Source organism: Anolis carolinensis, chromosome 6 (genome assembly GCF_035594765.1).
Source record: "Anolis carolinensis isolate JA03-04 chromosome 6, rAnoCar3.1.pri, whole genome shotgun sequence".
NCBI lineage: Eukaryota > Metazoa > Chordata > Lepidosauria > Squamata > Dactyloidae > Anolis > Anolis carolinensis.
The window spans coordinates 10,751,659-10,863,454 of NC_085846.1; the positions used below are offsets into that span (position 1 = coordinate 10,751,659).

The 111,796-nt window shown below is 41.3% G+C and overlaps 6 protein-coding genes across 11 annotated transcripts; 2 read left to right on the forward strand and 4 right to left on the reverse strand.

The window, feature by feature from the left end:
- Positions 1-1,418: 1,418 nt before the first annotated feature.
- On the reverse strand, positions 1,419-26,464 carry LOC100563741 (protein KHNYN). 3 transcript variants are annotated; one of them, XM_008115361.3, is made up of 8 exons: positions 26,327-26,464; positions 15,528-15,820; positions 12,795-14,602; positions 9,799-9,929; positions 8,316-8,412; positions 5,031-5,138; positions 3,854-3,955; positions 1,419-2,266 (listed from the first exon to the last, which is right to left on the reverse strand). In XM_008115361.3, the coding sequence occupies exons 2-8, from the start codon at positions 15,744-15,746 to the stop codon at positions 1,939-1,941; spliced, it is 2,793 nt and encodes a 930-aa protein (XP_008113568.2). In that variant the 5' UTR covers positions 15,747-15,820; positions 26,327-26,464; the 3' UTR covers positions 1,419-1,938. The 3 variants fall into 3 exon arrangements, with proteins under 3 accessions (XP_008113568.2, XP_062813317.1, XP_003223900.2); XM_062957247.1 differs by lacking the exon at positions 26,327-26,464 and adding an exon at positions 24,693-25,827; XM_003223852.4 differs by lacking the exon at positions 26,327-26,464 and adding an exon at positions 22,394-24,679.
- On the reverse strand, positions 25,968-34,835 carry sdr39u1 (short chain dehydrogenase/reductase family 39U member 1). Of its 2 annotated transcripts, XM_008115360.3 has the most exons (7): positions 34,494-34,835; positions 33,517-33,623; positions 32,697-32,779; positions 31,973-32,094; positions 29,072-29,215; positions 27,982-28,213; positions 25,968-26,370 (listed from the first exon to the last, which is right to left on the reverse strand). In XM_008115360.3, the coding sequence occupies exons 1-7, from the start codon at positions 34,531-34,533 to the stop codon at positions 26,241-26,243; spliced, it is 858 nt and encodes a 285-aa protein (XP_008113567.1). In that variant the 5' UTR covers positions 34,534-34,835; the 3' UTR covers positions 25,968-26,240. The 2 variants fall into 2 exon arrangements, with proteins under 2 accessions (XP_008113567.1, XP_003223901.2); XM_003223853.4 differs by lacking the exon at positions 25,968-26,370 and having other exon boundaries at positions 26,414-28,213; positions 34,494-34,826.
- A 131-nt stretch (positions 34,836-34,966) lies between these two features.
- On the forward strand, positions 34,967-38,663 carry emc4 (ER membrane protein complex subunit 4). Its single transcript, XM_062957254.1, has 6 exons — positions 34,967-35,118; positions 36,086-36,201; positions 36,495-36,609; positions 36,878-37,031; positions 37,870-38,030; positions 38,368-38,663. Exons 2-6 carry the CDS (start codon positions 36,116-36,118, stop codon positions 38,401-38,403), a joined length of 552 nt encoding a protein of 183 aa, XP_062813324.1. The 5' UTR covers positions 34,967-35,118; positions 36,086-36,115; the 3' UTR covers positions 38,404-38,663.
- A 1,638-nt stretch (positions 38,664-40,301) lies between these two features.
- On the reverse strand, positions 40,302-87,171 carry slc12a6 (solute carrier family 12 member 6). Of its 2 annotated transcripts, XM_016995384.2 has the most exons (26): positions 86,840-87,171; positions 81,822-82,977; positions 61,833-61,877; positions 56,735-56,829; positions 55,840-55,971; positions 54,329-54,475; positions 53,734-53,788; positions 53,102-53,232; positions 52,087-52,328; positions 51,585-51,799; positions 51,042-51,200; positions 49,157-49,255; positions 48,943-49,000; positions 48,239-48,413; positions 48,016-48,134; positions 47,838-47,936; positions 47,429-47,548; positions 46,776-46,880; positions 46,379-46,547; positions 44,828-45,023; positions 44,571-44,740; positions 43,515-43,646; positions 42,906-43,013; positions 42,618-42,802; positions 42,018-42,151; positions 40,302-41,843 (listed from the first exon to the last, which is right to left on the reverse strand). In XM_016995384.2, exons 2-26 carry the CDS (start codon positions 82,066-82,068, stop codon positions 41,752-41,754), a joined length of 3,429 nt encoding a protein of 1,142 aa, XP_016850873.1. In that variant the 5' UTR covers positions 82,069-82,977; positions 86,840-87,171; the 3' UTR covers positions 40,302-41,751. The 2 variants fall into 2 exon arrangements, with proteins under 2 accessions (XP_016850873.1, XP_016850874.1); XM_016995385.2 differs by lacking the exon at positions 61,833-61,877.
- A 7,735-nt stretch (positions 87,172-94,906) lies between these two features.
- nop10 (NOP10 ribonucleoprotein) lies at positions 94,907-98,337 on the reverse strand. The gene is made up of 2 exons (XM_003223802.4): positions 98,177-98,337; positions 94,907-95,344 (listed from the first exon to the last, which is right to left on the reverse strand). The coding sequence occupies exons 1-2, from the start codon at positions 98,228-98,230 to the stop codon at positions 95,204-95,206; spliced, it is 195 nt and encodes a 64-aa protein (XP_003223850.1). The 5' UTR covers positions 98,231-98,337; the 3' UTR covers positions 94,907-95,203.
- A 3,059-nt stretch (positions 98,338-101,396) lies between these two features.
- Positions 101,397-109,935, forward strand: nutm1 (NUT midline carcinoma family member 1). Of its 2 annotated transcripts, XM_062957246.1 has the most exons (7): positions 101,397-101,533; positions 101,698-101,803; positions 103,533-103,661; positions 103,785-103,924; positions 104,809-105,095; positions 106,559-106,675; positions 107,332-109,935. In XM_062957246.1, exons 3-7 carry the CDS (start codon positions 103,570-103,572, stop codon positions 109,681-109,683), a joined length of 2,988 nt encoding a protein of 995 aa, XP_062813316.1. In that variant the 5' UTR covers positions 101,397-101,533; positions 101,698-101,803; positions 103,533-103,569; the 3' UTR covers positions 109,684-109,935. The 2 variants fall into 2 exon arrangements, with proteins under 2 accessions (XP_062813316.1, XP_062813315.1); XM_062957245.1 differs by lacking the exons at positions 101,397-101,533; positions 101,698-101,803 and adding an exon at positions 101,962-102,634.
- Positions 109,936-111,796: the final 1,861 nt, after the last annotated feature.

Below are 111,796 nucleotides of genomic sequence, written 5' to 3' on the forward strand. Positions count from 1 at the left end.
GCCCTGCCAAACAAATTTAAATCTTGTCTCCAACCTCTGGATTGACTCCAATAAGGGCATGCTTAAAGAATATATTTACATGACAGCTCATATTTTGGCTATTTTATATACCACTAGCTGTGCCCGGCCACACGTTGCTGTGGCGAAGTATGGTGGTATGGGAAATAAAGTATTGAGGAATTGGTGGTAGTTAAGGTAAAGGGTCCCCTGGGCTGAGTGGGTTGCTAGGAGACCAAGTGAGCAGAGCTTAGCCTTTTAACTGGCAGCAATGGGATAAAAACAATTATTCCTCTCCCTGTAATTAGGACCTTATTTTTCTTTTCTTTTTGTTGTATCAACCTAGAGGCATGGATGAGGGGTTGTGCTGTCAATTTTTGAGGTTGTGGGGTGTTTGCTTTTGTTGTTTTGTCCGCTGCCGTGATGCCATCACTCTTTTATATATATAGATCAAGTGGGCAAGTCAGAAAACGAAACTGGCTGCCACTTATTTCAAGTTGTCATGGATGGGAATAGAGTCCATGTCAAATTCTGGATATATTATTATCTGGGTTGCTGAGTTTTCCAGGCTGTATGGCCATGTTCCAGATGCATTCTCTCCTGACATTTCACCCACATCTATGGCAGGCATCCTCAGAGGTAATGTTGGAAACTAGGCAAGAGGGGTTTATATATCTGTGGAATGTCCAGGATGGGAGAAAGAACTCTTGTCTGCTTGAGGCAGGTGTGAATGTTGCAATTGGCCACCCTGATTAGCATTGAATAGCCTTGCAGTTTCAAAGCCTGGCTGATTCCTGCTTGGGGGAATTCTTTTTTGGGATGTGTCAACTGGCCCTGATTATTTCTTGTCTGGGAATTCCCGTTTTCTGAGTATTGTTCTTTATTAACTGTCCTGATTTTAGAGTTTCTTTAAATACTGGTAGCCAAATTTTGTTCATGTTCATGGTTTCCTCCTCTCTGTTGAAATTGTCCACATGCTTGTGGATTTCAACGGCTTCTCTGTGTAGTCTGACATGGTGGTTGTTAAAGTGGTCCAGCATTTCTGGACCACATATGCTGTGTCCAGGTTGGTTCATCAAACAACCAGACCTTAAAACTGAAAGGCTATTTAATGCTAATCAAGGTGGCCAATTGCAACATTCACACTTGCCTCCATCAGACAAGAGTTCTGTCTCCCACCCTGGACAATATTCCACAGATATATAAACCCCACTTGCCTAGTTTCCAACAGACCTCACAACCTCTGAGAATGCCTGCCATAGATGTGGGCAAAATGTCAGGAGAGAATGCTTCTAGAACATGGTCAAACAGCCCAGAAAACTCACAGCAAGCCAGTGATTCTGGCCATGAAAGCCTTCGACAACATATTACGATCCATTGTATTTTACCAATTTCAGTCTTAAGAACATTTCATTAATAAATAACCAATGAAAACGCACTTTCTTTAATGTTTAAAGGCAATTCCAAGTGCTGTACAGATATTCTAAAAAGCTGACAAAACTTCACTTTTGATTGGAAATCTGAAAATAATTTTTCACATCCTTTTGCATTTGGAAAATAATCTTTTGTTTTCTTTTCAAGACATGGGGTCAAGTAATAATATGATGCTCAAAATTTCAGAATCTACCAAAAATCTGAATTTTATTCCGGAGTCACTTTAAAATTAGAGTATTTTTAAATGATACCCAACCATGCTTACAAAGCAATTCTTTTAAAATATCAAAATAAGTCAAGCAATAGTCTCTGGGGGAACCTGAGATACAGCTGAGTGGTGTTAAATTATCTACCACAACGATAAGCAGCCAGGTTCTTCTGTCCCTTTCCTCAAAGGGCGGGACCCCAAAGAAGTCACCCCAATAGTCTGGTGATCCAAAATGATCTTGGATCTTGGATGCAGATGTCTTAATGTGCTCCTTTCATGTTTTCGGAGTGGAACGACGTTCAGAAAGTGAGGCTGAGAAGTGCCTCCGAAAGCTTGTTCAGGTCTCGACAGCAAGGCTCCCTCATGAGTACAAAATCAACCTTCCTATCTTGGTCCACAAAGATCTCCAGAAGGTCTCTCCTCAGCCTTTCCGTCTCCGTGTCAAGCCGAAGCGCTCCTTTCTCAGTAGCTGTATCTTGAGGATCCCGCCTTCGGTCTCCAAGCAAAACCGCAGGTGGCTTCCTGTCTCGTAAATGAAGGACCTCCGTCTGCGACGTGGGACGAACGGGGACAGGTGCAGGAGCCGGCCGGCCACTGAAGGAATGGCAACTTGGAGCCTTGGTCTTGCTGTTGGGAACATAAAGGAAGAAAAGTTTGCACCCGGGCTTTGTAATGGAATTGGGTTGCTAGTTCTCCAAACGACTGCTTTAGCTACAAAAGTACATTTGGCCAAGTTGGCCAAAATTTTTTTTCTGGAAGTACTTGCTACAAAACGCTTAATTTTATTCCTTCAAGATTGCAAATTAATTCAGAAGAACTAGCATCATGTATCAATGACTCCTGCTTCCCTTTCTTCTCAAAATCCATGTGCCCTTCACTACCGGCCATATGATGGAGCAGTGCCAATATTTATGGAAGTGCTTCTCAACCTTTACAATGCCACGACCCATTAATACGGTTCCTCATGTTGTGGGGATCCCCCAACCGTAAAATTATTTTCGTTGCTACTTCATAACTGTAATTTTGCTACTGTTAGGAATCGTAATGTAAATATCTGATACGCAGGATGCATTTTCATTTGCTGGACCAAATTTGGCACAAATACCCGATAGGCCCAATTTGAATCCTGATGGGGTTAGGGCGGGGGGTTGATTTTGTCATTTGTGAGTTGTAGTTGCTGGGATTTATAGTTAACCTACATCAAAGAGCACTCTGAACTCTATCAACGATGGGATTGAACCAAACTTGGCACACAAAACTCCCCAGACCAACAGAAAATGCTGGAAGGGTTTGGTGGGGATTGACCTTGAGTTTTGGAGTTGTAGTTCACCTACATCCAGAGAGCACCGTGGACTTGAAACAATGATGGATCTGGACCAAACTTGGCCCAAATACTCAATATGCCCAAATTTGAACACTAGTGGAGATTGGGGAAAATAGACCTTGACATTTGGGAGTTGTAATTGCTGGGATTTATAGTTCACCTACGATCAAAGAGCCCCTTGAATCCCACCAAGGATAGAAATTGGGCCAAACTTCCCACATAGAACCCCCATGACCAACAGAAAATACTGGAGGGCTTTAGGTTCCTAAGACCATCAGAAATATGTGTTTTCTGATGGTCTTTGGCAACCCCTCCTCTTGCGACCCCCCCCCCCCCAGGGGTCCCACTCCCAGATTGAGAAACACTGGTTTATGTCAAGATGTTTGGTGCTCTTAAAGCGCCTCCCATCTAAAGGGATTCCCCTCTCTGGACCTGACTTCTATATCAATCTGTTCGTTTTAGAGATGCTTCCATCATAGCATCATGTCTTGGCTATTTTAATTCAAAATGGGAAATGTGACTTAACAGATGTCATCGAATCAGGGTTAGACGAGACCACAAGGGCTTATTTTGCAGACCCTGAAAATTTGTGAAAATTTTAAAAACCCTGAATGCCTTAAGAAAACCACTCTAAGTACCACCAAAAATGTGATCATCTGACTTTCCTTGTCCACCCTTACACTCCAAACTGTGGGCATCAACTGGGTGATTTCCAAAACCAGAATTGACATCTCATAATTTCCAGTTGTATTGGAACACCCACACAACTCATGGCAGGAGAAATGTCCCCCACTTCCCCATTAGTGGCTCATTCCTGTTTTAATTTATGCATGGCCCTCTCAACCAAGCTCTTAAGGGTAAGATGATCATTTCCAGCTGCGGATACATACCTGGGGTTTTTCTTCAAGAATTCTACTAAGGTGGGTCCTTCTCTTCCTAAGGGGTCATCCGGAACCATGAAGATATTCCCCACGAAAATGTACTGCAGTAAGCTGGGTGAGACAGAAACAGAAAAGTCAAGATGAGCCTCTGAGTTTCGCCCATTTGTTCAACCACTGCCTTCAAATACCAGGACTTCTAATTGTCTCATTGCTCTGGTCCCAAATATAGGAAGTATCTAAATGTCGTCATGATTTCTTTACAAGACTTTTGTACAGTAGGTCCTCCACTTTTGCAAGTGTTCATTCAGGGCTCAGAACCTCTATGAAAGTGGGAAAACCGTAAATAACAAACTTAAGTTATGCTGCCCCCCTCTACCAGTGAACACCTTTCAAAGTATCTTCAGGTCCTCTTAGTGACTCTATGTGTCCGAATTTAACCAACAGTACTATTGAACTAAGAAGTGGCATACAGAAATTACCTAATCCTGACTGAGCTTAACTAGCTCACATCTCTCTTTTATGTACTGCTAAGTCTAACTCTTCCCCTAGCTTACTCCTAATTTTGATATGACTCCTATCTCTTACGCCAACCTCTTGTCTTTCCAACTAAGTGTCCTGCACCTTTTAAGATTTCTTCAAACATTCAGCCAATCACTAGCAGCTTCAAACATTGCACATAATTATCTACTCCCAACAGATCTTTACCATATTACCTGAACTATACCTCACATAAAAAGGTAAAGGTTTCCCCTGATGTTAAGTCTGACTCTGGGGGTTAGTGCTCATCTCCATTTCTAAGCCGAAGAGCCGGCGTTGTCTGTAGACACCTCCAAGGTCATGTGGCCAGCATGACTGCATGGAGCGCCGTTACCTTCCCGCTGGAGCGGTACCTATTGATCTACTCACATTTGCATGTTCTCGACTACTAGGTTGGCAGGAGCTGGAGCTAACAGCGGGCGCTCAAGCCGCTCCCGGGATTTGAACCTGGGACCTTTCGGTCTGCACATACCTCATCATAATTACATTATACCTTAATTTCTTTAAGAACAACAGTTCCCTTCCCAAAGTCCGTAACATCAGCATCATCATGCCTGGAACTGATTAGAACAGTGGGCAGCTTTGCATCATCGGAAACCAAATCCTATCAAAAGAATAAGAGGGTTGAGATCTTCGGGATCTGTCTCACCTTTCCTTGATGATCCTGATCCACTTCTTGGACTCTTTGGCCAGATCCCGAAATTGGTCATTGGTGACAATGACGCCATTCGTCTGTTCCGCCAGCTTGAGCATAAACCTGAAGGGAGGGGAGGTATGTGGAAGGAACACAGAAAGAAAGAGAAAATTAAGTATGGCATTTTTATCTTATTTAGGTTTCCAAATCTTTCTTGTTTTGAGGAAATCTATCATACATTACACTGGCCAACACACATTTTGCTGCCTCAAATATTAGACATGTATCTAGGTAACCCACTCTCCGAGCCTTCCATACACAATTGAAGACATATTTTTTCCGACAAAGCTTTGACCATATATGGATTCTTTAATGAATTTACATGAGGACCTTCAGATTCTTTATCAAGCACTTTACAAGACTGAGATTGATTATTGTTGCAGATCTTTCCATCAGCAGAATTTTTTTTTTGCAGCACAGTGGTTTAGCCAGCTGTACTAAGCCCAGCTCCTAATGGCCCACCATTTATGATGTAACACTCCATAGGACACATATTGGAGAAGAAGAGTAGACTATGACTGTATGAGGCACACTACCTCCTGGAGCAACATGCCTGTAATTACTGATCATATTTCACACTGAGAAAGCCAGGAGTTGGGCTGGATGACCATTGAGTTCTTTTCCAACTATATGATTCCATGATTCCAACTATATGATACCCAGGCTCTTAAGACAAAGGATAGGATATAACAGGCATGGACAAAATTGGGCCCTCCAGGTGTTTTGGACTCCAACTCCCACAATTCCTAATAGCCTACTGGATGTTAGGAATTGTGGAAGTTGAAGTCCAAAACACCTGGAGGGCCAAAGTTTGCCATGCTTGGGATATCGGCTTTCAAAATGAACAAGAACCACAAGTGTATTTTCCTGCAGGGAAGCTCTTTCTCATTCCACCTCCTGGTCCACCACAATGGGCTTTTGTTCCCCTGTACGTTGCATCCACCCAGCACCATGACTCAAAAGTCATGCGTGTGCCTCACCCGCCTGGGCTCCGTCTGCCTGCTGGCAGATTCATTTCCTGCTTCTGCTCAAAGCCTTGGCTCATGTGACCTCATCACACCATCAAGGTATCCGGTGCCTTGCGAACTGGAAAGCCCAGCCTGGAGGAAACTCCCAGGGGCAGTCCAAGTTTGACCCCAAAATAGATAAGAATTAAAACGGAAGAAGCGGTTTGTTTGTTTTTTCGGAAGTGTCCGCCGCAAGTTTTCTCAGCCTACATGAGATACGTAATACCAATTCCCACTTTCTGAGCATCGCTTCCCTTCCACCCCCCACAAATCCTAAAATCCACTTTCTGTCCGCCTATGAGTTCATCTACACAGTCGAATTAATGCAGCCTGACACGACTTTTAAGTACCATGTCTCAATGATATGGAATAGTGGGAGCTGTAGTTTGGTGAGGCACCACAGAGAAGGCTAGAACTCCCAACTACCATGATTCCATAGCATTGTGAAAGGTAAAGGTTTCCCCTGAAGTTAAGTCAGTCATGTCTGTCTCTGGGGGTTGGTGCTCATCTCCATTTCTAAGCCGAAGAGCCGGCGTTGTCCGTAGACACCTCCAAGGTCATGTGGCCGGCATGACTACATGGAGCACCGTTAAGTCAATAGCATTAAGTCAATGGAAGTTCAAGTGATGTCAAATTGCATTAATCTAACAGTGTAGATGTGCTATATGTACCTCCCTTTTCCCACCTGCTTTCCAAACTGAGAATGCAAAATAGCTCACAGAAGGATGAAAACAGGTCAAGCAGAGTGCAAAAACTCATAATGTTAATACACAAATGGGCAACAATTCCTAACAATGTTTGCCACTACAGATACCTAACAGATCTTCAGGGGGAAAATACACCTTAGCAGGCATACCACTTTAACTGCCATGGCGAAATGATATGGAATCCTGGGAGTTGTAGTTTGGTGAGGCACCAGCACTTTTTGGCAGGGAAGGTAAAGAAATCGTAGAACTACAATTCCCATAATTCCATGGCAGTCAAAGTAGTATCAAGGTGCATGGGGTCAAGGAACTCTCTCCAATGCAAAGAATGGAAAAGTTATATTTGGGGATGGCAACTCTGGCCCAGGCATAGGCCAACTTCGGCCCTCCAGGTGTTTTGGACTTCAACTTCCACAATTCCTAACAGCCAGTAGGCTGCTAGGAATTGTGAGAGTTGAAGTCCAAAACATCTGGAGGGCTGAAGTTGGCCCATGCCTGCTCTGTCCCTTCCTGCACTGCCATATAAAATCTAGGTTATCTGCTTTGAACCGTATTATATGGCAGTGTAGACTCAAATAATCCAGTTCAAAGCAGATAATGTGGATGATCTGCTTTGCTAATCAGGATAATATGGCAGTGTAGAAGAGGCCTCAGAGCAGTGTTGTGTTTTGAGTGTTCAAATAGGATCATGGAAGAGCAGGGTTCAAATTCCCCATTTGGCCAATGAAACCTACTATGTGACCATGGGCAAGTCATACCCTCTCAGCCTCAGAGAAAGACCTAAAACAATGATTTCTGAAGAAATCTTGCCAAGAAAACCCCATCATCATAAATTACTTGAAGGCATACAACAACAACTATCCCCTATGAACTCAAGAAAGCTATACTCAAGATACTCAAGAAATCACTACTGACCGAGAGGTCATGAGTTCGAAGCCAGCCCAGATCGGAGTAAGCTCCCAACCATTAATAGTCTAGCTTGCTGTTCACCTCTGCAGCCCAAAAGACAGTTGCATCTGCCAAGTAGGAAATGTAGGTACCGCTTTATTCGGGGAGGCTAATTTAACTAATTTACAACACAATAAAACCTTCCAGCAGAAGAATGAGAAAGTACTCCATCAAGGACTTGATGTCACAAGTGGATGGTGAAGCGGCAGCTCTCCCTGTGACCGAAATCGAGCATACCCTCATGAAGCCGGAAGCTGGAATGTTAAATTACCTCTGTGTCTGTATATGTGTGTGTGTGTGTGTGCGTGCGTGTATATCGTATATTGAATGTTTGCCATTTATATGTGCATTGTGATCTGCCCTGAGTCCCCTTCAAGGTGAGAAGGGTGGAATATAAATACTGTAAATAAAGAAATAAATGCTTTTAACATACTTGTTTTTTTTTTGTTTATTTACTTTAATTTGATCTTACCTTTTCCCATTATAGGGACTCAAGACGGCTAATTACAAACAGAAAGCAAAATCAGAGTTGGATGTCAAAATAAGAACCCTCCATTGGGTTTGAAAAAGGTTTCACTGACCTGTCATCGTACGGGACAATGCCTTTCCCGTCTATTTTGCGCGAGGGGGTGAGAGAGAGGATGCTCAGCTTGTGTAACTCAACCAAGTAGTGCTTCTCTGCATTTGGGAAGAGGACGGGGAGGGAAAAACCCAACAAGAGTCATCGCCAAAGTTGCAGCAACAGAGCCGGGAAGTCGACATTTCTTGTTCACAAATTCGTTACATCTTACAAAATCTGTAGCTGCCAGACCCAATCCCTCATTTAGAACCAAGCTGAACTGATATCAGTAAGAATTATATGCTGGAACCAGTTTGAGGCTCAGATGATGATTACACAAACCACTGAGCACTAATGTTCATTATGGGCTTTCTTTTGCACACTTTCACGGGATTTTGTAGTCTAGCTGCCAGAATTCAAAACTAACTTCGAACTGCATGAAATAGTCAGTGTAGATGGGGCTCAGGCTGCTTAGAACTGAGGTTATTCTGCAGGGTAACCTATGCCAACTTGACTTACTGGAGGAAATGTAGGTATTTATTAAATACACAAGGTGCTCTAATTGGGCATCTGATTTTTTTCAATTTTAAATGAACCCTCTGTCAAGTCACTTAGTTTTAATGCAAATATGCTCCCCCTCAAAAGGTTAAAAATGAAACCAAATCAATGGAAATACTTGATATTTTGACAGAAAAGGACATTCCTTCTTCTCTTTTCCATAGCAAGGAATGCCCCCTCTACCATCAATGTGTGAAGCAGCTAAAAATGTCTTTGTTTATGCATCTTTATGCATACTGAGTCAACTAACATTAATTCACATAATGCATCTACACTGTAGAATTAATGCAATTTGACATCACTTTAACACAGTGGTTCTCAACCTGTGGGTCCCCAGATGTTTTGGCCTTCAACTCCCAGGAATCCTAACTGCTGGGAATTCTGGGAGTTGTAGGCCAAAACACCTGGGGACCCACAGGTTGAGAACCACTGCTAACAGTATGGTTCAATGGTATGAAATACTAGGATTTGTAGTTTGATAAGACACCAGCACTCTTTGGCAGAAAAGACTAAAAGTCTTGTAGAACTACAATTCCCATGATTCCATAACTTTGAGGGATGGCAGTTAAAGTGGGGGGGTAGGGTTTCATGTCAGAAGCGACTTGAGAACATACTGCAAGTTGCTTCTAGTGTGAGAGAATTGGCTGTCTACAGAGACATTGCCCAGGGGAAGCCCGGATGTGTTACCATCCTGCTAGGAGGCTTCTCTCATGTCCTTGCAAGCTAGAGCTGACAGAGGAGGGCTCACCCCCATCTCACGGATTCGAACCGGCAACGTTCAGGTCAGCAACCCAACCTTTAAGTCAGCAGTTCTGCCAGCACAAGGGTTTAACCCATTGCGCCGCCATGGCTGCTAAAGTGGGATCAAACTGCATGAATTCTATGGTGCAGACGCACTCTGGAAATATTTTTGTATACAGTGGGCAGAAGTCCTCCATTTTTCTTACCTCTCACATTGGAGTCTTCTTCCATCCGGTGCTGAGGGACTAAGACAGTCACTTCCCGGTGCCCCCGGTCCCAGAAATATTGTACCGCCAAAGCGATGCCTCGACACGAGAAGAATTGGTTGAGACCATGCCTAGAAGAACAGAAAGTGCCACTCTAAGGTTCAAGTATGCCTAGAAAAAATCCATTTGGTAATTCCACTCCAAAGGGAATAGGGCGTAGAATGGGAAGTGCTTCACTGAAAGCGTCAACAAACGCTACCATGTATTTTACACTGGACTACAACTCCCACCATCCACCAGATGGTTTCAGAGATTTGGTGACACGTAATATTGGATCAGGTTCATGGACCAAGGGTTCCCAAATTTTATTAGATCCAGGATTTCAAGTCTAATACAGACATAATAATGCTTTAATTTATCGACCAGATACGACTGTTAAGGTGCACCTGTAGAATTAATGTAGCTTGACACTACTTGAACTGCCACAGTTCAATGCTATAGATTCCTGGGATTCGTAGTAGGTGGAGAAGGTTAGATCTTATAACATGGCAGCTCTCATGATTCCATAGACATGAGCCATGGAGGTTAAAGGGCTGTCAAGTTGCATTAAATCTATAGTGTAGAATAGATGCAACCTAGGGCAATAGATGGAATGATTTCCCCAATAGTACCTCCATTCGCTCTGAGAACAAAGCAAGAAAAGGGAAATGTCAGGCAGTGATCATATATCGTGGCACATTTTGCCATTAAAGGCACCTGTAAAATTATTGGTCATTTTATATAACTGTCATAGCCATTTATGGGTCAACTGTTGGATAGCATCATTTTTGCAAAAACTTATTATGTAAAAGCATGCTCTTTCTGCTTATTTGTTGGACAGACTCTGAACTTGTCAGACTCCACAGCCTTTTCACACAACATAATTATAGCACTGCGATTCCACTTTAACCATCATGGCAGCATCCTGGAGAATCCTGGGTTTGTAACTGGATTACAAAACTCTCTAGCAGAGTCTTTTAAATATAGTAAAGGTAAAGGTTTCCCCTTGACATTAAGTCTAGTCGAGCCCGACTTTGTGGGTTGATGCTCACCTCCATTTTTAAGCTGAAGAGCCGGCGTTGTTCATAGATGCCTCCAAGGTCATGTGACCAGCATGAGTGCATGGAGAGCTATGACCTTCCCCCCGAACCAGTACCTATTGGTCTACTCACATTTGCATGTTTTCGAACTGCTAGGTTGGCAGAAGCTGGGGTTAACAACGGGAGCTCATCCTGTCTGTGTATTCGAACCGTCGACATTCCAGTCTGCAAGTTCTGCAGCTTAGTGGTTTACCCCACTGCACCATTGCAGCCCCTTTTAAATACAGTGCAACCCCCATATTCATGTGAGATATGCTCCAGGACTTTGCATGGAAGGCAAAACCACAAGAATTAATGAACCCAAATGAACAAACAACATCTGGCAGAAGCATACCATACAGCAGTGCTGGAGGACCTAGGAAATACCTAGAGAGGACCACATCTTCCAGCATGACTTTTGGTCTACTTTCATATTATAGAGTATCTCAAAGGACCTAGAAATGCCTTGAGAGGACATATTTTGTCAGACGTGTGTATGTGAAATTGTGGGCACTATGGATATAGGGGTCACACTGTACTCCTTCCTAACTGTAACAATTAAAAGTCAAATCATAGTATTATAGCTGTGTCGTGCATAAGGATTCCTGGTTAGTTTTGTCATGAAACAAACCATCCTCAATTCACTAGTGATTCCACTCTCTAGAACAGTGATATCCAACCTGGCCAGCCTGTCAAATGGTCAGGAATTCTGGGAGCTGAATTCCAAAACACCTGGAAGACCAAAGGTTGAACGCCACTGAACTAGACAGGCATAGTGATTTATACAACCAACCTGTTCCCAGTTGGAAGGATCTGCCCAAAGTTCCACTGATATATAGTGAGTTAAATAGGGAATTAGCCACAGTCAGAACCCATAGGTATTCACAGTTTGGAAATAAGGCAAAGGGGGGGGGGGGGAGGAATCAAGGGGGTATTTCGGAAAAGTCAGGCCTTCAGCTTTGCTGATATTCTCAGCAAGTCAAAACACCAAATGAGACCCCTAACTGACAGGCAGCCTCCGGATCTGTGAGTGCACAAAACATCTACCCCCTCAACGACAGTCAAAATTTCCTATATATTTGTGAAGCTCCTTTTGGTGCCTTACAAAGGATATCTGCCCATTTATATAACTGCACATATTCTAGACCAGGCATGGGCAAACTTTGGCCCTCCAGGTGTTTTGGACTTCAACTTCCTACCGGCTGTTAGAATTATGGGAGTTGAAGTCCAAAACACCTGGAGGACAGAAGTTTGCCCATGCCTGGTCTAGACTGTGCTTCTATTAGATGGAAGCATAGTAGATAAAGTGGATTAATACTATTACTATATAAACACTTCTTCACATTTGTGGGTCTGACTTTTGCAGATTTGATTATTCGTGAATTTGATGAACACGTTCCCTCCCCAGGAATCTCTAGGTCATCTAAAAATTGACCAACATTTTTCTGAAGATGACCAAAGAGTCATGAGGAAGAACCAAGAGATTCTCAAAGTTCTCTAAGGTTAAAAAACAGTGTTTTTTATTTGTGATTTCCATTGTGGGGTGACCTTGCATTCCTAATTCCATGAAAATGAAGGGTCTAGTGTATTTGTGCAATGTGAAAAAAGGATAATAAGCTCTTTCTCAAGCCTGAATGAGAACAGTCTGAGCTATTTAGAAGGCTCAGGTGTTGGAAAACTGCCTTAGGTTGGGTGTAGTCTTCTGCAAAGACGCATGCTACCCACCAAAGGTAGCCTAGTCAACCATTATTGATCTACTACACAACCACATCAAATTATTTTAAAATGACTGCTTTAGATATGACCACCTCCCATCCAAAGGGCCATACCAAGAACTAGAATGTCTCCTTGGACTTCCTTTCATCAGCCTGTACTCACATCATGGCCACATTGCTGCCATCAATGATGACCATCCGCAGGTTTTTCTTCCCGGGTGTGTTGGCCAGCTTGAGCTTGAACTGCATCTGGAGAGCCTCCTCAAAGCGCTGGGCTCCAGTTACCGTAGACACTGGGCCATGGTGCCCAAAGCTGGTGCTTTCCGAGGAATGGTTCTCCTCAGAATCTGATGTAGAAGACAAGAAATTACCAGTGGAGGGAATATCAGGAGAAAAAGCAACAACTGCTGGGTTTGGTGGTGAAGTGTGGTGCTCCTCATGGAACGGAGACCCACTGTTCCGCCTGGTATCATTATCAGGTCTCCACGGCGAGGGTTCCTTGTGATTCAAAACGGTTGCCCTCCGGACACCAGGCTGCCCTCCTTGTTCTGGCTTCATTGCAGAGGTTCCTGTCGCACCTTCTGGCTCTTCTCCTTTCTCATGGAGACGCCTCAGTATATCCGCGAGTGGGGCTCCTGTGTGTATCTCTGTGGAGATCTCACTGGGCGAGTGGCCACAGTTGGCCACCGCAGCTCTGATGATCTCCCTCATGTAGTCCTTTTCATCCTGCGTCTTTCCGGGCAAAGGAGGAGGAAACTCTTTCCCCCCAGGCTCTATCTGAGGGAGGATGAGATCTCCTTTCTGGCCTGCTTCTGCCATGTGGACCTTATCCAAGATGGTGGAAGGCGCTTCCCGTACGCCACCCTCCAAAAGTATCTTCTTAACCACCCGCTCCTCATAGCCCATGGTTTTAAAGAAGTTTAGCCTCATTTTGAACTCCTTCTCTGTCCAGGATGACAACTGGATGTCTGACGACACTTCCTCCTCAGAGGTTTCTTCAGGCAAGCTAGCAGGACTGGAATCCCTTGCACAAAGAGAACTCTTCCCTTCCTCTTGTTTATCCTCTAAAGACTCTGTTAAACCTGCGAAACCAGGAAATGTCCACGTTTTATGAGTAGTCCTTGCAGCCGGGATGGGTTGGGGGGAACTCTTAGGAAATGTCGGCCTTGAAGCATTTGCCTCATGCCAACCCTGAAGACCGTTCAAACCATATAGGAAGTCCTGAGGCCTCGCATTCAATTCAGACTCAGCAACGCCTCTGGGAAAGTCAACCCTTGACCCCTGAGGCAAAGCTTGGCCTGGGTCAGTCCTAACATTTCGATGCCTACCAGAACACTGTGGTTGGGTAAAATCATGGGACTTTGGAGGAGACTCTTGAAGTCTGGTAAAGCCTGCTGGCAATTCAACGCTACAGTCTCTATTTCTGCTCTCTTCTCGGATTGTTGTCAGTCCCATTGGTAACCCAAATGTATTCTGAGGTCTTTTGGGTGATTGTGGCCTGCCACCACCCAGAGTTACTGTTTCCCATTCTAGAGAAGAGTTTTGATCAAGGCTAGGTGTTGTCCAGCATTCACTCCCTTGTCTGTCTTCCTGATTCTCCTTCACCAAATTGAGTAGCTCCTCTTTGACCGACGTGGGCAGGATCAAGAGGTCCATTGCATGCTTGTCATCGTAGGTCTCCACCAAATCCCGGAAGGCCCTCTTGACCTGGGCCTCCCATTCCTCTGGAAGCTTGAGGTTCTTTTGGTGTTTTTCCACAAACTCTTGAATCCGACTCTGGGCCATGACGAAAGCCTCAGCCAATCCTGAGATCAGCAAGACTCCAGGGCGGAGACAGGTAATGTGAGCAGAAGTTCCTTGGGTGAGGCAGTTCAGGAATAATCCATGGGCGCCCAAAAAGATGCACTGCATGTCTTTAGGGTAATAAACCTCCTCAGTCAGCTCCGGAGCACAAAGGCCTTTGATGTATTCCTGGAAAACAAAGCATATTTGAATCTGACATTGAAGACATGAAAACATTTTTGAGCAGGACAACATCTTTTGCTATGAGACATTTCAGTGTGACAATTTTCTGTGAAGTCTATTACAGTCTACCACTGTCTCCGAAAACTAATACAGTACAATCAGCCCTCCACATTTGCAGGTTTGATTACTATGTTCTCTACAGGAATCTCTGGATCCTCCAGCACAACTCTATGGCGAATTTCCAGGGGAAGTTGATCATAGAGTCACAATAGAAGTGCTAAAAATTCCTAGAGAGGTGTTCTTTCTGGTTTTAAAAAATATATTTTAATTCATTTTTTCCATGTTCAATCCTCATGAAAGAGAGGGGCCTGTTGATGAATTGATATAAAACTTGGTCAAACTGGTTCATTTTCATATGAATATCCATGGTATGGTTTTCAGTGTCTCTCTGTCGACTGCTTTGTGATCATATTCCAAGGATGTGAGTCATGTTAGTTGTTGGAATGAAGTTCCTGATATATGCCTTCACATTGGCTATGTTGGCTAGCACCATGAGGATCTGCAATCCAACAAAATTTGAAGCATCCTATGATTCTGCTTCTGGAGAGATGTGTGATTTTCACCCCAAGGTATACAAAGCCACATGTTTCACCCCAGAGCCTTCAAACAAAATGAAGACTGGAGAAAGATTTTGGTGTCAACTTGACAACCTCCTTGAGAACCTCCTAAAGTGGAGGTGGACAAAAGTGGAAGGCTAGAGGTCCTAGAGAGAGGGTCATACCACCATCATACCCCTCCATCACCAAAAACTAAAAAAAAATATGCCCCCAAATATCCCCCATGCCCTCTAGAAAATATGGAGGAAATGTCCAACTTGTTTTAAGGCTCCTCCTGGGTCATTTTGGCCTCCAGGCACTTCCAGATTTCTTACCTTTGCTCTCTGTAGGTTGTCTCCATGGCCCTGCAGTTGCAACCAGATCTTCCTGGCCCCCGGGAAGTCCCCGCCAGGGCCCTGGTCCAACCCCAAGACCCCCAGGACATTCAGCTCGACCCCAAAGAGCTGCTCAATGCGGGGCCGATGCTGCGTCACCACCTCTTGTGCCTCCTCAGACACAGCAAATTCATCCAAGGTCCTCCCGCTGGTCGGCATTGTGGGAGGTTGCTGGTTGCAAGGTCACACTTTGTTCAGGGGACAGTATCTGCTGTTACGTGGCTATGGGGCAACTGGAAAAGAAAACCTTTGTTAGCACAATCAACTAAGAGACCAATGGATTCTGGACAAGACTTTAAGTTTAAATACATTTGGCCCTTCACCATCATTGAGATTAGGGACACATGACTCCTGTGGAAGTGGGAAAGCCATGAATAAAAAAAGAATCACTGTATATACTCGAGTATAAGCCGACCCGAATATAAGCCGAGGCACCTAATTTTACCACAAAAAAGTGGGAAAACATTGACTCCAGTATAAGCCAAGATACCAATAAAATTATATTAATTGAGACATCAGTAGTTTAAATGTTTTTGAATCTTTACATCAAACTGTAATTTAAGATATGACTGTTCAACTCTGATGAAATCATTATTTTAATCTTCTTCAATGTAAGTGTGCTTATGTATCCTTTTAATAATAATAGAGTGAAATAATAAATGTAATAATAATAATAAATGCAGTAAAATAATAAAAGTAATAATAGAGTAAAATAATAAATGTATTATTAATAATAAAAATAGAGTAAAATAAATATAAAAGTAACAACAATAGAGTAAAATAATAAATGTAATAATAATTAATAGAGTAAAATAATAAATGTAACAATACCAATAATAATAGAGAAAAATAATAAATATACCATATATACTTGAGTATAAGCCGACCTGAATATAAGCCTACCAGGACCCTCACCCGAGTATAAGCCAAGGAGGGTTTTTTCAGTCCTAAAAAAGGGCTGAAAAACTAGGCTTATACTCGAGTATATACAGTATTTTAAAACAATAATAGAACACCTCTCCAGAAATCTCTACATCTTCAAGTGTTATTTTATGGTTAATGTCCACCATAATATTGTACAAGAGGACTAAGAAATCTCCAGAGAGGTGTTCCAAAAACCTTAGGTCCTTCAGCACCATTCTATGGTCAACCTCTATAGAAGTGGTTGTTGTTGTTGATGATGATGATGGTGGTGGCGGCGGCGGGGTATGAATGAAAGATTATTATTATTATTATTATTATTATTATTATTATTATTATTATTATTAAAAGCATTTGAAAACTACAAATATACAAACATTAAAATAGAATTAAATATCATTGGTATTAAAAATATTCACTTAAAAATCCATAAAAACATATTCAAACTAAAACTACAAGGACCTACCGATTCCATAGAGAGACCTCATAAATAAAATCAATGCATAATCAAATCTGCAGAAGTTAAATCCAGAAAGGTGGAGGGCTTGATGTATAACAAATTATAAAAAGTAACTCTTAGAGGTATTTGCACCAGGAAGATGTGGTTTCTCAATGCACAGAAGCACCTTGGGACAGTCCCCACAGTGACCTTTGGGGCTCCTCAAGTAGAAACTCAGAAAACAAAAAGCCACATTGGAACAGGTAGAACAAAGAACAGCTCTTTTGTAAAGTTTGTGGATCTTAATTGCTTATTCAAGACTAAAAATTCTCTTTAGGGGGACAGTTCATAATAATGTCCAATACAACACAGTGAGGAAAACAAATAGGAAGACAAAGCTATGGAATGATACTGGGTTGTGCCTGATGTAAAACAGAAATATTGAATTAGCATACGAGGAAATTACCTACAAAGTCACAGGTAGGGTTGTTAGCAACCCACCATTACATGGCATGTGGAGAAACGGTATTGCTTTCAAAACTAAGCCTCTCAAGAATGTCAACTTTCTGGTTTGCTTTTGTTCTTGTGCTAACTTATTTATTTAAAGAGAAGGATCATGTTGCTAGTCCTTATGTCTATAAGAAATTATTTCAAAGTGGCTGGGCAACACTTGCAGAAGCCAAAGAGATTACTGTATGTTTTCAAAGATTAAAAGCTAGGATTTCCCCATTTCTACCATCCGCCCACTTACCTCACCTTGCAAACTTTGCAAAGTTTTGCAAACTTTGTGGCACACACAAAAATGCAGAATATTCCCATAATAATAAAGACGATCCTAGGCAACATTTCATCTATCTGCTTACTTAATCCAGATCAGATGATTATATTATTTGTCTTGGAGGATTGTGATCAGCATTACGCATGGGACCGATCAAGCTTGAACATGTAAATATTCCCTCCATTAAAACATGCCAGGAGAAAGTGAAAGTAACAAAACAAACTATAGAATTAGTGTAGTTCGGCACAACTTTTACCTGCTATGGCTCAATCCCAGGGACCAACTCTCTTTAGTAGAAAGTTGAAAGACCTAGATATACTACAACTCCCACAATCAACTACAACTAAAACACAAACTCTAACTCCCCTTTATGCATTTATTATGCAAAAATAGATGATCCTACAATTGCAGATCGAACTAAATTCCATTTATTGTAAGTAACCATAACCACAGGATTGTTACCATATTGTCACACTTCTTCCTCAAAATGTTCCAGTCTTTTGGGAAGCCTTCAAGTTGATTATCGCTCCAAATCCACACTGTTGACAATTCGGACAAAGTCCACAACCTTAGCAACCCATTTGCTTACACTACGCAATCCTGTTGTACTCTAGCACTTCCTATCCAGTGTCTAGATAGTAGATACACATCAGTAGCTCTAGTGGCTACCATAGAGCTTCGGACACCTATATGTTGTAACACCAGCCAGATCCAAGACGAATATGAACCTTGAAAAACTACAACTTCTATGACTTTGGATGAGATGATTGGAAGGCTATTAAGGAACAAGACATGATCCTGAAAAGTCAAGACATATACAGTAGAATCTCACTTATCCAACATTCGCTTATCCAACGTTCTGGATTATCCAATGCATTTTTGTAGTCAATGTTTTCAATACATTGTGATATTTTGGTGCTAAATTCGTAAATACAGTAATTACAACATAACATTACTGCGTATTGAACTACTTTTTCAGTCAAATTTGTTGTATAACATGATGTTTTGGTGCTTAATTTGTAAAATCATAACTTAATTTGATGTTTAATAGGCTTTTCCTTAATCCCTCCTTATTATCCAACATTTTCGCTTATCTAACATTCTGCCGGCCCGTTTATTTTGGATAAATGAGACTCTACTGTAATTGCAAACTAAAGTTAGGATAGGGGGTTGCTGTGAGTGTTCTGGGCTGTCTGGCCATGTTCCAGAAGCGTTCGCTCCTGATGTTTCACCCACATCTATGGCAGGCATCCTCAGAGGTTGTGAGGTATATTGGAAACTAGACAAGTGGGGTTTATATATCTGTGGAACAATGTCCAGGGTGGAGAAAGAACTCTTGTCTGTTGGAGGCAAGTGTGAATATTGCAATTGGTCACCTTAATTAGCACTGAATGGCCTTTCAGTTTCAAGGTCTGGCTATTTGATGAACCAACCTGGACAGAGCATATTATTTGACAACACAGAAATGCTTGCCCACTCTAACAACTACCATGTCAGACTACACAGAGAAGCCACTGAAATCCACAAGCATGCGGACAGTTTCAACAGAAAGGAGGAAACCATGACAATGAACAAAATCTGGCTACCAGTATTATAAAAAAACTCTAAAATCAGGACAGTAAATAAAGAACAACACTCAAAAACACAGGAAGTATGAATGTTGCAATTGGCCAGCTTGATTAGCATTGAATGGCTTTGCAGCTTCAAAGCCTCACTGCTTCCTGACAGAGGGAATCCTTTGTTGGGAGATGTTAGCTGGCCCTGATTGTTTCTTGTCTGGAATTCCCCTGTCTTCTGAGTGTTGTTCTTTATTTACTGTCCTAATTTTAGAGTTTTTTAAATACCTGCTTGTGGATTCCAGTGGCTTCTCTATGTAGTATGACACGGTGGTTGTTAAGAGTGGTCCAGCATTTCTGAGTTCTCAAATAATGCGCTGTGTTAGGATAGTCGTTGTCATCCTTTCCCTCATTTCGTGAAAGCTAGACTGTGAAGAGAGCGGATAGGAAGGAAATCACTTAAAATGAGGTGCTGGAAAAGAGTTCTATGGGTATTCTTGACTGATAAAACGCAAAGTAAATGGGTCTTGGAACAAATCAAGTTTGAACTTTCCCTAGAAGTCAAGATGACTAAAGTAAGACTTTAGGCATATCACAAGAAGACCTGACTCACGAGAAAAGTCAATAATGCTTAACAATGTAGAAGGGAGTAGGAGAAAAAGGAGACTGCATTCCAGATGACAGACTCAGTCAAGGAAGTGAAGACGTTGATGTCAGGATGACTCGGAAGTCACCATAAGCCAAAGTTGCACTGACTGCATTGATTGCCATTAACAGCAGCAAAGATAAATTCAAGCCTAAACCCATCCTAGTGGTTTTGGCCGCCTGGTGAGAAGAGATAACTCCCTTGAAAAGTCAATAATGCTTAATAAAGTAGAAGGGAGTTGGAAAAGCGAACAATTGTGTTCCAAATGGATAGACTCAGTCAAGGGAGACATAGTGATGAAACATAGAATGATGATCATAGCTCCAAAGCGTTGGAAAGGACCCCCAGAACCATCCAGCCCGAAATCTGGCTATGACAGAAAACACAGGAAGCAGCCAGGCTTTGAAGCTGAGAGGCCATTCAGTGCTAATCAAGGTGGCAAACTGCAACATTCACACTTGGCCCAAAACAGAAAAGAGTGTCACGATCTCCGATCTTTGACATCTCCAGACACAGACCAAGCGCTGACAAAGAACAGATGCCAGCCATAAAACCTCAATTACCCTCTAGTATGTATGAGCCCCTATATAAATGGGCTACAGACAAGATTCTGGCATTCTGTACAATAGAAATCTGTTGGAATCTGCCCAGCGTGTGTCTTGGTGCTTTCTTCTTGGGGAAGACTTACCCACAGCACAACTGGAAGAAGAGAACCTAACAAAGAGTTCTTTCTCCCACCCTGGACCTTCCACAGATATATAAACCTCACTTGCCTAGTTTCCAGCAGACCTCACAATGTTGCAATTGGCCACCTTGATTAGCATTGAGTAGCCTTGCAGCTTCAAAGCCTGGCTGCTTCCTGCAACCAGGCTTCTCCCACCCTGGACACCGAGAGCCTTCTCATTGTTGGCATCCCGGCTCTGGAACTAAAAACGTGAATGTTCCACTGTGTTTTGGATTAGATGGTCCCCCCAGGAAACCTTGGCCCTAGCTATGAGCTATGACCTAAAATCCTGCCCTTGTAGTTTACTATTGTTTCCGACCCAGAGTTATAGTGCTCTACTTTATATACCCTCTATCCCTAAATTTTCTGACATCTGCACTTTATTCATCACAATTCACAATTGAGTTGCACTAGCCCACTCGCCTGAGCACAGAAGCTGCTTACTCTTACAAGTTCACTGGTTGTTGTTGATGATTGTTTTAATACTGTGCCATGTTGTTGTTTTTGTTTTATATTGCCTTATCATGTTGTTTATGAATTTTAATGTGCCACATTTTTAACTATGCGGTGGGGATTTTCCCCATATAAGCTGCCCCGAGTCCCTTCGGGGAGATGGAGGCGGGATACAAAAAATAAAATTATTATTATTATTTTATTATGACACAGCAAACAAGATAGATATGCTGGATTTCGTATCACAAAATCACAAGTCAAACACTTCCCAAGTGTCTAGGACTGTGTGATGTATTTTCGGATGATGCGTGCAGATCCCAGTAGGGTGGCCTTTTGCAATTGGCAGATCGTGATTTTGTCAATATCTATTGTTTCCAAATGCCGGCTGAGATCTTTTGGCACGGCACCCAATGTGCCGATCACCACTGGGACCACCTGCACTGGTTTCTGCCAGAGTCTTTGAAGTTCAATCTTGAGGTCCTGATAGTGGCTAAGTTTTTCCTGTTGTTTTTCGTCAATGCGACTGTCACCTGGGATGGCAACATCAATGATCCAAACCTTTTTCCTTTCCACAACTGTGATGTCTGGTGTGTTGTAATATTATTATTATTATTATTATTATTATTATTATTATTATTGCTTAGTTTCCAACAGACCTCACAACCTCTGAGGATGCCTGCCATAGATGTGGGCGAAACGTCAAGAGAGAATGCTTCTGGAACATGGCCACACAGCCCGGAAAAGGCACAGCAACACAATCAAAGCACTCCTGACAGATGGCCAGGCAGAAAAGGCAACTCCGAGGGAGAATATTTCACTGTCAAGAGCTCTTACTGTACGAAAGTTGTTCTTAATGTGTAGGTGTGATACTTTCCTATCCATGGGGTTCATCCAGACCAGGTATGGGCAAACTTGGGCCCTCCAGGTGTTTTGGACTTCAACTCCCACCATTCCTAACAGCCGGTAGGCTGTTAGGAATGGTGGGAGTTGAAGTCCAAAACACCTGGAGGGCCCAAGTTTGCCCATGCCTGGCTTACACTGTAGAATGAATGCAGCTGGACTGTCATTGTTCAATGCTATGGAATCAAGGGAATTATAGCTTGACCAAGTCTTGCCTTTGCAAAACCTGAGCAGGATGAGTTGGGAGATCTCTCATCCATAGTTTCACCATCAGTTGACTTGATGGGAAAACTTAAGGACAACAAGAAGATAGATTGATGGGGACAAGAGGACTTTCCAAGGCAGGATGGGGACTTCTTTCCCTCCCCAAAAACCCTCCTCTTCCTTACCCGATGCTTGGAGCCAAAGGGGTGCCAGGATCGGGGTCTCTTCTCCCTCCAGCCATCCTCTGCTTCCCCGTCTTCAGTTTTGGTTTTGTTTCTCGAAGTGGGTTTCAAAGTTTCAAGCCTCTGCTCCCATTTTGGAGGCAGGCGGAACAAGGCAGGCTCGGAGTTTCCCATGGGGCGGTGCATCTAGGTCAGGTGGTGAGAGGAGGAGGAGGGCTTCCTGCCAGACTAACTAGAACTCCCCCGGCTTTGCATCTACACTGTCGACTTAACGCGGTTTGATACCGCTTAGACTGCCATGGCTCAGGGCTATGGAATCCCGGGAGCAGCCTGCTCTGCTGAAGAGTGCTGGGTGCTCCACCAAACTTCAAATCCCAGGGTTAAAGATCCATTTGGAACAGGTCTTTGCATGCCTCTCTAGTAGAATATTGTTTCCCCCTTTTAAAAATATATATTGAGAGCAAGACAACTTTACTTATATACCAGGTTGGATGTTTATCTGGCTTTCTTGCTTCTTTTTTTTGTCCACTAAACTCATAGCCATTGCTATTTCCTAACTTTTAAGGCCAATCTATCACAACGATGGGCAACCTTTTGCGCTTGATGTGTCAAAATTCACCTAAAAAACCTAGCATGACTCGGGTGGTGTGTCACTTTAAGAAAAAAACCATAATTTCGCAATATGTATGGTTTAAATAACAAAAATGTATAATTGTAATATATAACTGTATTTAATAAATCAAAAACTATTTACTACCATTATTTCCATGTACAACAATCTATGGTATCTCTTGCAGTTTCTCTCTATTCTAGTTTCCATGTAGTCATGAATAATGAATAATATAATAATAATATAATAATAGTAATAATATAATAATATACTACAATAATAATAGAATAATAATAGAATGATATAGTAAAATGTGCATAATTTCCATGGAATAAACAAAAAAAACCACTGGACCAAATCACACCAAATTTGGCCACAAAAGACATAAGTCATCCAATCAATCTGTGTCAGCAAAAATGGCTAGGCGTGTCAGTGCTGACACGCGTATCATAGGTTGGCCATCACTGATCTATAACATAATAAAATAAATAAATAAAATAATAAATGAATATAACTAATAATTAAATAATATACAGGGTGTTTGAAAAAGAACTCCCTATTCACCATTTATGGAGCCCCCAATGGCACAATGTGTTAAACTACTGAGCTGCTGAACTTGCAGATCAAAAGGTCGCAGGTTCAAATCCAGGGAGCGGAGTGAGCGCCCACTGTTAGCTCCAGCTTCTGCCAACCTAGCAGTTCGAAAACATGCAAATGTGAGTAGATCAATAGGTACCGCTCCGGCAGGAAGGTAACGGCGTTCCATGCAGTCATGAAAGCCTTTGCCAACACACTGTCAAACTAAAATGTAGTTGCACCTTGTGGCTGGATCTACACTGACATAGTAGTTCGAACTACATTATATGGTAGTGAGGATCCAGCCTATGTCACCCACTATTGGGTTGGTTGGAAAGAACAAGGAAAGCCGTTCCTTTGAGTGCTTCCTTCACTTTTTACAAGTTCTTCCTGGCTTACACAAACACCCTCTGCACTGTTCAGACATGCGGTTGCACCCACAGCCGTCAACGGGGGAAATTCCAGATTGCAAAATTCACCCGGCCAAGAGATAGGTGGAAGCCTTGCGACAAAAGCACATCTGTGTTTTATTCTCGACTGTCATCGCTTTTCAGAGTTTAATCTGCATTAGTAAAAAGGAAGTCACCCCAAGGCTGATCTCGCCCCGTCATAGTTTGGAGCTTATGGTCATGGCACAGTTCCCTTTTTAAAAGGTAGCCTGGCCACCTGTGTGTTGATATTTCTCCTTTTAAGGTAAAAGTTGCCCCCTTTTAAAAAAATTCAAGAGAAGTGAATAGGGATTAACAACAACAACAACAACAACAACAACAACAACAGAACAGGCTAGCACACATTTTGGTGTCTCAGACTTTATATGTGTTTCTGGACATATTTGACCTGCTGATTTCTTTTTTTTTTTAAACCAAGAGAAGTAAATAGGGAGTAGTAGTAGTAGTCATAATAATAATAATAATAATAATAATAATAATAATAATAATAATAATAATAATAAATGTCCAAAATGGGAGAAAGAACTTTTGTCTGAGTCAAGTGTGAATGTTACAATTGGCCACCTTGATTAGCATTGAATAGCCTTGCAGCTTCAAAGCCTAGTTTCTTCCTAGAACCAGGTTTCTCGCACCCTGGACATGCCACAGATAGATAAACCCCACTTACCCAGTTTCCAACAGGCCTCACAACCTCTGAGGATGCCTGCCACAGATATGGGTGAAACATCAGGAGAGAATGCTTCTGGAACATGGCCAAACAGCCTGGAAAACTCACAGCAACCCCATGATTCTGGCCATGAAAGCCTTTGACAGCACATATTATCAAACTGTTAAAATTTTGCGGTGCAGAAACATGCAGAGTTTATCTGGTTAATAATATTTACATCTGTAGTCATGTGGTTGCTCAGCAAACATGAAGGCTTAGAAGATAAGTTTATCTAATTTATGGACAGATTCACAAAATCTGAAGGTCCGTGTGATTGCTTCATAGTTTGGCTGTGATATATTCCTAAGCTATGTCTAATGGTGCCTCTGCACTGCAGAATTAATGCAGTTTGACGCCACTCGAACTGCCATGGCCCAATACTATGGAATCCTGTGCCTACTGTAATCTCTAGTAAACAGCGAAAACGAGAATAATATTTACATCTGTAGTCATGTGGTGGCTCAGCAAACATCAAGACGATCAAAATAGTTCTCAGACTAAGAGGAAACAATAGCATGGTGAAGCAGCAAGTCAACTCTGGCATATCCCTACCAAATTAATTGCTGATACCAGCTATTATAATTATGAACGGGTGGATGGTGGCACATCTACAGTGTAAACTTAATGTAGTTTGACACAAGTTTAACTGTCATGTCTCAATGCTATGGAATCATAGGAAGTGTAGGTTTTACTTCTTTAGCTTTCTCGGACAAGGACTGCTGGTGCTTCAACAAGCAACCCTCTGGGTACAAATGCTTAGTGAAATATCTTTTCTTATACGTATTTTCTTGGGGATCCTGCACAAATGCTTTACGAAACGCCACAAATGCTTTCCTATAGCAATTGTACACTTTTAATGTGAAAATAATCCCATTTCTAAACAAAAGCCAAGGTAAACAGGATCCAAATTTCGCAATCTACACTCCTTGCATCCAATGACACAGGTTCAAGTTCATCCAAATGTTTACCATAATAACACACTTCTTGTAAAGATATCACAAAATATAGTAAAATACAATCACAGCTACAGCTCCGGAAGTGATCTCCAATGGGAATAAAGTTTGTGGAAATCGTTTCACAATACATGTCTTGATACGATGCCACATATTGTAGTTGTTTTTCTTAATCTGCTTATTTTATTATCTTATATTTATTGTGATGTACTCTGATTGTTGTGTATGTGATTTAAATATGTTGCAAGCCGCTTTGGTTCCCGTGAGAGAGAAAAGCGGGATATAAATAAACAGTTATTATTTTATTGTATGACACGGCAAACAAGATAGACATGCTGGATTTCATATCACAAAATCACAAGTCGAACACTTCCCAAGTGTTTAGGACTGTGTGATGTATTCATTATCATCATTATTATTATCATCATCATTATTTTAAAGGTTCTCTCATCCTTTCTCCTTTAGTACTACTTCACTTATCTCAAGGCTAAAGGCAGATTTTGAAGTCCCACCCTGGGGAACGCCTTGAATCAATACAGATCCGTGTCCTTCAGTCTCAAAAATTGGAAAATCTAAGCTCCATATCAGCCTTAAAATGCCACTTGAGTTTCTGCCCTTGGTTTTCAGTTCCTGGCATCTTACCTTGACAATCTGAGGCCTCTTCTGAATGTCCCCTCGTCCCAATGCTGAAAAAAAGTTATAAACAAGGCCAGATGTGGGACAAAGCAATGACTGTTGTATTTGTTTATTTTCTCTGGGAAATTCCCTTCATAATTTATCACCCGCCCTCTTGGCCTTCGAGGACGTCCGGCAACTGTAGTGCCATCTAGTGAAAGCCTCAGCAAGTCTCAAAAAAGTTACTTAACAACCAAACTACACATCAAACTGATATCATTATACAGATCATGGGTCAGATTATTTTCCAAAGCACTTTGACATCATTTTAACTTTCATGGAGATGTAGTTTTACAAGATCTTTAGCCTTCTCTGTCAAACAGTCCTGGTGCCTCACCAAACTACAAATCCCAGGACTGCATAGTATTGAGCCATGCCTGTTAAAATGGTGTCAAGACTGCATTAATTCCACAGTGTCAATGAATACTAGTTTTCCATAAAATCATGTAGGTTTGATGGCATTAAATAAAAGTAATTTGAAGTCCTGGACAGACTAGAAAGCTTTTCTGGATAATAACAGATTCCTTGGGTTGCTGTGACTTTTCTGGGCTCTATGACCATGTTCCAGAAGCATTTTCTCCTGATGTTTCACCCACATCTATGGCACCTCTCAGAGGTTGTGAGGTCCGTTAGAAACTGGGTAAGTGGGTTTATATATGTGATGAATGTCCAGGGTGGGAGAAACAACCAGGAAGTAACCAGACTTTGAAGCTGCAAAGCTATTCAATACTAATCAAGGTGGCCAATTGCAATATTGTGAGGTCTGCTGGAAACTATGGCAGGCAACTTCAGAAATGCTAATCAAAGGGACCAATTGCATTCACACTTGCCCCCAACAGACAAGAGTTCTTTCTTCCATCCTGGGCATATATAAACCCCACTTGCCTTATCTCCAACAGATCTCACAACCTCTGAGGATGCCTGCCATAGATGTGGGTGAAAGGTCAGAAGAAAATGCATCTGGAAGATGGCCATACAGCCTGGAAAACTCACAGCAACCCAGTGATTCCCGAAAAATCCTTTGACAACAAATAGATTCATTTATTACAATTTGTAATATAGTGAAGATGAAAAACATTTTTTGCTGCATGTCTGCAAGGCAGAATCCTGGGATATCGAAATGGACATAACCAAAACTGCACACTATTTTTGTATATTGTCTCCATACAAAAACTTCATCCCTAAAATATCCCCCAGAAATTACTATAAAGTCGCTTTGGTGGACCTAGCAAATTCCTAGATAGGATACTTCTGTAGGAATTACTAGGTCTTCCAGGGAAACTCTGTGTTAATTCTGATAATATAATGATCTTTGGAAATATCCATGGTTTCAAGCAACCATGGTCTTTACTGTATAATTCATCTGATAATTTATAACACACCGCACCAGCATTATATATACCATAACTGATAATGCATAGGTTTCTTTTGTATCAGATCAGATTAAAATATTCCGGAGGGCAGAGGGAAGATCAGGGAACGCAAAGCAGTAGTTGCTCTCCAGAGTCCGCTTAGGCTCCACTCGCTGCCCTTCCAGCAACATAATGCTTCGTTCGGGGCCAAAAATGGCTGAAACAGCAAAACCTGGCAGGGGCAATAGAGCGGGCCGTCTGAGCACTGACCCCATTGCTTGGGCAAAGTCCTTATTTGTGGTGGTAACAGCCGTTGGTGCGACGCCGTTCAGGATCCCGCTGACCCCTTCCCGTTCTAGTACATGGACCAAGATGCCCGCCAAATCCGCCACGTGGATCCAAGGAAAAGGCTGGTGGCCAGAAGAGATGGGCCCTCCCAGACCGAGGCGAAAGGGCCACAACATCTGGGCGATGGCACCACCGTCCTTGCCCAGCACAACACCTGCAGGCAAGGAAAGGGACAATAGTCATTTATAGAGCCATGTTTAGTTCTGTAGGATTGTTACCACTCCCATGCCCTACCCTATTTGCACAAGGACCTTAGGGTGCATCTACACTGTAAAATTAATGCAGTTTGGCCCTGCTTTAACTGCCATGACTCATTGCTATGGAATCCTGGAATATATAGAGGCACCAACTCTCTTTGGAAGTGAAGGCTAAAGTCCCATGATTCTATAGCATTGAGCTATGGCGGTGAAATTGAGGTCAAACTGCATTAATTCTCCAGTAATTAAAAGCAAATTAAGGCAAGTAAAAACTTAACTCAATGCAACACAGTTTCACTGCATTATAAAAACAACTTTAAGAGTGCAGTATTTCTTTGATTTTTCCCCTCCTACAGTTGTTTGAGAATTCTGGTTGCTTGAGTCCCAGATAACTGTGTGTTTACTGGACCTATACTTGCTTATAGGTACATAATGAAATATCTTAAGTGATGGGATCCAGATTTAAACTCAATATCCATTTAGGTTTTGTATATATATAGACTGGAGGTGATTTTATACAATGTTTTCAATGATGTTGTACACGACACCAAATTTGTATATACTGAACCTTCAGAAAACAAAGGTGTGACTATCTCTGCCACTCAGGTGGGCAATTTTGGAATTCTGGATATGATAATAAATAATAATAAATCTTTATTTATACCCCGCCCCATCTCCCAACAAGAGACTCAGAGCGGCTTACAGCCATAAAACATAGTAGATAACAGAATAACAAAATAAGTAACATATCAAATGTAAAACAATCACAAAATTATACTTTTTGTGCCATCGGCATATCTTATGCTTCACCTCACCAGATCTCACAACTGCTTGGCGTGTGACTTCACCAGGGATTTGAGCCGCTGCTTCCCAGTGGGTTACTAGGCGAGAGAAGAAATCGAAGTCTCCACCGGGACTGTCTTCTGTGTATTTTGTGGTGTGGCTGGGCCGGTAATATCCTGGAATAACAATAACAACAACAACAACATTAGTTTTGTACCCCACCACCATCTCCCCAAGGGGACTCGGAGCGGCTTACCTGTGGGCGAGCCCGGTCAACATCATAGAATATAATCACATTAAAATATATACACAATATTATAAAACAGAATAAAAACAACAATTATAACAACATAGCAGTTGTGACAGAATAAAAACAATCTCCAATCAATGACCAAAGAGCCTGTAATAAAGTCCATTTCTAAAACATTTCACAACCATTTTACTAAGGTACATAGGAGGCCTACCACCTTGCACTGCTGTAGGTAGATGTTTTCCTCTATAATTGTGACTTAATGACCTTGCTTTTCTTAACTCTCTTATACCAGGAAGCATTGCGTAAAAGAATCCTGCAGCAAAAAACTGTTCGGTTAATCGAAAACAAGGTGATGATTTGGCCCCAGAAAACTCCATGATAGCTCTAGGGTTGCTAAAAGTTGGAAACAATTTGAAGACACATAGCAACAAACAGGTGATTATGACATTTTCTTGGCATTTGTTTAGAGACTATTTGCTCTTGATTTTCTTTGAGGCTGAAAGAGTGTGACTTGCACAATGGGTTTCTATAGTCAAGGAGGGATTTCAACCATAATGTCATGAGTCAGTCCAACATTCAAAGCAATACACCCCACTGTCTCTCATATATGCTGTAACCCGCCTTGAGCCAAGGATTATTATATCCTTTCCTCACGTCGAGCATGCACAGACTGAGGTCCTCCAGCTCACTGCTTTTTAAAGTGCGGGTCCCAACCACAAATGAAGTCCCTTTAGCACAATGTTTTGGTCAAAAAAATTGGCGACAATAAAAGATTATTGGCTGCAACCCATTTACACAACATGCAGTATTCACAGTGGATTCTGCAAAAAATGCTTGAGATGTACTCCACAAAAAAAGAAAACCAGGCTGGTTAGCCAGAGGTGCAAATGCTGGTTTATTATCAGTACATCTTTATACCTATTTTATACACCTGGGGTCCTGTTAAAATTTCTCAGACAAAAAGGGGTCACAAATGGAAAACATTTAAGATGCACGGCGTTATATATTTTTAGCTGCTACTCCCACTGAGTACATGAGAAATGATGGAGCTCAATTTCACTAGCATTGAAAAGCTTCACCCAACGTCCTCTTAAGCTTTTCTTACAATCCCTTTAGGTCCTTGTTGTATTTTATTTTAAATTTATGGTGTTTAGTTGTAATGACAGAAGTAGCATAACCCATGTCAGAAAATTAAGCGGAAATTAACAGGAAAGGAAAGTGGGGAAAGTCCGATTTCACACTTTTGCACCACGAACTTATTTTTCTTGTTGTCCCCATTAAACTTTTTCCGGACTCTGTCTTCAACCACATCACCTCTGTCCTTCTCTGTTTTGTAACCCCCATTTCCTTTCAGATGCCTTGCGTATCTTCCTTCCTGTTGACTTCACAGCATCACAACTTGTCCCCCCCAGGTGTTTTCCCCGTTTTCTTTCCTCCAAATCATCCCCTTATATAACCTGTGCCATTGGTCAATACTTTTCTAATAATAGCTTCAACCTCAGAAGCTGAAATATTTGTGAACGTTCCAAGGCATCTCAGCAATTTGGTTAATGGATGGCTTTGGCCAGAAATAGGACAAAACATTTGAATTTTAATATGCAGCTATTGTTTTGGCTAAGTCCTCTGTGTCTCGGCACACACATTTTCTTGCAAGATGCATCAGTAGTTGGTTGAATAGTGGAAGAACCATGTGGACTGATATCTCTAACACAGCTTCCAACCGAGGGTGTATCTACACTCTAGAATTAATGCAGTTTGACACCACTTTAACTGCCATGGCTCAATGCTAGGGAATTCCAAGAGCTGAGGTTCTACGAGCTCTTTAGCCATCTCTGGCAAATAGGGCTGGTCCCTCAGCAAACTAAGTCTCTCATGAGTCTATGGTATTGTTCCATGGCAGTGAAAGTGGTGCCAAACTACAGTAATTCTACAGTGTAGCTGTACCATTTTTGACAAAAACCATTACTGATGACACTCAAGTGTGAATGTTGCAATTGGCCACCTTGATTAGCATTGAATGCCCTTGCAGCTTCAAAGCCTGGCTGCATGAGGTTTATATATTCCATAGCTATATATATTTGCCTAGTTTCCAACAAACCTCACAACCTCTGAGGATGCCTGCCATAGATGTGGGTGAAGCATCAGGAGAGAATGCTTCTGGAACATAGCCATACAGTCCAGAAAACTCACAGCAACTCATTTGACATTGGTTACAGGTTATGCCAAAACCTTCAACCTCAACTCATCATTTTTGCTACTGACTCTGGATACATCTACTCTGTAAAATTAATGCAGTTTGGGCCAATATAATTGAGCCAAGGCACTTTACTGCCTTGGCTCAATGCTATGGGATCATGGCATTTGAAGTTTGGTGAGGCGCCGGCACTCTTTGGCAAAAAAAGGCTGAAGACCTTGGAAAACTACAGCTCCCCATGTTGTGTAGCTTCAAACAATGGCAGTTAAAGTGGTGTCAAACTGCATTCATTCAGCAATGTAGATGCACTAGTAGAGTCCCATTTCCAAGATATCTCATTATGTATATATGCAAATTTAGGAATGTCAAAATCCATAATAACAAATCATCATTGAAAACAGTCATTGTAGATCACATATGCACAACCTATATTGAGTTTTGGAAATTTTCTGCCCAAAAGTAGATCAAAAAGTTGCTGCTGGTTACCTACGCCCGTGACCAGGACCCAGGCTTGAGGTGGGTGTTCAGCCCCAGCAATGGCTTTTGCCAAGGCTTTTGTGGTCTCTATCCGGCTGGCGACCACCTCCTGGCGAAAGGATTCACTCCATCTGCAGGAGCAAGACAAATAGTCAAGGAGTCGCATCTCATATTATTTGGTTCTCTACTCCAAAACAAAAGAGCAACGGACCCCACCACTATTTATTATTATCCAGCTTTTCTCCTTACCTGGGATTCAAGATAGCTTATAATTATTTAAACAGGCATGGGCAAACTTTGGCCCTCCAGGTGTTTTCGACCAACTCCTGGTAGGCTGTTAGGAATTTTGGGAGTTGTGGAGCGCCAAAGTTTACCCATGCCTGGCATAACTATATGTATACTATAGAATTAATACACCTTGAAAATACATTACCTGCCATGTCTCAATGCTATGGAATTGTGGAGCTGTAGTTTGTTGAGGCTCCAGCACCTTTTAGTAGAGAAGGCCAGATAAAATTGCAACCCCGATGATAGCATGGAGCCATGGCTATTAAAAGTGGATTCAAACTGCATTAATTAATTCTACAGTGTAGTTGCCCTCTATGGTACTTGTGATTGCCAAATTCCAGACCCTGTACAAACTTGGCCAGTAGTGAAATAATGGGATGGAAAAAACCATAAAATCTTATCAACAATCCCCTCCCATATTTTTTCCAAGTGCGGATGGACTTACCTTCGGAGGGGGTTGAGGACATTTTCTCCAGAAAGGTTGACCACACCTTCACAAGGAGGGAGCCCCAAGCGGGAAAGTTCATCCTGGGGAACACAGATGGAGAAACACAATAGTAACAGAGAAAAAAGGCTTTACACTGGGTCAACTTGACCAATACGGGCAACTGTCGTTCTGCTAATTTTCAGCCTGGATTTTGTCCTCCTGATGGCTCTAATTAAGCACACTTCATTCAAAACCAGAAATGATCTGGTGTTTTCAGGAAAGAAGTTGCACTTGTCACTCCAAAGGCAAGCAGTTCAGTGTTCTCTGGGTACATCTACACTGTAGAATTGATGCAGTTTGACACCATCTTAGAATAATAGAATTGGAAGAGACTACATATATAAATAAAATATAAATACTGCAAATACATAAATAAATACATTGGCCATCCAGTCCAACCTCCTGCCATGCAGGAAAAGTACGATCAAAGCATCCCCGACAGATGGCCATTCAGACTCCAAAGAATTGCCAATCTTTTAATTGCTTCAAGGTACATTTTATATGGCTCTGTATACACTGACCATTCAATGCAGTTTCAAACCAGTATTGAAGGAAACGGCTTCGCTGTGCAGATGATTACATCGCAAATCCCAGAACTAGTCTGAGACTGATTATATATACCAAAGGGCATTGGTGCACACTCTAGTCTTTCTTTCGTGCCCTTTTGTGGGAATTTGTTGTCAGGTTGCTACAGTTTGAAGCTAACTTTGAACTGCATTAAATACTCAGTATAGATGGGGCCACAGTTCCAGGTAGAATCAAAGCCCACGCCACATACCCAGGTAATTCGGTTCTTTCCGGGACTGCGGGAAACCAGGGTAACTTCATGGCCTCGGTCCTTCAACAACCGGGTTAAGGCTCTGCCAACAAATCCAGTCCCACCACCTAATCAAAATATAGGTATGTAATTCATAAATGGCATCAATGCTGATCAAGGTGATCAATTGCAACATTCTCGCTTGCCTCGAACACACAAGAGTTCTTTCTCCCACCCTGGACATCATCCCACAGATATGTAAACCTCACCTGCCTAGTTTCCAACAGACCTCACAACCTCTGAGGATGCCTGCCATAGATGTGGGCAAAACGTCAAGAGAGAATGATTCCGGAACATGGCCATACAGCCTGGAAAACTCACAGCAACCCAGTGATTCCAGCCATGAAAGTCTTCAACACCTTCAACTCATCATTTTTTTCTACTGACACTGTATGCATCTAAACTGTAGAATTAATGAAATTTTGGCCAATCTCATTCAGTCAAGGCACTTTACTGTCTTGGCTCAATGCAATGGGATTGTGGAATTTGTACTTCTGTGAGGTACCAGCACTCTCTGGCAGAAAAAGACTAAAGACCTTGGAAAACTAAAGCTCCCAAGGTTCCATATCTTTGAACAATGGTAGTTAAAGTTGTGTCAAACTGCATTTATTCAGCAATGTAGATGCATTAGTAGAGAGTCCCATTTTCGAGATATCTCATTATGTATATATGCAAATTTAGGAATTACAAAATCCATAATAATATAATCATCGAAAACAGTCATTGTAGATAACTTATGCTCAACCTGTATCGAGTTTTGGAGTTTTTCTGCCCAAAATTTGCTTCAAAGGTTGCTGCTCCTCGTGCCAATCAAATTACAAATCCAAATCTAATACAGTGTTGTTTTCTTTTGCCAATAAAAACAATGAATGCTTATTCTATTTGCAAAACAACATCAAACCCTTTGCATACATGAAACTTGTTCCTAATCCACTCACCTACTAACACTCTCATGGTTAAAGCAGGATAGCCGCGCATGCGCAGAGAAGCTTTCTGACAGCCACCAGGAACACAGACTTGGAGAAAAATTAGAGAATCACAAAAAACATACTCTGAAGTAAGCGAATTGGAGTTAATCTATTTTTCATAGATCTGTGGCTCCGTTTGAGAAACATTTGTTTTTATAAACGTAAGAACTTAATTCCTCAGCCAGGTCGTTTCAGTGATTTTTAAAAAGTGATTTTTACTCCCAAATTCCCATTAGGCAAACTGTAAATGAAGAATTTACTTAATTCTGACATTTGGACTTCAGTTCCCACAATCCCTTGTCATTGGTTAAAAGCAGCTGAGGCTTCTGGGAGTTGAAGTTCCAAATGGATAGATGGACAAAAATCTTGAAATTTTTAGTTTTTTTCATGGATAAAGATTACAAAAACTAAATGGTTTTTTTTAATCATTTTAGGCTTAAAACTGAGAAAGCCTCGGAGTTCCGAACATAAAGACGCCTGTTAAACTGGAGACTCTTGAGTGACGTCAGCCGGTAGCAGGAAGTACTGAGTGGAGCCAAACAGGAAGTGACGCAGCCGGGAGGAGAAGAAGAAGAGAGAAGACAAGGCTCGACCCGTGAGTCCAAACAGATCACTCTTTGCGATCATTCATTGAAAGGACCCGGTGCCTGTGATATGTATTAGTATTTGTAATGTGTTGTCGAAGGCTTTCTTGGCCGGAATCACTGGGTTGCTGTAAATTTTCCAGGCTGTATGGCCATGTTCCAGAAGCATTCTCTCCTGACGTTTCGCCTGCATCTGTGGCAGGCATCCTCAGAGGTTGTGAGGTCTGGTGGAAACTAGGCAAATAGGGTTTATATATCTGTGGAATGTCAAGGATGGGAGAAAGAACTCTTGCCTGTTTGAGGCAGGTGTGAATGTTGCAATTGGCCACCTTGATTATCACTGAATAGTAATTTCAAAGCCTGGCGAATTCATGCCTGGGGGAATCCTTTGTTGGGAGGTATTAGCTGGCTCTGATTGTTTCATGTCTGGATTTCCCCTGTCTTCCAAGTGTTGTTGTTTATTTATTGTCCTGATTTTAGAGTTATTGAATAAGGGTAGCCAGATTTTGTTCATTTTCATGGTTTCCTTCTTTCTGTTGAAATTACCCACATGCTTGTGGATTTATTGATTCTCTGTGTAGTCTTGACATTATGGTTGTTAGAGTGGTCCAGCATTTCTGTGTTTTCAAATAATATGCTGTGTCCAGGTTGGTTCATCAAGTGCTGTGCTATGTCTGGACCACTTACACAGAAAGAATTACCCCAGGCAGGAAGCAGCCAGGCTTCGAAGCTACAAGGCCATTAAATGCTTATCAAGATGGCCAATTGCAGCAATCATACTTACCTCAAACAGACAAGAGTTCTTTCTTCCACCCTGGACATTCCACAGATATATAAACCTCACAACCTCAGAAGATGCCTGCCATAGATGCAGGCGAAATGTCAGGAGCAAATGCTTCTGGAACATGTCCATACAGCCAGGAAAACACAACAACCCAGTGCTCAGGTTTGTATTGTTTTCTTGATGTTGTTTTTCAGGGCCTCTCTGCATATCTTTGGCTGGGAAAGATGAGCAACCCAGGAGGATTGGTGACCAATCGTGGACGACGTTTCAAATGGGCCATTGAACTGAGTGGACCTGGCAGCGGAAGCAGGTATGTTCCTTGGATGACTGTGGGTGCATCTACACTGTAAGAACAAATGCAGTTTGATCATTGGATTTTGAAAGAAATGTTTTGTTGTGGAAACATGGATTGGTGAACAAGCTTCAATGGAGCTCCCTTTTCCTCATGATAACTTCAAGGAGTGAATTTTCCTTTCCTAAGGGGAGATTTATCTTACTTTCTGTTGTTTCATCCCCATTCCTTACTATGAATCGATGTTTGTAACTTGGGGACTGCCTGTACTCTTTGTTTTTATTCAAATTGTCACTTTCTCATGTCTGCAGGAGCCGGAGTGACCGGAGCAGCGGTCAGGGGGACACTCTCTATCCCATAGGCTACTCGGACAAGCAGGTGCCAGATACAAGCGTCCAGGAGACAGATCGCATCCTAGTTGAAAAGGTAGCGTATGGCCAAGATTGGAGGACTGTTGAATTACATCATGGAATAAGGAGCCTGTATGTGACCTCAAATATAAGTAATTCCATGAGTATAGAGAAGACATGAGCAAACTTTGGCCCTCCGAGTGTTTTGGACTTCAACTTCCACAATTCCTAACAGCCGGTTTGGGAGTTGAAGTCCAAAACACCTGGAGGGCCAAAGTTTGCCTATGCCTAGCATAGAGTTTGCCTTTTGACTTCTACCTTTTTCTTTTCTACCCTTTTTCTAGCGCTGCTGGGATATCGCCCTGGGTCCCATGAAGCAAATCCCCATGAACTTGTTCATCATGTACATGGCAGGCAACACCATTTCCATCTTTCCCACCATGATGGTTTGTATGATGGCCTGGAGGCCCATCCAAGCCCTCATGTCCATTTCTGCTAGTAAGTGCATTTGTATCTCTGCCCAGTCATCTTCTTGTTCTTATGCTGTTCTGTCTTACTCTGGCCGTATTCTAGCTGTGCAGGTAATCATTCACAGAGGCAGCAGAGTAGATGTTAAAATTTTAGTGAGTTAGTCCAAGGACAGTAGTGTGCAGTAACCATAGAATACATATCAGTGGTTTCACTTCTCTAGAAAAAATCATCTAAGAATTTGCTAGATACTAGAGGCAATTCTATGTTAGACTTCCCCGGATAGTTATTACAGAATTACATTGGAGCATCTAGCAAATTTCTTTAACTCTTTAAAACTCTAGATCAGTGGTTCTCAACCTATGGATCCCCAGATGTTTTAGTCTTTACCAGCTGTTAGAAATCCTAATAGCTGGTAAACTGGCTGGGATTTCTGGGAGTTGTAGGCCAAAACATCTGGGGACCCACAGATTGAGAACCACTGATCTAGAGTTTTAAAGAGTTAAAGAAATTGGCTAGATCCTCCAACGCAACCCTGTGGTATGTTGGGGCCAGAAATAAGCTAATTTAATTGTGATCAGTTGTGTCCTTGATTTCAGGTAATTGCAATTTGGCTGGGATTATATCCTCCATGGATCCGGGTTTTTGCTGTATATGGATTGTGTACTTGGGCTGGGTTTTGTGTATATATTGGACCAACTGGAAAAAAACTGTTTTTATTCTGTGTTGGCCTGTAACTCTGCTGATGATTACTGCCGGGTAATGCTCTTGCCCTACTGACAATTTTAACTCAAAATAATGAACTAGGAAAGTAAAACACAGTCATATACCCTGTGCTTCTTGACTTTTTGTGCTATTTCTTCTACAGCCTTCAAATTACTGGAGAGCTCAAGCCAAAAGTTTCTGCAGGGTCTGGTGTACTTAATTGGAAACCTCATAGGGCTGGCCTTGGCGGTTTACAAATGCCAGTCGATGGGCCTCTTGCCAACTCATGCTTCTGACTGGCTTGCTTTTATTGAGCCACCTGAGGTGAGTATAAGGAGTTGGGGCTTTCAAGGGGCTCAACAGTAAATTAGCACAGGGAGGGATTCATCTTCATTTTCACTTGTGAGCATATCCTAAATGCCATGGATATTTTCCTAAAGGGTGGGGAAATGGCACAACATTTGTTTCCCTCAGTGAGTGTTCAGTTCTCGACTCCATGAAAACAATCCATGAAAACAATGTAACAGAAGCACAGAAATGGTGGCATGTTTATATTTTCTTGCTCATTTTCTATATGGGGTTCTAGCTTTAAAAATAGCTTAGAAATTAGTGTTTGCTTATGTTTATGGCTCACATTTCCTTTCTTCCTCCTCATGCCCAGCGCATGGAGTACACAGGTGGGGGTCTTGTGCTATGACCCAACTCAAAAACCAGTGACTGCGTTAAATGTCTGGATCACAGGATGTCCTTCTCTCATTCATCCTGATTCCCTCATAAAGCTGCCAATTAAGTGGACACTGCTGCGCTAAGGGAGACGAGATGACAAAGGCAGAGACTAAAGGAGCAGACTGCAAAGGACTGATACGTTCTGCATGGGGAGAAGCAGGAGGCTCTTCCTGTCAGGTTTTTTTTCACCTTTCCCCCTCTGTTGAAAGTGGAATAAAAGTTGCTAACACACCTGTTTTCAGAGCTTTCCTGGAATGGTCTACTCTACTGGCTAAGAACTAGCTTTTGTAGGATAAAATAGGTCTACTTAAAATGTCGATCCCGATCCCAAATAGGATCCCCTGTGCTCAATGTTGGGGTCTCGAAAAATTTGACGTGTTTTTTTAATGGTACTCTGGCTGTTTTAGACATTTACACAAATCAGTTGTGCTGTGTTTACAATGAACTCTGCAGAAGATGCTTCAGCTGTTTAGCAAGTCTAGTAAATACTGATTTACTATCAGTAAATGTTTGATTTTATACCTATTTTATATACCCGGGGTCATGTAAACATTTCTGAAGCAAAAAGGGGTCTACTGTAGAAAATATTAAGAAACCCTGGCCTGGAACAACTGACCTTTGCTGGCATCAGTGTTTTAAAGAATTATCTTTTCCCTTTGCAAAAAAGTGGAAATGAACTCAAAACAAACCAGTGTAGTCACAGAGCAAGGACTATTCAATGCATTCATGTTCTTGGCTTGATTTCTTTCAATTGGTGATCTGAACAAACACTACAGGATCAAAGCTTAGTTTACAGTGACTTACTTACATACATCCAACACACCCTTCTACGTAGGAATCATTTAGCTTCTGGCAATTTTCTTTATACTCTAAAGCAAGAGATTGGCACACTTCTGGAGAGTCCCAGTACACTCTTGTGGCTGTTTTGGATGAGAATTTCCTATTTTGCTCCCCTTTTGTGTCCTATAAGGGAGATAGCTATTGGGTTGTGGCTGTTAATATTAAAGGGGTTTGAGGGAACTGGGAATGACAATGAAGCTCACAAAGGCTGCAAGATTCCAGCTGCTGCTATAAAGTTACTGAGGCAATTTGAAGTTTTCCCAACAATGTATAGCCTCACATTGCTATAGCCAGCTTTGAGTGAATACAGAAATTGCAGAGCAACGGAGTGTCACAAGTTAACACCCTCAGTGCTGTAAAATATGGGGATGTACCAGGATTTTTTCAATTAATGAAGATCATGAGAATAGTTATCCTGTTGTGTTGTCGAAGGCTTTCATGGCCGGAATCACTGGCTTGCTGTGAGTTTTCTGGGCTGTATGGCCATGTTCGAGAAGCATTATCTCCTGACATTTCATTCACATATATGGCAGGGATCCTTAGAGGTTGTGAGGTCTGTTGGCATGAGTGGGGTTTATAAGTCTGGAATGTCCAGGGTGGGAGAAAACTCTTGCCTGTTTGAGGCAAGTGTGAATATTGCAACTGGCCAGTTTGATTAGCATTGAATGGCCTTGCTGCTTCAAAGCCTGGCTGCTTCCTGCCTGGGGGAATCAAACGACATTATTTCAAAAACAATTGAAAAGTGTTGCAATGCTAATCAAGGTGATTAATTGCAATATTCACACTTGCTTCCAACAGACAAGAGTTCTTTCTCCCACCTTGGACTTTCCACAGATATATAAACCTCACTGACTTAGTTTCCAATATACCTCACAATCTCTGAGGATGCTTGCCATAGAAGTGTCTGAAACGTCAGGAGAGAATGCTTCTGGAAATGGCCATGCAGCCCGGAAAAATCACAGCAACCCAGTTAACCTGCTGGCAACCGAATGCCCTGTGGTCTTTCACAATGACAAAGAAACCAGAAACTATATATAAAATGTTTATTCTTTACATAATTCAGGAAGCCAAAAAAAATCACACCCCCAAAACCTGATGCTATGTAAACAAGGTCACACCCCCAATAAATTAAAGTCTCCCCCAAAGTAAAGACGTGAGGAAAAGTAGGTGAAATTCCCTTTAAAATGATGAGGAGAGGCTAGAGATCCGTCTGCTTTAAGGCTATCTCAAAGGAGTGGTCCCTGTATGCGATTCTTGAGCAAAGGATTGAGAAAATTTAGACATCCATCATTGAAACTGGAGGGCACAATACAGACAACGCCATTTGCCCATGTTTGCCTTTGTCGGGATAGGAAGGAGTCATTCTCAGCACTCACAAAATACACGATGTAGGGCCTCACTATTGAGACACTTGTTCTAAAAAGAGACAGGCATAATAGTTTGGTATAGAAAGAGCTGTGTCCCTCTTACCCAACTTTGGGGGTAGCAGGGAAGAGGGGGTAGCTCTATATTCAGGCGCACAGGGACAGTTATGCAAGTCAGAAGATATTGCTGTTTTGCCTCCTGTTTAAATTTAGGAAAGATACTTTCCTCTGCATGATAACTATTAGTGCAGTTTCTTCTGCTTTTCAGTCATTCTACAAAAGATCTGCAAACACTGGGAAAAACAAGACTCTGAGCTTCCTTGCCCAGAGAGGAGTATGAGAGCCACAGAGGAAAAGAACTGGCAGGACAGATTCCATCACCAGTATGCCTCTTCTACCCTGGCTTCAGGAATCTATCATTCTCCATCATGCCTTGACAAAGAGTGAACTGGGATTTCAGCATCCCATAAGAGTCAAGAGTCGAGGATAAGTACTGAAGAAGTCGGCTCCATCTTTCTAAATGCCCCTCCCTTTGCTTTCAGAGGGAAAGAAAGCAGAAAGACTTTGGCACTGACCAGAAGAGAATGGCACAATGCAGGCGGCATCTCGCTGCTGCCAGCTCTCCAAACAGCATCTCCCATCCCCTCCTCTTTTTAATCGACAGTGTCCGTTCAATTGAAATAGTATTGTATTCTTGTAAAGGTTAGCAGAGGGTTCCAGCAGCAACTAGGAGACCAAAGCAGTGAGTTTCTCCCTGCTCTTTTGGCTCCTTTCACCCCCGCCCAGCAACATTAGTACCTGACTCACTAGCTCCTCTACTTCTTGGCAAGAGGCCGAGCCATCTCTTGCTCAAGTCTAAAAGATTAAGTTGTTCCTAATGTGTACCTTTTAACCTCATGAAAGAATAGGGGGGAATGTCAACATTCCCTCCTCCAAAAGGAGAAAAACCACCCTATCTCAAGACCCCCCCCATCTGCAACTGGAAAAAGAAAGCAAAGGAGGCGTGACGCTGCTAGCTGCTCTGCTTGAGAGGTCAAATAGCAGGTGGTAACAGGCAGGAAGCAGATGTCAATCTGACAAAACCGAGTTCGTTGGGAGGAAGGCCTCCCATGCCTCTAGGAGTAGATGGTGATCACTTCGCTGCCACCACCCCGCACAAGCAGCACTCGCTCCAGCCCTTCTGTGAGGACCTCCAGGAATTCCATATCTGTGGATAGATGAGTCAAGGAAGGAAACCTACAACTGTCTACATGCCACATTCCACCTCTCCTGTGCCCCAGATGACAGCATGGAAAAGAGGCTTTTAAAAATCAAAATTCCTAGAACCTGCCAGGCTGCAAAGCCATAGACTCCAAGGTCTGAATAAGACAAAGAAGGATACAGTTCTCATCACCGTCAGGATTGCGTGGCGGACCGGGCATGTTGAGCAGCACCAGCTTAGCCTCGTGGGACTTGTTGACAACAACCTCGTTGAGCTTGACAGCCGTGTGCATGCGTCGCACATTGGATTGATCCCTGGGATGGGGATGGGAAGAAATGGATCAGTACCAAAATTGAATACATAGGTATATACCTTTGCAGGACATTTGACAACAGGGTTGGGAACTGCACAGCACCATTATCTGCCAAAAGGAAGAGGGCACTGGAAGAACATGGAGGATATATAAAGTGCCAACTTGCAAAGACTATGCTGGCAGACAGTAAGGACTCGGAGCAAAAAGAATAAAACAAACTTTTGAAGATATGAACCAAAACCAGTTACAGTCACGATGGAGTAACAAAGAAGCATCTGTTTTGCAATTCCCACCATGGTTGCTGGACAAGAAACAACATGTCACATGTGGTCTTGTCATGTAACAGATTTCTGCCACCAGGGTACACAGGATATTTTCGGTATCACTACCAAAGAGGAGCCCATAGAAAGCAAGAGATCTGAGGAAGGAGTTAAGCAAAGAGGTCTAAGATATCAAGTGTCCCTTACGGCCGCATGTTTAAGAGATCTTGGAAACCCTCCAGGGTCTTCTGCTTGTGCCCACGGGATGCCATGTACTTGTCCTTGGTCCACGTCATGTGCACCTTTTCCTGGTATGTCTCCGTCTCTTCGTCATCATCTGAGCCAATACTGGTCAGCCGCAACATAGAATTCCTGTCCTTCACAAGCTGAGCCTAGGAAAATAATATCGCAGGTAAAGCAGTAAAGGAACAACCAGAAACTGCTGTTTTTTTCCTGCAACCTGTTCCCTCCCATCATGTCACAGCAAAAACTCACCTCTCGGTCTCGCTCTGTCTTAGACAGGCGCATTTGGCGCAACATCTGACAGCGCTGCTCCATCATCAGGGTGCGCTCGTATGTATAGGCAGAGATGTCGCTGTCATGCTGCCAAGGGGTAAGAAAAATGGGAACTGAGAGCTAAGATATACCCATTTGACTTCTAACTAGACCTACCAGACTACATAAGCATTTCCACATTTACCTCTAGTTTAACACTTGGGAGCTCTGCAGGTATGTGGAATTTCCAACACACCCAAGAATGCAGAGTACTGTGGCTTATGAAACAGAATCAATAGTTTCTTAAAATGGTAGGAAATCTGAAAGTGGGTAATCCTCATGTCTATTGAAGAACAAAAATCACCGTATAACTTGTGGGAATGCTAACAAAATGCATTTATTTATTATATTTGGCCAACATCAGAGGAATTGTGGTATTCAGTATGGTTTAGATTGTATTGTTCTCTTTCTACCAACGGATCTCACAAGCCTTGCCCTCTATTGTCTAGCATCAAATTAAGTTGTTGACCCAAGGAGGAGAAAATTACTCTTGTGACTCTTTAACTTATCCTTGTTCCTCACTTCTTACATCAGTTTTCAGTGTCTCACCATTTCCACCACTTCCACCTCTGCTTCAATGCGGAGGTGATATAGAAAGGTTGCCAAATCCTTCTTCATCTGGATGCTATTGTCCTCCAGCTGAGCCACTGTAAAGATGCGGATTTTGCATTTACGCCACACCTTGGAAGTGGAAGAAGCAGAATCAGTCAACTTTACCTTTGCCAACATGACTTCTAGTCTCGTGCATTTGTATAGGATCGCTGTTTCTGTTTTGTTTCATTCGCATGGCCCCGTTTTCATTTTCGAACACTACTTCCAAAAACGGTGCCTTTCCAAATGAGCTTTTTTGTCCCGGGTCTGAAAAAATGACTATTTTTGTCCCATTGGCAGCAATGGGCAGGCTATCTTATACAAATGCTCTCCATCCCCTCAGTTTTAGGGCTGTGGCCGTTTCCCTACCTTTCGCCACTGCTAAGGTCTAGGGGCGGATCCAGGGCTGGAACACGCTGCATTCGCTGGCGGCTTGCCAGAGGCCTTGCTCTGGAACCATGCAGGCCCAAAAGACCTGGCAGGCACTCCACGGTTTGGGACTACATGTCACATACGCGCTGTGAGTGTGCGTGTAGGTCCAAACCACCAGGGCCTGCAACCAAGCACCAAGGAAGGAGTGCTCCTTACTTGGCACTTGCGATTTGGGCCTACATGTCACACTTGCAGTGCGTATGTGGCGTGTAGGACCAAATCGAGTGCCTGCCAGGGCCTTTGGGCCTGCATGGTTCCGGAGAAAGGGTCCTGGCAAGCTGCCAGCAAATGCAGCATGTTCCAGCCCTAGGTCCACCTCAGCAGTTGCACAAAGTAGGTTTCCTTGAGTGCAATCCTTCTCTCTATAACTATGATTCCGAAGAGCAGCCTTGGAGCCAGTACTCCCTTCCACCTGCTTTTCGTGTCAAGTCTATTTTTGTTCCAGGAGGGACCTTCTCATTCCGTGTCTCCGAAGGAATGAAAGAAATGAAATAAACCAACGAAACAGGAGAAACAAATTTTGCACACATGACTAATGACTTCTCCACTAATTCCACTCCGCAATAATGTCTAGATATAGACCTTGTGCTGCTTGAGGAGAAAGGGGAGCAGCATCAGCATCCCTCCATCATGCACAATCCACCAGACATCAATGTTCCCCTCCGGAAAGGGCTCTACATTGCTGGGGAAGAAGGACACGTTCTTTGCCACAAGCAAGGCCAGATGTGCAGCTGTAGTTACCCGGACAGTGCCTGAAAAATAGAAATGTAAAGTCAGGAAGAATTAGTCACCAGGCTGCAATCCACCACCCTTCTCACACTTAACCCCAGCTGCCATACCAATAAAGTTCTTCCAAGACCGGGCATCCTCGCTCTGGCGCCAGGCATTCGGCCAGCCCATCACCACAGTGTTGTGCTTCATACCACCCAGCCCACAGGACTGAATGAGGTGGGAGATGCCCTCGCGCACTTTGCCAGCCACCACAATCTGGCAGAAGCCTTTCACTCGTTCCGTCTCCATCAGGTGCTTGATAGTCTGAAATAGCAGACAAAGAAGGGCTAGAAGACGTTAACAGGTAAAGAACTCAGGAAAACAATATGGTATCAACAATAACAATAACTTCATTTGTATCCCGCCCTATCTCCCCATGGGGACTCAGGTCGGCTTCCAACATAGTAACAGGCAAACATTCAATGCCTAAATAAACAATGCAGAGCTAGATATAAATCTATAATTATATATAATAATTTCACATATGCATTTCCCCCTGAAACATTTGCAAATCATCTCTCTCCATATGTGCATTTCCCTCCTGCAATATTTCTATATATCTGTTTATAGCTATCTATATGTAAGTTAATTTTTTAACTAATTTATAGTGTATTGTACTGTTTTTATATGTCTGTTTTATTGTAAGCCGCCCTGAGTCCCCTGTTGGGTGAGAAGGGCGGGATATAAATATTGTAATAAATAATAAATAAATAAAATAAACATATATCTCATTATATGTGTGTGTGTGTGTGTGTGTGTGTGCATTTCCCCTGCAATATTTGCAAGCCCTATATATCTATATTCATATCTAGACATGTCTATATATATTTGTGTGTCCATTTCCCCCTGTAATATTCATATTCATATATATCTATCTAGACATCTCTATATAGATAATTATATCTATATCAGATTTGCAGAGACTTGCAAACATGTGAGGGGAAAATTCATATATAAAAATAATGTATACATATAGATACAGATATACAAGAATATGGAAATCTCTAGATATCTATATGTATATAGGATTTGCAAAGACCTGTAAACAGATGAAGGAAAAATTCATATATAAAAATAATGTATATAGATAGATACAGATATATAGATACACAAGGACTGCAAAGGCTTGCAGGGGGAAATGCCTATATATCTGTAGGAGAAAATAAAAAATATTTCAGGGGAAAATGGCTTTTATAAGATTAATGGATATATATTTTTCTTCTTCCTGACTTGCAAGGGCTTCTCTCTCTCCTTTCCCTTTTCAGAACATTCCCTTGGTTAAGAGGGAGGGAGGCTTTGGAAAAAGAAAACACAATGATAAGGGAGGGTAAGCGGAGAGAGAAATATATCATAATTGCAAGCAATGGCCTCCAGGCTCTGCTGCCGGCTTGACCTTGACCTCATTATAAGCCAAGGGAGGCTTTTTCAGGTAAAAAAAGGACTGAAAAACCCAGCTTATCTTTAAGTATGGTAACCATGGCTAGCCTTTATGTGTTTGAGACCAGGAGGCAGGGTTTCCAAGCCTGATGGTTTGGATGGTAAGCAACACTGGGGCCTAAGCCTTCTTATTTAACCATATGAAGCCCATGAAGTTGAAAGGGATGTCAGCAAAGGTTCACCTGCTCAGCAGCCAGTGCCTCACTGTAGCACTCCAGAAAGTTGCCCACCATGACGGAGCCTACAATAGTGAGGCCCTTGCCAGCTTTCAGCTGGGAGGCAAAGGTGAGCAGGCGTGGATGCTTCACGTGTAGGTCCTCATCTAGTTTTAGTAACACCAGGAGCTGTGGCCTAGGAAGAAAAGGATGCCCAAGATGCACATATGAAAGTGAAGTAGCAGGATGAGTTCAGCCTGTTACACTGAAGCGCAGTTCCACGAACACAAATGGAGCAGTTGATAGCACAACACACATACGAATGCGTAGAGACAAAGATACATGCACCACGTGCAGAAGTCTCTGCCTCGTGTACCCCACAAACGAGGCGGCTGAGTCAAGAAGCAGCATGTTTGTTCCCTACCTCCAGTTCTTGGTGTGGGGTGGCCCTTCCTCAAGGCGCAGCAAGGCAAAGCGGGCTGCGCTCAGGGACAGGCCACGGATGCCGTCGCCCCACTCCTTCTCAGCCCTGGGAGGGATGCACAAACCGTTCAACTAAATTAGGAACTTAGGGGAGCAAAACACGTAATGTTCCTCCTTTCCAGAATTCATTGAGGGATGGAGTAAAAGGGCTAACGGTGATCATGCACAAGGGAGAAGTAGTATTGTCATTCCCACCCGCATCACTACTTAGTTCCAAATCTTCCAGCCTTTCAAAATCTCTATGACAGTGAGTACAATTTTCCCATTAGGAACAGAGATCAGCAAAAAACTTGATTCTGGTTGTTCCGTCACTGAAGAGAAAGGTCCCAAGGGTTTTAGCTGCAGCAATCTACTCTTGAGAGTTGAAAACAGAATCCAAACGCTGAGGTCCACAAACCCACAACCCACACTTTCGCCTTACAATTTCAACCAGAGGGCAAACTGGGACAGAGAAACCAAGGATTCTGCACACTTCCCATTACAGACTGGGTGGGTGAGTACAGGGATGAGGAAGGATCCCGACTCGAGGGGAAAGGAGGCTGCACAAAGGTAGGGCCTGGATCCCAGGGCCTCAAAACACTAAAAGGAACTCACCCATGGTACTCAATGTATTTGTAAATCATCCCAGCTATCACCATGGCAACAATGGCATAATACCAGGAGGAAATGAACATGAGAGCCACACAGATACTCATGCCCATGAAGGAGAGTGCCCTGCAATGAGAGAAAAAGGGAAGGACCTTATTAGAGGCCAAATAGAATTACAATTGGTTGTTTCTGCTGATTAAAGGCATGATGAGGTATTTAGAATGATGATTTCTGTTCCTACACAAAAACTGAGTCAGACCCAAAAAACACTCAGTTCCCCAATTACATTTAACCTGCAGACCCCATTCTCCTGGTACAACTGGGTACACAACTTGCAAGTCTACCTCCTATCACATCCTTATAACTACTGTATTATTTCTCCTCCTCCCTCTGCCCATTATTACAGCATTCTTACCAGTGGTAGTACCGAAAGCGTGGTCTCCAGTTGGGGGTACGCAATAGGGTTTGTAAGGCACAGGCCAGGTTGACAAAGAGGTAACACATTAGGAAAAACCTAAGAGAAAAAGAGCAAGTGGAGTCAGTGGTGCCATGTGTCTTGGGAATCTCAACTCATAATAGATATGAATGCTTACATGGAAAGAATGGGGGCAACCATGTCCAAAGAGGCAATCAGGATCCCCAATTCTGCAATGCCTGCTGTCAGGAGCAAAGCCCAGGTAGGTTCCCCATTGGCTTTTCCGTGGCCAAATACCTAGAGTGTGTAAAGGAGACAGACCACACAGGTTAGATACCAGCTCCTCAGAACAAAAACATGTATTAGTGATTGGTGAGACAATGTAATGGCATTGCTCTTACCCTCAGGAAGGGTATAATGTTGTCCTTGGCTATTGCCTGCAACAGTCGGGGTGCGCCAGTGAGGCTTTGGAGCCCAGCTCCACACGTGGAGAAGAACGAACCAATGACGATGACCCATGGAGAAGGCCAGGACAGCGTCCCCACTACTAGGTTCCCCTTCACCGAGTCGCCAAACCTATCCAATAAAGGCAAAGAGTTATACCATCCACTGCCCCACTAAGACTGAGACATGCAGTAAAATAATAATAATAATAATAATAAAACATCCAACTTGTAGATAATTCAGAAGATACAGAGATGGGTCTAAACTAAGCTTGTTGCCCTTATATTGAGCTGCATTAAATAAGAATAACTGCACATAGAAGACTGGGAAAACAAAAAGAATGTTAGCCATTAACGATTTTGTATATGATTTCATGTGAGTTCCATGGGGTTTATTCCCTGATAAATGGAAACAGGATTTGAGTCTTAGTTTGAATTCCTAACCACAGAAAGGAATCAAGAGAGAATAATAACAGCAAATACCCAACAAAAAGGGATAGAAACTTGAGTAGATCAGGAGCACATACAAAAGAACCCAGGTTTGGCTATTAAAGGCCCTTCATATTAAATCAAAACAATCTAATATTTGCATCAGAAGAAAACATAGTTGATTTATATTTGGGGATTACAGTATTAGAGAAATACAAGTCACTACTACTTACTTGTCTCTTAGTACAACACCTTCCACACAAGCTCCAAACAGTACTACATTGCTAAGATCTGGAGTTTCGAACCATTAAGGAGCAGTAAGTTATTTTTGCCCAGCATAAAGTAAACGAGCATCCACTCTGCTTTATGTGCACGGACTGCCCTCAACATTGTATTTCTCTTTCTTATTGACACTATGTTGCTTTGCTCATTTGCTGCAAAGGATACACACAAAAGAAGTGGTGAGAATGGCCAGAATGGTACCAATGGGAATTGATTTTTGGGCATCCTTCAGATCCCCAGAACGATTTGATCCAGCCATGATTCCTGTGAAGACAAAACATTTGGTGATTAATTATTGATAGATGAAAACAGCAATGGTGACACTTGTGAAACCTACACCAAAGCCACAAGGAAATCCAAATTTGGGAGCCCGAGAAAATTAAATTCTATAATTGATTTACTGTAAAGATCCCCCAACAGAACCTTTCTAAAGAGGCTCAACTACCATGGTTTGGGCTAAACACCTGCTGAACTGAACCTCATTTATAATCTCAAGATGGGGTAAGCCTAATTCCTCCAGACCAGGAGTTCTCAAAGTATTTTAGTCGCAGAGCTCTTTTTGAAAGAAAAGTTTCTTGTGGAGCCCAAAGAAATGTTTATATTTATTATATTATATTTAATATATGTGTGTTTGTTAATTGTATAATCAGCATTGAATGTTTGCCGTATGTGTGTTCTGTGAGCCGCTCTGAGTCTCCTTCGGCATGAGAAAGGGAGGGTATAAATACTGTAAATACATAAATATGTGTGCGCGTAAATATGTGTGTGTGTGTGTGTGTGTGTGTGTGTGTGTATGTATGTATGTATATCTGTCCTGTTTTGTTTTTCAAGAACAGCCTTAAGACATTGTGGTAAGTAAATGAAAACTGCTTTACTTCAGCAAAACAAAGTACAGCACTCAGTAGAATAATGCAAAAGGAAGCAAGGAAGTCTTAAGGCAAATGCAGTTCTTAGTCTCTGATACAGTCCCAAATCAAATAGCAGTCTTACTTCAGACAAAGGAACAGCAATAAATCCAGATGTAGACTCGGAGCAGGCATACGGGGAGTGAAGGCATTAGAGTCAGTTTGTTACCAGCAAGAACTGGCTGCACCTGCTTCTGATTTATAGCCCTGAGTCCCCTCACAGTTGCTAGGGCAATTCCTAATTACTCAGCTGCATTTCTGGCAGCTATCCTAGCTGAACGACATTTCTGCTCTGTTTCCTTTTGCCTCTCCGGAAAAGTGGGTACTTGCAAAATCTCCTCAGATTCCAGATTCACAAACATTTTCCTGCTCCCCTTCCTCTTCTGAAGAAGAGTAATCCCTAACATCATCCGGCATGGATGAATTTTGGACACAGGGGCCACATTACATTTCAAAATTTGACAGACAGTCTGGGCCCAAGGCAGATTGAAGGAGAATGTTTGTGTGAACTAACACAAAAAATCAGGAACAAATTTGTATGCACACATATCTCATTTGTAGTGCAAAACAGAAAGAAAGGACTATACAATATTTAAAATGATGAATAATTTTGACCGACATAAACTTAAGGTATTTCAGTGGAAGACCCCCGGGGCTATCCAATCCAATCCCTTCTGCCATGCAGTAAACGCACAAATCAAAGCACCCAAAACAGATGGCCATACAGTCTTTGTAACAACAACAACAACATAAAGATTGAACTGCATAGACTCTGGCACAAGCTAGTAAAGGTGGTACCAGTGGTGATTGGCACAGTGGGTGCAGTGACTGAAGACTCTGGTCAGCACTTGAAAACAATCAGGGCTGATAAAATTACTATCTGTCATCTGCGAAAGGCCACCCTATTCTGCATTATTCGCCGATACATCACATAGGACACTTGGGAAATGTCCAACGTGTGATCTAATACAACAATCAGCATAGTAACCTTGTTTGCTATGTACTAATCTTGTTGTGTGTCAAATAATAATAATAATAAGAAGAAGAAGAAGAAGAAGAAGAAGAAGAAGAACAACAACAACAACAACAACAACAACAACAGGAGCAGAAACCCCAGGGGCTATCCAGTCCAACATCGCTCTTACCAGTGACAGAGGGGAAGAAGATGCCCACAAGAAGGGTGAAAGAGGTTGTGATGTCAGCCAGCACGTACTGCTGATTGAGGGATCCTCCCGCATCAACCGAGTGCAATGAGGGTTTCTCAATGATCTCTCCTTTCATCAGATAGCTGCTCCAAAGGTTCTCTGTAATTATTATTATCAGCAACAACATCATCCACAGCAGCAACATCCTTCTTTCTCTTTTTAATTCTAAGAAGCTAAGCATACTGAGCAAACTTCTCACTATCTGCTCAACAATCCTGTGAGGGAGATTAAGCTGAGAGATGCTGACTGAACGGATGGCTAAGGGCTGATACTAGCCATTAAATAGCCATACCCTCACCATATTACCTGCAAGGAAATGTAATTTTCTGTCTCTCAAGTACTTTAAAGGAGGTGTAGGAGGCATTTTCCTGTATTTTAGGGCCAGAAGAGGCCTTATTATGAGAACATGCAGGACAACTTTGAGACAGGCCACAATGAGAAACACAGTGCTAGGTTGAGAAGGAAGAAATCAAACTTCCTTACCAGTGATAACACCACTGGCCAATCCTGGAATTCCCTGAATAACGGTAACATTGTTGTGCAGAAAATAATCATCACAGGAGGCATTGAGGCGCTTGGTGGAGTTGCAGAAGGAATCCCATAGGCGAGTGTGTACTGTGACATTGTCCCGCTCCTCAGTCTTTGCGCATTTGTCAATCTGGTGTTGGGAGAGGGTACGATTCCCCAGCATGCAGACACTGGATGGAGAGGAGACACAGAAAAATGAGCAGAATGGAGTTTACAGCGGTGGACCACCATCATGTAAACCAGCACAGAGTTCTGACTCTATGGAACTATAATTCTAAATGTAATGAGAGCTCTGCGGTCTTGCCAAACCATTTATCAGGTTTCCTGCCAAGAACAGAGAATTAAAAACACCATAGCAGAACTGGATTTCCCAACATTAATTGGTAGGAGCCACATCCTTCAGGTTGATTAAAAGAGAAGATGAGACTAACCTCCTTAGAGGAAACTAGTAACTTACGGGAAATTAGGAGGTGCGAAGGAGGACTTGATGGCACCAGCGTAGATGGCAAGGATGGAGACGATGACGCAGGCGAGAAAGAGAGAGGCAAACTTGTTCACATAGCGCACACCCACAAACACTACCAGCACCATCAGAACCAGGAAGGCCGAGCCATACACCCGCATGTTGTTCAACAAGGCTGCTGGCTCCTTCAGTGGATCCTCGCTGTGGAAGATTGCTGCCTCGGGGGTAATGTACATCTGAGAGGAGACAAGAAACAGACATATCAGTTTGGGCAGGGAAAGCAGCTCTAGGCAATGCAAATGTTGATGCAGATGAGCTTTCACTTCTTCCTGTGATGCAAGAAGGCTTTATAACAGCCATGGGCAAACCGGACCTTTAGGTGTTTTGGACTTCAACTCCCACAATTCCTAACAGCTGGCAGCCTTTATAATGATCTTACTGCTTTATAATGATCTTACTGTTGGATGAGTGGGCTTATTAACAAAAGATCTTCTCCATAAATGTATAGTAGAAGCAGCGTGACCCAGCACAAGTAGTCAAAAGTGATAAAAAGAACAAAAACACACAGACCAGTGTGTTTTCAACACACAGACTTTCTTTGGTGGCTTTTCTTTGTAGTAAAATAATATGGTTGCAATATTTACAAAAACAAGGTTTCCATAACACAAATATAGTTATTTATATTTTCTTCTTTGCTTCAACGCTGGGCTTCTTTCTCATGCAGATAAACAGCTTTGCTCTCACAGAACCTCCTCTCACACTGAACTTACACAGGAGCTTCACACAGTAGCTGTACACAAGAGGTCTTCAATCTGGGGCTTCTCTTACTGAAGCTTCCCATACCAGGCCTTCTCACACTGGGGCCTTCTCACACTCCTCAGGGCAACACTAGCTTTGTCCCACTAACTCTAACAGGCTTCGGCCTATTCACTTTCCTCACATTTTTGTAATTAAAAATACCTAGTTAATTTTTAATATTTCTGACACTTACAGCAGGCTGAATTCTTACCAGGAAAATTTCTATGGCCCCCAAGATATACATTGCAGCTGCGAAGGTGGTGCCCAGATAAAAGCAGAGTCCCACGGCTCCTCCAAACTCAGGCCCCAGCGCTCGTGAAATCATGAAGTACGATCCACCAGCTTCAAAGAGAAGACAAAGAAAAGCAGGGTATAGAGGCGTGGTGTGAATCAGGCCAATTTTACTATTTGCACTTCAAACACACTCTGACACTGTTTCAATAGAATGCATTTATTTGATAGCATAAATTCCCCAGTATTGCCTCCAGATGGCTTACAGTAATATACTCAGATCCAATCAGATAAACCAAAGAGATAAAATCAATGGGCAAGAGACAAAAGGAAGTTTGCCAAAGGCTATTGAAAATATATCAAACACCATTAGAAGTCATTAAAAACATGAGAACAGAAGGGACTTGGCCTGAACCCTAGAACAATAATGGTTCAAAGTGAACCTGCTGAGCCCAAGAGTGCCGTAAGGAGGGTACTACCACTGAAAAATCTTTTCTTAGGAAGTGCTGGATTAATTTCAGAGGGAGGAAGCATTCAATGGGAATCACCAGAATGATCATAGCTGGTAGACATCCATATGTAGGAGGTGGGTATTTAAAATAGGATACTCACCAGGCACAACTCCGTTGGTGGCAATGGCACTCATAGAGATTGCTGTCAACAGTGTCTGTAGAGGGGACAAGGAATTGACAGCAGGGGGATTGAGATGAGAAACAGACAAAGATGATCTTTCAGCTTATTCTTATTACTGTGTGACAAGACTACAGATATCATTTCTGTTGAATCTTTTTTACCAAGTTACAAATCCTAGTGTTACAATTCTGCTTTCCCTTCTACTCAGTTTCACAGTAATAATTACGCATCTTAATTACGTTTCTCAGTTGATACCATTATGGGGAATTAAGATGCAGAGTGGAAGCGCTCCTTCCTTTCATTAGAATTAACAATAAAAGACCGGTGTGGAATCAAAGAGGAGAACAAACAACATCTTAGTTGAGGAATAAGAATCAGCATTGGTTCAACACATATTTCAAAATTCTTGAGAATAATCCAATCTTATGAATATTGTGTCAACATTTCCTCTGTGGCCTTTTAAGGCAGAAAAGTGTTTTTTCCTTCCCCACTCCATGAGGTTCTTCCTATCCACATTGGATAACAAAATCTGTATCAGGAGTTGATTTAGGTTGCAAGAGACAGATTAACTTACACAGCAACAGCACATGAATACAATGGCAAAGGCTTGCAAGATGCCAGCTGTACCCACTACCCAAGTGAGTCGCAAGAAGAGAATCACTCCAAAGATGTTCTGGAGGCACGGCAGATAGACGCCCATGAACGTGCCCATCTGCGGAGTCTAGGAGAATAAAAAGCAGGAATATTTTAAATATTAATCACCGCCACTTTGCTATTTCTCTCTTGTTTTCTACTCTTTCTACCCAATTGTATGAACACATGCTTGCATGTTGTCAAATCACGTTAATTTAGGGCTTGGTTTCCAGACCTTGGATTGTTTTAGCTGCCCTCCTGTGGACATGTTCCAGCTTGTCAATATCTCTCTTGAATTGTGGTGCCCAGAATTAGACACAAGGTTATTCCAGGTGAGGTCTGACCAAAGCAGAATAGAACAGCACTATGACTTCCCTTCATCTAGACATTATACTCCTTTTGATGCAGCACAAAATCTTATTAGCTTTTTAGTTGCTGCATCACATTGTTGTTTCATATTTAAGTTGTCGTTCATGAAGACTCCAATATCTTTTTTACATGGAGTGTTATCGAGCCAGACATCACCCATCCTATATCTGTGTGTTTCATTTTTTCTGCCCGAGTGTAGTATCTTACATTTCTCTTTATTGAAATTCACAACTCTCTAATCTGTTAAGCTCATTTTGAATTCTGATCCTGTCTTCTGGAGTATTAGCTATCTCACCTAGATTGGTGTCATCTGAAAACTTGATAAGCATATCATCTAAACCTTCATTCAAGTCATTAATAAAGATGTTGAATAGAACTGGGCCCAGGACTGAGCCCTGCAGCACTGTACACCAAAAGTATGGAATGCATGTCTGACTTCTCTTAGTTCCCCCTTTCCTCTGTATCATAAATTCCAGAAGAACATGGTCACTCCTAAGGATTTCACCACTTCCTCCCCATTTATCAGGTCCTCATTGTTGGTAGGATCGGACCCAGAATAGCTGATCCCCTTGCTACCTTTTCCACTTTCTGGACAATAAAACTGTCCGGAAAAGACAAGTGAGGAATGTGTTGGACTTTGTACTCTTGGCAGAGCTTGTTTTTCAACAAATATCAGAATAGTTGAAATCTTCAATGACTACTATAGCTCTTCTTTCTGCATGCTTGGTCATCTGTTCAAGGATGGCCTCATCCAGTTCTTCAGTTTGGCTTGGAGGGCTATAGTAGACCTCCACAACTATATATTTTTCAGTCCTTGCTCCTTTAATTCATATCCAGATGCTCTCAACCTGGTTTCCACATGCTGTCTTTGTTTCTGTACCTAGAATACTGGTGAAGCAGAAAGCAATACTGCAGAATTTGATTCTCCAGGAAAAAGAAGTACCAATGCTTTAGGACTGCCCTGGGGAAGTTTTGACTTCTCTCAAACCTGACTTCCAGATTTTGCTCTCTCAATCCAAAATGCTTTCCATCTCTAACTGCTCACCCTCTTCATCACCATCAAGAAATCACCCTGCTCCTTACCTTGGTGGGCTTTTTCTTGCCTGGGGGCACATTCTCTGCTTCCTCATGTTCACGGGCTCCCTGCATCAAGTTTGTATAGTTGGCCATGCGGTTGAGTAGGGAGGACACTTTCGGTCGAGTGTCCATCTCCTCCTGCAAAGTGGGAAGGGTGGCAGTAAACATGAAGGGAGCTTCCTAAGTAAACATCTCCTTAAGACACAAGTTCACTGAGGAAACTATACCAAGACTGGAAGGAAGCTATAATTAAAAATGGTACTCTAAATAAAGGAAGGAAGGAAGGAAGGCAAATTAAGATGGGGGAAAAAAAAAAGAAATAGGCTGGATGGACTATGAAAGAAATTATGTGGCTCTCATTTATCCATATAAACTTTCTAAGGAAGTGGGAGGGAAATGTGAAACCATGGTTTATGTCACATGATGGCAAAGGATGGAGGGAAGTCTGCCTAATGACTAAAATCTATATTGGATTATTTCTTGCTTTTAGAAGTGTCATCAAGGCTACTTTTGAGTGGTGGGGGATAGAAATATTCTTTGGAAAAGAAAAATAAGCATTGTTCCTGAACGTTTGTATGCCTTAGAAGATATGCACAACTTTGTTTTGTTTTTTGATTATCTGTTTATGCACATTTGTTGTGTCTAATATTTTAATTGCTGTATTTTAACTGACTGTATGTTTTTAATATGTTGGAAACTGTTCTGAGTCCCTTGAGGAGATAGGGCGGTATATAAATAAAGTTTTATTATTTTATTATTATTTATTGGAAATAAGGCACAACACATCTATCGGGTTCAAAGGTATAAAGAAAGCTGGAAACATAAATATATGGCTCTACTGGAAGGAGAGAACGTGGAAAAGAAGAAGAACAAGCCCCTCAGAAGACAACGCTGATCTCACCTCAAAGAGGGCCAAATTCTTATCGAAGAATTCATCTCCATCTTCATAGTTGATGTTGTTGAGATAGGCATTGGGATCCTTCTTGTGCCCAGGATCTGCAACAAGGGAGAGCTTGGTGAAAAGAGGTAAAAGAGGAAAGCACATCCAGCATTCATCATGAGAGTGATGTTTGGACATAAAACACTGAGAACAGTCAGAACATATCAGATATTTTGGGGAACACCATCAGCAATTTGGCTGCTTTGCTGAGGGCAAGAGCTTTCTGCTTTCAAATGAGAAGGGCCTGTTTCAAACAACTGTAATGAAATGAGGTGGGGAAAAACCCAAAGCTACCTAGAAATCAGGAGTCCAAGATCAGAAAGCCTGCCTAAGTAATACTGCTGTCTTGCATGCATCTCTCCTTGCTTTATGCAATCACTGAAGCACAAAGAATAAGCAAGGAAGATTCACATCATGTAGCTCTTCTGTTCTGGAGCTTTTGGCCTCTGGAGGATGGAAGGTTGGACAAAAGAAGCCTTGTTTTGAAAACGCATCTCCAAAACCATTTCCCATCCATCTTAAATGGAGGCAAACAGCTCTCAAATGAAACATTTACTCAGAAATGTACCAGGAAGGAAAAGGTTAATGAACATAGAGCAACAGGTAATCTGCATTATTAAAAGTGCATACACTTAAGTATTTTGCATGCCAAATGAGGGTGGATTGACACACTGATCTTCTTGAAAGGTTCTTATTGTGAAATCCCTTCATTTCTAAAAAGCCGGTTATCCAGGAATGGAGGGAGAGCACTCTTCAAAATCACAACACTGTCATAAATACAATAGAGTGGATGGCTCATACACAGTGTCTTTGCAATTTGATCCTATGTTCTGAGGTTTTCTCCAATACTCCTGCTCTGAAGACAAAGACCTAGTATGAGGATAATGACAACTTAAAAATAAAAGCATTCTTAAATTGGTTATTCGTGGAATTCTTTTAAAGAGCCACAGATAGAGTTAGCTTGCCATGAAAAGAATATGGTTTTCCCACCTCAAATTATTGGCTGTCCTTAATTCCACACAACTCCATTCCATTCAGATCCAGAAATACAATTACATAGACCTGTTATCCAGTCTCCAAACTACAAACACCAGCTTATGTTGATTTTATGTGTGAGAACATTTCTCGCCTGCCTCCAACCCAAACTTAGATTATGCAGATAAGTAGATTATGATGATGATGATGAAGACAATGATGATGTTTATGTATACCCTGCTTTTTCTCTCCACAAGGAGACTCAAAGCTGGGTACATTTCCTAATGGAAATACATTACAGGCAAGCTTGGCCCCAAGCGCACAAAGACAGCATTTATTGCCTTACCTAACAACCCTGAGGCATGGAATCTGGGTATCTGTCTCAACTGGAATGAAAACCCCACCTTGTTCCTCTCACTCACCAGAACAAAATGGATATCAAGTTCAAGAGATGTTGCTTTCTCTTCTGACTGCAGATGAGACAGTATTAATGATCACAGTAAAATAAAATAAAAAACATTAACGGATGGGAAAAAGCACATGGGTAAATTAAAATGATTTGGAGGTGTGGAGTCGATAGTTCAAAAGCATCACTGCTTGCTAACAGGTGATGTAGTAAAACGGGCCCTTGGTATCTGATGGGGAGTTCTAGGACTTCCTGTAGATACTAAATATCTGTGGATGTAAAAGTCCTTGGTATGTCTTCTTCCTTCCACTCAAAGGCTACTACCACCTCTCCTCTTCTGCTGATGCCCCAAAATACAGAAGCCGGGTTGGAGGGGTGCCTCCTTTCTCCCTTCTCCAGCTTGCTTCCATCTTTTCCTAGACAAGGCCTCCCTAATAATAATAATAACAACAACAACAACAACAACAACAACAACAACAACAACAACAGAAACCAGTGCAGGTGGTCTCGGTGGTGATGGGCACACTGGGTGCCGTGCCAAAAGATCTCAGCCGGCATTTGGAAACAATAGACATTGACAAAATTACGATCTGCCAACTGCAAAAGGCCACCCTGCTGGGATCTGCACGCATCATCCGAAAATACATCACACAGTCCTAGACACTTGGGAAGTGTTCGACTTGTGGTTTTGTGAAACGAAATCCAGCACATCTATCTTGTTTGCTGTTTCATACAACGTCATTGTGTCAATAATAATAATAATAACAACTTTATTTTTATACCCCGCCTCTATCTCCCCAAAGAGGACTTAGGGTGGCTTACATGGGGCCAAGCCCGAATAAAAACAATAACAATATAAAACACAACAATAGACAAGAAACATGCACAATTATAAAAATGTAAACATTACCCAATAAAAATAAATGACAAAAACTAATAAAAACATGGATTAAAACAGAGAGGTTGTAAAAGTAGACTGGGTAAAGTGCACCATATAAATATTGTCTCCATGGCAAGGCCCTGGACCTCTAAGAAACTCCTCACTGGTGGGTAGGCTCTTTAAAGGGGACTCGTATAGTGTCTTCCTGCTGGTGCTCTAGCCCTCTTCCATTTGTCATCTCTCCTTCTGGGGTAGCCTTTCTATCTATATACTGCCCTCTTGCAGTTGCGTCTGATCACTACAGTATGAGACTCATGGGTCATTTAAAAAATGAAGAGTACATAACAAAGGGGTTGGATTTTTTAGTTTAAACCTCTCCAGGATTTTAGGTTAGATAATGAAAGTATGTGTACCAAAGTTTGGACCTGATCCATCAAGTAATGTAGAAGCTTATGAAGAACAAACATATACATGTATTTTCATTTTTATATATGGTGTAGTAAAATGTCCCTTGTATAAAATGGCAAAATCAAGATTTAATTTTTGGGGGGAAATATTTTCAAGTCATGATGGTACAGAATCCATAGATCTGGAGGGCTGACCATATTTCCATCAGGTATTAGGCTCTTCTGAATTTTTAACCCACAATAACCTTACTCAGTGTACAGGAACAAAAAGTTTCCATATTTTTCAGCCACATACTTTTCTGACAGTGTTTAGGGAACCTCTCACAGGCTCATTTCAACATACAAGAGATAATAACAACATTGCTCCTATTTACACCGTCAGTTATCCCAGGCTGAAAAAGAAACAAGTCCCTGATCTTTAGAAATCATTTGCTCGTTTTCAATTCCTCGGTTTTGATTCACTTTCTCAAATGTATAAAAGGCAGGTAAGTTGGTTGTTTTCTTGGAAGACTGAAGGAAGGCAGACTCTGTGGAATAGCACAAGATTCCTTCACATATAAATGTGATTCTGGCCTCTGTTTATTGTCATTGTGTTGTACAAAAGAGTACATTATCTCTTCTAACATAGGGTCAATCAGGGCCCTTCTAGACAGGCCCAGATCTGATCCCTGGTTTTCTGTTAATCGCAGATTATCTGGCAGTGCAGACTCAAATAATTATGTTTAAAGCAGAAAACCTGGGATTGGATCCTGGGATATAGGGCCTCTCTGGAAGAGCCTTCAGCAGCTACACTGCAGTGAAGACTTTCCATGTAATGCAAATGCTACACAAAAATTTATCATGACCACAAGTATTCCATATCCTAAAGCAATCCTTTGAAAAATATATGACACTGTTAGCTGGCCTCCTCTATAAAGTTTGTGGTCCATAAAATCTATGGATTATAAAATAAAAGGGCACTAAATTATCTGTCCCTCTCCTCTCATGGGTATATACTTCCCCAAGTGTGTACATATGTAGGGAGAGAATGATATCTGTGGACTTTTAAGGGAGACACTAACTTTTAGAAATGTTCAGATGGAGACAACTTAGCTTAAATACAAAGTAAGTGAAGGTTCTGTAGTTCCACTTATTAAGAAAAAAAAACCCCATTCTAGGGATATACTGTTTCTGGAAGCAAAGTTACAGCGTGATGCAGGATTTTAACAGTAATTACATTATGCCAGAATGCCATATTGCTGACACTTAATAAAATAACAAAGTGGGGAAAAATTACACACTTTTGCCATGGGTACTTTGTGCTCAGAAACACTGTATGAGTTACTATAGGAGACCTTGGATGCATCTACACTGTAGAATTAATGCAGTTTGACTCCACTTTAAATGCCATGGATCCATGCAACGGAATCCAGAGAGTTTTACAAGGTCTTTATCCTGCTTTGCCAGAGAGAGTTAGTACTTCACCAAACTAACCAAACTTTATTTTTATTTCCATTATTTGAAATGTACAATGCTTTTGACACGAAATAAAATAACCAAACTACAATTCCTAAGATTCCATAGCTTTGAGCCATGGCAGTCAGTGGTGTCAAACTGCATTAATTCTACATAGTAAATGAACCCTTAGGTGCTAGTTTCTACAGGATAGAAAGGCTTTTCTCAAAGAGAAAACAAGCAAACAAGAAACTACATTTTACTTGAGAGCATCCTCTGCAAAGTGAGAGTGTCCTCACTCATTCAGACACAAATCCAATCTGGACTAAGCAAAGCCTTTATACACCATTCTCCTTGTCCCACTCCTCAACACTATGGAAAATAGATAAAATACATAAAAATCCTTTTGTAAACTTACCTGTTTTCTTGGCCACAGGCATACATGTTGTGTTTATGTGCCTTTTAAGTTGCTTCTGCAGTGATCCAATGAATGTCACAGAGTTTTCTTAGGCAACGAATACTCAAAGGAGTTTTTGCCAGTATGTATTGAAATGTAGCCTACAGCACTTTGGTATTTCAAAGCAGGCTCCCATCTAAGTACTGACTAGGGCTTATCTTGCTTACCTTCCAAGATCATATGCTTTTAGGATCTTTAGGCCCTTTTCACACACATTTTTGGGCTGCTATTTACCAGCCTAACCTAAAGGACAACCACACAATGAAAATAACCTGTGCCTTCAAGCAGGCAATCACAGAGACATCATGTCCCTTATTAGAAGTTCATATGCAGGAAATGTCAATATCTTCTCCACTCATTAACACAGCTGTAGGCAATACGAGTACCTTTATGTGTGTGTACATGCATACACCAACCTTTCAATCGTTTGACAACAGACAACACAAACATATACTCTGCACATACTGAAACACACACAATAATCCTCTGCAATACTGTACCTAAGAGCTGATACTGTTCCCCTGTGATGGAAGTTTGACTCACATCTGAAAAATCAAACAGAAAACGGGAAATAAAATGAATTGCCAAATAAAGAGTGACTGGGAGAATAAAATGATAGGGCAGGGTTTCCCTCTCTTGCCTCCCCAGGATTCAAAAAAATGACTTTCTTTCCCTTCAACCCCCAAAAATGTAAAACAGATCATATGGTAGTATGCTTGTTTCAAAATCAAAAATAGCTGCACAAGGGAAAAAGAATCATGAATACGCAAAGGCCTTTCAGTCATCATTTTTTCCCTTCCTTCTCTCTCCCAGCTGAAAATACTTTATAATTCAGTAGGAGAGATAATGGACAAATAGTAATATAATACATAGATTTTTTTTTCTAGAGCCCTTCAGCCTTTGTATAGGATCTATATGAGTAATATCAGTAAGATGTCCCTCTTCCACTGTTAAGGGATGCTGACCCGACCTCTCTTTCTGAATTAATTTTATATCCTACACATAGCAGTAGCCATGTTTATAGCCATTCCCCTATAATTCAATTGGCTACTCATCCAAAGAAAGGACAGATGTAACACAGAGGATGATGTATCTGTTGAAGTGGTCTAAATTATATGGCAGCAGTTCAAGAGTGGAAAATCAAGTAGATCATTATGTAAGGTTTGAGTTTTGGGGTATTTTTAAAAAGGAGTAAAAAACATATCAGTTACATACTAGATTGAAAGGGATCTTCACCTGTGTAAGAAACACATGACTTTATATACAACCAAAGGGTATCTGTGTGCCTTTAAGTCATTGCCCACTTATGGTGACCCTAAAATAAATCTACCATCGGGTTTTATTGGCAAGATTGGGATGTCTTTGCCATCCACTGAGGTCAAAAGAGTGTGGTTTGTCCAAGATCACCCACTGGGTTTCTATGGCAGGTACATACCATTCCTTTAAGTCTCTTATAGTATACGAGATACAAACCTCTGGTCAACATCACTGGGTCCAAGCTCCTTCTAAATCAGTACAGCTTATGTTAGCATTTTTCCTTACCTGAAGATGTCTACTGATACTGGGGACTATCTCTCTACTTTTTAAAATAAAATATCTTTAATGGAGGAATATATTGTATCTTGGGTTGTCTCCACTAAATGATCTGACAAGACACCAAAATTGAGTGAACTTTATTTGCCCTGGTTAATATATAGCAGTGGTTCCCAACCTTTTTTTTGACCAGGGACCACTTTGACCAGGGAGCACACTCCAACACTAGTAACAAAAGTGTTATGAATCAGTTTTTGGTCAACTCTAGATTCGGTTTGGTCATGTGGGGTGCTGATTCACAAAATTGCCTTGGACAGACTACATCAGCTCTAGTTTCTGATACAGAACATATGCCCTCCAGTAGTTCATCTGCTCATCTACATAAAACCATATTTAATAATCTAGAGCGGATGTGGTCTATCCAATGCAATTTTCTGAATCAGCACCCCAAATAACCCCACGAACAGGCCTAAAAACGAAGACACCAAGGCGACCCCGCTTCCAGGCGCCACATGGAACCGTTCTGGTCAGGGGGATGGAGGAGGAGGAGAAACAGCAATGAGGAGGCTTGTTGCTGGGCCTTTCGTAGTTAGTCAGCCTCTCCCCTCCTGACATCCCCATTGCCTTGGCACTATAAGAGGGTTTCACGGGACCAGTCGCTCTTGTTGCAACAGTGTAGTAATGGTGAGACTGTGGACCATATTTTAGTTCTTGGGGGGACCACTGGTGGTCCACAGACCACAGGTTGAGAACCACTAATATAGAAAGAGATCTCAGTACATCCTGGGTCCCATTATGAAAACTGCAGGTCTTCCAGGGCCACATCCTACTGTCTATTAATACATATTGCAAAGGAAATAACAGCAAGCTGGTCACCATAAACTTCACATGGTTAAAAGACAGAAATGTCTCATGGAAGGGGGATCTCTCTTAAGTTTGTACAACCATATGATGTTGAGACTACAGCTCCTGATGATCCTGACTAGGAAGGATGGAAGCTGTAGCTCCAAAGTTAAGAAAGGCCACTATAAGATGTATATAAATGTGTGCAAACCTCTGAGAAAGACTTGGCTAATCTGAGACTGCTGCTAAAAAAAATTTGGTTTTTTTTTAACTAATGCGAATGTCCTGATTTTACCACAGATTTGTTCTTGAGGTTATAATTTTGATTGCTAATAAAGTTCACAACTTACTCTATTTTAGTGTGATTTCATAAATTGCAAGACTTCTTTTGGAACTGTTATAATAATGAAATGTAAAGCCATAATTAACTTTTAAAAAATCAGATAGGGAAAATATGACATTGGTTTTTTTTTCCCTTTAAAATGCAAGAAAGCATTCAAATGTAAGTTCAAAATAAAGAGGACCCCAAAATGAAGTTCTGCTATTTAGCATTTCCTTCCCAGTGCAGCCATATGCTACATGGAAAGTCATGATGCAGATTAAGGGCAGTGGGTCTAGTTAGAGGCGGGCAAAAATTACTCAAATATGTCACAGCCACTGAAGTCTAGAAGCAAACATATGAGAGAGACTAGAACAGCCACCAGATAATTTAGAAGAGACAGATGGAAGTGAGGCCTGCTGATGGAGGATCAAACTGAGAATAAAGCATTATTTTTCACCACCATAGCCTTGGCATTCTCCCTTGCCCTACTGGCATGGTTTGCCCCCCAGAAGTAGAAGCATCTTTTGTCTGTTGGGTCTACATACCAACACAGAGGACATTGTCCCTGTTCATTGTTTGGAGAGAAAGGGCTCAAATTGCCTGGGATAAAGAGAGATTACACAGACATTAAAGGGATTTGGGCATTTCCGACACCATCAAGATTGGCCTCAGATTTTGGGTTTTCCCCACCTCATTATCAGAGGCAAAGAAAAAATGGGGTCTTAGGTCTGTTATGTTGAGGACATTAACCTATACGACTCAAAGTGAGACAGCTGTGTTAGGAGGCTTGTTGATGCCCTTCAGGTTCTGATCCAAGGTTCAGATCATAAATCTCGAAGAAGGCATCCAGAGGATTTTTCACTTTAAGCCTTTGAAGGATCACAATTCCAAACATTTGTTGATCTTCAATAAATGTGAAATCCCTAGCTGTAAGATTGCTTAAAGTGTGCCACAAAACTGGGCTCTCTACATTAATGAATGGAAAGATTATTCAACTCTCTAATCAGGTTACTGATGCACAGACTGATAGTTATTCAGGACTGATAGAGATATACCGATATTTTAGTTCATGAAGGAGATCTGTTTTGGGGCATTGCATCTTTAACAAAAAAAATTGATATCAGAGGCAGAATTAACAAAGAAAGACTAGAGTAAGTTTCCTGTGCTGCAAACAAGAAGAGTAGATCAATGCATTTCAGAAAATGCTTTATGCAGAGATAACAATATGAACTTTTTTTTTGCATGAGAGAAATGAAACATGATCACATAATTCTTTCATAAATCAACAAGTTTTGAACATAAGGAAAGCTTCCTGTACTGCAAAAAAGATGAAGAGTAGTTTGATGCATTTCAGCAAGGGTTTTCTGGAGAGCTAACAATATAAGCGGCTCATGTTTTGGATGTGTGAAATGAAACAAGATCAGATAATCTTTCATACATTAAGTTTTGAACCCTCTAGAGGTCATTTGAAAGCTTTCTCAAAATACATCCAGAGATATTTTTTCTCACCAATCTGCATTTTTCTTATACTGTAATATCCACTTCGGCACTCCATTTTAATATGCTGACGATAGCTGGTGAGGCAGTCCTAATCTAATCCCAGTCCTAGTCTCGTTTTCTCTCTGTTTTGTGGTTCATACATGTTCGGTGAGGGCTTTTGGAGGCACCTTTTCATCTTGCTTATTGTAGATGGGGACACATAGTACAATCAGAAGGATCCCATTCTTTCTCAGCCCAAGCTTTATTGCATCATTTAGTGCAGACATGCTGTCGCAATCTAACAAAGAGGCCCTGTGTTTCTCCAGCCCTCCTTCACCATTGTCCTAATGCTGATGCTCTTAGGAAACTTCCAGCCAGACTATGGACAAAAGGGAGGGGGGAGAAGGAGGCATAAAGGGTTCATAAAAAGGAGCTTATTTGTCAGGGACTTTGTTTAATGAGATATGCCTGAACATCCAGAATAAAAGAGTGATCTGAACTGCATAGATCTGAACTGCACAGACACTGCACAGATCCCAGAATTATCCCGTTCTGCATGCGAGTGGCAGAGAACGGGATTGATTATTCCCATTTTACCCATGGGGACAGTTATTTAGGCCAGGCTCTGTGAGGAAGCGGGGCTGAACACGCGGAGGAAGTCTCCGACTCCAGTAACATCGCATGTGTCATGTTTCCTGGCTGTCACACCTGTTATGTAAGTGCTACAACCTACTCAGAGTTCTTCAAATAAGCTACGCTATAAATAAAGAGTTCATTCGCCAGCTTCAAACATTACTGCTCGAAATTGGGGGAAGATGTAAATCAGAATCCTGGCTTTCTGAATTCATTTTCTCTCATCCTCTCTAAGTAAGATATTATCAGAGGTGATCCAGTTCCTAACGTCTGTAAGGTGGCATCAGAAGGAAGAAGCAAGCAGGTGCTGAGAAGCCTAAGCCTTGGATATATAGTTAAATGAAAATTGCCAGACCAGTCAGCTCTGCCAGATGTATCTAAATTAAATGATCAGCAGTGCCGTTGTGATCCATGGATCTTCCTAATGCACACGCACAAGGCACATGCCAGCTCCAGCTCTCTCTAACAGAGCATCTGTCTTTGCTGGAAGCAAGATGTATCGCCTTTAACTCCTACAGTCATTGACAAAATGTGTGTGTTATTTTCAGGCAGTGGCAGAAACCCAATGAAACAGCTAGCAGATCTGTAGCCCTGCTACCATCTTTTTGTGGATGCATGCCTTATGCTCACTTCTTCCATGTAATCATGTGCAATGCAAATATATTTGATTTCATAGATGAGGCGACGATGTTATATATCTAAATCAGTCCTCATCACAGGTTCTTTTATTTTATAGAGGTGAATGGTAGGAAAAAGTGGAAGGTTAGAATACTCCATGCCATCCTTTCCTGTCCAATCTGTGATGATGAATGGCTCACTAAGTCCTCTGCCCTACTAAGCTTTGTTCCTTATGTGTTAAGAAAAACCAGGAATCTGTATCTAAGACCATAGCAATTTGATGTTTCCATCATCCAGAGCCTGGAGGACAACACACAAGTTTTGATTCACACTGAGTTTAAATCTCTACTTCAGGTAAAAGAAAAAAAATGTATAGCACTGAGAAACATCCATTTCTCCCAGCTGCTGTTCCCTCTGAAAAACTGGGAACAAAAGTAAACTATTTTGTTGGGTGGTTGTAAGAAATGGTGAGATAAAACAAGAATATTAATCATGCCTATATCAACAGCAAGAATGTGCAATAGAGGCAAACTGACTTTGTATTACCACCCATTTGCAGGGTTGAATATGGCTTTCTTTCATTGAATAGAATGCAAGAAGATTTAAGGACACAACCAGTAACAGTAGATCATCACAAAAACATACATAAAATGATTTTAATCTATAATATTGCGCCACCAGAAAACAAATCCCTGGGAAAAAGAATTAGTTTAACATGTCCAAGGTCTTGCTAGTGCTGAAGAAGGACAACAATTTGAAGATAAGTTGTCCAAGCTCATTCCTCTCAGGCAAAGATCAAGGCCTATCTGAAAATGGGAAAGTGGAAAAAAAGGAAAAAAACAAACAGATATAGCTACTGTCAACATCTGCAGTTCCCATACATCTGTAATTTCATTCACTATTAAGATTTCATCCTGTAGCTCAGGCTCTCAGGCTTTGTGATAATGGGAACCAGGATATTTTCCTCTAACATGTGAACAGTTGCTATCCTATTTGTGCCCACTGGCTACAATCTTGTGAACCAGCAGGCAATGGCTTGCGGACATAACTGTCCCACAGACTCCCGATTTGAATAGCACTGCTGTAATTAAAATAATCATAAAGATATATAAAAGAACACATTTAGTTCTCCCTGGTGTGATTTGTTATGAAGTCAAATGGATACTATTACAATATAAGAAAGAGATATCAGCAGGCTTGAATGAACTCCAAGGCATGCAGAAATAGAAAACAAAACCTGATAAGCAGGACCACTAAACAGACCTAACAGTCACCTCATTAGCCATAAAATGCTGGCTAGCTAACTGAAAGAGAAAGAGAAAGGAGTGGTGGAAAATTTCAAGAGGTTTCTGAAAGAAGCATGGTTTATATTGCATGGAACCCTGAAGAGAAGTGCCAATATTGCAGGATTCAGTTACACAGGTAAAGGGAAAACTCACAAAATTGAGTATTTGCAAACCAAAAACTAGTATAGTAATCAGAAGAGCACAAGGAAAGCAAAATGCCTGTCAAGTAGCAGAGGAAGAAAAATGTTTATCAAATAAACCTGTTTGGAATTTGTAGTTAGCCATCATTAAGAGTCGTAAGAAACATTTCTAGATGAAATAAATAAAAATGCTAAAACAGAAACTAGAGAAGATGATTTTTTGACATTTTGACAAAATTTTCTTAAATCAGCTCTTGCACTTAATATAAAAATAGAAGACAAGGCATAGAATGGCTCAGAGCAGACTTTAGGTGCTCTTAAAATCGTTTTAAGGAAATATGTGGCCCATTCTTTTGTTTTTGATGAGATTTTCAAGAGAATTCAGAAGTCTCAAAAATGTGTGAACTTCCAACCTCAGCGCTGCCCACCCACTACTTTAGATGGCTTTCCTATCCCACAGATTAAAAGAAAGAAGCCAAGATTATTGGATTGCCTGTTGCAACCATACAGATTCCAGGAAGCAGATCTCAGAAGATCTGGCTTTTAGCCCCACGAGGCTCTACCTACTGGATGAAATGGCTGTTCCACTTCAGTAGTCAGTCTCCACTCAGTTATTGTTTAATTAAAGGTCAAGCCAAAGAATTTGAATAAGGAAGCCATCAGTGGGTTATTTAAGGCCAGGTGGGAGGGATGGGCACTCAAATGACGGAAATATTGGGACTGCCAATGGGCAGAGGTTGTTGCAAAAGAATGTACAGTCTAATAGTACACTTGGAAACAAAAGCTGTTGAGGCACAAAGGCTAGCTACTACGTAATGAGTAAATACAATTGAATATTTCTTCATTCCAAAGCTTTCCACATGAAAAGGCTACAGGAAGGAAGATGGTGGAGTAACGTGGGAGGTGGTGGTGTCATTCCAGGGAAAAAAGAGTCCCATCTAACTTCCTTACCTGGCACCAAAGTCTCACTTGCTTTCCGGATCTGCCCTGTGCTGCCTCTTTTCTGCCCGCTTTCCTCAGCTTCTCTCTCTTCTTCATCATCCTCTACTTTGGTCACAGTGAACTGAGGCATGTTCAAGGCAAAACTTTCTCCCAGGAAACAAAGAACGGCAAGCACTAGTGGATCAGGTGACAGGCAACCCCCAGGGAATGGGAGGGATAGGGTGTGTGCTTGTGCAGAAAGTTAAGGGAGGCACGCCTCCGCCGGGTGTGTATGGGAGAGAAAGGGAGCGTGTGTCCGAGTGAACGCATGCCAGAAAGCGTATTTACTTCACTGGCGCTAAGAGGATTATCTCCTCTGTGTATGCCTTCAGTTCATCGGGACAGCAAGAAGGGAGGCTGGCAGCCACACAACACTGATTTTCAGGCACCCTTCATCTGAAGCAGTTGAGTAACAGCTACATGCAACCTGTTGTAATTCGGAGGTGAAATGCCGCCTGTGTGCTTGCAACAGCAGCTCCCTATCACAGATTGGGAAGTTATAAAGTGAGGAGGAGTTTTACAGACCATGCACCTGGAGGAAGGAATCAAGATGTTATTAAAACCTAAACAGTATGAGTAATTAAGAATCAATGTGCCTAGAATAGAAGCGATGGAGGCGGAGCTGTACAATCATTGCCAGTGGGACAATAATTGAGTCCGCAAACAGACTCAAGGAAAGCAAAAGAAAAAACCCCATCTCCATCAGAGAATAGCTCCATCTGAGCAATATGGTTTTCTTTAGAGCCATAAATTAACCAGCAATGCAAATGGAAGCATGATGATGATGTCCCAAATCTAATTGGCTGCAGAAGGGCCGTTTTCAAGGTGTGTTGAAATCTAGAGGAGGAAAAACGTTCAATAAATAACAGGGCCATTGAGGAAACAAAGTACTAGAATGTGGACAGGGGCTTCCCAGCATTTATTCCTGGTTCTGAGATGAACAAAAAGGCTAACATGCAGAGTAGGAGCTTCTACTTTGCATTCAAGAAGGGCGGAAGAATTTTCTTCAGGAAGAAGAAAAGGCTAGGTATTGGTACTTCTGGATATGACCACTAGTTTTGGTAAATGCAGAAACATGGGGCTCAAGAAGAAAGGGGAGATAACAGAATATGTGACTTTGAGAGTGGCCCCAGCTTTCTGCTTGTCAAGCTAATGATGTTTCTTTCCATGTATTTTTGTCAAGACCTCTGTCTTCCATAAAGGATCTCTCTTGAATCCATAGAACAAATCTTTATCAGATCTGGATCTCTGCCTCCGCAGCCTGCTCTGTATTCTTTATGTACACTCAAATACCGACATCACTTCTGTGTCTTTGTACAACCTTTGGTACTCCAAATACCTGTTTATTAAAAGCAGCAACAATCTAGTGGGTCAGAAGAGTATTGGCCATAAGCCAAATCTGGAAAGCTCCAGTTGTTCTAGTTCTGCTTCCAAGCAATCTCTCCCGTGCTATTTATCCCCTCAAGATTAGGCCCAGTGCCATAAGCAACTTAAAAGACTGCTAAACTGGGAGCCTGAGGGGACTGCTGCACACTCAGCCTAACACAAGACATACATGTCAGGATTTAAGACAGTGGCACTAACAACGATCACACATGGCTCCCTTTCATGGATCAAGACAGACTCACTCCAAAGGAAAGCTCTGGCAAAAAAAAAAAACGCTGAGACACAGTCTGGAGAGATGCCATCCATTGGAGGGGGGAACAGGAATAGAGCATAACCTTCATTCATGTCTGTGACCTTTCTCCCTGTTATTGTACAGCTACCGATCAATGAGATCTGGCAGGGAGAACTACTGTACCAGAGGAGCTTCCAAATCTGTCTGATAAACATGCGGGTTCATCATGGTTTAAAACGTGTATTGAACACGCAATATTTCAAACTTAACTAAGTAAATGTAAACAACTTAACAAACTTACAAAGTAAATGTAAACGTGAAAAACAGAATTTTATCTTCACTGCCTCCAAGTGACCCAAACACAGGTTGAATACCCCTTGGCCAAAATAGTTGAGACAAAAAATGTTCCTTCGTCCTGATTTTCTTTAATAAGTCTCTTTTTGGAATGGTGTTATGTCACGTCTCATTCATTACTTGTGTTGTGTATGAGAAACGAGGGTGGAGGGCGAATGAGGAGCTGTGAAATGCCAGGAATCCAAGCATAGCACTCAACACAAATCCATACCTCTCACCATTTCACAGATCCTCAGTCTCTCTTTCTTTTTGCTGTCAGCAACCTGCTTCCGCTTACGAGATGGCAGATGCAGCACTCTTTCTTGTTTGTTACTCAAGACAAATGAGAAGTGGCACTACATTTAAGGTTGAAGATGGTGGCTGGTGGAAAAAAGAACGAGACTGAGGAACTAAGAGGTGAATGAGCAGGAATACCACAGTCACAGCATCTAAGATGGCTGGTGGCAAAGTTTGTTTTTGGAAGAATCTGAAATCTGGATTTCTAGTTAAAGGAGATTCAACCTGTAATATGTTGTTGTTGTTGTTGTTGTTGTTGTTATTATTTAACTAGCAACATCCGTGTGTAAAGGGTTACACCAAAGACTTTACACTCAAGATACGATTTGAGAAAAGGTATTAAGTAACTAGGATAAAAGAGTTCACACAGAGGTTTTGAGAAATAGTTTCAGCCATATGGTAAGCAATGAGTTTTTTGTGTGCAACTTATCTATTTTTATTACCAGATCAAAAAAACGAAAAGGAATTACCTGGAATGGTGTTTCAAGCTGACATCTACCCCAAACAAAGTTTGTAAATGAAATCACAGTAGAATATAATCAAATCGACACAATGTAAATCATTTTCATCATTGAGTTTGCAAAGTATTCATGTGGAAGGGTCAGTGTGTTTTGACAGGCCTACTACAGATGAAGTCTCACAGAAATCTCCAGCTAAATAAAAAACAATCTCTCATGTCTCATGTCTTCTAAGATGGAGAGGGGTATCTAAATATCTTACAAAATGTATTTGATAGTTGTGCCAAGGACTAATAATGAACCTATTTTAACAGTTATGTTTGATACAGGTCTTGAATGTTTTGCTACCATGCATTTGGATGTGCCAGCCCCTTATTGCTTACGTCAAATGTCCATGGAGAACCCTTCCATTGCTATTAAGGTTTATTCTTTCATCTTATGAAATTAACAGAGAATTCAGCAGAAACAAAGGAAAATACTATGAAGCAAAAAAAGTCATGTAGTGAAATTATTTGAAGGTACTAGTTCCCTAATTGTATTTCACTCAGAATGCTGTAATTCTTCATTGCAGGATTCCTACAACCCAACAGCTTGGTCTTCAGACTCTTCATTTGGAAATCACTCCATACACTCAACTGCAATGTGATTGAATCCTCATCTGCTGTTTCGTTCCTCACTGTTCTAGTTTTCCTGCATTGATCTCTGTCCCAGCTCTATAAGCATGGGTCTAAGCTTATGCCCTGGAGTGGAGAGGAGACAGAGGTCAGCACTGTCACATGCTGAGGGAGCCTATATAATATGGGTCGCAGTAAATCTTGCCACTGCATGGATTTTAATTAGATCAGTAGCCCTTTGCCCCAACCTGTTAGACATGAATCACTGGCGAGACAAAGCCTCTCTTCTAAGTGGGACAGGGGTGTTTTAGTCATAGTAAGAAAATTATTCCCACTAATACCACTATCATGCTTTAATTTATATTCTTTATTGTTTCTCTAGCAGGGAAACCTATGTTTGACAACATTACTACCATTTTCCACTGCTTCAATGAATTACTGCTTTGCAAATTTCTATTTTTATTTCAAACATATTACAATTTTTATTATACTTGAAACTTACTGTACATTATAAATATAGTAGAATTTGCTTCTCAACAAAACAAAAATACTTTAAAAAATCCACTGTGATAGGAGCTGAGTTTTTTGACAGAGTGATAGAAGGTTTGTAAACATTTTCTCTGATTGCTGCAATTGCTGAAACTGAAAACCTATCACTTTACTGTATCTCTACTTTAAAGCAGGAATGTTGATATGCAAGCTTCTCTCCCCATTGCCTTTTGTATTTATCTGCATATCAAACTGTAAATATTTGAGAACAGCCCCTGGTATGTTTTCAGATGCAGAATTTGTTGAAACTGGAAACTGACATTCATCCGTTCTGCTAAAACTGCAACTCAACATGGCTCACATCATGGCTAGTTACGGGGCTGCCCTGCCTTCTTCCTTTTTATGCGATAAAATTTTGAAAAATGAATGCAAAGACAAACACAAACAGTTACACTGCTAAAACACAATTAAACAAGTTATAGTATTAATTGAATTAAAGTCACTTAAAAATGCCAGTAAAGGATGAAGGAGCCATCTTCCCGAGCAGCTAATTAAACTCTGTCTGAATTAGAATTAGAATTTTCTTTTATCCACAACAGACAGGAAGGGGAGATCTACCCACAACATTTGCACAACAGGCACCACTAAGGAGTCCTGTATACCCCGCAAACTCATGACAGGAACTGGGGGCTGAAGGACACATCTGAGAAACAAGAGAAGCTTTTCGCCTCTTAGGGATATGAACTGAGCGTAGGCAAGCAGAGCAAAAGAGCTTCTTGTTCCAAGATCAAAAGGGGAAACAAAAAAAGAGGTGGGGGAATAAAACCAGATTGCTATCTGAAATAAACAAAGGAACAGAGGAAACGCAGTAGACCAGATGCAACTGTCTGGAAGGTCTATGTGGTCTTGCTCAGGCCATTTAATATGTGAGTCAAGCAATTAAGCAGAATCCTGAGGTTTTCAGCTTTCATAATATTGAAGAATGTTATCGGCACTTCTGTGAAGTACATCGGGGCATGTGTCTCACCAATAAAGGGCCTCGCCATTTATTCCCAGGATCTCTGCTGAGGAAACTAATGCTTCCTCTGTGGAAGCACAATAGGGATAGTAACAATATCACTATTGGTAACAGGCCAGAATATGTCCAGAGAAGGGGGGACCAAAATCATTAAAGGTTTGTAAGTCAAGACCTATGAGGAGCAGCTTGGGGAGTGGGGCATGTTTAGCTTGGAGAAAAGAAGTCTGAGATGATAGCCATGTTTAAATATTTGAAAGGATGTCACATTGAGGAGGGAGCAAGCTTGTTTTCTGCTACTCTAGTAAAAAAGAAAAGAGATTTCACCACGGTATTCAGCAGTGGAATATGCTGCTTTGGAGTGTGGTGGAGTTTCCTTCTCTGGGTATTTTTAAGCAGTGGTTAGATGGCCATCTGTCTGAGGTGCTTTGATTGTTGGTTCCAGCTCTCTTCTAACTATAATTCTAAGATTCTAATATAATTTCCTCAAATACGGATCTCCTTGTGCTGATAAAATGGTGAATTTATGTACAGAGGGCTCTTGGCATTCACTAGGGTTTGGTTCCAGGTTCCTCTCAGAGATACCAACATTTGCAGATGCTCAAGTCCCATTATATACAATGGTATAGAAAAATGGTGCCCCATATATAAAAATGCAAACAACTCAAACAAGTTCCAGAGGAAGCCTGACGAATTGTGAAATGGTGGGATGCTACAGCATGGTGTACCTATACAACAGCATATTACTCATGGTTTCATTTTGTAAATTTCTGAATATTTTTGAACTGTGGTTGGTTAAATATCTGGATGGAGAACCCATGAATACAGAGGGCTAACTATATAAAAGCACAAAGACACTGAATAATGCATACCAGGATCCTTGTAATAATGTCAATGTGAAACAGCTATACAAATAACTGAGAATATGCATCTTTGTTCTCATGTACAGGGAAATAAATGAGCAGCTAATGAGCTTTATATACATATTTGCAAACCTGTATTTGCTGGAAACAGATGCTTTCAAGTTCTGCAAACCAAATATCTTTATTTTCTGTATGGTGTCCCCTTGCTGTGGGTGTACAGTCAAGCAAAGTCTGCATATATAAGGACATTTCTGGAGCTATTTATATAGGAAGAAACAGCAGCATCAACCTGAAAGTGTCAATGTGGCCTGACGTTTTTGAACTGAGATATGCAAAGGGGTAGGCAAAGAACTATGGCACATATTCTCTTGCTTCCATAGAAACTGGCTTTGTTCTGCCCCCATGCTCGTTTCTGCCTTGAGAAACCATAACCTCACCGGTCACCTATATTTTTTCTACAAGAACAAAGCAATACAGCTCAGTTTATCACTGGAATAGGAAGACATCATCTCCCAGGAGATAAACCAGATGAGGCAGTTGGGACACAGAGTCCCTGAGGCATTGGAAGGGTGGCCGGCTGCAGAGTTTATTTTTCTTGATATCTGTGTATCTGGAGATAGAAATATGTGGTGAGGTAGGTAGACAGGCTTGCAGGCTTTATTAAACAACTGTAAAGGGGCTAGGATACCAACAGAGCATTCAACTACTAGGGAACTGTGATAAAAAAATTTAAGCAGAGGCTGGATGACCACCTGTCAGGGGTGCTTTGAATGCGATTTCCAGCTTCTTGGCAGGGGATTGGACTAGATGGCCCATGAGGTATCTTCCAACTCTATTATTCTATGATTCTATGATTCTAGGCCGTTGTCTTGGCAAAAAAATCTAACAATTAATGGGAAACACGGTTCTTATCAAATGGCCTAGGTTTACAATGTGGGCATAATGCCAATATTATCCGCAAGACATGTAAATGACTAGTGTAAGCCAATGTATAGAAATGGGAATTTGTGTAGGTGTGTACTTGGGGAAAATAGAACAACTGGAAGGAAATGTTTGCTTAGATACAACATCCAGCAGAAGAAGGTAACATATTATTTCTTGAAGCTGAAAGATTAGACTCTGACATAACGAGAACCTACAATCTGCAGGGAGGAACATATACGTATCAGTGGTCTGAGTTGCTGGGCAAGAATTGAATGAGCCAACAAGGAGAATAAGATGGATTGTCAACTGTCACAATTCAAGGTACCTAGAAACTATTCACAAGGCAAACGTGGAGGGAAAACTTCACATAGATATTCCAAAAACTGAAAAGCATTTATCTTTGGGTTCAGACCTAGTACATTATATGGTACAAAGGCGCCTTAGTGGAGCATCCTATCGTGTAGGTATAATTCCTAAATTCTACGTTCTGCATTTATAAGTCAGATATCAAGCCATGTTGAAAATGTTTCTCTTTTTATAAGGTCCAAGCAGTTCAAGATAAAATTACCTGATGACCTGCTTTGTTCTGTGTGTATCACCTCAATCCTTTCAATCTAAGGAGAAGTCCCATCTTACCATACTATGATCTAGCGAGAGTCATTCGGCTGTGAAGGAAGACCTTTTCAAGTTGGATCTTTATCATGTGAAATGATCTCCACTCGGAGATAGGAAGAATTGCCATATGGGCTGCTCTGTTGCCAAATAAGGATTCCTTTATTTGCCCAGCAAATATCCTGGTCACTAACATCGACAATTAAATTTGATTATTGTAATGAAATATTTTGCTGTCCAATCATGGTTTTATTATTTTATTACTTAGTCTTGCTGTACTTTCTAGACTTTTATTAGTATGAAACTATTTAAGTACCTTATTAAAAAAAATAAAAAGTGTTATAAATATACAGTATTTATATTCCACCATAGTCACCACTCTAAAGGTTCTGACTATAATGCAATAGTAAGTTATACATTTCCCTAATTTATAAAAGCATCAATTCAATTAATCTGATATAGATCACACACAATTTTTAGGTCATATTCAACTCTGGGTATGAAGTAAATGCCCTAAAGGCACCAGATCCCATCTGGTTTTGGAAACACAAGCAGCCTCACCTCTGGTTAGTACTTAAATAGGATACTACCAAAAAGGGAAAAAAAAGGTTGCGGGCTACATAAAGTACGGTACTGCAAAACCACTCTGTATTCTTTGCCTAAGAAAACCCTATACAATTCATGGGCACATTCATACACAGGTAACCAGTGACATAAATAGGTATTTCACATAAGAAAAAAGAGGAAGAGCATCAAGAAATATGGCTGTAAGATTTGCTGAAGAACCCACAACAGCAGCAATTACAGAACACTCCTAAAATTAGAGTACATTACCTGAAAAGGTATTTAAAAGGGACTGGCATGATCAAGAGTCTGGGAGCAACTCCCATATGAAGAAAGGTTAAACAACTTAGAACAAATGGAAAGGTACCAGATAAGGGAGACATAAATTTATACATGTTCTGAAGAAAGTAGGAAAGGTTCATAGTACTAGAACCTAGGATCATTCAATGAAGCTAAATGACAAAAGGTTTGGTATGGAAAACAGAAGTACTTCTTCACACAGCTTGTCATTAAGCTATAATATTCACTATCTCAAGATGCAGTACACCAGCCATTTAAATGGTTTCAGCTAATTCATGATGTTTAGCCTAATTTATGAAAAGTCAGGTTATAAGATGATAGTAACAATAGCTCTATAACCTCCAGTATTAGAGGCTCCAAATGCACACATACACACACACACACACACACACACACACAGGATGCCTCTAAATAACAGTTAATAGGGAATAGAGCAGGAAGGTATGTCCACATATATTCTCCTTGTAGGCATCTAGTTGGCAATTCTGTAGAGAGCATATAGGACTGGTTGAGTAGTTGGTCTGATTCAGCAAGGCTATTCTTATGCTATTATGTCATTATGGTTTATTACACAGAAAAAACGGAAAAGGAACAGCAACAGGCTCACCAGTTACAAAGCTCACAAAAGAAACAACATTAGATGACTCGAATGAACAAGTAATGGAGCTTAATTTTATTTAGTTGTTCTTATACAATCTGTGACAGTTCAGTGTTATACTAAGACATGTCCTGTACCTAACGCTAGCATTACACAAATGGTATAAACAACACCAAGTATATGGTACATCATAATAGAATGCAACATTGATTTAGTTGTGTTCCTTTAGCCTAGCTTAGAACAGCTGCCTAAACTCACTCAGCTATGGATGATAGTCCAATAAAACATATATCTGTATGTGCGCATGTACATTAAGGACAAATCCCACGAGACTTCAGGAGAAATCTGGCAGGTTTGTATGACTGCAAGCATGGTGGTCAGCCATTATTGGCTGGGCTTTCAGTGAAAGCAGAGAATGCTGTGGTCAAATCCCTGTTCTTTGTAAGTATTTCTACCATGCAGCCTGTCTGGACAAAGGAAAGGAAGGAGATAAGCTTCACTAAAACAAAACAATTACTAATCATTTTGTGTGGTTCATATAGAAGGCCCATTGGAGACTAAGCATCATTGGCACTATTGTCACCAGTGACATTCTTTCATATAGATAGATTCTATAAAGTATTTCTGTATCACCTTCCAGCCCCACAAGGGTTCCCAAGGTGATACACAAATAAGAACCAATTTAAACAATAAAATATACAAAGATATTTTTAAAAACACACTAAAGTACTCCATAAACATTCCCAAAACAATTCTAGAATCCAGTTTTAACACAATCAAAACAGTATTTCCAAACACTAAATGCCATATGGAACAATGAAAGGAATTAGTTGTGTAACAAAACTAAGTGACTGCCCCCCCGCCCCCCACATGCCTAGCTTTAAATCATTTATGGCATAATGATAATTATACAAGGGTGTAAGGAAATCTCTTCATTTATAAAAACTTCCTTGCTCAGTTTCCTAGAGATTATAATTTGAAACAACAACTGAACGGAAGAATGCTTTTTTATAAGCTTACCCCAGAGTTCCTGGGGCTTCATAAATAGCCTTTTGATTACCCCCTCATCTCCACTTACATTCACAGTGAACCAAAGCACTATTATTTCACTATCTAGTACCACACTTGTTTTTTTTTCTCCTTTCTTTCATCTGCAGCTTTTTAAAGACCTGTTTGCACTGTCCTACAAACAACACAATCCAAGGATGCGTGTAAATGCAAGTCATCACTCTGTGTGCTTCTTTGGGTGTCTCTCAAAAAGTAAAAAAATCCAAATACATGCAAAATAACTATCACAAGATGCTGAGTGGTCTGCGGTTTGACTGGAATTAAAAAAAAAACTGTTGAAGAGTCAATGTTGCCTTTCATACGCCATACAATAGAAGATGTGACTTTGAGTCAGTGGTGATTGAGCAAAGCTCAGCCTGACCTTAGATGTTCTGCAATGCTTTTAAAACGCATTAGAAAAGGGAATCAACAAGATTCAGGGAACTGAAATTCTCCCAAGTCATTTCCCATCAGTCTTGCTCAGCATTTCTTGGCACGAAGAAAAAAAAACTGGACTAATCAACAATGTCAATAACCTTAAAAAGCAAACCATAGCACACAAAAATCCACCTCATATCTGCCTGTGTTTTAAAAACAGAGGCCCCTTCTAGAAAGCCATATAATCCAGTTCAAAGCAAATAATATGGATTTTATATGGCAGTGCAGAAGGGGCCAAAGAAGACGAGAGCTGCACCAAGCAGTTGAGATCAAGAAATGTACGTAAAAGGTGTAATTGTTCTCTCTGTGGTAGGTTAAAATCTATTAGTCAAGCCCTTCGTCTAAAAAGGAGGACACAAGATAGTCATGATAATTCATAAAGTTATATCAGAAAAATTTCTGAGAACACCTGAAAGAGGTACAAAATGCATGAATGATCTGAGACAGACCTTTTTAATAGCCTCTGCCCCTCATAACACAGCCCCCTATTTCCCAAGCAACAAGAAAAAAACTTTTCACATCTCCTCAGAACTAAACTTTCCTTCCCAAAACTTCTAGGCTGTGAGTCGTTCAAAGTTAAAGTTCTCTTCTATGACCAGAAATCAGAGAGCCGTGTAGCATACTTCCTATAGCATGTGCTTTTGTGGACTACTGCTCATTTCATTAGGAGCACAGAGTATTATCCAAAATATCTGGTTTTATATACAATGCATTAGGACATCTATAGTTCCAATAAGTTTGAGGATAGGGCATTGCTAACAGTGTGGCTATCACTAATTTCGACATTCAATTTCCCTTTGATCTGTTTATGATTCCTGCACCAAATATATATAAAGATTGGCTGATATCCTCTCTCTCTGTGTGTGCATAGTTCAGCATCCCACCTTTGTGTTCTCCCAACACCAGACAGCAGTTGCATATAAGTGGGGAAGGATGAGAGGAGGAACATAGTCCAGGACATGGAGAAGCAGATCTCAGCTTTGTCCCAGGGAGAGAAATGAGACTGCTTTCTCAAATGGCATGCACCTTCCCCTGGAGGCTCAAAGCATCTAGATATTTACAGTCAAAATCACCTATGTCTCCCTTAATTCTCCACTAGTATGCAAATGCCAAGTAGATTCCCTCTCAGGATGTGATGGCTGCCAGGTGGTGGGTTGATAGAGTCCAAGGGTGAACCAATAGCCCTATACACCCCAACCAATATGGGGCTTACTGTACTGTATGTGTGTGTGTGTGTGTATGTATATATATATATGTGTGTGTGTGTGTGTGTGTGTGTATATACAGTAGAGTCTCACTTATCCAAGCTAAACGGGCCGGCAGAAGCTTGGATAAGCGAATAACTTGGATGATAAGGAGGGATTAAGGAAAAGCCTACTAAACATCAAATTAGGTTATGATTTTATAAATTAAGCACCAAAACTTCATGTTATACAACAAATTTGACAGAAAAAGTAGTTCAATACGCAATCATGTTATGTTGTAATTACTGTATTTACGAATTTAGCACCAAAATAGCACGATATATTGAAAACATTGACTACAAAAATGGCTTGGATTATCCAGAGGCTTGGATAAGTGAGGCTTGGATTAGTGAGACTCTACTGTGTGTGTGTGTGTGTGTGTGTATATATATATATATATATCTACCCATATATAAGTCTAGAAATTTTAGTCAAAAAATCAGTCCCAAAAACCCGGGTCGACTTATCTACATGTCAATGTAAAAAACTGTACCTTAGCTCTTGTCAAGAAAGGAGTAAGAAAGAGCTTAGTCCATCCTAGGAGAACCTAAAAGAAACCCCGATCTCCTCAATTTTCTCAACTGTGACACTGCATCTGGTCTTATTGAATGTCTGGGTGTGGAAATGGCAGTTATGGTCTGGGGCAACTGGCCTCCTAAGGTGCTTTCTCTTCTCCATGGAATGACCCTTAATTTTTCCACGGGTCATATCAAAATCCTGCCCTAGACTTACACATGAGGTCAACCAGTACATAAGCATATCCAGCATGTCTAAAAACACAGGATCACAGAATTATGGAGTTGAAAGAGACCACAAGAGCCATCTAGTTCAACCTCCTGCTGTGCAGGACTACACAACTAAATTACACCCAGGGGATGGCCATCAACTCTTGTTTAAAGACATCCACGGGAGAGTCAGCTGCTCTTTGAGACAGTCTACTGTCAAACAGTTCTTGCTTGTAATTTGAACCCAGTTTCTTGTAATTTAAATTTAGTCTTTGAAGCAACAAAAACAAGATTATCCCTTCAGGATGCCAGCATGAATATATGTGCACATATGCAAAGAAACAAGACAAATCCTACAATCCCCAAAAGCTCGTGCCATAATAAATGCTTTAGTTTCTGTCATTTTGTTGGAAGAGAGCAACGTAAGTACCCCTTTTGAACTTCTACTTTCGAAACCACTGATGAATTGCCATTCTCCACTAATAATGTTATATTTCGTGCTCAATACAACATACCTTCAGCCACATCCGTGCGAGGACTGTTTGCCTTTTCGTTCGCTGGCTCGGCTGCTTCAGTGGCCAGTGATGTGGTTGCTCTAGAGAAGTCACTGGCACCTTCGCTGCGGCTTGTTTCAGGGACGCTTTCTCTGGAACTGAAGCGGACGCGGGAGCTGGAGCGGGAGCTGAGATCCGGGCTGGTGTCAGACAGGCCTGGAATATCATCAATTTTGGTGGGGGTAACCATGAACCTGACCGAAGCCATATCGGCAGCAGGAATGGATGGGGCAGAAACAGTATGACTGCCCTGATAACTTTAACCCGCAGTTGGCTGGAGCGCTAAGTAGTATGAGGAAGGAGACCTTCCAAAAGGGCAAAGATGCCAACCCTGTTACCAAGTACTCCCTTGAGAGAAAGACTCATGTCTTAGCATTGATTGACGATTCGACTAATACACTGTGGTATCTGGATAGTAATGATTATCAGGTATATTTTCCAAAAGCATGACCAAAGCTGGTGAAATGGTGAACGCTCATGATTTTGTAGGCAAATATTTCACAGGTGATTAGCCCAAAGATTCCAATTTATCAGGCAGCAGCGGTAAGGGGTTTTTTCTTCCCAAAGGCAGCCTACAGAACCAAACCAAAAGGCGGTTGTAACTGATGTATGCTAAAAGATCTTACCGAAAATTTCTGGCCTTGATGTTTACCTTAAAGAGGCAAAAATCCTGATGGGAAGTCCTGCTTGTTAGGTCAAAAATATTTTTGGCACAGCAAAATGCATAGAGGTAATTTCTTCTGAGCGCAAAGATTTTTCCAAAGCACGTAAAAAGTCTACAGGGTACCTGGTGAAAGTCAGAATCCACTGTGTTTGCAAAGTGACATGCCAAAAAGATGGGTTATTTTTCATTGCAAATATTCCTTACAATCCTGTTGCAGAAACAATGAAAGGCTTCTTATCTCAAAAGGCGGAGGCTGTGTATCACAGTGTCCCATGCAAGAACAGTAAAAACAGATTCCTTAAGATAGTGCTGTCCCTGTAAAAGGATTGAGAATTGCTCCACAGGCTTTTGGTGATGTTTCAAAAGTCCTGGCATGAGAAGATAACCGTTGGATGAGGCCTAGTGCAGGGGAATCAACAGCTTCTGATAATCGCATGAGAGAATATTAGGGTCCTGGAGAAACAAAGTGAAAACATTGTTGTTGTTTGTCTGTCACAAGAGTTTTCTTGGCACAAATTGTTCAAAAAGGGTTTGCTCTTACATTCCTCTGAGGCTGAGAGAGCACGACTTGCCTAAATTCACCCAGTAGCTTTCCATGGGTGCACCTATAATGCAAAATTAATGCAGATTGACACCACTTTAACGTGGTAGTTGTAGTCTGACAAGGTCTTTAGCCTTCTCTGCCAAATAGTACCAGTGCCTCACCAAACTATAATTTCCATTATTCCGTAACACTGAGCGAGTAATGTCAAACTGCATTCATTCTACATTGTAGTTATATCCTTAGATACCAGTCATAGTCCAATTCTCAAACCACTAGACAACACTAATGTGCGCTCTCTCTCTCACTCTAGATAGATATAGATATAGATATACACACACTGGATGTATATGAGTGTGTGTGTGTGTGTATATCTATAGTCACAAACAAACCTGAAACTGCAGAGATGAGTCATTTCTACAAAGGGTTTAACAAGTCCCATACTTTGGAGCCCATCTGTTATCTCATGGGGACCTTGGATAAGTTCAAGATGAAAGAATTCACAAAAAATAAACAAACTGGTCACACTATTGCTCTTAAAGCACCCAAAAATGTCAGTCAGTAAGGATGTCATTTCTTTAATGTAAAATGCTCAGAAATGAGAAAAGAAAAAGAAAAAGAAAGATCCGCTTTAGCAAATTTAAACACCGAGCAAAGAAAAGCAGGCACATGTACAAGACACTGGCAAGCAAGATGATGATGTAAGAGTGAGACTGATCATCAAAACAGGTGGAATGTCCAGAGTGGGAAAAAGAACTCTTGTCTGAGGAAAGGTGAATTTTGCAGTTGGCCTCCTTGATTAGCACTGAATGGCATTGCAGCTTCAAAGCCTGACTACTATCAGTATTAAAAAACTCTAAATCTGGACAATAAATAAAGCACAACACTCAGAAAACAGTGGAATTCCAAACAGGAAACAATCAGAGCAACTAACACCTCCCAACAAAGGATTCCCCCACATAGGAAGCAGCCAGGCTTTGAAGCTGCAAGGCCATTCAGTGCTAATCAAGCTGGCCAACTGCAACTTTCACACTTGCTTCAAACAGACAAGAGTTCTTTCTCCCACCCTGAACATTATTCCACAGATCTATAAACCCCACTTGCCTAGTTTCCAACAGACCTCACAACCACTGAGGATGCCTGCCATAGATGTAGGCGAAACGTCAGAGAATGCTTCTGGAACATGGCCATACAGCCCAGAAAACTTACAGCAACCCAAATATAATCTTAATAATAATTCGTATTGTTTTTAGTGTTGTGCGCTGCTTTGAGACTTTTTTTAAGAGAGAAAAATAAAAAATAAACAGATTAGAGAGATGATTGGCCAAAACTAATAAAATGAAGTTCAACAGGTACAATTGCAAGATACTCCATTTAGGCAGAAAAAAATGAAATGCAAAGATACAGAACGGGGGACGCCTGGCTCAACTGTAGTGTGAAAAAGGAGTCCTCATGGACAACGAGTTAAATGAGTAAACAATGTGATGCAGCAGCTAAAAAAGCCAATGGGATTTTTTCCTACATAAATAGAAGTCTAGTGTCTAGATCCAGGGGAGTCATGCTCCTCCTCTATTCTGCCTTGCTTCATCAGACCACACCTGGAATACTGTGTCCAGTTCTGGGCGCCGCAATTTAAGGGAGATGTTGACAAGCTGAAATGTGTCCAGAGAAGGGTGACTAAAATGATCAAGGGCCTGGAGAACATGCCCTATGAGGGGCGGCTTAAAGAGCTGGGCATGTTTAGCCTGCAAAAGAGAAGGCTGAGAGGAGACATGATAGTCATGTATAAATTTGTGAGGGGAAATCATAGGGAGGAGGGAACAAGCTTCTTTTCTGCTGCCCTGGAGACTAGGATGCGGAACAATGGCTTTAAACTACAGGAAAGGAGATTCCACCTAAATATGAGGAAGAACTTCCTTACTGTGAGAGCAGTTCAGCAGTGGAACTCTCTGCCCCAGAGTGTGGTGGAAGCTGCTTCTTTGGAGGCTTTTAAACTGAGGCTGGATGGCCATCTGTCGGGGGTGCTTAGAATGTGATTTTCCTGCTTCTTGGCAGAATGGGGTTGTACTGGATGGCCCATGAGATCTCTTCCAACTCTATGATTCTAATAATCATCTTGTATTTATTTATTTATTATTTTTTAAATTTCATTCGCACGTTTTTTGGTATCTGATGTTATTGTATGGTCGTTCTGTATTTATAAGCCGCCCCGAGTCCTCTCGGGGAGATGGAGGCGGGGTACAAAAATAAAATTATTATTATATTATTACTATTATTACTACAGTTATATCCTGCCTTTCTCACCCCGAAGGGGACTCAGAGTGGCTTACAAATTATATGTGCACACAATATATTATATTATTAGCATAGCACAATATTAGCATTATATATGACTATATTGTACTATACCACTACACTGTAATATTATTAGTAATATTACATGTAATATATAATATATAATTAATATTTTTATATTGTGTTTTTACTATCAGCAAGTTCAGCAGCTCAACAGTTTAACCCACTGCGCCACTGGGGGCTCTATATTGTACGTATTACATTATAATATCTTTATCAATATTATATGTATATAGAATACATTATATTATTATATATTATTGTGTATTATATTGTATATTATATACAATATTATATATTACTTACATACTTAGACAATCCCTCGTAGCTTGGGGATGATGGTCCTCCAAGTGTACTGGATGTGCAAATATATATATATAATATTGTATTATTAGCATAGCATGTTAATCTTTTGCAATTATTTAGTGTTGTCATCTGCTCTGAGTCCCGTTTAAGAGAGGAAAGTGGGATATAAATACAATAATAATAAAAATAATAATAAAAATAAGACCTTAATGTTGTCAATCAAACTGCCATTGGCAACACAAGACCTTGGTTAGCTTGGGGCAGGGAGTAAATTATTATTGTCGAAGGCTTTCATGGCCAGAATCACAGGGTTGTTGTGAGTCTTCTGGGCTGTATGGCCATGCTCCAGAAGCATTCTCGCCTGATGTTTCACCCACAACTATGGCAAGCATCCTCAGAGATTGTGAGGTATGAAATAATACACCTCACAACCTTTAAGTGAGACTCTATATTAAAATACATTGAACACAATTTTCAGGGGGGGGGACCCAATACAGTAGAGTCTCACTTATCCAAGCTAGCAGAACCTTGGATAAGCGAATATCTTGGATAATAAGAAAAGCCTATTAAACATCAAATTAGGTTATGATTTTACAAATTGAGCACCAAAACATGTTATACAACAAACTTGACAGAAAAAGTAGTTCAATACGCAGTAATGTTATGTTGTAATTACTGTATATACGAATTTAGCACCAAAATATCACGATATATTGAAAACATTGACTACAAAAATGTATTGGATAATCCAGAACCTTGGATAAGTGAGACTCTACTGTACTAATAAAAGGTAAAGTTAGAATTCATAATTTTAAAATGGACTGGTGTGGGGAAATGATGCCCAGAGGCCAAATCAAAAACCATAAATTCAGAGATGAAGCATTGAGAGGAAAGCATGGCCATAGTAGGGAAAATTAAAAAAAAAAAAAAAGGTAGAGAGGAGGATAACAGTACAGGTGTATCATGCAGAAAGGGAACGGGGAGCGCAATGCGCATGCGCGGGGCTCTCCCTTCGCTCCTTTTCTGCCCCCGCCCATTCTTGGAAGGCAAGAACCCTGGGGAAGAAGAAAAGTCCGAGGCGACCGTTAAAGATCGCCGCCGTTAATTGTTTACCTCAGCCCCGCGCGCGCGCCGCACCCGCACCTTGCTTTTTTTCTCCTCAGGACGTTCTCCAAGGAGCGCTTCCCTCGCGCTCGGGTGTGTGTGTATATGTGCGCACGCGCGTGCGAGGCGCTGCTCTTCGGTTGCTGCTGCTTCTGCTGCTGCAGCTCCCGCTTCTGCTGCCGCTTCGCTTACCTCAGATGCCGGCTCCGATGTGGGCGGAGGGGAGGAGGGCGGGGAAAAAAAAAAGAGAACAGAACTCTTTTATTATTATTTTTCCTTCCCCTTCGCTTTCGCTTGTCCTCATCTTCTCCCTAGCCTAGGCTATGATCGTGCGCATGCGTAGAAGCAAGGAGCCGCTACTGTTGCTTGGATTCTCGCCTCTTTCCCTTCCCAAACGGGGAAGGGGGAATAGAGGGGCTACCAACGCGCTAGGGTTGCTGGGAATTGTAGTTCGTATTCTGTGAGGGGGCAATTGAATGATACAAATATATACAGTAGAGTCTCACTTATCCAACGTTCTGGATTATCCAACGCATTTTTGTAGTCGATGTTTTCAATACATCGTGATATTTTGGTGCTAAATTTGTAAATACAGTAATTACTACATAGCATTACTGCGTATTGAACTACTTTTTCTGTCAAATGTGTTGTATAACATGATGTTTTGGTTCTTAATTTGTAAAATTATAACCTAATTTGATGTTTAATAGGCTTTTCCTTAATGCCTCCTTATTATCCAACATATTCGCTTATCCAACATTCTGCCGGCCCGTTTATGTTGGATAAGTGAGACTCTACTGTATTACTAGCTGTGCCCGGCCACGCATTGCTGTGGCGAAGTATGGTGGTATGGGAAATAAAGTATTGAGGACTCTACAAAAGATATATATTCTTTCTTTTCCTTACTTAGTTTATCCATACCTCACAACCTTTGAGGATGCCTGCCATAGATGTGGGCGAAACGTCAGGAGAGAATACTTCTGGAACATGGCCACACAGCCCGAAAGACATACAACAACCCTATTGAGGAATTGGTGGTAGTTAAGGTAAAGGGTAAACGTTTCCCCCTGACATTAAGTCCAGTCATGTCTGACTCTGGGGGTTGGTGCTCATCTCCATTTCTAAGCCGAAGAGCCGGCGTTGTCCGTAGACTCCTCCAAGGTCATGTGGGATGACTGCATGGAGCGGCGTTACCTTCCCGCCGGAGCAGTACCTATTGATGCACTCACATTTGCATGTTTTTGAACTTCTGGGTCGGCAGAAGCTGGGGCTAACAGTGAGGGCTCACTCTGGTCCAATTCAAACCTGCGGCCTTTCGGTCCAGAAGTTCAGCAGCTCAGCGCTTTAACACGCTGCACCATCAGGGGATATTATTTCCTAAAGGTTGTGAATATACAATATTTCTGATTTTTTTTGTCTGTTGCAGCTTTAAAGCCTGGCTGTTTCCTCCCTGAGTGAATTTTTTTGTTGGGAGGTGTTAGCTGGCCCTGATTGTTTCCTGTCTGGAATTCCCTTGTTTTCAGAGTGGTGTTCTTTGCGATATTTTATATGCTTCTACTGTCTGTGGCCCTGAGAAAACAGAGGATTTGCCAGACTTTGATGATGGGAATACTTTGTTGGGAGGTGTTAGCTGGCCCTGATTGTTTCCTGTGTGGAATTCTCGTTTTCAGAGTGTTGTTCTTTATTTAGTGTTCTGATTTTAGAGATTGTATTGTTCTGCTTTATTATACCACATTAATTTTTATATATTCTGATTTTAGTGTTTTTGAATACTTGGAGCCAGATTGTATTCATTTTCACGGTTGACCGCAACACAATAATAATAATAGTAATGATAGTAATAATAATGACTTTGGTAATACACAGTGCTTCACTCCCTTCTCAGCTTCCTTTCTGGAAGAATCCTTTCTTGGGAGGTGTTAGCTGGCCCTGATTGTTTCCTTTGTGGATTTTCCAATTTCCCTGCTTTCAGAGTGTTGCTCTTTATTTACTGTCCTGGTTTTAGAGATTATATTGTTCTGCATTATTCTATCCCAGTAATTATTTCATATTAAAGTAGAATCTCACTTATCCAACATTCGCTTATACAATGTTCTGGATTATCCAACGCAGTCTGCCTTTTCGTAATCAATGTTTTTGTAGTCAGTGTTTTAAATTCATTGTGATATTTTAGTGGTAAATTTGTAAATACAGTACAGTAGAGTCTCACTTATCCAACATAAACGGACCAGCAGAATGTTGGATAAGCAAATATGTTGGATAATAAGGAGGCATTAAGGAAAAGCCTATTAAACATCAAATTAGGCTATGATTTTACAAATGCAGCACTGAAACATCATGTTAGACAACAAATTTGGCAGAAAAAGTAGTTCAATATGCAGTAATGCTATGTAGTCATTACTGTATTTATGAATTTAGCACCAAAATATCACGATATATTGAAAACATTGACTACAAGAATGCGTTGGATAATCCAGAACGTTGGATAAGCGAGTGTTGGATAAGTGAGACTCTACTGTAATTACTACATAGCATTACTGCGCATGGAACTACTTTTTCTTTCAAATTTGTTGTATAATATGATGTTTTGGTGCTTAATTTGTATAAAGATTACCTAATTTGATGTTTAATCGGCTTTTCCTGAATCCCTTCTTATTATCCAACATATTCACTTATCCTGCCGGGCTGTTTATGTTGGATAAGTGAGACTCTACTGTATATTGATAATCTTATATTATCTGCTTAGAACTGGATTATATGAGGCCCCTTCTTCACAGCTGTATAAAATGCACCCTGAAGTGGATTATATGGTAGTGTGGAGTCAAGATAATCCAGTTCAAAGCAGATAATGTAAGATTATAAATGGATTATATAGCTGTGTGGAAGGGCCTTGAGTCTACACTGCCATATAATCCAGTGCAAATTAGATAATCTGTGGAAGAGGCCTAAGTAAGGCCTAAATCTGCCTGTCCCCTGGGCTGTGTTGGTTGCTAGGAGACCAAGTGGGCAGAGATTAGTCCTCTAACTGGCAGCAATTGGATAAAAACAATTATTCCTTTCCCTCTAATTTGGACTTTTTCTTTTCTTTTTGTTGTATCAACCTAGAGGCGTGGATGATGGGTTGTGTTGTCAAATTTCGAGGTTGGGGGGCCTGTAGTTTTGTTGGTCGCTGTGATCCCATCACTGTTTTTTATATATATATATATATATATATATATATATATATATATATATATATATTCTAGCCTAGGCATGGGCCAACTTGGGCCTGCCCTCCAGGTGTTTTGGACTTCAACTCCCACCATTCCTAACAGCCTCAGGCCCTTTCCTGAGGCTGAGGCTGTTAGGAATGGTGGGAGTTGCCATATAAAATCCAGATTATCTTTTTTGAACTGGATTATATGGCACTGTAGACTCATAAAACCCAGTTTTTTTCCCCCATGTCAGGAGCGACTTGAGAAACTGCAGGTCACTTCTGGTGTGAGAGAATTGGCTGTCTGCAAGGACGTTGTTTTGATGTTTTTACCGTCCTTGTGGGAGGCATTTCTCATGTCCTCTCATGGAGCTGAAGCTGAATCTGGATTGTATATGGCAGTGTAGAAAGCCTGAGTCTACACTGCCTTATAGTCCAGTTCAAAGCAGATGATGTAGATTGTATATTGACAGGGTAGATTTATTTATTTACGTCATTTCTGTCCTGCCTTTCTCACAGGGAGGGACTCAAGGCGACTTACAGATCTGGCAAAAAATCAATGCCGATAAAAAGAACCATACAATAAAAACATAAACAGTTAAGAAGCCATTTACATTAAGTATTAATACACACGGAACAATATACAAAACTTAAAACATATAAAGTACATACAGTATAGTCTCACTTATCCAAGACTCGCTTATCCAAGGTTCTGGATTATCCAATGCATTTTTGTAGTCAATGTTTTCAATATATCATGTTATTTTGGTGCTAAATTTGTAAATACAGTAATTACAACATAACATTACTGCGCATTGAACTACTTTTTCTGTCAAATTTGTTGTATAACATGATGTTTGGGTGCTCATTTTGTAAAATCATAACCTAATTTGATGTTTAATAGGCTTTTCCTTAATCCCTCCTCATTATCCAAGATATTTATCCCGATCCCTTCGATCGTCAGGGGAGGCTCTCCTGTCGCCACTGCCGATATCTCAGGCCCGCCTTGTGGGAACAAGGGAGAGGGCCTTCTCTGCTGTGGCCCCCCGATTGTGGAACTCACTGCCCGGTGAGATTAGGCAAGCCCCCACATTAGCAGCCTTTAAGAAAGACCTGAAAACATGGCTCTTCCGCTGTGCTTTTGGAGAGTAATTGCTACATACATCCCTTTTGCTGCTCTCCTTCAATATTTGTCCAACAGATTGCACCGCCACTTTATGACCCTGTTCTCTGTGGTTTTTTACTCCTACTTCCTTTCTCACCCCGAGTTTTAACCTAGTGTTCATGTGGCCCGCCCTTGGTTTTATTGTTCTTTTGATCTTGTTTAATGTAGTGTATATTTTCTTTTCTTGTGTTGTTTAATGTGCTATGATTGGTTGTTCTATTGTATTTTGTTATATTGTATTGTTCTGGGCATGGCCCCATGTAAGCCACCCCGAGTCCCCATTGGGGAGATGGTGGCAGGGTATAAATAAAGTTGTTTATTATTATTATTATTATTATTATTATTATTATTATTATTATTATTATTATTTACTTATCCAAGGTTCTGCCAGCCTGTTAAGGAAGACTCTACTGTAATTCCGTTCCTTCAAAAACCTTGCGCATAATCCTTAGTCCAGACCGTGTTGAAGCCGTAAAAACTTATTTGTTAAATGCTTGGGCACATAGCTGGGTCTTTAGCTTTTTCCTAAAACCCAGAAGGGATGGAGCCTGCCGGATGTCACTGGGTAGGGTGTTCCACAGCTGAGGAGCCACCACTGAGAAGGCTGTGTCTCTCATCCCCACCAGTCACGCTTGCGAGGCAGATGGGACCGAGAGCAGGGCCTCCCCAGACGATCTTAAAGTTCTAGTAGGCTCATAAGAGGAGATACGTTCGGACAGGTAAGTTGGACCAGAACCATTTAGGGCTTTATAAGTCAAGACCAGCACTTTGAATTGGGCTTGGTAGCAAAACACTTGGTAGAAGGGGCTTCGTGATCTGTCCCATCATCCCCATATTTTGAATCAAATTTGTTGAAAATGCAAACAAACAGGTGACATGCAGCCTTCCAGCTGACTCATGGACCATCAATGAAAGAAACTACATGTGCCTCCTACATTTGGCAGATTCCAACTCACCTGGGCTTCAGAAAAGCCTTAAAGACATGGTTGTGCACGCAAGCATTTAATGAATGAGAACATTGATTTCACATGGTCTGGACTAAGATTTACGTATGAGGATTTCGGACGACTGTATTTTAACTTGGATATGTTTTAAAATCTGTATGATGTGTTTTTATTCTGTAATGTTACATTGTTTTTATATGAACTGTTGTTTAGTGTATTGTTTGCAAGCATTGAATTTTTGCCTATTTATTGTAAGCCGCCTTGAGTCCCCTCGGGTGAGAAAGGCGGGGTAAAAGTGCTGCAAATAAATAAATAAACAAATAAATAAATAAATACATCCCATAGCCAATGAATATTTGTATAATTTATATCAGGCATGGGCAAACTTCCAGGTATTTTGGACTTCAACTCCCACATTTCCTAACAGCCAATAAACTGTTAGGAATTGTGGGAGTTGAAGTCCAAAACACCTGGAAGGCTGAAGTTTGCCCGTGCCTGATTTACACTAATAATTCAGCTTCCAGCATTTTGCAACCATTCATATTTCCCCACTGAAGGATACGTGTTTTTCCCCACTGAAGGATACGTTGTTTCATTTTTTACACACCCTTTTTTGAAAAAAAAAGTTTTAATCACCTTGAACAGGAGGAAAAGACATGTTAGGTGCTCTATTAGGACTTGTGATAGGTATCCTCCACATCACAAAATAAACAGAAGAGTGTTTATTGCCTTTTTATGGGCTTCCCCACTTCTGTGGTTTTACAGGCTGGATGCAAACAAGGAGGAGGCATTTTAAAGAGCTATCTTTGGTCTCAGAACAGTCGTAAACATGAGGCAGGAAATCATGCAGAGGGAGGTAGAAATAACAAAATATGGAATAATTAAACTGTCGCCTGAATATTACTTCTCTGGTTCCAGCCTAAGCTGAGTCACCAGGAATCGGAAAGACACATTCGATTGAATTATAGTATAAATAATACAACATGCAATACATGAAAGGGATACATGCTTAGACTTTGCATAGATAGACACAACCACGAATAGTGAATTGTATTGAAACAAAGGACTTATGGCCCAGAAATACCATAAAGTTGCACTGGAGGACCAAGAAAAATGCCCAGAGGTCTTATTTTGGTCAATAGTGAAACCATCAGTGGTCCTATGGAGACGGGGGTTATTCTGAACTGTAGTGTAATGTAGGGAGAGGGACAGAAAAACTAAGGTAATTTGAAGATTTCCCTCAAGTTGTGAAAATCACAATAATTTAATACCCAAAACAATGAATGTAAATGTAATCCAGAGACTTACTCTTTAGGTACAGCACAGCTCTATAGAGTTTACAAGAACCATAAAAGTCTCTTTATATGAGACTTTATATAATATATAACCCTCTACAGACAAATGTAGAAAAACACTGATTGCACATCCTAGATTTTAAACTTTCTATCTACTAAGATTTTTTAATTTTTTAAATCTTCTCATGTGATGCAGTAGCAATGCCTTGTCAATTAATAACTTAATTTTCCACGCAGAGAAAACAGCAAAATTGTTTATCAAAGTCACGAAAGGCTACAGCACATGACTGATGAGCATCGCTTGGTCATAGGATATGGGGGCCCGATTTACAGAAAAGGATAAACCACTGAAGCAAGAGGCTAGCATTACCACCCACTGTTTCTTGATATTCTCTGACATGCACAAAATAATGCTTATATTGTCTTTTTTTCAGTTGAAGCCATCACTTACATTTGATACGATCTGAAGTGGCTGCAGATTGTCTTTCCGAAAAAAGGGCAAAGTAGTGACTTCCTTAAAAGCATAGGCCAAACCAACTGAGAACAAAGGCTTTATATTGTTCATAGTTTGTACATTCCCAAGTTTTTGTCTTCAAATGTTGAAGCTACAGAAGTCATAACCCCCTCGCATTTGCCCCACATTTGCCTCGCATTTTAGAATAATGCACAGCAGACTCCATCCATAGTGCATTGCTTAAGTAACACTTGCTTTCTGAAAGGGTATTCTAAATTGATTCCAAAATATATTGAACGAGGCTACCACAGTAATTATTTCTGAATTATATGGGAATTAATTTGCTGAGGCAATGTTCCATAACTTTGATGAATTTGGCTGTAGCTCAAATAAAATTTGCTGGCTTTTAACGTTCCACAGGATTGTTATTTTTTTGCAGTAACAGACTTACACAGCTACCTCCTCTTGAAATTGGGAACTTGGGGTAAATCTACATTATAGAATTAATGCAGTTTGACACCACTTTCACTACCATGACTCAATGCCATGTAATCAAGGGAGTTTTAGCTTTACAAGCTCTTTTGAACCTTCTTTGACAAAGAGTGTTAATACCTCACCAAATTACAGGATTCCATAACACTGAGCTATGGAAGTTAAAGTGGCATCAAATTGCATTAATTCTCTTGTGTAAATGCACCCTTGGACTCACGGTTATGATGAAGTGGGAATATATTGTTAAGCCTACAAAGATCACCAAATTCTTGGCTAAATCTAGTCTTCTTCAACTTCCTACTCTGATGGTATTTTAAATAACATTTTTAAGACTGAGAAAAGGGGGTGCTGATTGGCCTTTATGTGTTTTAATAAATTTTCAATTGTTTCAACTATTTATTTTTAATAAATGTTTAATTCTATTTAATGTTTATATGTTTTTATTGTAAATTGTATGTTTTTAAAACATTGTTAGCCCAATTTAAAAGAGAAAAGGTGGGATATAAAAAATAAATAAATACTAGAAGCAAGCATTTATGAAAGAAAAGCGATGGAAGGTTACATTTTATTTTTAGGATTATACAGAGAGGTGCAACTCAAGGAATTCAATCTGAATGCATATGCGACCACAGAGCATTTTATGAAATGGAATGAAGCTGAGTCTCAAAATACCAGAACTGGAAATCTAAAAGTTCCAGGGATGAAGCGGAATGCAGAAAGCATTATCTGTTGTTGTTTCCTGTGTCTGCTCCTTCAAGGCTGCTTCGGAAGAAGCTTATCTCGTCTCGATAGGCTGCAATGGTTCCAGCTGGCATTAGTGGATCACGGTTTTACACAACAGGCCGAGGTTGCTGGGTCAACAGGACACCAAAGCGTTTCTTGATGGTGAACCGATGTCGGGAATATTTGTCATCCGGGGAAAAGCGGGCAGGATGGGCTGAGCATGTTGGCTGGCCGTCAGGATCCACTTTCTGCGAAGCAGAGGATGCAAAAGTAGAACAATTTGTGAACAACTAATACTTCCAGCAAGGCTATGTCAGTCCTAAGAACCATATATTCCCTATCAGCACAGTGCTATGGTTTCAACATGGTTAAAACAATCTGAATTGAATTTCATTGTCTTGGTTCAACTTCTTACATTGACTAATAATTATTGAATATTTCGCTCTCATTGTTTTATGATCTTTCAGTTGGTTAAACTGATTTCACCATACACTGTCTTCACATCATATGCCAAGAAGAATATAAATATTTTACAAAAAATAAAATGTTACATTTTAACCATGATTCACAGCTTATCCACAATATCCCAATTGGCACTACTACACAGACATGCTTCTAGCTAGAAACTATAATATGAACAAGTAATTCTATATTATATTTTATGGTAAAGCGTATTACCTATTTGTGTGAATTATACAATGGTTAAGCTAGTTTAAGCAGAATGATACATTCACAAATACAGTTATAACAGTTCTGGGCAGGAAATACCTTCAAAAAAGACGAGCATGATTTAATCCAGGGGTCCCCAAACTAAGGCCCGGGGGCCGGATGTGGCCCTCCAAGGTCACTTACCTGGCCCCCGCCCTTAGTTTTATAATATTTTATATCAGTTTTAATAATATAATATATTGTATATACATATAATATTGATAATAATTTTATGTTATACAATATAATACTAGTAGTAATACCATAGAATAATATTAATTATATGTTATATATTACATTTTATATAATAGTATAGTGGTATAGTTCAATATAGTAATATATAATGCTAATATTGTGTTACACTTTCCATTGAAATCCTAATAGGTTTATGTTGGTTAAAATTGTTTTCATTTTTAAATATTGTATTGTTATTTCATTGTTGTTGTTGTTGTACTACAAATAAGACATGTGCAGCATGCATAGGAATTTGTTTGTATTTTGTTTTAAATGATAATTCGGCCCCTCAACAGTCTGAAGGATTGTGGACCAGCCCTCTGCTTAAAAAGTTTGGGGACCCCTGGCCCAAGGGGTCTCTTCCAACCCTCTATTATTTTTTATTATTATTATGATTATTAACATTGAGGCTGTATTTGTTCCCGTTTTGTTTTTTTTACTTCAAAATAAGATATGTGCAGTGTTCATAGTTTTTTTTTAAACTATAGTCCGGCCCTCCAACAGTCTGAGGGACTGTGAACTGGCCCCCTGTTTAAAAAGTTTGAGGACCCCTGATTTAATCAATGAGCCACATTATGTGGGCAAATACAAAGATAGTATATGCTGTGTTTTATAGAACATGCAACTATTTCATTTTGTTAGACATTTTTAGCAATCATTTTTCTGTTCAGGAGAGAATGGAAAACATTATTTTAAAGACTGGTTAAAAATAATATAAAAAAGCAAAGGCCTTCAGAATGATAAGCTTTGACTGGCTGCTGGAAGCTCAACAAGTATTTATTGCACTGTGTATATTGCAAGACTATGTTACAATAATTTTACTCCATTATCTGTGCAAGACATTCCATATATTTCAGCAATAAAGTGTGATAGTAACTTTATTGTGTTTTTATTGGTGCTTAACTGACAGCTGAACCCTCTGAACTATTTCTTTACTGAGTTCATGCAAACTAGGAACCCAGGACATACAAGACAAGACAAATCATTGTGTTTTTATAGGTGAACCTGGGAATTATCTGACCTTTGAAACTTCTGAGCTATTCCATTACAGAGTTGGACTGATGCAAGGTTGGGAACAGGACATGCTAGACATTGCTACAGACTCAATGGACCTTTTTAAACCTGTCCACTCAATTGCTTGGAGGATCCTAAAAGTAAGGTAACTAGAGGGTGCAATGTGTAGACATAAGATAATTTGCCATAGAAGACAATACAATGGTAGATAAGCATTCTGATGGTTTCCCTACAGCTATGGATTGTGTTTGCCTTTAGGGTTTACTCAAAGTCATCCTTCCACATTTGTGGATTTGATAGTCTACTGATTTGATTAAATTGTTCCCCCCTGAAATCTCTAGGTCTTCCGATGTGACTCAAAGGTTAAATTATGCTAGAAATCATACGCAAGATGACAAAAATAGGCTTTGCTTTTGAGAAATTTTGTAATATTTTCAAGTTATGGAAGGCTGAATCCGTGGATGCCAAATTTGAGAATATGGAGGGCTGACTATTAAAAAATTATTTGTGTGAACCATGTTCAGATTATCATTCCCTGTTGGGTTGCTGTGAGTTTTTTGGGCACTTGCCAGCTTGATTAGCACTGAAAAGCCTTGCAACTCCAAAGCCTGGCTGCTTCCTGCCTGTGGGAATCCTTTGTTGGGGCCCTGTTAGCTGGCCCTGATTGTTTCCTGTCTGGAATTCCCCTGTTTTCCGAGTGTTGTTCTTTGTTCACTGTCCTGATTTTAGATTTTTTTTTAATACTGGTAGCCAGATTTTATTCATTTTCATGGTTTCCAATTTTCTGTTGAAATTGTCCACATTTTCCCCCATTAGAACTAGCCAGTTATAAAACACGAACCCCAGCTGCATTTTAATTGGCATTTAATACAACCGCATTGATATATCTGAAGCTGTACACCACAATTACAGAATTAATGCAGATTAGCATTTCTTTCACTGCCAAGGCACAATGGTATAGAATCATGGGAGTTGTAGTTTGGTGAGACACTAGCATGCTTTGGCAAAGAAGGGTAAAGACAGCAACTCTTAGGATTCCATAGCACTGAGCCATAGCAGTTAAAGTGGTATCAAACTGCATTAATTCCACAGTGAAAATGCGTCCAGGGATGCAAAACCCTTACCTTGAGGGTATAAACCCTGTCCCCTCGCTCATTCAAGTAGAATTGAAGGAACATTGCAGCAAAATCCGAAGCTACCGATTCTTCTTATCAACGGGATTCAGATTCCAAACCTATTTCGCCTTTCTTCCTCCAGCACACCACGTGCAAACTAACTCCACCTCTTCCTCTCATCCTCCAATGAACGGACGCAAAAGGAAACATTCCTGAGCATTCTGGGAGCTGTAGTCTTTCCGCCTTCTTGCCCAACGCCTGCTGGAATTTGTAGTTTCCCTGCTGTAAACATGCAATCGTGCAAAGAGAAGCTGTTTCTCCACCTGTTGAAAAGTAAACTTCACCAGTTCAAGGGATCATCAATATCATTGTGTCTTTTTTCCAGCATTCATTTTATTCTCCCATCATTTAATCATTTCAACAGTTTTTAAATGGGTTTGCCGATTGTTTTTGGAAACAATGTCGTTTGATTCCCCCAGGCAGGAAGCAGCCAGGCTTTGAAGCTGCCAGGCTATTCAATGCTAATCAAGCTGGCCAACTGCAACATTCACACTTGCCTCCAACAGACAAGAGTTCTTTCTTCCACCCTGGACCTTCCACAGATATATAAACCCCACTTGCCCAGTTTCCAACTGACCTCACGACCTCTGTGGATGTCTGCCATAGATGTGGGTGAAACGTCAGGACAGAATGCATCTGGAACATGGCCAGACAGCCCGGAAAACTCACAGCAACGCAGTGTTTCTGGCCATGTAAGCCTTCCGACAACATGATGTTGTTTAACTTTATTTTTGGTAAGTCAAGCTTAGGATGCATCTACACTGTAGAATTAATGCAGTTTGACCACTTTAAGTGCTGTGGAATCATACAATTTCTGTCCACATGTTGATTCTCTGGGCCGTTCCAGACAGGCCCTACATCCCAAGATCCTATCCCAGGTTTTCTGCTTTAAACTGGATTATATGAGTCCGCACCGCCAGATAATTTGAGTTAAACAGAAAACCTGGGGTCAGATCCTGAGATAGAGGGCCTGTCTGGAAAGGCCCTTAGTCAAAGATTATCCAACTGCCACCCCAGTCTCTTAAAAGATGCAGCTTCAGAGACACGTCCAGAAAGAAAGTTTTAGAAAATTCTTAAAAACTCAGAAGACATCGAAAATAAAGAGAACTGGAGTTCCATTAAAGGTAAAGGTGCTCATCTCCATTTCTAAGCCGAAGAGCCGGCGTTGTCCATAGACACCTCCACGGTCATGTGGCCGGCATGACTGCATGGAGCGCCGTTACCTTCCCGCCGGAGCTGTACCTATTGATCTACTCACATTGGCATGTTTTCGAACTGCTAGGTTGGCAGAAGCTGGAGCTAACAGCGGGTGCTCACTCCGTCTCCTGGGACCTTTCAGTCTGCAAGTTCAGCAGCTCAGCGCTTTAACACACTGACCCACCAGAGGCCCCCAAAATGGAGGGACCTTGAGCAGTGACAGTGCATTGCTTTTATAGTTTCACAGTGCTGTGCCACCCTTTTGGGTGTTACAATTTCATATCATGGTCTATATCCCCAACCTGCGGCTTCCCTCTGTCCAGTTCTTATCAATAGGAACCCTTTTCCAACCCACCATGTACAAGGCGAGTGCAGGCGCCAATAGGCAGAGGAGGGTCCGGCAAGACTCGGGCTTATCAAGACCATCTGTGTCCAGCAGGGTGGGTTACGGGGGGCTCACAGTCCCCCCTTGTTGCACCTCAGGTTAGCTTCACCTTGCTATATACACCAAACTGCACACAGGTTGAAGTCTTTTTAGTTTATTAGAAAATAGAAGATAAAAGGTTATTTAAAAAAAGCAAAAGTAAAGTTCCAAAAAATGGTTACAAAATAAAGCCATAGAGAATAAGTCCAGAAATCACGAGGAATAAACAAGGTCCCAATAGAGCATGACAAAGTCCCAAGAACATGGACACCGAAGCTGCAAGGTAATCCAGGAAAACGAGAGCTTGCTTCTTGGTTGAACGAAAGTTGCTTTGACAAAGGTTTGTCTCCAAAACACATTGCTTTAATACCCTTTGCAAACATGAAAGCATTTCTTTGGCCTCTAGCCTCCCTCTTGTTTGCAATTCTCACACTCCTCTGAACCCTGAATTCCAAATGGTCAGCTCGATCTAAGGAACCTGTTTCATCAAGGTCAGCCTGCTCGTTAGTTTGCTGAGCCTCATTATCAGACTGAGAACTGTCCTCCTTTTCCAAGTCCATTTGCACCTGGCTAGTTTCAGTATCAGCAACACCATTCCTTGCTATGGGAAAATGAGCTAGCACTCCCTGTTCCTCATCTTCTACAACAGGGACATTTTGAACCTGATTGTGAACCTGAATCCCATCATCCTCATCAGAGTCAATCTGAGGTTCCAGCTGAGTCACAACACCCCTCACGTAGATTGGTAGTCTCTTCCCTGCCAACAATGGATGAGATGGTACAAGTGTTGGACAGCACAGTGCTCACAGGACATGGGCAGGCACGTGCAGACAGAGCTTAGATATGCTAGGCATTGTAATGAACATCAGGAATAAATCATCGTTCATGGGACACAAGGACATCTCGTAACAGTGGCTGGTGTCTTTTTAACAGGAGCAGCAAACTATATTCGACATCATCCAAAAAAAGCAGTTCATTGTTCTATACTATGATTATAACAGTTATTTTTGCAGTAGAGTTATAGGAAGACTGGAAAATACAGAGAGAACACAACAACAGCAGCATTCAACATAGTTAACACAACATTTTAAAAACCATCTCTTTTATGAAATCCAGGAACAATCTGTAGCAGAAAATAATCAGATACCATCTCCGAAGGGGTAAACTGGCCAGGGCCTGGATTCTTCAATAAACCCCTGTGTCATGTCAGACACTGACCAGTGAAAAGCAATCATCCCCAGATGTTTCCGTTTAAAATAATGTTAATATATGGTTTGAATGTTGGATGAGGACTTTGGGATCCTCTCTCAGCCAGTTTGGGATCTTGGCAAGACACATTCTCTCAGTTTCCGAGGAAGGCACTGGCGAACCCCTTTGAATAAATCCTAGAATAGGGTCACCAGAAGTTGGAGTCAACATGAAGGTGCATAACACCGATCTCCACAAAACTACACTCACCCTGAGAGTTAAACTTGGCTTAAATTTGTAATATAGATGTGCCTTGCCCTCCAGTGGCACAACACTGGGCCTACAATGAGTTGCTCGATGTCAGAGCAGACACCACAAGTCAAGTCTGTGGTCATAAACAACTCTTGTAGCTAACCCCTTGCTGTTTTGTTTTTGACCAGATTTGGGATACATGTCATCTTTGGTATCATTTTTGAGGAGGCGTGATATCAGGGGAGGTAGGTAATTCTGACATGTTTCATATCAAGTAGACCTGATGTTTCTATGCACTACACATCTTCACGGTCAGAGGGAGAGCCAACAATGACCAGAAAGGGTGCTTTGGCTCACTCTATAACATGTAACATAGTATGGAAATATCATCTGCTTAATTTTTTTATAGCAATCATCTATTCCTCTCATCAAGTTGTCAAAGGACCAGAAGAAAAGTTGAAGATCCTAGTTGGGGATGCTGCTTACCTCCAGTGGAACACCCATTCATTATAGTGGTAAGATGTATTCGCCCAATTCATGATCTCCCATAGCATGGGCTCAGAAAACAGTATGAAGCTAGAAATCATGGAAAGGTCTGTTGAAAAACTTTAACTTCCTCCTTTCAATGGAACTCTCAAGGTGCCCAAGTTCTGGAATGGTTATCATCCAACCCTTGCCCTTAGAGTCACGTCAACAATGTAGGATCTTCTTAGAAACCAAATGGTGGTGTTGTGAATCCTGTAGAGAGCCCTTTTCCCCAATTCAGTGTTTGCCAACATTCTCGCATCAGAATTTCGGGCGGCACAAGGACAAGGCCCCAGCTCCTTTGCTTCAGGGTCCTTCACCCCTAGGGCCATGTCTTCTCAGGTCCACGCTCCGGGCCCGGCCCTCTCTTCCTGCCCCCCTAGTGCCCCCTCGCTGCTTCTGCCTGCCTTCCCCGGAGCTGCCCTACTCGTCACCTCAGCCGATGCCCCGGGAAGCAAGCTGATCATCAAGCTGAAAAGAGAAGGACCCATAGTGGGCAGTGCGGAGGAAATGCCTCGGACTCAGACGTTCTTCCTCACGGGGATGCCACTGGGCTGGGCCGCCCAACGCCGGGATGGACTTCCAGGTCCTGGCGTTCGCACAGTGTTGTTGACCAAAGCTGGCGAGGATCTGGGCGGTAGGAAGCCGAGAGTGCCGGAGACTCTGCCACCTGCCCGAGCACCACCTTCCAGTGACACTTCCTTTGCCTGTACTTCCAAGGGGGTTTATGAAAACTACCGCCGTTGGCAACGTTACAAGGCTTTGGCAAGACGCCATTTCCCCACTACGCCCGATGCCGAAGCTCTGGCCTGTTTTTTCATGTGAGAGTCTGGGTGGCAAGGGCCATATGCCGGGAGACAGTTAACAAGGATGTAGACAGGCTGTATGGCAGTATTAATATCTGTTACTCCATCTTGAGTTCCTCATTGACCTGGGGGTGCATCTACATTGTAGAATTAATGCGCTTGACACCAAATTAACTGCTGTGGCTCAATGCTATGTAATCATGGTATCTAATTTGGTGAGGCACAAGTCCTCTTTGGGAGAGAAGGCTGAAGACTTTGTACAGCTACTACGCTCATAAACCAAGGCAGTTAAAATGGTGTCCACCTGCATTAATTCTACAGTGTAGATGGACCTTTGGGCATCCAAAGTACTGTGTTGAGATGCAAAGGCCATCCTTTCAAGTGATATTAAGTACCTTCAGCCACAACCTGAATTGACACCTTGAAAGGGAGGGGACTTGTTTGCTCCAATTCTGCTAATGGAGCTAAATTGGATCGCAGAAGGAATGCTTTCAAATAGATGCCAAAATGTGATTGTTATGTTTCACTTTGCATTTCACCTAAAACCTTGTCAGGGTTACAGATGCCAAGTCATCTATAGGAAAATGGTATTTAAAGTCCACACAATATGACAATAAAACACATTATTACTTGGCACCTATTTGGGGTTCACCTTCTCATTTTGCCTTTTTTATTCATTGTTCTGTATAATAGTATGCACTTATTTTATTTTAGCTAAGCACTGCAACCAATAGGTTATATTCTCATGTGAGACCAGGTCACTTAAGTACGACTGGTTAAGATGCTCTGGGAGTCATGATGGCCAAAACTGGAGAAGGCAATGAATCATGAGGAAGCAAGTGGTGTCCCCAGTAAAGCTGTTCTTCAGAATTTGAACATTTGGGTGACATGTTTGCATTATCCACCACTACAGCCCTGTCCTCCGTTCCTTGGCCCGTCTTCGTCCTGACATGACCCTGGAGGATGGAGTACCGCGTGCCGTACAGGAGTGGGAGCACAGCAGCAACTTTGAGCGCATGATCTTCTATGAGATGGCAGAAAAGTGAGTGTTGACCCTTGCTCCTCTTTTAATGTCACGCCACAATGTGCTGCTTATATGTCTGTGGAGCAATGACATGAGATGGAAGAAGAGCAATGTCCTGTTCTCTGGCTTTGTTTTTCTCAGGTTCATGGAGTTTGAAGCAGAAGAAGAACAACAAATCCAAAAGATGAAGCTCTTGGCCAACTGCTCCCAGTTCCAAGCCCCGGCACCTAAGCCCACCAAGCCTCCTATGTCCCCTGCCCCTGAATCTGGGCAACAGCAAGGTAGAGTCTTATTCATTAAGAATTCTGGAGATCCAAAGGACCCCAAGGGCATCCTAATCTAAACCCCAGCCATGTAGGAATACACAAGCATCGCTGACAAATGACCATCTAACCACTGATTTTGATCCTCCAGAAGATCCACCAGCTTTTGATATGTCGTATGTTCCACAGTTGAACAGTTTTTACTTTCAAGAAATCCAACCTAATACTAAGCAGGAATCTCTTTTATTGTGATGTGAATCAATTTTTGAATGCAGTGGAAAACAAGTATTCTACTTGATAGTCTTTCAGATATTTAAGGATGGCTGTCATATCACCTCTTATCTTTCTTTGTCCATGCTAAACATACTCAAGTCCCTCAATCCCTGTTAATATCCTTTTTAAATTAATTTTTTTAATAAAGCCTGGAAATTTACTTTGTACGTAAATGTAACTAATTACATAGCTCTAACGATCTCTCACAAGTAATTGATAATATTATACTTAATAGTTCCCAAAAAACTGGCATTCTTTATTTTAATCACTTTTGAAAAATAAAGTAAGTAAAGTAAGAGTTGCCTTTTAACTAGCTTAAATTTTCCTGTCTTTGACAAGTTTGTACCTTAGGATAATGTAAACCTTTGACCCTCAAGACACTTCCAGTGGAATAGCTAACTGGCAGATTCATTTCTGTATCAATGTAAAATCTCCCTTTCTTTTGGAAATGATTTCCTAATTCTCAGTGTATCGTACATATCTAGCATCTCAATTTTGAAATGTTGGAGGTATGTGTTTGATCAGCAATGAGTTGAATGCACCAGCCAAGGTCATGTGTGTGTGTGTGTGTGTGTGTGTGTATGTGTTGGGATTGTCTCTATGATGACCCTGCCATGTCTCCCCTAAAGTTTATATCCCCAAGAAATCAGCCTCCAAGAGCCGCCAGCCTCGGCGTCGCCAGCGGCGTCCACCAAGCACCTCTGCCACGGGAGCTCCCCGGGAAATCCCTGCGGAGGCGGTGCACCAGTATGCTGAGATCATGGAAGGCTTGGACACCAGTTGGGAGGAAGACGAGGAGAAGAAAGAACAAGGGGCATCCAAAGACCTCCAAGGCCAGGAGGATGGGGCATTCCCAGACCCTGCTCTGGCCCAGTATATTGACCAGTTGTGTGAGGATGAAGAATTTGTCTGTAAGGTAACAAGGGCCCAGAAGAGGGCAGCAGTGCAATTTGCTTTATGATGATTTTGATTTATGATTATCCTCATAAATTATCTTATGAAATCTCCCCAGCTTCTCTGAGTCCTTCCATACAGCCATATGACCCAGAATACCAAGACAGATGATCTACAACATCTGCTTTGAAATGGATTATCTAAGTCCACATAATGTGGATTTTATACAGATGTGTGTAAGTCACAATCCCTGGAGTCTGTCAGGACAACACTGTGATGAGTTTAGTTTTTTTTTTTTTTTTTTTTGGGAGGAACAATAAGCCATATTTTCTCCTTTGCCCGTCCTCTAAGCATAGTTAGGTGAGAGGTGAAGAAGGTGAGGTGTGAGGAGCCAACCCTTGTAGCCTCCCAGCAGCCCTGTGAGGGAGGTTACTCAACAAACAACTTGCCCCCCAACCACCCAATGTGTATATATTGGAGACGGGCACTCTAGGTCTCGTGTTGCTTTGCATTTGGTGATGCTGATGGATATTATAGGCATGAAACATCTAGAGAGCCAGGATTGCCCCTCCCTGATGTTTATGAGCAAATGCAAAATAACTGAAAAGATTATCAATACTGCAAACCCATACCCATGCCTTGAGACATGTAATGAGTTGTTTCCTTCATTTGTTGGTGCTGCTGTTAGGTGTTTCCAAGTCTATTCTAACTCATGGTAATCATATCAATGTTTTCTTGATGTGATTTAGTCAGAGATTTGCTACTGCCTTCTTCTAAGTCCAACAGTCAAGCCACTGCACCACGCTGGTTCTTAATGTCTTCTTTATTTATTCAATGTGTTTCTTCCTCCCAACCAAGATTTGTCTCACTTTTATTTTTACAGCCAATGGGGCTCTGTCTATGGTGTTTTCCATACTGCCGAAATATAGGACTTTTGATGCCACTTTAATTAGAGCAAACCACAGACCACTTACTGCAATGCCACCTGGGCCCTGCCACATGCACAATGGAGGACCTTCTCACAGTGACACCAAAAGCATTCCAAGTGGCCAGCTTCTGGTCAAAGGAAATCTAGTATAATGTCAAATGTTTAACTTTGTGTTTTTAAATACATTATAACTGTATCCTCAATTTGCTTCTGACACGACAAATACACCACTTTAATTGCCATGCTGTATTGTATGGCATCCTGGGACTTGTTGTTGGCTAAGAATTGAAAATACCTCAAGGAATTACAAAGCCCAAGATTTCACAAGATAAAACCATAGTATCAATGTGATTTACTTCTATAGTGTGAAAGAGACCTGTGCCAGGGTGGAAATTCTTTTGTTGTCAAAGCTCTCTCTATAGTAGCTTGCCATTTCCTAGCAAATGAATTACTGGACTTTAACAGCAAACTGAGACAACTGTATTTTTCTCCCTTTCAGTCCAGGTGAGCTTTGTAAACTGCTAGCCATGATATTTCCCTTTTCCCTTCTTTGACAGGTGGAAGCTGTCCTCCACCCACAATTCATGGCTCGGTTACTGTCTTTGGAGAAAAACCAAGATCCTCTGGCTTTGGTGGAAGAATTGGAGGAGGAGCTAAACTTAACACCCAACCAGGTAAAATAGGAGTGTAAGGTATGCGTTTTGAAGAACCAGGGAAGGGAGATCATTCCAGTGCCATGACTTTGGTCTAGTCATGTGGCCACTTTAGACTGCAATGGCCATTGGATCTCTGACCACTGTGATTCCTACCTAAGGAGCTCAGGGTCAAACTATCTATTGTACATGAGGTTGAAAAAAGTCAAGCAGAGACAGAGGAATGTACAGTCTTCATTGTCCAGTCCTATTTGGAAGCCAACATTTGGCAGGCCTAATAAAAAAGATAGGACTTCCCCTAAACCCATTGCCTCAATAGCATTGATCTTATTTGCCTGGTGTTAGTCACCACCTAAATGGAACTATTAAATTGATCACAGGGAGTGAACAATTTCTTATTTGCCTGATGTTGATCTTATTTGCCTGGTGTTAGTCACCACCTAAATGGAACTATTAAATTAATTACAGGGAGTTATGATGAAATGACTTGGGGATATTGTACATTTCTTGCTATGTACAGAATCCCTCGTTCACTCTCTTTTGCACATGCTCATCAGTAGTTAATTGTAAAAGATGAAATCCTACACATGTCTAGAAGATTAACATTACGGTGAAATTTAGCCCACTGCATTCTGGAAGCTGTGCTTATCAGACCCTCTTTTCCATTCTGTCCTCAGCTGACAGAGAAGAGACTCCTGGCACTGACAGAAGAAGAAAGGGAGCCCTCAATGTACCCCACTTCTCACTCTGACTCCACTCCATCACAGTCTGAGGAAGAGGATGAGGTCAGTGGTAAGGGCAAAGGAGAAGATGCTTCATGCCGAGCCATGAAGGCATCCTCTGGAAGCAAAGGCGTGAGAACCAGTCAGACAGAACTGCCCGCATCCGTAATCATTTCTTCCCTGGCCCCTCATTCGCAACAGCAATTGGGAAACAGAGATCTTGTGCCAAAGAGTGTCAGAGCTGCAGGAAGATCATCTCTTCACAAAAACAGCAATCGTGTGTCTCAGGAAGGAAATCCTTCACCCTCCTTGAAGACTTCAGATGGAGGACAAACAAAGCATTTATTAGGACAGGACCACATTAGAGACCACAGCATCAGAGTCACTCCTCAAGTCCAAAGGGTCAAGTCAGAAGCCACTCTAAATGTAACAGGAAATGGCAACTTTTCTGGAAAACAAGAAGGTAACAGAGCAGAAGAAGGAATTCCAAGACCCAGTATCACACAGCATTCAAAGCAAGATGGCAGCAAAGAAGACAAGGTGAAGGGTCAACTGGAGGTCCCAAAAGTAGCAGAAAAGAGCAGCCGAGTTGTCATAGTACAATTTCATAATGGAAGTCAGCTGGTTTGGAATAATGTAGAATCAGCCAACAATAAATATGCAAAACAATGTGGTAGCCAACAAGAGGAGATCAGATGTCTAAAAAAGCCTCTGGCTTTCCAGGAAATGAAGGATAATGTTTCAAAAGAGATGGACCATGATGAGAGAATTAATCAAGAGATGACCAAAATTGTATTTGGGGATCACGTAACAGGAGGTAATGCTCTGAAGTTGAACCTGAACAGACACAAAGAACTAAATTTTAGCCATGCAGAAAAAGTCACAGGTCAGGCACAACAGACAAGAGCTGAGGACACCTCAGATAAAAAAGAGTTTGGATGTAAGAACAGGGAGATGAAACCTCACTGGAACAGTCACATGAAAAAGAGTAGCCAGGAACACATTCACCATACAGGTGAAAAGCAAGATGGTTGCCAAGGAGAGATAGTGAGAGATCAGTGCCAGTTCCAAGTTATTTGGAAAGAAACAAAATCTACCCCTAATGTAACTGCAACCCATCCTGGGATTGTAGACACAAGTTGCCAAAGCTCGACAGGGCAAAGCAATCTAACTTCAGCTTCTCCAGATCCTGAAACTGAACTTGAGAGCCCCAAAACAAAGGTCCAGTCTCAAAAGAAGCCAGAGGTTGGCTGGAAACAAGCAAACACCACAAACATGAAGGATAACAGCCCTACCAAATTGTCTATAGAAAAGCTACAACTACAGAATCAGTCATCTCCCATTAAACATCAACAGCCAGATGACCCATCCACACCAGAAACCGATCAGGAAGTTGACTTAACTTCACATGCTGAACTCACCAGAGGAAATGGACAGCTGTTGTCTTCAACTCATTTGGGAGGTATAAGGATACTTGATGATCAAGTATCAGGCACAGACTCAGAGCGTATCCCATGTTTCACCTGTTTGGTGATGAAGACTCCATCTTTGAGGACCCAGAAGGACCTTGAGAGAGGCCAGAAGTCTCAGCAGCCACTTGCAGAGCAGTGCAAGGTCAACCCTTTAGTAGAAAGTTGTTCAGATGAGAAGCAGATTATAAAGCCCACTCTGAATCCTTCAGATCCTTTGGGCCTTAACATCTCAGCTGAGGCTGAAGGAGACAGCTGCAGTCCTGGTGGAGATCACATCCCTACATCCACCAGTCCTAGTAAAGCAGCCCCAATGCTTCCACCACAGACCATTCTCCAAGATAGCAGCAATAGCTCTAATAAGGTCGAACCCACCCAGAGATACGAGTTGAATGTTTCTCTTTCTTCCAAATTACTCAATGTGGAGAGTGACACAAAGAACACAAGTAAGACAGATGGCGGAGGCTTGAATCAGAGGGTCATTTTGTCAAATATTGTGCTACCAGAGCTCCCTGAAGCAAGAACAGAAGCTGGGCTTAAATACAGCACTAAAAGACAAAAACAAGATGAAGATGACGAGTTGTCCAATTTCTCCTCCTTGCTTGCTTCCAAGCTCAGCCTCACAACCCCATTTGGTCATGGTCCTCTGTCCATGGAGCAAGTGAACATCCTTCCTCCTTTGCCCACAGATGCTGGGAAACACGGTGCTAAGACGAGGCATTCCACTCGGGGACAGACACCCCACAATATGGAACCCAGTCCAGCTGTCCTCCGTAGCCACAAGAGAAAAAACAACAGCTCAGGTACCCGGAGAAGCAAGCGTCTTCGCAATCAGTAACAGAGACTGTTCAAGAATGGAGACTGGCTCTCCTAAACCCCGGTACAGTATTGAGGTTCCTGTCCCAGCATTATCATTTTTGTTATCCTGCTGCGATTCAAAGCTCCATCCCTTGGCTGGACTGCAAAACATTACAGAGGCAAAGAGGAACAATGTGCTGAAATACAGTCTTTGGAGACAAACCTTCAGTGGAAGAAGACGGCCCCCTATTTGTTCATGTTTCTTAGCAAATTAAAAACATGTCAAATCACACTTGCTAGACTGTATGACCCTAGCTCTGAAAACTCACCACCTTGCCCTCACTGCACAAGGGAAACCTTGCTGTTATTCAATCTAATGTTGACTTCAGGTGACCCCCTGCTTAGCGGTTTTGGACATTTGAAGGGTGCAGCAGAAATCAGAGCAATTTCTATAGTTTCGTAGAGAATGGTCATTTTAAAAACCTAAGCAAAAACATAATTCCAGTCTAAGCAAGTTCTTCCCAAGACTATGAAATATGTAGAGTTGTTAGGTGATCCCTTGTTGTCCGAGTATGATTGTCCTACAGGTGTAGTGTTCTGGAGGTAGATACATAGGTGACTGTGGAGTCCTATTCTTGATCCACATGTTCTTCCACTGTGAGGACATTGGTTTCCAGGTGGAAGACAGTCCCGGTCAGGGTTGGCTTGACACGCCTTCCTCTTGACGCATTTCTCCCTTTCGCCCTAGATTTTTGCCTCTTCAAATTCTACAGCACTGCTAGTCACAGCTGATCTCCAGCTAGAGCGCTCAAGGGCCAGGGTTTCCCAGTTCTCTCTCGGTGTCTGTGCCACAGCTTTTAAGGTGAGCTTTAAGCCCATCTTTAAATCTCTTTTCCTGCCCACCAACATTCTGTTTTCCATTCTTGAGTTGGGAGTGGAATAACCGCTTTGGGAGATGGTGATTGGGCATTCGGACAACGTGGCCAGTCCAGCGGAGTTGACGTAGGACCATGGCTTCAGTGCTGATGGTCTTTGCTTCTTCCAGCACACTGACATTTGTCTACCTGTTTCCCCGAGATTTGCAGGACTTTTCAAAAGCAATACTGATGGAATCGTAGATTATTATTTAGGTAACAAGAAAACTAAAAGAAAAGCAGTGTGTGAGAGAGGAGTGCTGGTCTGGTTAAGCTCCTAAAAGCCTGTAGCAAAAGTTGGCACATTCCAGGATTGCAGAATTTGCCTTGCTGTTTCATAGAAGTTTTAGTTCTACCAACTGGACCCTGGGGCACAACACATAGTCATGAAGGAGAAAGTTATTGTTCTGGTAGAACAATTGAATGTCAGAAATCCTTGCTGAACTACTCATATAGAATCCTTCAAGCTGATCCAGTTCTGTTAAGTTATAATATTGTAACAGTGAAGAGGAAAATATGTAAGAAGTGTTACAAGGTTTTAAAAAATCTTGCTAAAATTTTATTGGGAGGTTTCAAGAAGGAAGAAATGTGATGCTTGTCCCATCCTACTGTCCTGAAAAGTCCACTTGCACCCTGTTGCACAGCTGATAACAAGATTTCCAATCTAATATCTTCTTGTGGAACCGGAGTGGGGAAAGTGTGCCCTGTGGGCCATCTGTGCCCCTCTGATCTGGCTTTCGTAACCTTTTAGGTCACCCTATGGGAAGAAACTGGCATAAAATTGTGACCAAAAGTGATGGGTTATCATCTCTGGTGCACCCAACACACTTGTGCAGCCTATGAGGTGGAAGAGAAGAGGGGGTGATAGTGGTTAAAACTGGCCCCCATCACCTCCTTGTTTGGCTCACTCCTGATATAAAGTTCAAGGAAGTTTCAAGACAATAGGAAGTGAAAAAAGGACGACTGGAATTAAATACTGCAGTTACAAATATGTATCCTAGTATTATGCATCTGTAACTGACTTGTATTCAGAAAACATATTCACAGTCATAGTGCAATTGCAACAATTGCAAAGGTTTCCCCTGTCCTGTTTTACCAGGCACCAGCCACTTACAATAACAGCTTGTTTTCCTGTTCATCACAGGACAGGAAATAAATAAATAAGTAATAAAAAAAATCAAAGGACAGCAGATCAACATTTCCACCCCTTCTGCCAACAATCTCCAAGGTGAGAAGATA

Excerpts from the sequence above, each read along its gene's own strand:
- sdr39u1 (XM_003223853.4), bottom strand. The coding sequence starts at position 34,533 with ATGCGCGGCTATCCTGCTTTAACCATGAGAGTGTTAGTAG. Across the intron at positions 33,624-34,493 it reads AACCATGAGAGTGTTAGTAG|GTGGTGGGACTGGATTTGTT; the intron begins GTGAGTGGATTA and ends TATTTTGATTAG. Across the intron at positions 32,780-33,516 it reads GAAAGAACCGAATTACCTGG|GATGAACTTTCCCGCTTGGG; the intron begins GTATGTGGCGTG and ends TGTGTTCCCCAG.
- nop10 (XM_003223802.4), bottom strand. The coding sequence starts at position 98,230 with ATGTTCCTTCAATTCTACTTGAATGAGCGAGGGGACAGGGTTTATACC. Across the intron at positions 95,345-98,176 it reads ACAGGGTTTATACCCTCAAG|AAAGTGGATCCTGACGGCCA; the intron begins GTAAGGGTTTTG and ends TCTGCTTCGCAG.
- LOC100563741 (XM_008115361.3), bottom strand. The coding sequence starts at position 15,746 with ATGCCGACCAGCGGGAGGACCTTGGATGAATTTGCTGTGTCTGAGGAG. Across the intron at positions 5,139-8,315 it reads ATTGTCCCGTACGATGACAG|GTTTATGCTCAAGCTGGCGG; the intron begins GTCAGTGAAACC and ends CCCTCCCTTCAG. Across the intron at positions 2,267-3,853 it reads TTCTTGAAGAAAAACCCCAG|CAAGACCAAGGCTCCAAGTT; the intron begins GTATGTATCCGC and ends TGTTCCCAACAG.
- slc12a6 (XM_016995384.2), bottom strand. The coding sequence starts at position 82,068 with ATGGCTTCGGTCAGGTTCATGGTTACCCCCACCAAAATTGATGATATT. Across the intron at positions 48,135-48,238 it reads ACATTATACCCTTCCTGAGG|GTATTTGGCCACGGAAAAGC; the intron begins GTAAGAGCAATG and ends TACACACTCTAG. Across the intron at positions 46,548-46,775 it reads CCCCACACCAAGAACTGGAG|GCCACAGCTCCTGGTGTTAC; the intron begins GTAGGGAACAAA and ends TTTTCTTCCTAG.
- emc4 (XM_062957254.1), top strand. The coding sequence starts at position 36,116 with ATGAGCAACCCAGGAGGATTGGTGACCAATCGTGGACGACGTTTCAAA. Across the intron at positions 36,610-36,877 it reads ATCGCATCCTAGTTGAAAAG|CGCTGCTGGGATATCGCCCT; the intron begins GTAGCGTATGGC and ends CCCTTTTTCTAG. Across the intron at positions 38,031-38,367 it reads CTTTTATTGAGCCACCTGAG|CGCATGGAGTACACAGGTGG; the intron begins GTGAGTATAAGG and ends CCTCATGCCCAG.
- nutm1 (XM_062957245.1), top strand. The coding sequence starts at position 102,144 with ATGTCTTCTCAGGTCCACGCTCCGGGCCCGGCCCTCTCTTCCTGCCCC. Across the intron at positions 103,662-103,784 it reads TTCTATGAGATGGCAGAAAA|GTTCATGGAGTTTGAAGCAG; the intron begins GTGAGTGTTGAC and ends TGTTTTTCTCAG. Across the intron at positions 106,676-107,331 it reads TAAACTTAACACCCAACCAG|CTGACAGAGAAGAGACTCCT; the intron begins GTAAAATAGGAG and ends TTCTGTCCTCAG.